Source organism: Ischnura elegans, chromosome 1, assembly GCF_921293095.1.
Source record: "Ischnura elegans chromosome 1, ioIscEleg1.1, whole genome shotgun sequence".
Lineage (NCBI taxonomy): Eukaryota > Metazoa > Arthropoda > Insecta > Odonata > Coenagrionidae > Ischnura > Ischnura elegans.
In genome coordinates, this window is record NC_060246.1 from 159,594,880 (window position 1) to 159,739,058 (window position 144,179).

General features: G+C 42.7%; 1 protein-coding gene across 3 annotated transcripts; it reads right to left on the reverse strand.

Moving 5' to 3' along the window:
- Nucleotides 1-1,962: 1,962 nt before the first annotated feature.
- On the reverse strand, nt 1,963-89,361 carry LOC124172695 (speckle-type POZ protein B). 3 transcript variants are annotated; one of them, XM_046552174.1, is made up of 9 exons: nt 87,870-89,361; nt 21,670-21,847; nt 10,605-10,726; nt 9,891-10,042; nt 9,310-9,437; nt 9,017-9,194; nt 7,807-7,985; nt 7,305-7,447; nt 1,963-5,037 (listed from the first exon to the last, which is right to left on the reverse strand). In XM_046552174.1, the coding sequence occupies exons 1-9, from the start codon at nt 87,881-87,883 to the stop codon at nt 4,893-4,895; spliced, it is 1,239 nt and encodes a 412-aa protein (XP_046408130.1). In that variant the 5' UTR covers nt 87,884-89,361; the 3' UTR covers nt 1,963-4,892. The 3 variants fall into 3 exon arrangements, with proteins under 3 accessions (XP_046408130.1, XP_046408123.1, XP_046408115.1); XM_046552167.1 differs by having other exon boundaries at nt 21,670-22,042; XM_046552159.1 differs by having other exon boundaries at nt 21,670-22,045.
- Between the last annotated feature and the right edge of the window lie 54,818 nt (nt 89,362-144,179).

The following is a 144,179-nucleotide window of genomic DNA, read 5'->3' on the forward strand; positions in this document are numbered from 1 at the left end:
TAAACTAGTCAAGACCTCTATCTGTTCTATGTCCGGGCCAGCTCTCCGGCTGTGGCGCTGTGCGCACGATTGGACTGCTTGTGGCATCATATGCTCTGCAGTCCAGCAACACCTTGTCCGGTAGTGTCCACAAATATCCACAGGGAAGAATAACGCCTCGGTAGCTTAACTGGCTAAAGCACTCGACCGGAAATCGGGGGATCCGGGTTCGAATCCCGGTCAAGGCGGTAAATTTTTTCTCTGTGGATCTTCACACGATCGGCCTTCCAATATTTGAGATTAAAAACAGTGTAAAACAATTACTGTACCAAAAATATTCTCTTCCTTTTCATACATCTGTTTATATGCAGTGAAATGATTGAGGCTCCGCAGTATACAAAACAAAATGAATATAATGAGAACCATATTTAAATCCGGTCTATTTCTTAAGCATCTGGGGGGTAATAGTACCCCCATTACCCCCCCTAAATCTGCCAATGACTATGCATGTATGTTTGCATGACTCTCTTCAAAATCGCTGATCCTGGATTTTTTCTAAGGGGGGGTCCGATAGGCAAACGATCTTCTCATATTTGACATTAAAAACAACGTACAACAATTACTGTACAAAATATTCTCTTCTATTCTAGGGAACTTACCTATTATCAACTTACCTGTAAACAGCACATCACAGCCTTCAGAGCATGCGTTCTGACACTAGCAATGCAAAACGCCAACTCCTATGACTTGGACGGAGGCCACCGACCCAGCCGGTATTCCAATCCACCATTTCTGTCTTGGCAGGCAAGAGCGTTTTCCCCCTGACACCAACGCCAAAAATGGATAACAGTCATGTTTGCGATTTTCAGATGGTGGAAAGGATTTGTTCACAATGTTTTTCGATTGTCAATAGTGATTATGTTTGAAAAATGAAGAGATTCATATTTTTCCATCAGTCGCCTCCTTCTCAAGCTATTCCTAGCAAAAAAAATTGATAGCCTTAACCGTTTTCCTGATAACTTGATGATATCAAGAGCTTTCAATCAAGCAAATCTTTGGTACGCCTATGCCTCACGCGTTAGCTTCTCATTATTTGTCACTTTTTGCACTATCTAGGTCAATGCCTTCCATCAATTAATGGTTCTTACCGACGGAGAAAATGAATCAGAACTCAAATGGCATCACAGAAGTGGGTGGCAATTCTTGCATTATTTTATTTTTATTAGCTAATGGCATAGGGGAGAAAATTATTTTTTTTACTTCCCTATCTTTTTCTCTTCAAGTTCTTCCAATGATTAATTGATGAATAAGATAATCCAAGTGAACAACCCATATCAATGATATTGAGTGGCAGACTTTTCACTTTTTAAATAAATTTGCAATTGCATATACCGAATTAGTTGAAAATTTTTGAAAGATAGAAGCATCTTTTGCTGATTCCATACGAATATAAGGTGATCAAATAACAAAATTAACTTAATTGGTTTATGGCATGAAATGTCTTTAACTTGAAGCAGACAAGTTCAGGAGCAACAATATGTACATTCTTTCACAAGTATATTACCTGTGAAAATGTATCTTTACAGGGTTCACAAGCTTAATCATTTTATCCAAGTTCCATCAGTCACTTTGCAAAGCTACAGAAATCAGCAAATGGAAAAATCAACTGCACAACAGGTTATGAGCTGATTAAAAAACTATCTTCAGCATCTTCAGATGACCCAGGAACAAAACCTTGCATTTGCCTATTTGCGCAATGCAGTTAACTTCAGCAGGAAATGAAATACCTAATCACGAGTGATACCTGTCACTGCATTGCACTACGGTCCACCAGCAATATTTAAACAACTCTATAACACAGATGCCAAATCTTTACTTTGGCTTCCCATTGACAGTAGAAGAAATCCAATGAAGGCCCACTGTTGCTACTTATCTCAAAAATAGTGAGTACAGACCAGGTGATAAACAAATAAAAGTTACCAGTCATCATGAAAATGTAATTTATTGATGTTGGTGCAATGACTTTTATGATAATTGAAAATGGATAATGAACATGGGACACTCACTGCATTTACCACATAAACTGGTTTTCAACACAAACTGCTCACAGAAAGTACAGAAACATTAGTTTTGAGAACACATGTTCACACTCTACACATCATCTGCAAAAAACAAACCTTATCCCCAAGAGTTTTCAATAAAAAAAATGAGGTAATACAACGTCGCTTGTACTTCTTCGTCATAGCCATCAAATTCTCCATTTCCTCCTCGTTGACAGCTTCTTATTGAACACGACCGATGGACGTGCCATCAGCAGGCTCGAAAGCTACGCACATAATATGATTAAACTACGTACCTCACTTGAAAACCCAAATGTATCCCAACTCAAACAGAAACAGGCCCAATGGTGCCTCCTAGTTTATGTCCCACTTAAATGCACCATCTCAACTATTGTTTACAAGCCACAAGTTCTCCGCTAAAACTAAATAAGGTGGGAGACTGACTGGAGTAATAAAAAAAGAAACGCATATCACAGAACATTTATGGCATGGGGTGTCAGGGGTCATGAAGGAGGAGAGCGAGGGAAGAGGAGACTTCAACTTCAACAAGAGACGATGAGGGAGGGGGGGGGGGTGAGGGATGATGAGTGGGGTGTGAGCACAGGGGGTGCAATGCGAGAGGAGGGGGGTGGGGGGGGGACGAGGGTGGCTGGTGATTGGTAGCAATGTTCAAGTGCCTCTCGGCAATTTTATGCTTTCCACCAATGCGAATTTCTTTAAACAAGGATTCAAAACAAAAGTTACAATAGGAAGAACATTTTCTCATCAAACTAAAACCATTCAGGGCAATACTGATTGAATTTACTCCCCACCGATTGGGGCAGTAACATTCTGAAGGGAAGCTTACAAGGAATACAACATTGTTTGATGGAAACATTGCTAGAGCAATTCACCACTTTTCAATAAAAACCTCTGTAAGTACCATTCACTTGGCAAGGTGACCTCAAATAGCGGACTATCGGATGGTCAGCGAGACAAGAGCCAAAAGCATGAGATCTCCTCGGAAAATATCTCGGGAGTCAAGTATGGATACATGAAAACATTAATAATGCAGACGTTATTTCTACATGATCTAGCTAGCTACTTCTCACATTACATAAAAGAAAACATAATGAAACAAACAGAAACCTGTCCTTGGCTAGAAAAATGCCTCGATTACCAGAATATCACATATGAATTTATTACAATGCACAGATCAGCCTCACCATGACCGATTATTCCAAAGGCTCGCTCTGGTCAACACAGATTAAATGCATTCTAAAAACAAGAGGGCTGAGCAATAACTCTCCGTGATTGCCCAAGCACTCGTGTCACGGCAAGGGAACCCACTTGGCGGGAACGCCAAGGCTTCCAGCTTTAAAAAGCAGGCTACTCAACCCCATTGGTGGACGATGCATGCTCCCGAGGAATGATGAGCCGATGCTTAACTTACACAGTGAGAATGACAAGCACATTACACAACTGCCAGATCAGGAAGTGAAGAACAATGATCAATGTTTGGAATAAATTATTTTCCCCAGTAGCACTTCTCAAAAGGGGGAATCAAAACTATAAAAAAAATGAAGATGAACAGAGATCGAATATGAGGGATGCCAGGGGGGGTGCTTTGTTTGAGTCCACGGTCCATACACTGGTTCAGCATTCTGCATGACCCAAATTCAATTTGAACTAATTTAAAAGCAATACTTAAAGAGGTCATGTAAATAAATCCAAGCACATCCTGTAACAGCCATTGACTGCGAGGGCACACTTTGCCTCGAATTACAAGTGAATATTCATTCATTACTACCAATTTCGTGGTACAAGCTGAACTTGGAACTTAAAATTAGGACACACAAGACTATCTTTGTTACAATTCACCTGGCATCTTGGTGGGAGGAACTCCTCCATCCGCCGTGGAGGACTTTTGGGAAAAACTGGGAGGTGAGGTCCTTGAGGCCTTATCAAACCACAAGCGAGAACACATTTTCAACTTAAATGGTAAAAAAAAAGTCTTGGATCTCAACACTTATGTTTTGCGTAGGAATTGCAGCTCAATAATGCTGAATCCTTTGCTACAACATGGTGGAGTCCACAGAGCATGAATTCTACGGTCCACGTAATACATTTCTATTCACAATGAGCGTAGCACTGTGATCACGCCACACGCACGCACGCATCCACACAGTCAACAGTCACTGTGAACGCACAGCAATTATCTGCATTTTTGCCCCTTTTTTGCGAGAGCAAAACTGAAACTAATTATTTTGGCATACTCTTCAGGGAGATGGGGGGGTGGGTGGGATGGCCAATTAGGTCCCTTGTTTCCTGCGTCCTCCCTGCCCACCACACTTGGTCACTTCCGCCACCGGCAACGGGATGGACAGGAGGGAAGGACGCCACCGGAAGAGGGGGAGGGGGAGAGATCGAGAGTCCAACGTGAGATCGACGACACCAATGGCAACTGAGCCTGTGCATTTGAGGGGACCAGCCCCGCCAACCATCCCGACAGGTGCTGCCACCTGAGAGCCACACTCGTCGGCGACACACGCACCAACTGGAGTAACACGACCAGGAAGCTTCACTTGCAAGCAGATGTGTTCCAGTGCCACGATGACTTATTTCTTTGAGAGGTAGATGACATGAGGGGAAGGCATTTGGCCGGCCGCACTTGAGGGACAACACACACTATCCCCGCCTGCTGCAGCCGCTCCCCCACACTTTGAGGGTACGCACAATGGAATCACTCCGAGTGTGTCATGACCCGTGGGACGAAATGCCGGCGCCACTCACAAGACCACATAACCCTCCGATGGAAGCAACGGCCACCCCTTGCCGGGTCAAAGGTTGCAGCAGGGACTGCTTCGCACCCACTCAGCTCTGCTTCACTCGCTTGCGTGGCGGGCCGATGGGGGGGATTTGCTGCGTGGCTAGCGCACGAAATGCCTCGGCTATGAGGTGGGGGTGCGAGTGGATCATCGACTTCCAGCCAGCCGTCTCCATCACGTCCGTGGCATGCCTGCAAAACAATAAAGAAACAAGACGTGAGAGCAATCACACGTGAGCAGGCAGAGCAGCTACCAACAGAACGACCCAAAGCATCCAAAGGCACAGACCATTCATTGTATTGAACAGTGGCTGCTGAGACTATACTTCCAAGGACTCACATCCTCAACTCTTCCAATTTAATGAATGCATTTATTGACCAATGAGTTTATAGATATGCTTTTACGTTTTTCGTTAGGATTAGTCTACAAGAGAGTATGTTAAGTTCCCCAACAATATGACAGTTGAATCAACCGCCATATTGTAATTTTCACGGCTTGGATATTGATTATGAAAGTCAGAGAAAATATCAACAATTAGGTTTTTGTCAAATTCTAATTAATTTCATAATTAAGCTTCAAGCCCTGAGGACTACAATATGAAATTGAATCAGCAAAATTTTGGCAAGGAATAAATACACTCTTATATTGACCAACCGTCAAGAATACTAAAAACATACCATTAACTCTTTCTGTTTATTGCCCCAAATTACTGGATTTTATTAATAAAATAAAAAGAGGGCAATCTGAGTAAGGAGAAAAAATAAGCATGATTCAGGAATACTTTTTTATGGACAAAAGAGTAGTGTTATTTCATTTTATCACTCATCAGTGTCACTTTACCAGCATAATAAATGCTACTAAGAGCTATTTATCATGAAAATTAAGTGAGATTTTAAAAAAGAAATGAACAAATTTTGAAAATGATTGCTTTCTTGATGAAAATGATTCTTATGACAGTTTAAATTCACAAAAAATAGCTCTCAATTTTCCAAGAACCAAAAACTAACCCTTTGCCTTACAGATGGTTTGCTGGCAATCAACAACAATTGCAAGCATCAACATTCAACATGCTCATGCGTCCTACTGCTCCAAGAGAGAAGGGGACCATGGCCCACAAAATGCCTAGCGTAGAAAGTAATATATATATACAGAAGTGAAATCACACAAATTATTCAAATGCAAGATCAATTTCCATTACACTTGCCTTGCTTTCTTAGCCGTAAGTATTAAGCTTATAACCAATAAATGCCATTTTAAGATGGTAAGCACTCGTTAGACAAGTGATTTTATCTGGAAAGGGATATCATTACAGCCAGCGAGAGTATAAATCTAATCGTAAATCCCGTCTCAATCACAAAAGGTCAACCCCAAGACACAGTGGCAAGTGAGTTACTGTTATGGTACTTGAGAAATTATCTCATTGATGAAGTTATTTCATTTCATGGGAAGACAAGAATATTACATGAAAGCTTACTCAGAGAAATAGTGCTGGGATGGGAGCTACATTTCAAATCCCTCCCAAAATAATAGATAACTTTGAAAAATATTAATGGAGGTGGATTCCAATATCCTTACTAATTACATTGAAACATTAAAGACAAGAAATTATTACTTCATATAGGCTTAACCTAGAAGACTCAAATTTTAATTGAGGAAGAAGAAGAACCAGTATAAGGAAAGCATGTAATCAAACCTTTTCCTCAAAGCATAACTTCCAAAGATGTACTCAGTCGTTATCACTTGAATGCATGATGTCACTTTTGATACATTATCATATAATGAAGGAATAAGGAAAATTGGCTTTGGCAGAGAAGTAATGATTATGCAATCAACTCCAGGTGAAATGTGAAGTTTCAATTCTGTGATAGTATATTATTGCAACAAATATTTCCTCAAATAATTAAATTTGGGATCATAACTGTGATTGATACTACATTAGCTACTGTAATCTAATGTTGGGATAGGGTCGATTCCATTTTTAGCCGGTCATTGAAGGAAAATTATTATTATTTTCCTTGAAAAATGGGCATGCTAGAGAAATTTTACAAAATGGACAAGAATTTCATCAATCAATTTACAGAGACATTCAATAAAGTTCATCAAATGAGATCATCAGAGGGAGATAAAAAAATCAACTGCTATGCCATTTCACAAGCCCAGCCACGCCAACAAAAGCTCAAGTATGCTATACACAAGCCAAACAAGCCAATAGAAAAGCTGGTACTTCACAAAATGACCTCCAAAATAAATGTCAGTTATTGGAAAGATTCAGAACAATCATTTGACATATTTTTAAAAGATAGAATCAGTCCATTAAAGACCAAGTAATACCAATAATATCTTGATAACTTTGTCAACTGTCACTGGTGCTACAAAAGGAATGAGATGGAATAACATACCATGCTAAGTAAATTGGCACATGGGAATATGAGAGTCACTTGATAGTAAGTAAGCTTACGTATTGATGAAGTCAATTGCTTGGGCCTTTAATTGGTCTGCACTATGTAAATCCGCAAGGATCAGGATATCGGCTGCATTCTCAATGGACAAATTGGTACATAGAGCTTCTTCACACATGACTTTCAACCTTTCCAGGGCATACTGTTCATGGAAGAAAAATACATTTCAGTATGAGAATATTCAAAAAATATACATACTATAATAAGCACACTCAATTTTGCTATTCTACATAGGATCATAAACAATGGTAATTCAGTAAAGACCAGAGAATTTATCATTTACTACAGTGCTTTATCAATGCATCAAATTGTAATCGCTTTAAGGGATGAGATAGTGAATCAGTTACTATCATTTAAAAAACTGATGAGAAGGATTGAACCAAACTCATGTTTAAGCAGATCGTAGAGAATATAAGTAGTAATCCTAATGAAAGACAAATACTTGAGAGATTTTGATTGCAAGACACAAAATCTGGGCAATGGGATGAGGGAGGCACTCACCTTGTCAGCGGCTGCTAGGAGGTCATCGGCCATCTTCTCTAGATTCGCTGCTTTGCCTGTGTATATGAAACGCAGCATTTCCCGCAACACCTCATGATCAACATCCGTTATTTCAACCCGATTGTGCTTGCGCTCCTCCATCTCATGTTCAAACATGGCAGCAAACACAGGACTTCTCGCTGGAATGAAAAAAAGCATCCACTTGAGATATAGAGCACAACCCAAGCCATCACTTACTGCCTATGAATGAATTATGATTTTAACTCATACCTTATCTTCAAGGTAATTAAAAAAACCACCACATTCTATATGAGATTTAAAAACTTAACTGTAACTACCTAAAAACTTGTTTATGTCTTAGGGAAATAGTGAGATCATACTACACTTAAAGTAGATCAAAGAAGAAAATCCGTCGTTAAAATCTTGTGTGACATAAATCTTTAACATCTTGAAATCTTCTCAGGCTTGCCATTGCATAATTCCAATCCTACCAATATTTTGAGTGCAACTCCGCCCGTACCCAACACTAAGGCCCATTTACAATTACTCACAAGAATCAACCTCACAATTTTTTTCCCAGAAAAAGTGAAATCATGCACATAAATATTTAACCTTTAACTTGGGATTAATCCAAGCACATTCATACAAACAGGCTTGTAAGATAATAGGGTATTTTATTTATCTGATGACTTGACTAACATTTTGCATTCATGGCAAAACAAGCAAGATGAAGATGATGATTTGTAGAGTGCAGTGTAAATGAAATGAGAAAAATATGAATTCCCAAACATTTAATGGCTGTCATGCTTCAATGGTCCAGAAAGAGAGTTATCTGGTGAAACAATCATGAAATTAAAACCATGCTTCAACGTTTGGACAATTTAATCCAAAATCGCAAACCATTACCTATTTGATAGGTCTGAGAAAAGTATGCTTCAAAAAATAAATTTTTATTGCTATAAATAACGTCTCAATGTAAATCCTTGAATTCACGGCTCAAAAACATTCTCATGTAGTCAAAGATATCATTTCAAACAAGCTTATTGCTACCAATTTAATACAATGTGAATAAATGAATGAGGAATCAAACTGTCGTAATTCTTTATAAAGAATAAGAATGATTGGAATATGGATTGGGGATTTTAATTCTTCATAACGAATTACAACAGCTTGATTGATTACAAAGGTGGCTGGCAACAACCATACGTACCTGCAAGGATTGCTTTATGCGCTTGGAATTCTCTCCCTCCAACTGCCAACGTGACATCGCTAAATTTTTGATTCTCAAAGAGCATGCCGAGGTCATCCGAGAGTCGACACTCAGGTACTTTGAACTGGATTGCATTCGACTGGCCTGAGATGTTCACACTGTCCGCTACCACACTCACCTTGAATAAATAAAAAATCAATCAAATTTTCATTAAAAATGCCTCATCGCCTTTGGCTCGTCACATGGAACCATCCATCTCTTGCTAACAACGAGACGTCAGCAGCAAAACTAACCTCACAAAATATTGTCAACTTGTCGTCAGGCAGTAGGCCATTGGCTTCATCCAGGAGGAAATCCCTGCGTATGAACTTTTTGAAGCCCCAGTCTTTTCCCTGAACAAATCTATAGGCTCGCTGGCTCTCTGAAATAGAAAGTGCATTTGTTAGACAAACATAAAATTACCACAGATGACACTCATTCAATTCCACCTGAGAATTTGACCTAAAACTGGGAATGGTAAGCAATCAAATGTAACCAGGATAATGCAGGAGTTGCAAGTGAAATCAAACTATAACATTATTTTTTCAATCAATTTTCACGTTCACAGATATTTTTAGCATGATTTATTCTGTGGGAACTCCAAAAAATTTCTATATTACTGCTTTTACAACATACTACTACTTTCACAACTAGCACTTTCACCACGTAAATTTTCGATGAGGGATTTTTTTCAGTGTTCAAAACTTATCAAGTAAAAACGAAAAGATGGCATTCAAGTTGATTCTTTCGTGAAAGAACGTTTTACATTTGGAAGAAATGAGAGAGAGAGAACACTTATTTTTACAGATTGAAAAGGAAAAAGACTTCAACTCACCCATTGCTTTGGTCTCTTCCCTTTTGGCATTAAGAATGGAGAATTTGAACTTGGCCCTGACTTCTGATTTGTTACAGGAGACTAGTAATAAATATAACGAGAGGTAATCCTTGCTTTCTTCATCTAAGCCTTTGGGGTTCACCCGAAGACACCTGCAATTGATAAAGGATTGAAGACATTAGTAATGGCAGCCTTGACGACAAAAAATTGAACGCCCTTGAAAGAGGGCAACTTTTACCATGGGCGTACCCAGCGAGGGGCAGGAGGGGGCAGCTGCCCCCTAGAAGCAAAAATCGCAAATTTATTTCAGGAAAATAAAACTTTTTCAAGCATATAATTTGAAAAACTAATAAAGAGCTGTTACAGTTTCCTTAAATTGTTGATTTCATTCACCTTTTCCATGCTTAAATCATATCTACAACTTGAACAAATATGGCTTGCCTCCTCACCCCCTAGTTTTGATCCTGGGTACGCCTTTGACTTTTACCCTTCCTTGGCAAAATGCTTCAGGAAATTTTTCTAACGATTTAGATGAAAAAGTTTAATGCATGACTTTGCTCCCGCACAAAAAAAGATCCATTATCCATGAAGATAACTTGCGAGCCGAAATGACTTTCTGGGCCGTCAACTAGCCACACGAGCGAAATGTTTTCCATCAAAATCCCACCCTCCCCCCCCCCCCACGAACGATGAAGAGTAAGTAAAAGGACTCACCATTTCAGCTTATCGTTTGCTCCGGCAGAGAACGTCGAGGATTTTAAAACTTCGCCCATTTCCTCCCGGCAAAAACTGAAGTTATTTATGGTCCACATGTAACTGAATTTCACCACTTTCACCTGAAATGACAGAAAAATTGAATGTACAACATGTCGGAGAAAAAAATACGTTTGATGGATACGTTAAGTATCCAATAAGGGCGCAGAGGGTAAACCGCCAAAAGGCATTTAATCACTCCTACCAGTACACATTATTTCTACGGGCAGACATGTAAAACTACTATTACATAACAAATGCTCATCTCTCTGGATGCCATTTGGCAGTTTTACACCCGCATAATCAAAGCGTCGCTAAATTTAGAGGAGGTTTCGCCATCCACGGTGCAAATCTAACGAGGGATACAAGGGTACGAGAAGACAACGGCTATGAAGGCGAAGATATACTACTATGAAGGGAAAAACATCGCGGGCTACCAACGGAAGACGCGACTACTAATCCCGATTATAAAATCCATTATTAGATTAGATAGAAATTAGATTACGTCCATTTTTTGCAACATAATTTACAGTGTCCTGCGATATCTCGTGGGAATGCTTGTTCTCCATGAGAATAAACAAAAATGGTAAACTTCCACGCAATTTTATTTATTTAAGTACCGAAGCGGTTCCGACACGCAGTGTCATTATCAAGTTGATAATGTCACCACGTGTCGAAACCAGGTCGGTACTTATCTAAATAAATAAAATTGTGTGGAAGTTTACCATTTTAGTTTATTCTCGTTTTTTGCAACCCTTGAATTAGCATCGCATAGTAGATATTAGCGGAATTTTCAGAGCTATTTCCATATGCTGATAGGCCCGTAATTTCTGACCGCGGGTCGACTGAGTATGGCGGAAAGGATGAATTTGGAAACTTCCACATAAAATTGCGATTGCTTTTTCTCCACTCGGTCGTTGCGCGTTCCGATTGGGCTGGTCTCTTTGGTCAACTGCGATGCTGCTCCGTCAGAGGGCGCGGATCGGATCGCGGGCATCTAGAGGATGACGATACAAATGCATAGGTTGGCGACCGCCATGCGGGACACCCACCCTGTGACCCGCTGGCATCTTTACGCGCCACACGACGATGCGGAGTTTCACCCGCCCTGCACTAACTGGAGCGCCAACTCCACACGTTGCCACCACTGCTATATCTCCCTCTCTCTCTAAGCATTCACCATTCAATCACAAGGAGGTCGACCCCAAAAACAAATGAAAACTACACCGTCGTCACCACTGAGAAACCAATTGTGTACCCACGATTCTTTCGCCGAGATGATGAAGCTTTGGCAGGGTTCCCACTCAATCTAAATCATAAAATTCACGGCTTTTTCCATGTTTTCACGGTCTAAATTTCTTCAAATTCACGGTTTGTAGGTAAACCATTTTAGGCAGAAATATTGATCACGTAACACTCATCGGCCGCACGTTAACTACAAATCTGACAAACGCAACAGACACAGTGAATGCAAACGCAGCAATTAAAGTGCTCTCTCTCCAAACGTCACATATCGTTTGCAAAATTCAGCTCCGGCTAAAGGTTGTGAGCGGGAAAATAGAGGGACCAGGGTGCCAGGGAAGTTAAGAAGAGTCTTTGCAAGTGTTCAATGAACTCTTTGCTTACCAGTCTTCCGGATTTGGTAAAGGCTTAAGGCCTATGTGTCATCATGGCACACGGACCAATAACTGCGCTTCAAATATACGCGTCCAGATAAATCCGTGGCCATGTCTGCGCGAGACTGACATTGACATATGATCGAAATAGCCATTTTTCTCTTAATCTGTCAATCGTAGTTCTGCGATCATAAAATACCGATTGAGAGATTTTGAAGGCTTTAGGAAGAAAAATTCACGGCTCATTCACGGTTGAGTGGGAACCCTGTTAAGTTATAGCTGGTCTCCCGCTCTCAATAACTCTTATTCGAGACCAAGTCCATTAATGGCTTGCAACAGGGGCGCAGCTAAGAATTAAGGCTAGGGGGGGTTTTAGGCGCAACTGGTACTATCGGGTGTGGGGGTATTGCATACCCACCAGGGTAAGCAGGAGTTGTGGGTGCCCCTCTCCAGAAATTTTTTTAAGAATAATGATGGTTCAAAATGAAGACTTTTACGGCTAGGGATATTTGATTAATCCTAACGCTATGCTATGAGTAATACTGATCCAATTAAGTAAAATGGATTAAACTTAAAAAAATTCTCCGAGCTCCGGGGGGGTTTTTATCCGTCACTGCGCCACTGGCTTGCAAAATATACTTTCATTCACAATAAATAATGACCAATCTATTGGAGGCTGTAAGCAAAATTTGTTTCGTGATTTCGTCCAAGGAATCTCCTCTCCTTATCTATCTCTAGAGGCATCGCCCCATTTCCACGCGATGACGCACCATCGACGACACTTGATCGTAAGAACGAGGGAATCCTCGCAAGAGTGGGGGCAATGAACTCCTTCCCGTCGCTCTGTGATGCTCAATTATTTCCATTTGCACAGACGCCTAGAGGCAAAAGCGAATGACACGCGATTGGCGCACTCGTGGCGATCGCTTTTCTTTCTACTTCCCAGCTATCTTTTCATAATTTGAGACTGAAAGTGAGCCATCATGTAGATAATTAAAATATTCATAGCTTTAGATAGTACACACATATTTAGCGGAGCACCTTCGTGCCTGCAATTGGACGATGTGGGAATGGATCGCCAACGGAAAACAGCGACAAGTTTTCGATCGACCGAGTATTACCACCATGCCTTAGTCCAAGGTTCCACGATGTTTAGTAACTTTAACAGATAGAAGACTACATAATCAAAACAAAAAACGAGATGCGAATTCGCTTCACATTTGACACTGGAGTGTTGTAAATGAATCATCAAATATTTGAAATTTTAGTTGCAGTATTGCAACGAATATTCACAGAGAAAGGATTTAATTTAAATTGATGCTCCCACGTTTTTTGTTTTCGTAAAAATAGTCTCACATCTGTAAAATGTTAACGATGGGCCTTGGGCCAAGGCAGGGTGGTATATTTTCTTCTTTTTAGTTTAAATTAAAACGCAGTTTTATTAGATTTATTTTTAAATCTATTTCAATGTTATTTTCATATTTGTATTTTGTAAAAGTGAAGCCTATAAGGCTAACAAAAAGTGCGAATTAGCAAAGCCTAAAAAGATGGAAGGAGCTCAAAACCAATCCGCACAAAAAATTCACTAGCAAGGAACGATGCTGCCAGTTATCGCAACTGAATTTCTCCTCCATAGACAATCGCACTTTATGTTGTTGCGCCGGAGAGCGCTAGTCTGAATTCGAAGAATTAAATTGTTAAAACATGCGCTGCAGAGCAGAAAAATTTAATGCAAAATGTTGACTGTCGAAAATGACGGCTCATTCTACCCCTGAACGCGTAGAAATATCGTGAGAACGCACAGTGACTGGTTGTAAACAGGACTGAAAATTTCAAGTTGCTAGCTCAACGGAAAGTATGTTTGATTTGAGTCGCAAGATTTGGCCCGGAAGGACAAACAAACAAAACAATTTTCAGTCTCGTGAATTACCCATTTCTTTCTGCAATGAGAAGCTTTTGTCGGATGAATTAGTTTCCTCACTGCCAATGAAGTACTTCCTACGTTTATACCACCGATAGGGCAACAATAATAATTGAAAGATCTCTCTTATAACAGCAATTCGTGCGCATGAGCCAAACACGCGCAGCTCCTCAGCCTGAGATCCGCCCTATCCAATGCACAACTACGAAATAAACCGATGCGAGATTTATTTGGATTCAAACCTTGAGGCACAGCGCTCCACTGCACCTTCATATTCCTCGTCCAACTACCTTCTACCTGGCCACGAACGTGGAACTTCACGTTAATATTAAGTATCACGTCTTGAAGAAAGGTAACCTCGTTTACTAGGGGAAGAGGTGCAATAAAAAAATGGAACTCTATTGCTTTTGATTATGCATATCATTTAATAACACGTTCACTGTCATGACGATTGGATTCCGCAAAGATAAGGAGGGAAAAATAATGAGTGAGAACTTGTTGGAGAGGGGATGCGAGAGACATACACATGTCCACGAGGATTGAGCTCTAGGCATCAAAAGAGAGGCGTCGTTTCTAATCATGCTGAAAATGCTGGTGACTACGAGTTCTGGTAGCCTTCCCTCATGTTTCATTTCCGCGTATTCTGGCCCACGTTAATTGGCTCCATATCCTTCGCAAGGACCTCGCTCACTAGTAGAATGGGATAGAAAATGGGAGCTCATAAAAACGGCTTCCCAAATTGATTTAGTTGACGCGAAAGGGGAGCCCATGCGGACATTCCGTCGGCGTGGGCCACCCTCGGGGTCCTTCGACGTGGGTGGCCACATGGCTGAGGGCCCACCCCGAAGAAAAGGCCGCCAGGGGAAAGAATCTCAGGGAGAGGGCCACACTTCCAGGAGACCATCGACCACACGAACTCAAATCACACAGCAAAGCCAATGCTCCGTGAATGCCATACATCTCAAATTTGGTGGGTGATCTTCGGAGTGAGAGCAGCAGTCGTAGAAATACGTATCATTCACTGCTGCGCCAAGAAATCGATTTTGAACAAGCGTACGATAATATTTCGTAACCTCTGCGATGTTTCACTGTCATTCACGATTCGCTTCGATACATTATGCACGACGAACGGGGGCTGAGTGGGCCGATGGACGTGCTAATAGTGGCCAAGGCCTTCAAAGTATCTTGTTTGCTAAAAAGCAATATTATGGCTTTAACTAAACTGAAATCACAAGAGTGCAAAATTTGTTCTCTATAATTATCGTATTCCTACATTCTAATTTTATCGATAACATCCACGCTTTGAGGTAAGTTTCCGTGAAGTGTTCCGTGAAGGTTAAATAGTCTCACAGGCGAAAAAGCTCCGATTGCACATTGAGAATGGTCTATGCGGAAGCCGATGCCTCTAACCCTTTCCCCACTCAGCAGCCTCCACCAAGGAGAGAGGCGCAGCCTTGCGAGGCACCTGGCACCCACGCCTGGCCTTCGCCGCCGCCGCCGCTAATGCATGGCTGCGAACACGGCCCTTCCCTCCTACACCCACCCCAACACAATTACCCCCCCCCCCCCACCCAACACCCCTCACTTATCGCCCGTGATAGCCATCGCGTAGAACAACCTTCAGCATTTGGATAGACCTAAATCATCAGGTAAGTAAAATACCAGTCACACAAACTGATCGCTTTCAGGATGCCAACAGGGGACAAATTTCAGAGAGTCCAATTAATGCGAGATCTTGAAATTAAAAATCGCATTATATTTCCAAAATCAAAAGGTATCTACTGGATTGGACTTTCCCGCCAAAAGATGACACAAGTCCTGCACAAAAAATTCACGGTATACAAACCAGCGATTCCCAGAACGTGATTCAGTTACGAGGAAGTTCGAAAACAAGCTCTCCATAAAGAGTGAATGGTACGTTGATTAAATAAATGTATTTACATCAGTGAGTAGGATCTCAAAATCGACAAAAAAGGCCTTCCCGAATCTCCGACTGCTGCGGACCGATATTAAAAATGGGGAGTGCACACACCGTGAGCCAAAGAAAAGGATTGAAGCCTCACTTACAAGAACTCTACGAATCATCGTAACCAACTATGAGTGACTGACTTAGTAATAACCGACGTTACTCCCGTCACAAATTTGATTACGGACGCGGGGAGAAATTTCCAGGCTCTCAGAACTATCTAGAAATAAAGTTCTAGAATCAGAAAAGTTTCTCGGGTTTTCCACCGGTTGATGTCGTCCATGTCTCCCGACGTTTCGATCCGCGACTTGATGACACATGGACGACATCAACCGGTGGAATACCCGAGAAACTTTTCTGCAACTGAAACGCCGGGAAAACCTAAGATCATACAAAATTCTAGAATATCCAACACCAGCAACCTTCCTCGCCATGAACGCCCGCCATTCTAAAATTTAGGCGCGGGTAACCTCAAAAGGTATTTAGCACGCCAGGAGCCCTAAATTTTAAACAATTTTTACGGGACGCTGCCTGCATCCCTCCTGCTGATCGCCGCGGAGGCGGTGCCATTCGCGAGATAGCCTCGCTCCACTCTCGGGAGAGCGCTCGACAGGACCAAGGACTCTTCCTTCTCTCTCACGCCACCGCTACTTTCTCGAGAACCTACACACTGAAACCCGGAACACATAAGCTCGTCCCCTGTGCACACATTGGCGCGGAAATATATATGCGTACGACAGCCCATCCATGCATCATTCCTTGACGATCACCTTCTAACAGTTCCGTAACTTTGCGCCGCGCATGGTCGGAGAACGCTACGAAAAGGCCTCACGAGAGCAACGGCGTGTCCGACCACGTGATTTCATTGAATACTATGAAATGAGGCACGCCCTCACGCCGCGGATCACGGACGCCATAGCGACTCAATTTTACTCACTCGAGTGATTCCAGCCTAACTTAGAGTATGCTGCGAGCGTGAGCGATCCGTTTGAGATAGGACTGATAGCTAAAATCAATGGAGAATGGTGCAGGGTTGTCAGATTCGCGATGAGTTGAAAGGACAAAAAGAGCACCGCTTCCAATATGTAAAGCTAATTACGATGGGAAACTTAACAGGATCTTTGTGAAATATATAGAATAATTTAAATAGTAAAATCGAAAAAAAAAAAATTCTCGACGTGAACAATATCCTGCCTTCACCATCGTACATTGTCGACGAGAACACGAGAGGAAAATAACGGAACAAGGCTGAAAAACAGAGAGAAATTTCAATCTTTATTCTAAATATCAGTAATAGCAACGTTGTCTTGATCAATAAAATTAATGGCGTCACTCGCTAGGACGACTCGTTACATGCTTGTAACTTTCTATTGCTCTAACCATGCAAGAAGAGATCACATGAACCGTCGGAAATTTTTGCCTTAACATGAATGGGCACGATTATTTTAATAAAATGTATTTTTTGTGAATCAAGAAGGGATCCTGTTGTATGCTCCATAATCGCGATTGTTCACCCCCTGCCATACACCCTTGAGGCGGCTATGAAAGCATTATGTACTCTTAGTCCATCCCCGGGTGAAAGCAAAACAATTAGCATCCGTCTAAATAACTGAGGACATATATAAAGGCACCTATACATTCCAACTGATCCCCTTTTTGCATTTTTATTATTCAACAACGTATATGGAATGGAATGATAAATTGTCAGTACCATTCACGACAGTTTACGCACCGTAAAAAGCGATTCCCTCACAATCGGTTTTTCCATCTTATGCGCTGATTACGTGCGTTATAGCATACGGGGACCGATTTCCTCAGTTGCACGCCGAAAAGACGCTCAAAATCTTCGATCTTTTGTCGCGCCGAGCACCAGTCGGCCACGAATATTTCTCGGGGCGAAGGTGCACACTCGCGTGGGCACCACGGCGGTGCTGCGTGGGGCCCTTCCACCACCACCGCTTTGGGGGGGGGGGGGGGGGGGGGGCGGCCTCGACCGCCTTCTTCTTCCGCGGGGGCCGGAAGCAGTGCGGGGGCCGATCCCTCACACCCCCTCGCCCCCCCTTCGCCTTGGAGCGCGACCCAAAAATACACATCCGCGCGGGAAGGGATTGTTGGGAATGGGCTGAGTAGGAGAGAGATCAGGGGGGTTGGGGTGGGTGGGTGGCAGCTTCCCACAGCAAGAGCGCACTCTTTCACGCCAAAGGAGCGAGTTATCGAGGCCCCTACTCCCCGAAACACCGACGCCAAAACTCGCGAAAATGAGTGAGAAGTCGATGGGAACCAAATTAAAAATAGAATTGCTTTCGACGGCTTAGTAACTTCGCTATCTATCACTAATTATTGCAGAATAATATGCCCAGTGGTAATAAATAAGACTTCTAGGCTGTGCGCGAGGCTCAAATTGCTTGAGCAATGGAGAGTGGATATCTTCCAGAGCGACAAGAAGAACATCATATTACAACTAGGGATGGACGGATCCAGGATTTTTTTCGGATTCGGATGGGATCCTTGATTTTCGGAGCCGAATCTTTCGGATCTTATATTTTCGGATATAAATGCATTTTCAAATTCTTGACGCTGAGATTCCCCCGATGATTGTTCAATCTCTTGGGAAGAGTCACACTATGTGCCAGTCGTATTTTGCCTTTTTTTATTTTCCACGACTGAAATTCTCCTTCGTAACCTCTGCGAGAGCTTCCAAACAAAACGGTTCATGAGTAGGACACGAATCGCATGCGACTGCGCATTCGAAGATAGAATCGGAACTCTTTCCACCCTTATGGGGCGTTGCATTCACTGAAGCTATTATTTAAAATTTCGGATCCAGATCCGATGTCTTCCGCGACTTTGGATCCGATGAAGAGCAATATCCGCGGATATTTGGATCCGATCCGACCAACCCTAATTACAACCCCACTGCATTTCCTGGTCCGGCAGAAACGGTCAATTAAAGAGAGGGTGCGCACTGCGTTTCTTCAATTCCCGACGTCATTCGAGAGAAATTTGAAATTCTCACCGCGATTGCTTTCGCCTCGAACCATGGGTGAACAAGTGAACGACGACAACGACGTGCTCAAGAGTCGGCTGTCATATGCGTCGGAAAACACCCCTTCCTCCTCTGATAGGCCCACCATCGGCGACAGGCTACTACGATACCACTGTGGCGCACTCATAGATCTAACGAATCTCCTTACGGGCTCAAATAATTTACCCCTCAGGCAAAAGGGAAAACGAAAATAAAGCAGACCCCCGCTCTCCCAAAATATATTCCACAAGGTTTAATCACAACTAATACCGGGTGTAATAACTTTCCAAGCAGGTCTTCACGCATCAAAATGCATTTTCCAAAATCCGAGGCTTGGTGGTTAGGCTAGCATTGGCTTCTCACACGGAGAGTTCGAGCTCAAATCCCGGCAGCGGCAGATATTTTTCAAATAATTCTCAATCCCTGTTTGGGGGCTTCGTGGAGGGCACTAGTAGTACGGCATCGGATTGTATGCCAGGTCGTGGCCCCGTTAATGGCTCTCGTTTACGATAGGCTCGACATTCTGAAGCCAGGTTTCTCTCCATCCTTTACTATGGAGCAAATGACCCACGTATTCCGTTTCTCCTCAGTAAAACTGCCAACCGAAGCGTGAGCAGGCATTCCAGGGTACCTACGCGTCCAGGGTCGGCCCAGTCTACACAGCACCTGCGCACTTGGCTTCCTGAATGTTTATTCGAGCACATATCCTCCACTCTCCCTAGTTTACGGCGAGCATCGACAATGAGGAGTCGACAGGAAATGGGGACAGGCTATAAACTACGCCGGCTGCATATTTCTCACGTCCTTCCGGTTGCATTCGGTAGTCCTCATTCGCGCCACCGATAGTCATAACGCTGCCAGGGAACGAATACACTAGTACACAACGAAAGGGTCCACGATCTTTCAACCGTTCAGGAGTCGAGACGAGAATCAGGTGAGAGGGAGGATGGGCAACTCCAACTCGACCATTATTTTTTTTTCGTGGTTCACGCCATTAACTCGAAATATTCTGGATACAGAAGAGTAGACCCATTCAAACATTTCCCTTTAAAATGTGAAAATTTTAAATCGGCATTTCCTTGGAGTAAGAAAGCTGGTGAAATTCCACACTATACGATCGTTAAACACTGCTTATATATCGCTATGTTAATCGCTTATATATCATCAGAAAGGACAATGGGATAAACGGGGTGGAGTGATTCAAGACGGAGAATATGAATTTTTTCAACGGAAAGAAAAAAAGGGAAAGAAGGTTAAAATATAAAGGAGTTGACGTTAAGCAGTGATTAAGAGATAAGAGAACTGGGGTAAGAGAGGGGAAAAAGGAATTTTTTACGGAAGAGAAATGAGGGGAAATGTTTCAAGGTAAAAATGACGTGATATAGGGATGGAGACGACACACAACCACGGATGTAATCGTTGACAGGTCTCTGCACAGCAGGAGGAAGTCTTAAATTTAAGAGGGGGGATTACTTGAAGAATACTATGCCATTCAAAATATCACCGGGGGAAATAACAATTTAAAATTTAAACAAATCCAATCAGCTTTCCTCTTTTCAACATGGGTATTAAAAAACTTCCCTAAGTAAAGCCTGACGATATTTTATACTTCCCTGGAGGTGAAATTGACGTATATCAGATACAGGTCAGTGTTGCAGAGGTCTACTCCATGTAACCTTAAAAATTCAAGACGATGGCGTAAATCACAAAGTGCATACGGGTTATAGAGCATACCCTATTCGACATTTACCCTATATCTCAAATATTAACATGATGCCATCGTTATTTTCATGGCGTTATTTTTTTAAGTTTCTGGTTGGGTTAAACGTTGCCAAGGGTCTCATCCACTTACTAACAACACTTGAAGGCTATAGCCTATGTTTTGAACGGGTAACACACGTCACTAAAAAGACTTTTGAGTATGAAATGAAAGTGAGAGAATGAAATATACCACGAGGAGTATCTCAAATATTAACATTTTTCATTAAAATACCTTTATTTTAATGTAGGTACTTTTTTTACTTCAGATTGGGTAGAATGTTGCCAAAGTTTTCCTGGATATCACACAATTACTTATACCACTTATTTTTTACAAATCGCGACACGGGTTTCAATGAGTTATCATCATATTCAGGCGCAAATTATGATGACGTCTAACGTTGAAACCATGGTCGTGAATAAATATTAATGTGAAAGCACAAAGTTCCTCTTTTTAATGTTAATTATGAATCGCTTTCACCAAGTTACGCCTCAAACAATCGATTTTGATTTTGATTGTTATTTACTTGACAAAAAAATAAGTGGTATAAGTAATTGTGTGATATCCAGGAAAACTTGTGATGGAATACCACAATGTCAATCAAGAGTTGGTGAATTTTGTTGCCAAAGGTCTGCTTCTCGCAGTCGCAAAACTTGAAGGCGGTATCTTATGTTTTTTAAGGGGTGACTAAGAAGACTAAGAGAGACCCCGAAGAGCGAAATGTAAAAAAGTGTCTCACCTGCGTGTAGCACCAGTTCTCGGCGACGGGTGTGTTGGCCTCCGGGGGCGGGGGGCTGGGCACTCGGGACACGGCCATGCCGGAGGCGGTGGCGTGGTTGGCGGCGGCGGCGGAGGAGGGCGCCCGGGCCGAGGACTGCTGCTGTCCGGGGGAAGTGCAGTCGCTCACCACGGGCAGCCTGCGGGCGGAGGAGGGCAGAGGGGGGCAGCCGTGAGAGGCGGGCGATGACGACGAGGAGGAGGAGGCTGGAGGAGGAGGTGGAGGCGCGGGGGAGGCCTGCGAGGGCAGGGGAGGGGGGCACGAGGCCTGCCGCGACGACGCTTGCCGGAGCTGGAGGAGCAGCGATGGGTCCCACAAAGATTCTCTGGGATCGCTGCTGCAACGCAACGGCGGAGTCCATGTGTAGTGGGGGGGTGGAAGGAGGGGGGAAAGAAAGGGAAGGAAAGAAAAGGGTTATGGTACCATGAGTGCTTGTCCACGATTCAAGTCCTCATTTTGATTGGCGGACCAAACAAAATTGAACAGGAGGAAAAAAAACAAACAAAAAAATGTCGCCGGCGTATGACGAAGACGCAAGCCCTCAAGAGCACCCCGGAGAATAAGTCAATCGGTCACCCGACTACGGCTGGTCACTGTCACCTAACCATTCCCCGATTTGGCCGAATAAATATATATTTTCAGGGAAAAACTCTGCGTGCTCCCGAGTTTCAGTTGGAGTGACTAAGCGGGTTAGCATTCGGTCTTCAACGTCACCCTCGCGCAGGACGGGAAAATTGAGGTCGAAATGAATAATTAGATCGCAACCGATCCCGCAATTTTCCCATCTCGAGCGAGAGTCATCGAAAGCTGACGGAGAAGTCCGAATCGCAGAGTCACCTGAAATTGACTACACCATCGTCATTTGAGTAAATACGGTTCGAAGGCGGCGCGAGATCTTCAACGCACTTGATAACCGCGCCGCGTTCAACCGCATTTACCCAAGCGACGGCGAAATCGTGCAGGGTTTTATCCGGTTCAAATCGGGTGAATGGATGGTATGGAAACATTACTAGCCAAAGTTGAGAGACCAAAATCAAGGGACTTTGCACTGAAGGTTTGCGAGTAAAGAGGAGCACAGACGGCCGAATACAAATCCGTTAGGAGGGACATCACGTCTCAGCATATTCCAGTACTCGACTGTAGAACACTAGCAATCACCATTGAAATGAGGATCATCATTACAGAATAGCCAAGTCCCCCGTGACGGAAGTTGCGGCTCAGATTTTCTTCGCGCCTTGGCAGCGGAAGAAAATCTGGCCCACTGCAAAGGCGAGTGGCTACCGAAGGAGAGTGCAGGAATATGCCGAGAGGATAAGGGGCATCCTAGTGCGAAATAGGCCGTCGAGCTACCTCATTTCGCAAAGCTTCGAGACTGAGGGCATGCGATTCGTACGCCGGCTTGCGCGAGTTCAAAAAAAATGTATGCATGTAAAAATAATCCAAAAATAATAAAATCATAAAAAAATAATGCTTGAAAATGACTGAAAGTGTCAGCTAAGAGGGAAATGATGAGCGTAGAAGCTCATGTAAGCAGTTCGTCACTTGGGCAAAATGATGATAGGCGACGTTAGTATGGGTGAATTGGGAATAGGCAGGGTTTGAACGCCCACGAATCAAGGGTGCTGGGTCCGAGGGTAGACATTGGCTGGCGAGGAATGAAGCCCAAGGCGATCACAAATGGGGAAACCAATACATACTTGGTTTGATTCATTTACTCAGACAGGTTGGTCCGTCAGAAACACATGATTTGGGGATCCTGAACGTATTCCATCAACACCTGGAACGCTCAAAGTCATTGAGGCTTCTATCCAGGGAGCTGACTGTTAACACCTTAAAAAATCTCAGAATTCATTTGATACATCTCAAGCGGTTTATTTCGATAAAACTCATGCCAAGAAATCATCGGCTCAGTTCTAACAGGCACTTTAAACTATTCTCACTTCACATCTTCGTTAAAATCGTACGAAAATGGAACAAACCGTCAATTGCATCCACGAGGTTCTCGCGTGTGATTGCGATGCGTCCATATCGCCACGCATCGACGGCGGAAACTTTTCAAGGTTGCCTCGGACAAACAGACCACCGCAGACAAGACTGCCCAACGAACAGCGGCGAGTGCAATCACCCGGTAATATGACTCGTCTAGACGACGCGCGTGATTTTCAGCATTGCTCATTGGGAGCGATAAACACCCAAGGACTTATCGACGATCACCCACTTAGGAAAGAATACCTGGGCTCATCTAGAAACAAAAAACTAACTCCACAGGACTCCGGGCCAAAAAAATCAAAATATTTAAGTGAAACATTACACACGTCCATTTTCCTCGGAGATGCGATTCGATTCCAACAAATATCATCATGATTGAATCAATGCCATGACTTAACCTCAATTTTTACAATCCAACAACTAAATAAATGAGATACTCTTTGGAGGCAGCCAATTCGGCAGGGAACATGAGTTTAACATCAATTATTAGTAATATTTACTTCAGCGTGGAGTAGCGAAACAATTATCATCGGAGAAGCTGACTCCACATTCATGGGTATATCGAGACGCCACAGATAGAAGCCACGGCAGGAGAGCCTCCACGCGTGGAGGGTTGGCGCCCCTGCGGCTAAAATTAGAGGGGGGAGATAGAGGAGGGAGGGGAGGTGGTCTGAAGAGGCACGTGCTACCGCGGGAGGGGGAGGGGGGGGGGGGGTTTGAAGCAGAGTAAGAGTGTTGGTGGCTGGTGTCAGAGGGGTGAGAGCAGTCGAGGGGAGCAGATGATGATGATCCCTCTCGTTGAAGAGAAGACGAGGGAAATCGATTCCACGCTCAGAGAACACGAGATAAGTCGAGAATTTCAGTTGGAAGACCACGGCGAGGAAACGATAGAACTGGAAAATTTCCTAATTATACGTATTCATTAATGTTCCACATCGTTTCACACTGTCGAGGGTGATTTATTGGTAAACGTCTGATGCCCATACATAGATAATATTTGAAGGGATAACTATTCCAAGATTTCACATCCATAAGTCCCTAAACCGATAAAGTACAACAAAACCTGCTCACCCGACATAGCGATGTTATTAGTTTGATAAACAAGCAATGAATATAAAAATTGCAAGACTTCAAAGCAATTTGAATGAAAAAATCACAATAAATGTACGAGCGGCAGCACGACGCTTAAGCAGAAGAATTCCGAAAGCGTAGGTAATTGTAAAAATCAAAGCAGAATAAATACTTTTCCAAGAATGTCATGATGCTAACCCATATGAATCTCGGAATAAGATGAAGTTAATGTCCCACTGAAATGATGAGCACTTTCTTACCCAGGACTCTGTCATCTTCTCTCGCGGACGAGGAAACCTTCGTGGCCGTGATATACACACCAGGGGAACAACTCTCAAATGCAACTCCTGATTACAGCATATGAAGCACTTTTTGAACGTTATTTCCAAAAAGCAAGTCAACTTCAGCAAGCTTAACGGTCGGCTTCAAAGCCGCCGATGTCACAAAAACAAACACGAGGTCCATAACAACGTAGGTATCGACCTGAATCAACAAACTACGTCGCCACCCTAACTACCTGTTAAAAGCGGAAAGCCTTTGAATGCTAGAGCTTCTCTCTCGTGCGATTAATAACGACATGCTCAAAATGTAAATTTCTATCCATTGGGCGAAATAATATCTAAAGAGATTCACACGGATACTGGTAATTATGGTTACTTGACAGCTGACTAAGGAGTCCAAGAGGACGTGACCCTAACATACTAATTAAGAAAAACAAAAATCATTCACTGAAGTTTTCTAAGCGTTGGGCTCGTTTTAAAGCGTGTGAACATCGTTTCCCTCACAATGCGTGAGTCGAGATAACAGGTATTTAAATTGTAAATCCCCAATGAAGAAGAAATTATTCTCAGTTTAACCAACATCCGCCATACGAGTGAAAAAGTTCGACGGCTAAAAATGAAAGGTAATTGAAGCGAGGGCATTCAGCAGAGTTGAAAAACATTTGTCGCGAGTTCACGGAATCAATCATAAACCGGTGCGTGCGAGTGAGTATGTGTCTAGATAATTCAATGACGCTGTAAGCAAGCAGCAGCGGAAATGGAATCGAAAGAGGTACGTACACACCAGTGCAGCGATGAGGAGGATAAGGCAATAGGAGGGGGGGGGTAGGAGAGTGTGTGTGGGGGGCGGGGGCAGTCGCTTATAAAGAAAGGCAGCCGGCCAGTTTAGGGTGGGTGGCATTTACCTCGGGAGGGTGGGGTGGAGGGGGGTGTGGACCTTGAGAATAAGACAAAAGGGGGGGGGGAGTGAGTGTGGCGCAAGGTCGAAGACTGCTGTGGAGTGGGAGGGGGTGAGGGGAGAGGGGGGAATGAGAGGAAGGGGGGGATTGTTGTAGACGTCACGTGCCCACGGATGCGCTGACCGAACCTCCTCCTCTTCCCATAGAGACGACGACATTCACACTCTTAAGCTTCTCTTACCTTAGGGGGAAATGACGAAGCCCCAGGTAATTCTTTACCTCGAATACTAACAATACATAAAATGGATCGACCGAGTTAGCGATGAGGAAGTGACGGCGAGGAAAACTCACGGATACCCTCTTAAATTAAGTAAAATATTCTGGAACATATTTAAGAGTGGCTCACTCTGGCGACATAAATCAAACTTCTGGGGGACCGACTTGGGCCTCCTTCGTACAGCAGTCCCCTTGGTAAATAGGGAAGGCCCTCTCCCTACGACATTTCACCAAGTAACTCGTGAAGCTGTTGATTATATCATGTGGAATTATGTCTAAGTTGGTCACTTGCAAACATACCGAAAATAAATCTTGGTTCCATTTACTTCGAGGAGGAAGTCGAGCAGGTTCAAAGCCTTAATCACACTTGCGGCAGGTTGAGGCATAGCGGTAACGAACGGTCATGAGACCATTATCGGACACCATTATTCTAGAATGGCGAAATTGTGTCCTTGAAAATGTACGCGTGGTCCCTACGCAAACGCTACGAATTGTGTCTCCGCCCTTCAACGGTAGTAGAAAACAATCGCAAGTCCGAAAATGGTGGCCCTAATAACAACACAAACGAAATAGTATTACAATTAATGCTTTCAATCAGCTACCGCGTTCTTAATCATTGAAAAGCGTAGGTCATTGATTGACGGACTGGGGATGGCTTGTGATTTCTGGATTACAGCCTGACCGAATGAAATGACAACAGCGATGGCGACTTTTGATTTAATAGTCAATGCATTTCATGAGTACGAGTAAGTAATAAGATTGAATCCGAAAACAAAACAAAAAGACAATCGTGGCGCGATCAATATAGGCACTGGATATTATATCCTCCTCAGCCGAGCTGTCAGTTGAAGAACACGCACCAGGATAAAAAAAATGAACGTTCTTCCTTCTCTTTTTACCTCGCGAGCATGCCCAGAATGCAATTCCCGCCGCTATCAGCTGTGAGTCGAGCGAGAAGCAGTGGAAGGGGGGGGGGGGGGGAAGCACGCGAAGAAGAAGGAGAAGAAGCAGGAAGAGAAGCGCCCAAAGCGAAAAGAGAGAGAGAAGTTGATGAATGAGTGAGAGAGAAGGCGAACCGTCTTCAGCTCACTATTCCAATGCGATTTTCACTCGATGGAAAAGAGCGACGCTCCCTCAGGTAAATACATGCATTTATTTACAACAGTTTCGTCTCCGCTGTTGGAGACTTCCTCTCAGGGTAATAAGAGAGTGTAATTAAGGGTAATCAGAGAGAGCTTGGAATAGAGAGCGGTGGGGGAGAGGTCATCGCGTCGGGGTAATATTACCCTGATGAAGTCTCCAGCACCGGAGACGAAACTTTTGAATTTTTAAATTGACGCGGGTTTATCCGAAGGAACATCGCTGAATGTCACGGACCACGTAATTGACAACAAAGAACAGTTTTCTCGATGTAATCCCACCACAGATTCGAACTCAACCGACTTGTGACGGACGCACTGTACGTAAGGTTAGAATACACGCCAAAAATCCTAAAGATGGCTTTCAGGTTAGAGGTTAAGAAACGAAAACAAATATCGTGTCACTAGATGCGGGCATTTAGACATTATCAAGCCCGTAAGGGCCCAGGGGGGCCTGCAATTGTTGACGAGCGGCGGATGAAGAAACGCCAATGCTTTTCTCCTTAGGGCCCGACCCTGCATTTCCGAGTGTACTCACTGAATTTTATGAGGACAGCAGACGACACTCCCACGTAATTCCACGCTGACCCCAAAGTACTCCGGAAAACGGCAATGCAGTGGAAGGAAACGACATGGTTTGGATTTACGGAAGGCCGAACCGACACTGAAATTGCCTTCCTTCTGAACGAAGCCAGCACTACAAGCAGCAAGCGATGACGACAGATCGAGGTAAGTATTGGAGAGGGCTTTGGGTTGAGCAGAACAAGGGACTTGGACAATGAAGGTCATCTGGATGCGAGGCTGCGAACGCGATAACTATTGCAGAGACCGTAGGCAGGACAAGCAAGACCGTCCGTCAATGAAATCAAGACCCAGCGGCAACTTCATGTCCATTCGCACCAGGTCGCAAAACGGTACCATAAGACTCAGCTGTTAGAGGAGACGGCCGAGGCAGGCGCCTTGGCGAAAACAGCTGCGGAAACACCTCCCTACACGGAATTAACTCAGTTTCCTTCCAATGAAAAATACCATCCGGGTCCAAACTTGGTGATCAAGGCAAATTCTTTCGTAAATGTGTCTCGCTGACTAAAACTTTTAAACAGGACGTCTATAAACTTCATTTTTAAACCATTCATTCTATTCTCAATCCATCTTTATAGATCGGCGAAATAATTTTGATTCATACACGATGTCCCTCAAATGAAATGAGTTATGAAACTGCCATAAGCTGGCGGGTTGCTAGTACAGGTTATTTTGGTTTAAATTTGCCAAAATATTTGTATCCAGAGAGAGATTCAACATAAAACTAGCTAACGTTAGTGACTAACGCAACCAGCCAATAGCCCGAAGAAGACTTCTGTGGTGTGGCGTTTATGTACGAACCAATGCTACAAAAAGAAGACATGAGATGAGTCAGCGTGGAAATAATAGAGTTCAAATGAGATGTGCTTAGTTTTAAAATCGAATGATCGGTATTTAAAGTTGGAAGAAAGAATTTAAGCAACGATAAGGATTTTTTTTCAACTCCCACAGTTAAAACACGATTATGTTATTAAGAATTTACCGCAGAAATTTAAAAGCGCTTCCCTCGATGTACAGTGCAAGTTGAGGTAGATAAGTATACAGGAAGAACACAATAAAGGAGACACCAGTCCGTCCCGTTGAAGCTGGATTTTGGGCGTAATTTTAATAATTTTCTCTATAATTTGACAAACCTAGTCATAGTTTACTTCTACGTGAAAATCGGGTCGATTCGGCCGTCAGCGACGGCGAATTTCGTAAACCCACTTCTAGAGGCCGACTGGAGAATTCTTTGTGGTGATATTCAACCACTGAAGAGAATCGAATAATAGAAGACGGGTGAATGACGGCAATTGGACCGACACCTTCTCGGATGGAGCGTGGCGCGTTGGGTTGGGAGGGCGTACAGAGACAGTGGCGGAAGGCCTTGGCGCGTCCGTGGCACACTTGCGAAGAGACCAAGTCCGAAACAATCTTTTATCGCCGCGAATTGAGGTTAGGAGGAAGTGCTCGCAAGGCGCGCTTCTTGTTTCCCCCAAGGAACTGGCGGAGAAATGACCGCGGGTCTGACTGATCACCCCGCCCCGCCATCGTCACCGAGAGGATGTGAAAACCAACTCTTCATTCCATCAAAGACTGCGCTTCCTTCATTGAGCGAGATGGAAAAAACAATACTTTTTCAGGGCGGCTATCAATTCTTCACCGATAGTAAAGGATAAGACAAAACAGAGATATGACAAATGAAGACGGAAGCTGAGTATGCACTCGCAATATAGAATACCCTAATTTATGAAATTAAATCAGCAAATAACAAAGCATGTCCTAATGCAAATAAAATCGCATGCTGTTATCCAATAGCAATGCAAGGAAGAATGGAATGGTACGAGGACAAGTGTACAACTAAATAATGTACAAATGACTTTTCAATTGAGCCATTGGTTTCGAAGTCATAAGAGTTCGCGATGTTTACAGTAACTTCTTTTAGTGGAATAAATGATTTGTTTCCGGGAACAGCAATAGACCTATCTTCCTCGTATAAAACTGCCAGTTACGGGAACGAAAATTACAGAGATACCAAGATCTCAAATTTGGCCATCATAAATTTACGCGCAAAAAAAGGAACTTGTTTCGAGAAAAAATTAAGTCCCAGAAATCCTGCGGGGCAGAGTATAAATGAAAATGCCCATTACGTAAAAATGAACGGTGCCGATTTTGATCGCAGATTGATTTGTTTAGACGATAAAGCTCCCGGAACTCGGATATTTTTCTTCATTTTAAAGACGTTTGCATGATTTAAAACCTAAATTTTAGCCATATTGAGGCTCAGGACAATGACTGGCCAGGCTAAAAATTATAATTTCACTTACATTAGGATACAGTATGATACAGCATCTTTCCCAGCAACCGGAGGCACAACAGAAGAAGTTTAAGATTCATCCAGAAAGCTCTCGTCAGCTTTGGGAGTCGAGAGATTTCGGTTGGATGTCGTGTGGGCGCAGCGTCCGTGTCCCACAAACACAACCCGATGCCTCGTCGCGAGTTGGGGAGGGAAACGATGACGACGGTGTTCGATGACAGAGAGTGAAGGGAGTGTGACAGGCAGCACGAAAGCGTGACGCGAAGTCGAAAATCCAAGGCGTGAGACGTGTGCGTGCGGTGAGCAAGGGCGGAAATATCCACTTCACGTGCGTTAAAGGACGCAGACAGAGGGAGGGTAAACGAAGATGGAGAAAAATGGCGCAAACTTTGGAAAGCACATACTCTACTCATTCTTCAAGCCTTTTCTTAAAGCCTAATCTTGGGTAAAAAATATCCTTTACTTCAAGTCTCTGCCTAGTATTTTCGACTCGGATAAATACACTTCGCAAAGACTACAAATATTGAAGCGTTTAAACCTCTTGCTTCGATTTGTGCAGCAGGACAGGTTAATTTATCTAACTTTAACAATGGAGGAATTACTTTCTTTCCGCTATTGGGTTCAATTCCGGAGGGGCGTGGGAGTTAGGGAAATGTAGCACGGAGCTCCCCACTTTTAACTCAGGGAGGTAGCCTTAGACATGAAGGGTATGAATCAGTGAATGGAAAATTCGAAGACGGCACAGCCATTTAGCGAGGTTAGAACATTACCGATGCGTGTATTCCGCATTGAAAAATTAAAATGTAGGAAATGGCTTTTGCCCCATCGGTATACCCTGTGGCAGAAGGTAAGCTTCGCCAAAAATCGCTGTAGGGAGGGGTGGTACTCTTCGCATTCATATATCTGTGGGGGGGGGGAGGTAGTGGGGGTAAAAGAAACCCTGGTATGGAGGAGAGGCGAGGCCACGACACAAAAAAACGAGAGAAAGGGAGCGAGCGAAGCGCGGAAGGATTCGGAGGGGCCAAGGATACACGAGGTCCGTCCCCTAGAGGATAAATTTATGTTGGTATTCGTAATATTTCTAAACCTGCCGCGTGAACGGTGAAATACAAAAGAATTGCCATGAGAAAAAATTCTCCTGGACCGGGAATCGAACCACAGACCTTTGGCTTTCCGGGCCACTGCGCAGACCACTACGCTATCCAGGTTCTTTAATTGAAATTCAAAATATAATTGCCATGGGAATTAAAGAACCTGGATAGCGTAGTGGCCTGCGCAGTGGCCCGGAAAGTCAAAGGTCTGTGGTTCGATTCCCGGTCCAGGAGAATTTTTTCTCATGGCAATTCTTGTATAAATTTATGTTTCCATTTTTGTCGCATTTTAATCCGTTTTAAAAAATGTTCGCAGCGCGACGATGAGCGTAGAGCGATCCATTTATCATCGAAATTGTCCGCGATGTATTTGCAACCGTAATATTACATGTGAAGGCCAAAAATCGACTTGGATTTGAGTGGCAACAGGAATGAGTGCGTACTTGCAATCGCAGGAAGTAACAATCAAAAGTGACGACTTCGATACATCACGCCATCATGAATATTGATTGCGGATAAAAGCTCCAAATTTAGTTTATTACTCCGTGAAATTCAGATCTCTGCGCCCGTCAGCGACGCGAGTTAAAGCATTGAAGTTGAGTTAGCCATAGCGAATTCAACGACGATGGACAAGTCCAAATGATCCCTATCAAGGAGAATGAAATGTTCATATGAAATGTTGTTAACCAGCTAAGGCAGGAGGAGATACGGAGATGTATAAACGGGGCGGGTGAGCAGCGTGCTGCGATCTCGGAATAAGCTTGGACAACCCGCTGGAATGTCGCCTCCATCTTTGCCGCGCGTCCTTGGCGCCGGATCACATGTTACACACGGCAGGAAGCTAGCACGCGATAAATATCCGCTCACTGATGCCCAAGGGTAAGGTGCGCGAATGCCGAAGAAACGGGTTGCCTTGAAGACACGGCAGGCAGTGGACGGCAAAAGTTTGGAGCTCACGGGTGAATATTACGATTAATTAAAAAATTAAGATAAAAACCTTTTATATAGTAGATATTTTTTAATCTGACTAAAATGAAGAAAATAAACCACTCCGCCATGGCCCACAAAAGAGTGGTGCATATTCGCTTTGCATTTGACACTGGTGTGACATAATAACAGATGTAGTATTGTAATAAATTTTAATAGAGAAAGAATTCGAATAACGGTGTTGAAATTGATGCGCACCACATGTGTTGGTTCTAAACATGTAGTCTTTTATCGGTAAAACTTAAGCGAGGGATCTTGGGCAGAGGCAGGGAGGTTTACTGTGTTTTTTGTTTAAAAAAACATGGATTTTGAGATTAATTTTTTATACATCGCTTTTTTTTCCACTGAGGGCAATAATTCTGCCAAAAACTTTTTCATAAAAAGTCGACACAGCAGACCCTAAAACGATGAACGAGCCAGCATGTTAAAAAAAAACATTTAAAAACGAGATCTGTAACGCCTATATTGACGCCTTGGAGTTGAAAGTTGAAAGGGGTGATAGGAGTGGGTTAAGGTAGTGAAATGGGGAGATCACAGGGAAATCCTCCGAGAGCAAACCCCCAGAGAAAAGGGAAGTACAACCGTTTTTGAAGAAAGATTTCGTTCTGACCCAGAGAATAGGATGATTAATGTTTTTTTTCGAATTTCCAGCCGGGCAAGGGTCCATTTTCTCCAAAGATTCGAGGCCCGACGATTGTGAGGAACGTGTCGGACCTCGAAACGTCGGAAACTCTTTGAAAACATTACACAACCGCTTTTCACCACGTACTACTACTTTTGGGTGGGAGATCAGGGAGGGTCACATGGACTGGGGATACACGCGCAGCAATTGAGCGAGCGTCAGGCAGCAATCCAGGAGGAAGGAGCATGTACATTCGTTAGGCGATAGAACGAGGCAGCGTTCGCAGTTTAAACTCTAGACCGGGAATTAAAAGAACGTTCAGCTACCCACACAATGAGAAGGTAAAAGGCGTCGAAGGAAGGCGACGTCGGTAAATGCTGGTCACCAGACTCAATGTGGTCAAGACAAAAATCAGATTAAACGGTTGCATCGAATGAGCCAACCAACGCCCATTAGGGATGCCTCCCACTATGGGAAAACTCGCCACAACGAACCTCAAAAAGGTTTTCAGCACGAGAAATACTGAGGGTTGGACTAATCCTGATAATTTTTACTACTTCTTTGCGTTGTCTCGACATTTTTACCAGTCCAGCAACGATATTATGAATCGATTTTGCTCATAGAATCGGGTCAAATCAGAACCCTTGGAAATTTTAAACAACGCATCCAAGCAGCATTCGCAGCTGATCGACCAGCATCTAGGCGCCTTGCTCGAACGAGAACAGTTAAAACTGCGACAATTGCTTACCTAAGCACGCGTTTCATAACCTCCAAATGCATTGAAAACAAAGAGGCCTTTATTCCCGACCCAACCATCTCACAATTTCTGTGCAAATGCGTCACGCGGAGACGAACAGAAATAAAACACAGCCGCCTCATTCCATGCGCAAGAGAAGAAGACAAAATTGTGCCGCTACGACTATTGAAAAATAAACAAACAGTTACAAGCGATGATGCTCATCAAGTCACAATTGTGGAGAAAAAGGAGTTACGCCACTAAGTCATCTTCCAAAAAAATTTTAGGGGTACTTAACGGGCAATTTTAGCCGCAGATACGAAAAATAACTAACATTGATGGTGATGCACCCATATCATTTAAAATAACTCTAATTAATGGTTGCAAATTCGATGATGTGCAAACACTCGAAAGCCTGAACACCACGACGACTAAGCCACCAATAATCCACGTCACATTCCGAACGGCGATTATAGACGACGAAACTAATAAAACAGGAAAACAACAGAAGATAGAAAACTGTGGAATGAAATAAACAAGCCCCCGTGGAAACACTCATCCCCGCATGAAACTTTAACAGTTTCAACGACGCAAATCGAAGAGGAATTTAAATCATGCACGCGTGAAAGGCGGCCTCGAGCGACCGAGACATGGCGTCCTTTCGCACGCACACCGAGAAACTTGAAAGTGTGGATGGTCAGTTGGAGACGCGCGCGCTCGCGGAAGACACGAACGAGGTCAACGAGAGACAGGACGAGTCCAATTGAGATCCTTCGGAGGAAATTGGTCCGCGCGCACAATATTCCCACCGCTCGCAAAATGTTGACTGAAAAGGAGCGATCCTCAAGGACCGATTTTCGCGAAAAATCCAGACAAACAAATGCGGGTAGTTTCAGCGACGCATCTCACACCAGCCACGCTGCCAAGAATTGGAAATAAAAGCTCGGATCTAAATTATCCCTGCATCAGGGTCGTCTAGACATGCCATGTAGTGTCTTCCTCAACGGGTAAAAAGCAATGGCCCTAATGGCATCGAATAAAGTTGAAAATCCGTTTGGAAAGGCAAGGCAGAAATCGTGTGCCAGAATCAAGCGGAATCGATAATATAATTAATTGCCTTCGGATTTTGCATGAGCTTTGCATGAAGGTGATATGGAGGGGAGGAAAGGTATGTTCTTCAAGCGAACCCTTAACAAGTATTCTGATCGATTTCTCATTTCTAACAAGGGTTAAACTAGTGGGAATGGCTTTCCTCCTCTGCAGCCAAGTGAAAGCCGGCGGGGGCGACAGGAAGGGGCCTCTCTCCTCAGCCCCTCCTCCTTCCCTCACCAGAGTGACCATGGGGAGGGCCCCAAGCGAGGAAGGGCCTTCTCCCGCAATGCGGCTACTGCACCTGCCGGTCAGCCAGCCTGACCAGGCGGCGTAGTGGGGAGGGAGGCCCTTCCACCTGCAGCCGCTACCTTGTCACCGTCTCTTGGCAACCGCTTCCATGTGGAGGCAAAGGCACAACAGGAAGAAAGATACACCCACCTAGGACAAGACTGAGTATTTGCCTTTTTTCGCGAAAACCTGGACGGGACACAGTGCAAGGACAAGGAAGCGAACACGGTAAGAATCGCGAACTCGATCAAGTTGGCAGAGGAAGATGCGCTGCTCACAAATCGATATTATACACCCAAACCTTTAACCTAAGGCCAATCTTGATCACTCGCCATAAAGGAGATTTTCGGTATACGATCATACAATATATTTGTCGATGCGTCCATCAGTACAGATCAAGAGGCAGATACTGACTGAACCCAAAAAGAGAGGACAATTTCAACCTGTGAGCTGGGGAATATTTGGCAGGCAAATCGTCGCTTCCAAATTCCCCATTATTCTGTCGCTCAATACAGGGGCGCAGCTAGGAATTAGGGCTGGGGGGGGGTTTAGGTGCAACTAATACCGGGGTGTGTGGGGGTATGGAATACCCACCAGGATAAGTGGTAGGTGCGAGATTAATACAAGGAGGAATTTTAAGATAAATGATTCAAAATGGTGAGTTTTACGGCTTTCTGAGGGATATTTTATTAATCTTTACACTATTCTATTAGTGATATCAATCCATTAAAGTAAAATGGATTAATCTTAAAAATTTCTCTGAGCTCTGGGGGGCGGTTTAACCCCCAAAACCTCGCTGCGCCACTGGCTCAATAGTTAGGGACGACAGTTTCGCTGGAACTACTTTAATTAATCGTCGACGCCCTGCCCAAAATGTATTTCTGAACCCTTGCAGACGTCACGAGATGGGCCGACGGAGAGAGAACCCCGATGATGATGATGATCCTGGCCCTCACAAGCAGAAGGCTCTTCCGGACGGAGGGCAACTCCCTCGTTGTGGGTGGCCACACAGAGAATGGGACGAGGCGACAAACTACTTAGGTGGTCTGCGCCACCCAACGCTGGTCTCGAAGGGATTCATTCCGGAGGCGTCTTCCTCCTCCGAAAGCGAAACGAATTAAATGCTGCGCCCGAGGAGGGTCAGTGGCAAAAGGGATCGACCGGTTAACACGCCGTGGAATGAGGAAATGCGGTAAAATGATGACGGACACATATGCACATGAAAACTGACATAATAGGTGCTCATTAGGAGGCTCGGAAAAACACTAAAAACTAAAGACGAGAGCAGTAGAATTACGACAGACGCATTTCACATGAAAATCGACAGACGCTGATATTGCGACGTGGAAAAACACCAATACTATAAAAAAGTATAACATTCAAAAAAGCAACGAAGGCGTACGATATCGGGATTCTGGAGACGAAGAGAACTTCTCACTCCTCACGTATCGGTGCTTCAATTCACGTCGATCAAAAAGAGAGAAGAAGAGGTTGAAGACAACTGCATGAGGCGTCATCCTTCATCAGGATTCGAACGAGAGGGACAAGGGTAGGATGGATGTCCTCGACCAGTGAGTGGGAAATCACCAAAAGGAGGAAGAGAGGAAATTTTTTGTTTTGGTTACGAATGTATAAATTACAATCTCTCTTGACTTAAATCCCACGCCCTTCCCCCTGTTTATGCTTACACCAGGAAGAGGATATTAGCCAAAGAATAACCATTGCCTCCAAAATTAAGAGTACCGTTCGGAGCGAACGAGTTCATTGGAAAGAAAGTCGAACATTGCCTATAGATAGGTTTCGAGGGTATTACCTGAATTGTTCCCATTACAAACTTCTAAAAAAAACAGCACATTTCGCTATCGAAATACGAAGCCTTCGAAAACTCTCTCTCCAGTAAAATTAGCGTGATATCAAGAGGAGGGAGGGGTGAAAGGAGGAGGGGGGTCCTTTGCGACCGAATGGAGAAAGTGCAGACGGATGTGGGGGAGGAAGGGGGGGAAGGACCACCCCCTCTTCCGTCTAGACCCAGTCGAGAGGGGAGAGGGCCACACCATTGTGGACGGAGGAGAGAGAGATGACAGAGCAACTGACAACATGATCTCCGCCTCAATTTCACTCAGTTCCACAATCCAAGGAGTGCGAGAGAAGATAAGGCTCACACTAGTGACGTCATGGCAAAATTAGCAATTAGAACGCACTTACCTTAACTCTTTTTAGATTTGAAATATTTCTATATTTGTTTTTTTTATTGCAAGTCATTATTTACATTTGATTGATAATTTTTTTGTTTTGGTTACGAATGTATAAATTACAAAACTTTGAGGCAACATAATTGATAAAAATGCTATTTGAATGTTATATATTTTGTTTATTGCCGGAACGGCGTTCTGTCACCATGACACCCCTGGCTCACACCGAACTACAATAAAGGCGTATGAATTTGGATTTACAATGAAAATATTCAAAACAATTTATTCCCCAAATTATGAGAGAAGACAGCCGAAAGAATGCCACATAGTTCTTCGCCAAACCAATTTGGGTCATTAATTTAAGAAGTGCAAATTCACCAGTTAACGAAAAATTGCACCCATTATTTATTAATTAAATTATTCAAAAACAGCCAAAATGGCCTGTACATTGAATACAAAACATAAAATCTGCAGCTTTAACAAATATAAACAATAAAAAAACTATAAAAAGGATATAAAAAATAAAAAAGGGGATTCAGTAGATGGCTTTTCGAAGTTGCCTCTTGAATCATCAAGTGAACTTGAATCATTAAGTATAACACCAATCCCCCGGCCGACGAGGAAAGCAAATACTTCGAAAAAGAAAAGGCAGACACAGAAGAGATTCATTACGTAACCATCAAGAACAGACCTATTGAAAAAAATAATGTTAAAAAATTGGGACAAAGCAAAAAAAATAAGGCGATCATTAAAAAGGTTGCCTCGAGTCGAGATATAGAGAGAGGCCAATGGAAGAGTTGACTCCTGGGAAGCGAATCTAGGCTTCGATAGTGCCACACACAATGCAGATAAAACGCAGGCACACCACCCTGTCAGATACAGACGCGCCTTCGCTCATGGCCTGCACTTTCTCAAATAGACAGCAGAACCTAGATAAAACTCTCGAACAAAGCCATTCGGAAACTATAAAATAAGGATTCACGGGGGTAAAGAGCGTTATTCGTGTCGATGTTTGAGAGGAGAGTGAGTATAACAACAACACTTTACATCAAGTACCGGACAAAAAAAGCATTAAGTTATCGGGGAAAATGGAATTTAAAAATGACAAATTTATGCTCCTGAAACGAATCTTAGCGTAAAAGACTCGGCGTTAGCTCAGGAGACAGTTTTAAAGCTGAGATCTGTGGTTTTTACAACACCAGCGATATCTGCTTGGACTTGAAATTAGGGAAAATATAAAAAAGGGATCGCAAAGTAAACGCACGGAGCCCACAAAGAAAAGGATTTAAGGCTAAGAAGGAACTTTTTAGACGCATAAAGAAGGCGAAGGGGCTTTCCGGCCCAGTAACGCAACAATAGCTGCTAAAGTAATCATAGCATTGATGATTTTGGGCAGTGGTGGTTTGAAATGTCATAAAAGCATTAGCTTTTAACGCAATGCGATATCATTTCATAGATGGTAATAAAACTAACTAATCGATTCCCATTTTATTTATTACTATTAGTTAATACTTCGGATAAATGGGGCAGCCGTTTACATTTAAGGATAATTCTACAGGTACCGATATGTCCCAATCAAAAGGAATGTACCTGCATAATATTTAAAGAGGTGCGCTCAGAGTGGCGCCTGTATGTGTTTGTTGGGAGGCTTCCAAATCGACTCTCGAAGTCTTCTAAAGGGATCGATATGAGAGAGACGCAGCGACGCCATTACAGATGCTCAGGGCCATCTTCAAAACCAACTCACGAAATAAATACTCACTCCCTTACCATCTGACCACCTTCAAGGCATTGTGTATAATTCGATCTTATCCCTATTAACATGAAACTAGCGACTCTCATTGGCAGTAACTAATAGGTCATTTCCATAATGCTGAAATATCTTTACTTGTAAACCATCCTTTGAGGCGAGAACTATCTCACGTAGGTATACGTCGAAGACACGTCATTCATAAGAGTGGAGGTTATCTTAAGAATATGAGAGAATATAAATAAAATACAGAAATAAACGACGTCTTTAAGATATCGAAGGCTAAGTTCTAATAACACGTATCTCAAAAATAGCAACTTTTCAGGAGAGCAAAAAAAACTATTAATTTTTTTACTCATACACTGAAATTAAAAAAAAACCAAGAAGTTCATAAAACTGTAACAAAAGCATTCATTTGAAAACAAAGAGTTGTTTTTTTCTAGAATTTTACTTTTTTAACGTTATTACACTTTGCTAAAGATACCGGTCTCAAACCGGCCGAATTTGAGATACGTGTTGTCAGAACTTAACCATCGATATATATGCTCAATAAATGTATCTGCGAAGCTGATAACATCTTATTTCATGGTACGTGGCTGCAACACCTCAATCAAATACAACAACCTGGAGATTGTTCTAGTTCCCTCACGCTGTTCTCCTTTTGTCCTTCATTATTTGCCGTACAAACTCTAATCTTAGTTCTACCACATCATTCTTGTTTCCCCCTTCCATTTTCATTTCGCTAACGTAATTGCTATTTCCTAAGACATGGCCTATTCACCTAGTACGTGCGTCTTGCTCTGGAATATGCCGCTCTACAATCCCTCCTATCCTTCTGTACACCCCCTCGTTTCCCATCTAATTTCAATCTCATTCTATCTTCCGAATAATTTCACGGAGTGGATTTGAAGGCCACGGGCTGCAAGCGATTTGTGAGAGGCGCTGCGAGGGTCGTCTGGCCTGCTCGAAGGTCGTCTTCAGTGGGAGAAGAGGGCCCCAAACGGAAGGCGTATTCGGGGACCGTCTCGCATCGGAGGAAAGGGGACGTTGGCCCCAAGAACCGCCGTAGAGCCTGGGAGATACGAAAATCCACGAGGAAAGTGAAAAAAAAAGGATCCATCCCCAAAAGAAGCACTCTGGACTCATCATTCTATCGATGCCTGGAGGGAAGACTTTTTTTTGGATTTTGTTAAGGGGCCGAGCTAACGAGGGGTGCCTGGAAGTCCCTCGAATAGAGACTGGGAAGGGGAACAGACTCCCTTAGGAGTGAAGGGAGGGAGACCTTAGGCCACCAGAAACTGGAAAATTCTTTCAGCCACAGCTTACGAAGGCCACGGTAAAATCACAGGAGTCTATACGGACAAAAAATCATTAATCCCAATCAAGTAAATTGCTTTACCTCCTATCGCAAAGAATATAAATTTCACAAACACAACTTCAGGGATGATTCATGTAAACGGCAACTAAACGTGGAGGTAACGATTTGCTGAAAGCAAGGAGAAACGTGGTTTGCTATGAATAAAGGCTTTTTTCTTATCATATAGAACTTAAAATAGAGGGCGGACTGAGGTCTCCTCTTCGTACCTAGACCCTTTGGCTATCCATCGCGGTCTTTCGCCCACGCAATTTGCAGAGGGCGGTAATGAGAGAGCAAAAAGGAGACGAGGGAGGGAGCGTTCCTCTTCCCCCTCCTCTCGGCAGCAAATGGCCGTCTGCCGTGCCTCGAGCGCACGCGTCCCCCAGTCCCACCCACGGGCATCGTCGCGGGGCGGGAAGGGGGCGGGGAGATGAGCCCCCGCCCCCGTCTCTCCCCCACGCATCATATAATCCACTCTCTTCTCGGGTGACCTCGAGCGTCTGTCTGTGTCCTCCAATCCATATCTTCCCTCTCCCGACAAACTCACTCACAGACAGACAGACCTCTCTCTCCCTGCTTGCCTCTCCTTCCCAAAAAATAAGGATGGATATCACCGCCTGCACAAGGGGGCGATACATACACTATGAGGAGGATTGGTGTACTTATTTGTGGCCACTGCAAGCGCAGGGTGGAGGGGAAAGAGGCCGTAGGGGGTGGGGAGGTCAGAGGGGTGGGGAAAGGCTTCGGACTGAGCATTGACCTCAACTACAGTCACCTACAACCCCTTGCGACAGTACTTCTCCAAAAGAGGCTCGCCCATGTCCAAAAGAGATATCCGCGCAGGATCCACCATGTTTGAAACTGTCTCTAAGATACACAGAGTATAATATCATTTTGACAAAATGTACTCTTCAAAATGAGCTTCACCAGTTTTCGGACAAACTGCTCTAGTCAAAGCAAAACAAATAAATTGATTAATTCTGGAACAAACAAGCCGTCTTGAGGATGAACAGATATAATGTTATTCATACCATTAGTATCAAGTTAAAAAGTAGAATTTAGGCTCGTCAATGAGCGACCTCATGAATTATTAGTGAATGAATGCTGTAATTCAGATCAAATCAATGACAGTTGAGCGAAATTGACTCAACGGTAACTGTATATATATATAATAGAATTGAACATTCCACAACGAGCAAGTTCAGGTTTGTACCTTTAACCTGGACGGCATTGTCTATGAGGGCAAAATATTCTAAAAAGTTTTCTTTTTTAGTGAATAATACACTTGGCTTTTGAGTCACGTAGCGTCGCTCGGCCCTGGCTTCTCTTAAAAAATGCGGGGGCCAAACCAACCAACTAGCTGGCCAGAAGAGCGCATAGTCTGCCGTGGCCTCGCCCCACCGCATTCGGAGGGACGTCTGTTCGCGAGATGGAGATGCGACGGTCGGAGGCGGGCGCCCCCGACGGTGAAGGCCAAGCACCGCCCCCGGAGGGGCCGCCCCACACCACACCCTCAGGAGAGGAGGAGGAGGCAGGCCTCTTCTTCTTCTTCGGTCGGGGGGACACAACTCGCTTCCACAAATGGAGGGAGAGAACGGGGGAAGTATCAAGGGCAAATGCAAGCGAGGGGGGATGGGACTATAAATAAATATAAGGAGAAATGAAGAAAAATTTGCAGTGGTCCTACAATTGGCCACATGCCGGCGCAGAGATCTGCCGATTACTTCTGTTTTTTTTTTAATTAATAGTTCAAAGTATTAGAAGCACTTCTTCAAGCGAGTGACTTTGTCCGCAGTTAAATAGGCTCCGGTGCAAATTTAGATACACCAAGGATGAATTCTTCGTTAAAACTTTCGCGGGTACTCGTCATGTTGAATAAAAAACCGGCCTCAAAATTAGCCGCACTTGGCAACCCGTAATCAGCAAAAACAATCAACAACCTACTCCTCCAACCTACCGCTCCCCTCCCCCAACCACCACATGAGACGGATACTTATATAAGTATATGAATTTAAATTCTCACCCCCTCAGAATCCCTTGAGAAAGCGACCAGCATCGCTCGGGAGACGTTGGGGCCACCCAAAAACAATTTACGAGGCGACATAGCCCAACAGTTTTTATTCAACATGACCAAGGATGAAGTTCGCCTTTAAAATGATTTGACTTAGTCGGGATTCGAAATCGGGAAATCCGGGTTCGAATACCGGCTAGGTCAAATATTTTTTAATTGCAGACTTCATCCTTGGTGTTTATATATTTTGGTATTAGAATGAATTGGTGAATTAGAGCTATCTGACTCTCTATAGATTAGCAATAGTCTTCTAAATTTAGTGTGCATTGCATTATCAGCCTTTACTTTAATTTCTCCTTCACTTACGCTGGAAAGTATACACTGGTCCCTTACACATTTGTCATGGCATTTCCTTAGTTCATGCCGAAGGCACATCCATTAATACTGAGGTGAAATTTTTTTGCAGTGGATCCGTAGAGGAAAGACCTGTGCCGAAAAGCCGTACCAGAAGTTTTAGTAACCGAAGAGTTAATGATGAATAAAAAAATTAGTACCGTATTCTGAATATTTATTGAATCTTCGCAATTTTCAATGCTTTATTTAAATTACAAAATACCATGGGGTGCCCTCCGAAACAATTACTTGACATGACCTTACATTCCCTTTTCCACTCCAAGGATATGATCTATGCGTAATCGTTGCTGCGGGTAGTTCCCGTAGCATTGGCAGGCTAGAGTTACATTCATTATGAAAAGGTTGCACCATGTCTAACCTCAAACAACCAGTTTCTTAGGGTAGAACACTGAATCACTTTATAGAATACGGAGCCGTTGTCGGTAAATAGCGCATGAATGTGGAAGAGGCATCAAGAACGAAATGCAAAAAAAAACAAAACAGAATAGCGTGGCAATGACTGACATATTATAGAGAGAAGTTTCACAATTGCGATAGTGAAACACGAAGGAAGGATATTGAAAAAGTTGATAAGATAAAATTTTATTCTTTGGAATGTAACCATAGGCTATTACTTTCAATAAGACTTAGCAAACTTTTACGTTTTGCTTTTCCTCTCTTGAGAGATGACGAAAATGGCTCGACCCAGCGCGATGCTAGTTCAACAGATATTTACGAAAGCGGCAGAAAAAAAACACGTTTCGTCACTTCGGATGAGCTGTGGCAGATATGGCTCTCATTCCACGAAGTTTGTTCGAAAACAAACAGATACGTTTGAGCGATTGCTAAGGGACTCTTTTCACTACAAATCAACAAACAGCCGTCTGCGGTAAAAATTTAACGCGAGAAAGAAGAGGCTACGGGATTAAGTAGGGGAGGAACTGGTCGGTTCCGCTGAAGCTTGATTAAGTTGCCTATTCTGGCGCATTTCAAACCGATTTTCAAAAATATCCGCGGCGCTGCGGTTACGAGTGAGCGAATAATTTATTCATAATGTTTAAAAATCGCAAGTAAGAGCATTAAAAAGTAATGAATTTGATAGATCACATCATCTCGGCTACAAATTTACGGTATTTAGCCCCAGTGGGCTTTTTACACCGGTTTTAAAATATAAATGAATACGATAGAGTTAATGAAACGAATAAAACCACATTTTTTCCGTTTCTCGATCCTTCGCCTACTTTTGGAGCTATTGGCGGCGAAAGATACGTTTATGACGTCACTGACTCTAGCCGTGCGGCTCAACGCTTCTCCGCTACTCCTCGGCCTCGCGCATCCATCTCCCGTGGTTCATTTAATTACCTACACACCAGTGAGCTATTATTTCCGCCAAGATTCGGGCATTCCTGAACAAGTTGATGGGCCACACCACCAGTGACGTCACCAACTCATGAAAAGGGGGCGGCGTAACTTTTGCATTTTTTTATTTTGAAGTTATGAGAAAATGACCCTTTTATAGCTCATACCTTCATGAAATTTGAATCGTTTCAACGAGGTGAGTAGCGACTTTAATAAATCCATTTAATTAAACGAGTGATGGGTGAAAACACACCTCAAGGCCGACTGGAGAATATTCTATGCAACATCAGTGGACTAGGAATCGCCGCTGATAGCATGTAGTGAAGTGAGTAACACGCAAACGAGCAAAACAGGGTTTCTTCTTCTGAGCCTTCACCCCCATGCTTATTTCCGCATTCGCAATTCGCATAACAAGGGTCAACAAACAACAGCCCCGCTTCCTCCTGCTCGCTGCACGATTTCAGGAAGTCGGGAGGCTGCAATGGAACGTCGTCGCCTCGGGGCAGGAATGGAGGTAGGTGGTGGCTTCGATCAATGATTTCCTCGCCGCGATGGCTGCGTGTGGTCAGTGAAGCCGTGAGCGGAGGGCCAGAGCACAGCCTTGTAACACATGTGCGCTGAGATTACAGCCGTGGAGGCGGGGGACTGGGGGGAGGGCGCCGAATAAATAAATAAAGGAGGCCACGACATTGGAATGTCCCGAAACGCGAAACTTTCGCCGCGCGCGCAAGAAAGCGGCGGGCGACGCGAAAATACGGGACGAGTGCCTTATATCGAGAGTCGATCGAACGAGGCCTTTCGAAAGAACGAGGTTGTTCCAAAAAGGCACCAAAAACGAACGCACGAAGGCGGTCCTGCCGTAACTACAACCTTACTCATGAGGACACATCAACCACGCTCCTTCGACCGTCTTTTGTCCTGATTCACGAGGAATGCCGTTTTTAAAACTTAAGCTACTAACTGAAAATTTCAGGATGTGTCTACACAGTGAATACTTACGAACATTTACCTAACAATTGCTACAAAAACAACCTACATTAACAATAATGGTGTACAATATAAGAATCTGCCCAATATGACATGGGGTTTACTCCACACATCCAGGAATTTTAGGAGGAAAACATAAATAAAAAAAAACAGTTGCATGAAGTGCATAAGGGTTGCACAAATTAAAGACTATGGTGTAAGTACACACCTCGTTACGATTCTCAAATGTTAAAATGCATTCAAACTGTATTTGCAATCTACAGTCTTTCTTCGTCAAGTCTAAAATAACCATTGATGACTATACGAGATACTCGTAGACGATAGCGGTTTTGCATAACAATACTCGTGAAGATGTCCAACGGAGGGGAGTCTGACAATTTTTAGCCCGTCAGTAGAGAAGTATGGGATGGATCATTTTTTCAAACTTTCACGAAAATGACATTAAGTACGTCATCTCTTAATGGAGCGTTCTCAAGAAAGCGAAGATGAGACATGAGTGTCACGAGAGAGAAAGTTGACGGCCTAGCCGTTGGAAACGAGGGAGGCTTTGTCACGTACGAGATAACCGACATGAAAGTGTGGGACAAACTTGGGAAGCCACTGTGTTCCCTTCTTCGCTTGGGGTGAACTTAAATCTGAGGCCAAAAGTAAAAGATCACAACAGAAAAAATAAAACCTGGCCGATATTCGATGTTTGAACGCCTTTGTTCGCTTCTACACGAGTGGGCATAAGAACTACGTAACGATCAACAAGTAGGCAGAATAGAGATATTAAAACGAATCGGGAAAATCGATCCAAAATACTCAAAAGAAAGAGATCTCCTCCAATCACGCGATCTTCTGGAACGTATATTACGTTTTAAATTTTGACATCACGTAGATATTACTGACAATCCACATGGCAGTTGGAACAGATCACGAGGGACAGGAAATAAAATTGGTGAGGTGAAACTCATTTTTCGTGAAAACGTGGGGAGCAGGAACATTAAAAGTATACGCAGTGGACTGAGTTATAAATATTTTTCCCGGTCTACAAACAGACACTAAAAAGCAAAGCGCTTTTTTGCGGCGTGACAGCATAAGTTTCCACATTCAATCTGAGATGAGATAGCACGTAGCGCTTGAGAGGAATGATCGTCATTTTTTTTGCATTCACGCATTTGAGAATACGGTCGAGAGGAACACGTTGAGCATCAGTCGAAATGAGTTGGCGTTGCACGCCGTAGACTTCTTGGTGAGAGATAAGGGAACTAGAGCAGGGCATTTAAGTGTTGAACGCGACCACCTCAAAGGGTGACCTCGAAGTTTGGCAGATTTCATTTACTCTAATTCCCGATTGACATGGGCAGCGGAATCAGGTCACTCGTTTCGCCAATGCAAGACAAGGGGAGAGCTGCTCCTTCGCACGATTTTTACGGACGCGATCGCGATTACACATTGAAACGCAGGATTTTTTTACACCACACTTGCTTCCACGAGAAAAGAGACTACTGGGTAAAATCGAATTTCGACTTTCTATTCTTTCCATTCGGCAATCTCTCAAACATTTACCACGCTTGTTACACTAGATTTTAGACTATTTTGTTAAGTTATCGGCCAGACCGCAGGGTCACGGGTTTTTCCCGGTCACACGGTGATTACCCGGTTAACAACTACCCCGTACCAGGGTAAAATGCCAAAATTATCTAACGAGGCGACGGCGTAGAGAGCAATAATCGCAATTATTCGCTCTTGTTGTTAAAATTTAACCATATTTCCCACAACCATGTCCATAACACAACAGTGAAATAATACAACTCATACCAGCACGAAAGCGTAACAATTAACTCTATTGAATCATAATCGAACATTCACTACAAAAGGAGTGGGCTTCGCATATCGGCCAGATACCGGAACAATCCTAGACTCACCCGTTTCCGTAAGAAGAGAGTGGAAGACGGGAGCTAAACCTCATGTCGAAACGTTTACCTCCCACCATTGAGCATTTTTCAAGGAGGTAGCCGCTTTAACTCTCGTTGCTTCTAAAACGAATTCAGTATTTGAGAGCAAAAATCGTAGAGAAACTCACCTTCCCTTACGACTTTTGGGAAAGTTCCTCGTTTATGGGTCACGCACGTCTTTCCTCACTTTCCACCCCCCCCCCTCCCCCAATCATCTCTGTCCTCTAAAAACATGATCACTTCAACCAGATCTTATTCCCGTGAGGCAATAATATTTCTCCGGATTTGCACGGGGTGATGTCTTGTACTCCGACGTTTCGACAAACGACTAGTTTTTCGTCATGAAGATGTGATACTTCGGTGTTGAAGTAAATGAATCAACCAATTGCTAATTTAAATTAAAAATAATAATCAAAAGGGTTGCCAAGGGTCAAGAGTTGTTGATAAGTTACAGGATAAGATGAATCAGTCAAAGAGACAACAACGACGGGTATAATTTGAGATTAATAAGATCATTATGTACATTAATACTGTGTCTAATTGTTATTTATGGAGCAGAAGAAGAATTAAATCCAATATTCAACTCTGCAGGGATTCACATTGTTCAGGATTTAGCGTGAAACCTGAGAGAGCAGATAGGGAACACAGTTCTCGATAGTGAAATATAAGTTGAATTTTGAATGATCAACGCTATTTCAATGAAATGTTGGAAGAGGATACCGACGGCTAAGGTCATTTCACCATGAGGGAAGGGCACGGAAGGAGAGAAACCCGGCGTCGGCATTAGTCTGATCTTAACGAAAGGCGCCAAGGGGACCACGGCCTAACGTCCCCTCCGACGGACCGAGTGATGTGCTTGAAGTGCCCTCCACGAAGAATTCACGCAAGAATAGGGCAACGAGTGAAAATTCGCCGGCCTCGGTGGCGGCGGGGTTAAGCCCTCGCCTGCCAAACAGGAGGTCGCTGGTTTGAGTCCCGCCTGGGTGAGTTACCCCTATCCGAGGCATGGTTGTTTGTGCACATTAAATTGTTAACATGTTGATAACCCCGATGTAAAAGGCCATTTAGAGCTGTGTTCGGTGGTATTGAAATACATTTTTTTAAACCGACACCGTCGGAATTTAAACTCGGACCCAAGGGAATTGAATCCAATGCTTTATACACCACACCAACCCAATGACACGAAGAAAAATCGCAAGATTAGAAACCTGAGGAGTGCAGTCAATACAAAAGTCATTAATGAAGTCCTTAGACGCATATTTAAACTGCACACCCTCTCTATCAGCTTCCGGGGAGTGCACGGATAATGCGGCAGAGCGCGAATGAGCGTCACGAACGAACGCGTGGTCGAGGTGACCAAGTTCACGGAAGGGAGGCCCGAAGAGAAGCCATTGGGAGTGGGCGCCTTGGGGAAATGAGGTCATGGACCGAAGGAAGCTGCATCACCCCCACACGAGACACTCACTGCATTGTGAAATGATGAATGTGTGAGGAGGAGGAGGAAGAGGCGTGCATCACCAACGGAGGGCGGAAGGATCACACACACACACACACACCCCCGAGAGGGATGTCCCAAGGCGGAGACGAGGACACTGCTGTCCATGCCACCAGTCTAGATAGTAGAGTTGGAACTACCTACCATATCGATCGCACAGCAATAGTTTCTCTCTCGGGAATACAAATATAAGAAACCTCAATTCAATGCACGGAGGAGTTCTTGAGAAAGTAGCGATCACATTGGAGCCACCATAGCGGAGCCACCGTTTTTCGACCGTCAAAAACCATACGTTAGTCGCTACTTGGTAATACCTGCTGCCAAGCCTCGAGGTCGAGGGATACAAAAATCCGGGGAAGAATTAAATACTTAACGAAAAGTTAGCACACTGGGGCGTTCACGGAAAGAAGTGATAGTGAACCGCCGCGTTCACTGTATTCAATTAAGCTGTTCTACGACTGTCTCGCTAACTTTTCCCGAGGTAATTTCTCCACAGGGTATTCATTTCCACACAATTTTCCATTCAAACTCTCCACTTCTTGAACCGAGCGTTTTCCACCCTAATTCAAAATCGCCCAAACCCCAAGCCACTTTCCCCATTCGTATAACCAGGCCTCGCGCTCTCAACGCCGCCACGGACCAAAGGGTACTGAAAACAAACGCTTAGTTTCTCACCGCCACTTGTTTAATATATTTAGCCGGCCGTGAATTTCATAAAAATTCAATTTCAAGATGTGAACGGCCCAATAGGTTCCACGGGCCTATTTCTCTTCCCAAAGGTAGAAGGTAAGGTACGGCAAGAGATGGATAGAGTGGGCAGCGGACGGCAGACAGCCATTTCCCCAGACGACGCCGAAAAGAGAGAGCACACACACACACACCTGACCTAAAAACTTTCTAAAACTCACAATGGCGGTCTTTGGAAATGGGCTCAAATCCCATAATAGCCCACCCTACAGCCACCCACCCACCCATAAATGACCAGCGACCCCCTCATCTCACCCTAGGAGACCCCTCCGAAAAGGGTTCCTCCCTCCCCCCCCCAAATCCACCCCTCAAGCCAAGGTCACCGCAACGAAACCGTGAACAACATCTCCTCGACAGAAAGTGGGACGAACCGTCTGAGCCACCGCCTCTCTTGTCCCTCAAGAGCAGGGAGTCCCTAAAAACCCTCACTTTGCACCATGTGAGAGGACTACGAACGAGGGCTCCTATACAGCGGCATGAGGCTCTCTCTCCAAAGGACGGGAAGAGGATTTTGAGAATCCCCGTGAGAAGGAGTGTTTGCTAGGGACAACCTTCCTCCCTCAGGGAATCCCTTTTTCAGGGACAGGTAAGTATGTATTTTCCCTCATTGCCGACCCTGGAAAAGCCAGTCCATTTACAAACTCAACTGGGAGCCGCCGCATCTTTCAAACTTTCTGGCCGACCCTGACACGCATAGATCCTAGAGGTGATTACTTCAACCTCATACACTGAGGGGCTCACCTACGTTTCCAGACACTGGCAGAGGATTTGGCGGAAGGCCTAGTTTTCCACGTTTAATATCGCAAACTGATAAGAGTCATAAATAAATAAATTATTCCGCAAGACATTTTCATATCGCAGTCTATTATTACGAAGACGGGTGGAAGATTAAGTCGCAATCAAATGCGGGAAAATTACTTCAAAATGATACAAAGAGAAATGGCTTATAACTGGGTTCAATACATGCACAAAAGTTAACAAACGATTCTAGATAACATTTAAAATGGTACAAATACAACGAGAATACCGATTTAAAGTGCAGTCATGACAATAAAAATGAACAAAAAGAAGCTCCTCAGAAAGCAAGGATAAAAAACGACAATTTACAAAGTTATTTTGTTGCTTTGCTTCAGATGAGGTGATGCCAAATAAATTTTTTTAATAAATAAAATGAATCAATAGCATTCGGGAGAGAATTACTAGGGCGGAAAGACGGTAGAAAAGAGAATGTTTAACTACCGATAGCCTGAGTTTTGACATGTGGAATAGGGACTTCGAACAAGTGCGGTGGGAAGGTTCTCCAATGTAGACAAGTCAATCAATGCATCTAAATACATTTCTGAGCACGGTGTTCCAATTTGAAAATACAGGAAAAATGGTACCCATGGATTCTATCTGCCAGGAGGGACATTTTTCAGGGGTATTACTTTTAGGCTTTAGCCATCGAAGCGTGTCCCTCCGCACCTGGGGAGCACAAGAAAAGATTTCCGTGGCTTCGCCGACCCTTCTCTCCTGAGAGCCCCGCACACCTTGACAGCAGCAATTGATCGTGCCTCAGCAGAACCAACCCAACCACCCACACACCTCTCTTCAGGGTCCTTCCCGAGGAGGGAGAGCGGGGCCCTTGGGTGGCGGGTGGATGGGCCTTCTATCTCCGCTTTTTTTGGGGCCAAACAGTGTCTCTCTCTCCGATCGAGCGCAACCTAGTTACGTTTTGGGTCGACCTCTCTCTGTCCGACTCTCTCGCTTTGCGGCCATCGCAGAGGAGAAGGGGGTGAGGCGTTCTTCCTGCCTTGGGGGGTTTGAGGGGGAGGGGTAAGGTGGGGGGGGGGGGAGGGGCGCTGCGTTCCCAAAAACGAGAATGGCGGCCGTGGGAAGTTGAGTAACGCGCGTGTGCCGCGAGGGAGAGTATGGAGGGCGGCCGCCGCTATCGAAAAGGAGCACAGATTACTCCTCCTCACTGTACACTCTTCCCCCACATTTGGGACTCGGAGGCTGCGCGCTATGCTTAGATTGCTTGAACAGTTGAGAATGCATATCTTTAAGAATGACACAGAGAACATAATATTAGAGCCACACTATATTTCCAGGTCCGATAGATGCGATAAATTAAGAGAGATGTTTTGCCGAAAGGATAGATATGGGAATTAGTTTTTCCCCCGAACCATAAAGGACTTAAATAAACGCTAGTCCCAACTTCGTTAGAGCACTTCATTTTTTTCTTGACTGTAAACGGTTGGTGTCCTAACACCCCCTGCCACACGCCATTAGGCGGCTTGCGGGGTATTATGTAAATGTAAATGTAGATTTGCCGATGCTACAGCGATGAAAGCGTTTGAAGAAACGAGCAGACTGCGCTAAGAACGCGTGTATCAATAAATATTACAAAAACAGCAGTACGTTCTCTCGAATACATTTTTTAAATACAACTTTCCCGAGTTGAAAATTTTAAAATAAAGCAGGATAAGCAGCTTCTCAATCCCATATCATGGCTCTAGCTATCTCTCAAATAAAAAGCTTTGTATAATGACCCTGTATTAACGCTTATCCTAAAGGCAGCACAAGAAGACCAAAGTAGAGCGGTTACAAGAAGAGAAAAATATGCGGTCACACCCGGCATCAAATGCGCAGCAACTATTTTGTAGCCAAGATTGTATTCAAATAAAGCCCATTTGAAATGTAATATTCACGCTACTGCTTTTTTGGTAGCAGTTACCGGATATGATTAATTAGCGGGTTCAGGGTATACCACATCTTCATGACGAGAATAATCTTCGATACTCAACGAACGGGCGCACAAATTGCGCACGACTTGATTTTGATGTCAGCAATCTAGCGAATTGATTTCAAACGATTCCAAGCAGAAAAAAGTAATTCATTCAGCCTGGAACTCAAAAAGTCGAAAGGGGAACAATTCAGGTAATTTGAATGCGTCTACGTAAAATTCTTGAATCTTAGAGAGGGGTTAAAAAAAGAAACCCGAGGGGATGAGAGGGTGAGCATCGTGGATGATGAAGCCGTGCGCCTCAATCACGACACGCGAAAGGGTCGCTTTGAGGATACATAGAGAGGGGGGGGGGCGGAGATTCCAAGGGGTAGTGCGCCCATTTTCCAGAGGCCGCGCGGCGTGGTAATTGGAAGCCGCGTCGGCGCGAGGTCTGGAATCTCTGGAGCGATGAGGCCTTGACATGTTCGATTTCCCCCTGGGCACACAGCCTCGAAAGGGCAAGACGGACCTTAAAGCCGTTTTCCAATCCACGTAGTATACACTCATTCCCTCGTTCCCTTTCTCCCTTGCACCCTGCTCCCTTACTAATGCTCTACTGGCGCCATAAAGTGTGAACGGAAATAATGCGAACTATTGACAGTAACGAAATGTGAAGCGCAGGGTAGTGTCAAGGACAACTGGTGGTTGATTTAAGAATCAATTTCACCCTGCTTCTCGGTTTGTTTACGTTTATAATTTAGACTGCTTAGTATTTTGACTTTTCTGGCACCGATTGGACGCTCCCTTGGCACATAATAAACACAAAATTAACTCCAGTTCAAGATTTCTGATTTTTCCATAGCAGCCATTTTCGCGTCCACTTCCTACGAGGGCACGTTCACTCGGGAGCATCCGCGTTCCCTTGTTCACTTACCCTTGGTTCCCTTGCGCCCTCGCCGATTGGATCCACCCTTGCTGTCGTCACATCCGTAAGTTGACGAATGAAAAGTGCACGAGGGGTGAATAATTGCGAATTGGAAGACGGCCTGAGTATCCCAATGAGACGGGGATAAGGGAAGAGGAATGTGAAGCCGGTGGAGGGAGGGAAGAAAGGTGGAGACAATACTATACACTTGGGCCGCATTTTATAAAATAAGAGCGATAATTATAAACTACGATAACGTACACATTATCTGCGCTACTCCATAGAAAAAAATAACGTGGACTGGAAGCCATCTATCATTCTTCTGCAGAGCCATGAGAGCACACTACTATACAACTGAGTTGGAGGAAAGCTGCTCATTTGCCGCACTGTAGTTGTTTCAAGAGTTTAAATTCAATTCCATATCATACCCACGTTATTTGTCATTCCCAGTTGTCTTCTTCCACGATGCTCGGTTAGAAGTTGTAAAGTACACAAAAAAATGAATACGACAATGCGAGTCCCAAAGTTTCACTCTAATATTTCCGTGAATTCAAATTCAATCAAAACCCTCTACGATAATTTCACCAGGTAGCTAATATCCGCGCTCATAGTTCCCGTGAAAGCAGCCAAGTCAGTTTAGGCGCTGAAATCTATAAATTATGCAGGACGAATAAAAATATAATAAATAAAATTACGCAGACACCTTATCCCCTCGAGAAAAGGAAGTAATAATGAATGGCAAATGCAACTGGCCACCCCTGGCAAAAACCAACGTAATCATGTCCATAATGAACACCTCAGGCGTACATATATAGAAATATATGCGAATAACATTTCGACCAGCACGGAACTTAAGTAAAATTCCCAGTCGTGACTTATATAACTCGAAAAAAATTATAAATTTTTTTGGAAATGACTAATTATTAAGATATTTAAACACTTCGGCTTATCCTTGCTGTAAGAGCAGATTAATAATACATGAAAGATAAAAAACACATTAAATGTCATAAGTGGCCACCGTGAGTGGTGCTTTATGAGAAGAAGCAATTATTTCAAGAACCCGAGCTGTTTTCACGGAAACGCTTCTTCCATTCGCGTCCACACTCACTCAACACTCGAAATATCGGACAAATGAAAACAATCTAAACATCCCATCGATCCTCACATTAAAATAGTCACTTTCCAACATATCGATCGATGGATGCAATAATGATCAGACGAGACGCAGAGAGAGGGGGAGAGAGTCCGTTTCCGCCCGAAGCCGTATGAATTTCACATTCGGGTTTCGAAACCCTGAATATATCCAACCATTCAGCCCACTTCCACACTCAACGAGGTTAGCCTTTTGGCACGGACGAAAGTGACAGACGGAGACACACACATTGGGCAAGAGATCGAGGGGACCCACAGACGGAGGAGGAAGCACTACGGAGGAATAGACTGAACAACCCAGAGACATTTAAGATGTCTTTTTTTACACGGTACTTTCTCTCTAGGATGGCATGACTCGGACTAGGTAAAATATGCTCTGATTGAGAAGTTAATTTATATTAATTGAAAATATTAACTACCTCTACGAATATTTTGGCAAGTTATAACTCATGCATTAATTACTTACTACGCTAATTCTTTGTCTTTACATATGTAACCAGTACTTTAAAATGCATGGTAGCATTTTCGTGCCCATAGCACTCTCCTAGTTTCTCATCTGAACGCGTGTCGTTGTCCTGTGTGCCTCTCTTGGCGTGAATTGTAAGGGCTCGAAGAATAAAATTAATAATGATATACACCACCGTATGTACCTTGCGACCAACGGGGTGGAAAGCGTAAATTAGAGAAGAAATATAACATTCAATCGACTTCTACATGGAGAACTTTTATGTTGCCGTTGCGCACTCATAATGAAAAAATGAGTTCTTTAGGAGTCAAAGCAAACTAAACTTTTTGCATTGATTTAAGTGTCGTAAGTACTGACGGCTCTATCTTCTAACATAATAATACTCTACCTTATGTCAAGCCTGGAGGACAGTGCCTCCAAGTGGATGTCCGAAACACAACAACCACAAAAAAAAACTAGCAGAATATACCAGAGAAAACTATCAATTTTCGACTGTATAATTTGCAACATGGGGAGGTTTAAATCTTGGTATAATTTTCGAAATGATAAGTTTTCAATCCACAGACACATTAAATCTGACCTTAAAGAAGATTTGTCGGCAGCATTACAAATAAGCACTTCTTTAACATGAAATTAGCGATTCAGGAAAGAAATCCGCGCCATTTTCATTGGATTGCGTGGAAGGCCTTGGCGACAAGATTCGCGAAGGCCCGAAGGTCCTCACTCAGGAAGGGCCTTGGACGCTCACGCCACGGAAAAAAATACTCAAGAGAATGTGTCATTGATACGCATATACGAGCTGTTGAGGAAGCTACGTGAAGTAATAACGTTTAATAATTCAATCATTCCACATTTCCCACCATATAAGACTAATCCAGATGAAATAAAGAGCGAAATCCCAACCAACATTTAAAAAAAAACCACAAACAGCAAAAACACAACGCTTCCACAGCCTCACATAAAAAAGTACTTCATATTCCATACACTCACTCTCCAATTACAAAGAGAAACTTACGAGATGGTACGAGGATATTCGGACTCCAGATAGGTACGGAAAAGGCTCGAAGCAGAACAGGTCAGGGCGAACCACTGGCAAACATCTACTGTTTTTAGTGACTCAGGTAAACTAGGTGGCCCGGGGTATCTTTCCAGCTAATTGCAAACTCGAAAATTTCTACAATTTGAAAAGTCCACTTTTGCCTCATTAGCAATAGAAAAGGGACATGTTTGAAAAACTAAAAAATGCACGCACGAAATCTTTTCAGGATTATTGCGGTGCAAATGCGATAATTCGATCATAAAAAATAAATAAAAAAGGTAATTTTCACACTTTAATACATTAAACTCCATTAAAGACCACGGTTTCGACACGCCATGTCATTTACAAGGCATCATTTTCACCGTTTTTACGTTATTTTCACCTTTAAAATGACATTGAGTGACGAAACCATGGTCGGTAGGGGAGTTGAATGTACATAAGAGTGGAAATTAACATTTGTGGTTTATATTTTAGCATGGATGCATCTTAGCATTTTACCCCAAGATGCAACGAATTTCTTCGGGACAGACCGGAGCCTCCCTTACTTGATGTACCCTGACAATGAATATGTTCTCCGATTTATTTAAATAAATAAAAGATCGTAGCACTTTTCCACAAAAATTTTTACTGCGTACAACGCGTTTCGGCTAACTGAGCCATCATCTGGAACAAGACACTGCAAAACATTTGAATTTGCAGTATCTTGTACCAGATTTTGCTGGCAATTCCCTCCTTGTACTCCCGCTAATTCGTACTCCTTCTCAGCTAACATACAGGGACTACTCACCCCCGCCTCTTTTCCTGCGTCGCTACTTACTCCTCTCCATTTCAAACGACATGCGGCCTCTCTTTTTACCCTACCCCCCCCCCCCCTATTTCACCCTTCTCAACCCCCCTCCCGTTTTTCTGTGGTTTTTCCCACGTGTCGTTATTTTACAGTAGTGACTAGAGTCCTCCTTCCAACGTGGGTTCTCCTCATCCCGTTGTTGTATCTTTTCCCACTGTCTCTACTCTGTACGCCTGTTCCCACCCCCTTCTTCAAAGATGTCAAATCCTACCCAACCCCCTTCCTCAAGGGTATAAAGGTGATTTTCAAATGTTTTCCAGTGTCTTGTACCAGATGATGGCTCATTGAGCCGAAACGCGTTGTACGCAGTAAAAACTTTTGTGGAAAAGTTCTACGATATTTTATTTACTTAAATACGTCTAACTTCCACCAATTGAAGCCTGAATCTGTTGAACATGTTCTCCGACGTTCCCTCGTTCCAGAATTACTTTTCGCGGTGACGAAGTTGCACAGCTCGCGGGGGGGGGGGGGGGGGGGGGGGGGGGGGTGGGCGGGGGGGGGGGGAAGAGCGCAATTGTTCCGCCCCAGATGCTCCGCTAGGCAAGTGGAATGCGCATCAGGCCGCCAGCAGCGTATTCGATAACCGCAGAGAGCAAATAAGCACGGCTCGTGTCTCGAGAGAGAGGAATCGTCTGTGGCCCCGATACCCCCTTGCCCCGATACCCCCTTGCCCCGATCTCCATCACACGGAAATTCAATTCAGAGTAACCCACTGGCGTCGCGCAGCTAGTCGCAGAGAAGGAGCCTCGCCGACTTTGGACGGGACTGCTCAGAAATACCTCTCAAAATCCCACAATTTTACTCTCTAATAAGCATGCACTGCATTCATCACCCACGCTGTGCCCAGTATGACGTCCCTCAAATTTAGTAATTATTATCAAATTGACAATTTTGCAGATTGATCGAACTACTGAGCTGCCAATGGAGATTTCGTCAAAATTTAATGATATTAATTACTTATGGAGAAAAAAATACTGATCGATGACATTTGTGGAGGGAAATAGAATTGATAAACTAAATAATTGTACACTTGGAAGATTTATTTACGAAGACTTAGTTCAAAACAGCAAAAGTCGCCTAGGCTCCCCTCAGCACCAACCCCGAAGGATGGAGAGAGGGAGGGGGCAGATATGGCAAAGGGAAAGAAAGGTGGAAGCTCATAACACATAAAATAGTTTATATGGGGGAAGGATCCTTCAACAGCATCTGTCCTCATGAATCGAACCTCATCTCAGGCTCTTACCGACTTCCAATTTCCAATATCCTTCCCCTTACCCTCGTTTCCAGTCAAATCTTTTTGTCATTTCCCTGAATTTATATAAACGGAAAGGCACTCTTACAAAGGGACTTGTAGAAAAATGAAGGTGTAAGCATCCTGAAATAAAATTTATTTAAAACAGGAGTTTAATACCTTCCAGTCGAAATTCAAAAACAAAACGAACGAAGCAGGCTTTGATTAAAAATCTGAGAATCTTCACACACACACACAAAGTGGAACTTAACCGTGGCTTATCATTATTTCAGCAATCAGGTCAATTATTTCCACACCCTTCGCAGTTGCTACACTGATAGTTTCGCGTTCGCGGTTCTTGTTTTCCTGACCGGTAGGCATGAGCCCTGCATCTGCAATCAATGGACGACGCCCAAAGGGCATCAGGGGAAGGAAGACCAGAGACTCGGATGTCACTTGGCTAGGCCGAGAGTTCAAAACCATTGCGAACAGAATATGTGCATTGCAGGAAGACTATCGATTTCCAAAGACGCTTACGACAAGGAAATGTTTCCAAAAATGCCACAATAGTGGATTGATTTCCAAACATGCGACAGCTGTATTCTCCAAACTACTACTAATATTTTAGACAAATTCTGTGATTCGCTGTCGAGGAAAGAATCATATAGACGCCGAAACACACGATTTAAGCATCCGACTCCATGAGGAATCTTAGCAGAATAATTGAATAATCGGAAAAAACATTCCCGTCAAACCAATCACGAGATATTACCTTAAGGTACGAGACAAGCTAAGTTCGTTTTTTCAATTGAATCAAATTATTGCCCCAGCGAGTATAAACGTTTCCATGGCCGAATTATGGCTTCCGCCAGGTACAGCGTAACTGTGCCACGGCTGAAACAGAAATATCACCGCCTTGAGCAACTCGAAACCTCAAGGAATTCGGATTCCCAGAGCTGTCGGATTAGGAACGGAAGAAAGAATATTTTCTTTAGACGACCTCGGGTAGAAACGAAAGAACCACATTGAAATTAACACATTAAGGGAAAGATCGGAGTGCATCAGGGCTCTGCGTGTGGACCAGTTCATTTTCTGCTCCGGGCAAGGTGTGGCTGGGTGCAGGGCGGGTGTGGTTGGGTGCAGGTCGGGTGTGGCTGGGTGCGGGGCGGGTGCAGAGTGGTGGTGCGGTCGCGAAATGGGTCACGCACAAAGCGCTAACGAGGTGCGAAATATCGAGTTGTCCCGATTAGCAGACCGATACATACTCGGCCGTGACGGAGGCAGGGCCGCCAACATGATAATGAGCACGACTATTAAGAGCGGCAAAGGCGGTCACACACATACACACACGCCGCCTATTGTTGCGCGCAACTCTCCCGCATCCAACGCAAACAACCTTGCAGCGCGGCGGGGCAAAACATTACACACGCGGCCCATCGCATTGTGAGGCAGGGATGGAAAAAATGAAAGAATGGGATTCGCACAGGGTAAAAAAAATCGAAGGACTAATAACAAATGAAAGGGAGAGAGCGGATTATGGAGGGAGCAGTCGGACGAACCGAGGAAGTTGGAGGCAATATATAGAGATTGTAATATTCGTGATTGAGGGTATCATTGCGAGGTTAAAGTCCGCCATCTTGGTTTAACAACAAATCCACTTAGCCAGCTTCATTTTTGCGGCTTACCTTAGCACCGTGCATGTTGAAAAGCGCAGGCAAGAATCGCTAAGGGCAGACATGCGTTATAACTCTAGAAATACAGAGTGTGGTGCTGTTTTCGTACCCGAATTGAAAAATAAATTGCGATGTTGTATCGAATTACCCCATTTTAGCGAGGTTATAATCGAACAATTGTAATATTTTTGGTGAAAGCAGGCGCAGACTAAACCACACCAAGGAATTCTATCCCTCATTAAGACGACTTTTGCTCTGTTATAGGAATTCGGACAAAATAAAATAATTCATTCTGGAAGATACGCTCACATACGCATAATCAACCACAACCACCACTAAAAAGGGTTACAATATGCACCACGTGAGAACTAGAAAAATACACCATAGTCAATACTTAAAAGGGGCGCCAGGTTTCAGGATATGCCCTCCTGAATTGTTTGCATTTCACAGAATGTCTCACGAGCAGAAAAATAGAAGGGGCAGAATACAAATCAGCAAGATAGTTCCAAACACATATATCAAATCGAATAGTTCCAAATACATATATATATATATATATAAATTCACACAATCCACCATTAATTCCAGACATTCCCTCCGAACCCCTCCATGCGCGCAAGCAAGCAATCTCCAATCCAAGCAGAAGACCTTTCACGCGAACGAACCCGGCACCCCCTAGGTGCAAGAGAGCGTCCTTGCGGGACTCGCGCTGCTGCCAGTTGTGAAACGGCCGCATCGGCGCGGAGGGCGCCCTCTCCTCTCACCACGGGTCGACATGCGCACTCAGCCGGCCGCACTACTTGGGGGGAGGGGGGGGGGGGGGGTTATTGCTCAACAGGTCACCGTGGTGACTCCGCAGAGGACGACGGGAAGGAGGAGGAGAGGGAGGGGGGGAGCGTTTTTTTTAGCACGCGGAAGTCCTCGGGAGAGGAGTCATTGATATCAGGGCCGCTCGCTTTATAACCGACCACGGGAAAAGCGGAGCGGGGAAGAGGAACGACCTCGACACGAAGACCGAAATGACGGGCCATAGATATTATATTGAATTGGGCGGGGACCTTGTCTCCATACGCGTCGATACTTTCCCAGTCCCGTTCTCGGCCATTGGATAGATAAAGACTTTGGATTCGGCACTTCACGGCCTCGAAAAGTTAGGTCACTTCCTGCACGGAGCCTCATAAACATGATTAGCTAATCGAGCGACCTAAATCCACGATCAAACTCACAGACCGACCCAATCTGAGTACATCAAGATTTCCGAAAACAACATGTCCTGATTGAGAAAACTGCACCATTCAGTTCATATACCACTAAAATACAGCCCCCGCTCTTCAATGGGAAACGGGTATATTATTTATTACATAGTAACAGTGCCATAGCCACCAACTTTAATATTGTTAAGACATTTCATGAATATATGCAATGTATCAAGCCAAAATGCGTAAAACATGCCAAAAATAATTGACAACTCTCACGCTCACAGAAGGATATGGGGAATCAACAATACAGGGTGACCCATTTATCTTGACCGCCCGAAATAACTTTTTGTCCTGATGCAAATTCAAAAATGTGTCAAGCAAATGTCCATTAGCCGTCAGGGGGACATTAATCAGCACGATTGCCTTCCTTGTAGCTTTGTTATTTACAAAGATACGAACAGCAGTATGTCTTTTTTGAATGGCACCCTATATTTTTCATTAATGACTAATGTGCATTTTACTATGTTTTCATTTGTTCACTGTCACCGTCAGCAAGTGGAGTAGTTCCAATACCCGCGTACCTGCACTAAGCGCTAGTGAGTCAGTCATTTTTCATAACACTGTGTTTATGTTAATGGTCCACTGTGCTACATTTTTGAACAAGTCTTTAGGAGAGGAAATGAATTTCCGAATAAAAAATATAGGGTGCCATTTAAGAAAGACATACCGCTGTTCATATCTTTGTAAATAACAAAGCTACAAGGAAGGCAATCGTGCTGATTAATGTCCCCCTGACGGCTAATGAACATTTGCTTGACATATTTTTGAATTTGCATCAGAACAAAAAGTTATTTCGGGTGGTCAAGATAAATGGGACACCCTGTATGATAGAGCGAGGTTGCCACATCGTACCGTTTCTGATCGAGTTCGCGTTTTACATGACACTATTGCCACCAAAGCCTGCGATGAGTCTTTCCCTTCCAGCGACGGGCGAATGAAACAGCCGCCTCTCCCGTGAATACAGCGAGCGTTTCCCTCACTTCTCGGCAAAGAAGAAGGATCGTCTTTCGGAAGCCGACCGCTTTAAATGTTAGGGGATCGAGGTCAAGAGATCGGGAGAGAGCAGTCGGCTGTGAGAAGTGGAGCCGAAGCTGTGCCACGCCGCGGAGACATCGGCAGAAAAAGAGAAGTAGGCTGTCAGGAATCGAAACGGAAGGTATCAAGTACGAAAGAAAATAAATAACGGTATTCAATAAATATTTTCAGCATAATAACTTGGAATGACTCAAATACATTTCAAAAATTAAAATTGCCTCCTTTGATAACTATTTCCTTGCCAATGGCCCCTTTGAGAGCTACACTATTCCAATTCTTTCCGTACGTCCACTGAAAATTGATTCTTTCCACCGTCCCCTAATTGAAACAGCATATCAGAAAACTCGACTGTAGGAGAATGGCAACACTATGCCTAAGGCGGCAACATGAACACTCTTTTTTACTCCCAGGATGAGATCGAGGGCATCGGTTGAGAAAATCGAACCCGGGTCCTTCGGAATCAATGCCGCGAGTAGCCGACTGGGCCCGTTACAGAGGCGCCACTTTGTGAAAGGCCCTGACATCCTTCCTTCATTCCACCTCGCCTAAGCGTGTTCGAATCTGCTCCGCTTCCAAGGGATACCAGCACCACTAACGTAAGTGGCCACTAACACTAACTAAGTGGACGCCAACGATAGTAACGAGAGCAGACATATTCGTGACCGGAGAGTCCACGTGCATATATATTTATCCCAGCATGCACGGCGAAAGCACCCACGCACTCATCATGATCCGTGCACTGGCTCGTGAAGCAATCCCTTCGGCGGATCAGCGTTTTGAGCGATTCCCGGCTCTTATGCAAGTGGACGTCGTCAAATTTCTCTTTTCGTGGTCGCGCTCGCGAGGGGAGGGGCGCGCGTGTGGCCGGCAACGTGGCAACGCCGCCTCCCTCCTCCCGGAAAGAGATCCTAAGCGATGCGACTTTTTCCGAGAGGACAAAAGCCCGTGTTCCACGACACGTGCTCCCACGATCCCGTAACTCCAATGGACTGAAAAAACTTTCCCCATCAACGACTAAGTCGGGTCAAAAGGTGTAAACGCTCTCAGATCGAATAAATATGGCTTTTCCACAGTAAACACCGAGTCGCTTAATCATAAAAGAAGAGAGTACGGACAATGGATGATACATAGCCAGACCCAAGCAGCGGTGCCTTTCGATAATTCTCCCGCAAAATATATCCACCACAATGAAAAACAAATCCTCAAGAAGTTGGGTGACGGGAATCACTAAGCTGACGGTGACGATAATGGTGGGTGAAAGTGGCGACGCACCAACATAGCTTGCGAAGCAAAAGCAAACATCAAGTCTCAAATTGCCCATAATGCAGCACGTCAATAATTCTAGCCAGGGAATCATGATGGGTCGAAGGGAAGACGTAAGATACTTTTCGCTAATTATTTTGTTCACACATGCATATCATATCACGTTGCTGAGTTCGTCGAGCCCAAAATTCCTAAGTAACAACACTTATGGGAATCAGTAACAGCAACTGTGGGAAGTGATACTCCAAACAGGGTGGCTGATATTTTCCGCCGAAATCACCCTCTCGCCATCTTGAATGAAAAATTATGCAAACAAAACAAACTCTCCACTCGACAAATATCCAAATGACGGGTCCACAACCTACTGCGTAGCATCACCGAAACATTCAAAGGGAAATTCGCGATAACTCCAAGGAACTTTAATCTGGGCATTATAATATACTTCGATTTAAGAGAGTATTTTTCAAAATAACAAAAAGCGGAGAGTGGGTCTTCGTGTCTCATTTAAGTCGGCATTGGGTTACGCTGCACACGCTGAGGAATAACACAGGTGAAAATTAGTCACTGTTCACAGTTCTGAAGCGTCGGAATCTCTCTCACATACAGGAGTCCCAGTTTCCCTTCGCAAATAACAAACGGGCGATGTGGATGCCTGTACAGCAGCAGCCGAACACGAGCTTCGCGGGGAATGGAACGAGGCACGCGGACCCAATTGGCACGAATTAACACGTCCGTGCGGAGGGAATCCCACTTTCGCTTCGGGCACCAAGGCCCCTCCTCCATCTCCCAACATCTTCTGGCGAACATCATCATCACACTCGAGATAATCGGACCAACACTACTCTCACTCGCTCGACCGAATACAGGAGGAGGAGGAGAGGGTTGCCATAGTAGCGTACAAGCGTCCCCCTCCCTTAGCGACGGAGAGCGCTGGCAGGGTTCTGTTCGCGGGTCGCGTCCCCATTGAAGTTTCGAGGTGACCCTAATCCCCCGCGTAAGCGTAGAGTGTGTGTGGGGGGGGGGGGGGGGGAGGCAGCCGCCCCCATTTTCACGCCGGTCTACATTTTCCGCCCCATCCGATAGGTAGCGATACCTCTGCTACCACCGCGAAAAACGCCTCCAAGGAAGCTGAAAAATATACGCATGCACATACTAAAGAAGTCAGAATAAGTTGGGCAATATACCTTCCCCAACCACAATGCACCTCCTCACATGAAATGCCGTGCCATGACAAGTAAAGAGAAAACAAATTTCTAGGAACCAATGACAAAAACCAAAGAAGGCAGTCGTTAAGCTGGGAAGTTGGGTCTACTTCGAAATACACGTTAAAGAATTTCTCAACAGTACCGAAATAGAATGCTAGACCAGAATAAATAGGCGACCGACAAGAGACTTTCTCGCATCAAACTAAGATAGGGTAGGCAAGAGCTGTGGTCAACTGTCTCGGTCATTTCCGAAAGGCATCCACCACCACGACTACTGACAGGGGTACTTCTCCCACCCCCAGATGATAAAAAATGACAGCATAGGGGTCTTCCAAATAGTGGCGTCGCATCGCTAGGATGTTGGAAGTTCTTGATATGTAGCAATGCCTACACTCGAACTTGGACCTACTTTTTTAAACCATTTACTCCTGATTATCCATTAGAAAACCGTATAAAGAGGTAATTTATCCCCCTTTTAACCTTGGGGGATCCATGGAAACAGCCAATTTATTCTTCGACTCCTTGCAAGGCCCCCTTCTCTTCATTCTCCTCCGAGAAGAGGGGGAAACAATTAGGGAAAGCAATTATTATCGGCGCACGCAATGTACTAAATTCGAAAGACTACCTCGAAGGAGCCTTCGATGACGCGACCAGATAGCGGTCAAAACATCTCCACAATTAAAATCTGAACTGCTTAGCGGGGTGCTGTGTCCTCCGAAGCTAGGAAAACGCAATCAGCAAGGGAAACGCTTGCTCTAGTGTTTCCCCGATTGATTTTTCGCAATGAGTCTCCGGATCGAGTTATAGCTCACCAGCTAACAGATGCTATTTGATATGTTGGGACATTCCCGGCTCTTATGATAGGTTCGCCATAGAAAAAACCCTCATGAAGACTTCACTGTCCACAGCCGATGTAACATTCCTTATAATTAATGCGGAGTATATTTCAAGCTAAAAATCTTTGATACCTCCACTTCACGCAGCCTAAATATCACTTTTTCTGTTAAATGATCGACATATGATTAGGTAATTCACAAAATATCCTCGCCTGTTGATATAGTACGCAAGAACTTACTGACGTATTCAAGGGTATCGAGCAAGCAGCCAGAAAATCCGCAACAGACACTAACGGTTATTTCCTTTCTAATAAAGTTAATTCATATGGGAAGTCAGTTCACATCAAAGGGGTTGTTCGTCCTCGGCTAGAAGAAGCAAGAAAAACAAAAAAGCAATCATGCTCTAATAATACCCAGAACAATATGACAATGAGATATTCACGCCAAAAGTAGACTCGGAGGATGAGATCCGGAAGCATAAGAGGCAAATCGTTTCACGAGCGAATAGTGGATACCAATTGGATACATCGTGCCAGTTATGCTGAAGTTCTAGGAAGAGTTAGAGAGAAGTAATATGAAAACGGGAGAATTTAATCGGCCAAATCATGAGGAAAGGTGGAATAGTGAACATTAGCGTTGGAATATGTAATACAAATGGAAGGGGATTCAGGTGGAGGTGAGATTCGGATAAGATACGTTTAGCAAGCAGGTGATGAAGTATGTAAAGCAGAAAAAAACACGTAGGTATTATTAAAAGATCATCCGATAGGAGAGGGGCTGGCTCGAACCGATCTTAGGACTGATGACTGCTGATAATGAAGTTAATAGTCAGCAGTCAAATGCTTAATCCATGCCGTGACCCCTATCCGCGAGCTAAATGTGAAAGCAGAAATGGGTCGCGCGCGCGAGGTGGGAGCAGCCCAAGGCCTTAAAAGCGAAGGCTCTCTTTCCACTCCGATGAAAATACGAGTGTACCACCTAACCGCCGCGCCGGAAACTTGACTTCAAAATCTCATGGCCCGAGTGAAAGGCCTTCAGCCAATCACAATGGAAAATGAAGTCCTCAGACGAGGCATTAAGCAATGATACCTACGATAGACGTGAATCTGACAGAAAATAAAATAGATATCCGGTAATTTGCCCACGTCCGATGATCGGTATGTTACCAAGTATTAATTAATTAATTATGAAAATGAAGTGGCAGAGTTACGTAACTTATACGAGTGAAGAATCTAAATTTCTACCATATCAATTTCCTGAACGGCAGAATTAAGCTATTCGTAACCATCCGAGGTCTCGAAGTTAAAACTAGGTCATTTTTGCGGCTCAAAATGTTCGAATCCCTCATTCAATGCGCGCCTCAATCACCCAACTAGACGTACGGTGTAAATAAATGGTCTCCAGGAAGGGAATCGCTCATTGATGACTGACAATAGAGCTTGATTATGGGCCCATTCAGTATGCCTCCTAGATTAGAGGAATTTTTTTTGGATTTGCGATTTTATTTTGGGCAGACTCGGCGACGACGACACACATCCAGCGAGATCAGAAGCAACAAATGCGTGCAAATACACCTGAAAAAGCAATGGATCAGGTTTGAGGCTGCAGAGACAAATTGACTCTCTAATGATAAAATTACACATGTGAGGTCGCACAATAAGACAGGAGCAAGCGGATGACCTCGTGGACGAGACAACAACAGGTGTGCTCTCTCGTCGACCCGCCCTGACCCACGACATTATGCGAGAGAGAGAGAGAAAATCCAATTATTTACGATTTATCGATTTCCATTTTTACGAAATCCAGCGATTCCGTCACGGTCGGCTGCACCATTCAATATAATCACGGCAAAACCCTCCCCCCGACCTGGAAACGGACGAGGATAGAGCAAAATGTGGTGCACTAGAGACCGTATCCATGTCGACCATAACTACAGAGCAACTTAATCACATCTATATTATACCCGCATGTCATTTCAATAGGTCAGTGGCGGGGGCTGATAGTATACTGATCGTTTGCAAAAAATTAAGGGCACGATGGATTATTTGACTCGAGATATTATATGGATATTTGACTCGAGAATTCAACCTAGCATCAAATGAAATCCTATACAGCTCGATGGAAACATGAATTCCTTAACCTATCCGTTCAAAAAAGAAATTTCTCCTATTCTATAGTTTCTGACGAACCTATGCACATAGTAAGGCTCGAGTATGATGCTCTCCTGGTAGCTCTAAAAGATATCCGAGGTAAATAGCTCAAGAAAAGGCGAAGACTAGAGCGTATCCTCCGAGTCTCCACTGTTGGAAGAAAAAAATTATGCTCCAGACATGTAAATTTTCAGCCAACGCTCCAGATAAAAAAAAAAAAGAGAAAATCCGAGGGAAAGGAACGAACCAAGCCACGGATTTGCACCGAATAAAAAAGTGACAATGGTGGTGAGAGGGGGTGGGAGCCGAAAAAGGGACGGACACGCCCCCACCGCGAGCGAGGGGCCGCTCCCGCCGCCAGGTGGCACAGTTTTCGCGTAGAGTTCACACGGCGGGGAGGGAGGGATGGATATACCAACCGACAGACCCCGCTCCACTCCTTCCAATCTGATCCGATTTTCGCAGCGGATTAACTGTGCATTTAAACCAGAGCAAAGATTCCGCCCCCTCCCCCTTCTCTCTCCCGCAACACGGTTAGAAGGGGAAGGAGGGGGGACAATACCCCTTTCCCCTCTGCTCGCGAAATGCAACGCCTTCTTCGATCCGACGACGGCAGCGGGAGTGTATGTATAATACCAAGGCGACAGAGGCTCACGTTCACTTGAGCAGTACTTACCGATCGATTTTCAGGCAAGCCATTGTTTTCGAAATTAGCAGCGGCTTATGCGTTTCACAACAACGTCTTTGATTTTTGTGGTTTAAATGTTTTTTTTTTCGCCAAATAGATAGTAATAGATCTAATTTCTGCCGCTAGTTATGGGAACAAAAAAAAAACAAGCGCTCAAAGGTAGGTATGGTAATTTTGCGCAAAAAGGGGTATTTTTTATAAAAATTATGTAAAAGAAAAAACTACAGATCAAAGGGGTTCCCCCGAACAATAAAGGACCCGCCACTCACCTATTGGGTCGGATGGCGGGGTAATATGTAGGCGTAGATGAATATTTGCCTGAACCTCAATAATTGAAAAAAAATTCTCAGTAATATGGAGGTGAATCTATCAAATTTGGGATATAGCTAACTGTTAAATAGGGAGTACATTGTGCAACCTGAACATTTCGGCGAATAATCCAAAGGAGAACGGTGGAGCGGGTGGCGTGTGCAACCAAATATTCGTGCAATAGCAACGAAACGATGAGTGCGAGTGTTCTGGGTAGCTCCTGACCGGAATTATTTCTCCATACGATTCGCCCAGGGCGTGGGCTAGAGAGAGAGAGAGAGAGGAGGATGCACACACAGCCTCGCCTCTCTGCCAGTCCTCATCTGTGAGCACCGGGTCGAAGGAGAGAGACCTACTTTCAGCAATCACTCTATTCCAGATTCCGACCGCTTGCCTCGTCGACCCATCGCCGAATGTCGGACACGCCACGACCAACTGATTCATCGACCCCGCTGCAGAATACAAGTCGAAATCGGGGTAAAATTCAATCACGCAGATTGAGGTCTTTCTGGACTACATTCATAAGCCGAAGACGCATGATAGTGCTCCCAAGCATGAGAACGAGGGAGAGTGGGGCGAGTAACATAAGAGACCAGTTGTCAATGAGCTGTTCCGATTGATATTGTGATGCACTGATAAATATTGCCATTAGCAACGGTACCGTTAATACTAAAGAGATGAGAATTGCCGGTGTGATTTCGGTTTTGGCAACTACATTCACGAATCTCCAGGTGATTAATGACCTCTAAACATTGCGGAGTAACAAGGGAACCTAATAAAAGACTACGCTTGCTAGTTTTCAAGCATTTTCTCTCGGTAATAACACTGGGCTTTCTTTTCAGTTTTCAAGGAAATACAAAGCTAAAACCGATCCTAGAGACTAAGAAACATTTCAATCATCGTAATCTGCAGGCGTTTTGCGGCAGCAAAAACTCACAACATATAATGCGGTGACATATTCACTCTAAGTTCATCGCCGTAGACGGCAAAATGCATTCCTGTCAGGCTTAGTCCGAGGCGGAAAACGTTTCTGAAACACGGTCATAGCAGCAGACTCATTTTAATCATAAATATTTACCGCTTGAGTACGGCAAAGAACCGTGTTCAGAAGAGGATGATTTCGCCTTGAACTTTTGGGAGATGAAGGCGAAAAATGACTGAGAATGCTGACGACGCGTGCTTCCAATTTCATCACAGGCGCGCGCGTTTGCCAAAAATAAGTATTCCCAGAGATATGACCATTTTGTGATACCTCTGGGAATAGTTTTTATATTTGCTTTAACAAAATTGGGGAAGAGCGAGAAAGAAAGAAGCCAGAGATGAAGGTGAGAGAGGTTTTGCGAAAAACAATAAATTATATTTTCCTGCAGTACATACATAATCACCTAATCGCAAAAAGCTGAAAGTATCACGCCGTTTTATTAAGAAAATTTTTGAGTTCATGCGGGGTAAACATTAGCAATGAGTTCCCCAATGATTGAACATTTCATTTTGATATGAGAGAGGCTCCTACCTCATGACCTGCCAATGAGAAAAGCGGATGACTGAGATGAGGTGTGAGGTCAGCGAGCCAGATGAGGATCAAGATGAGTGCTGAGGGTGACATACTCTGCTCGATAAACAGCATTTCGGTCGGATTAGTCGACTTGTTTGAACGACAATAAAAGATAGTCCAAAAGAGACGACGGCCGAAGCGTTCCGTGGAAACAATTGAGGGAGGCGGGGCGTGCAGATTAAGGGCAGAACGACCTCTCGCGGCGAAAATCGAGTGACCCCGAGCGAACGAGGTCAGAAGAGCGGTGGCGGCGGCGGCAAAGGTGATTCACGGAATGAGGACGAGGCGTGGGCACTCAGTCGGATGCAGCGAACACACACACATTGCGGCCAACATACACGCAGCCACGCGTCACAGCCTAGGTAGACACTCAAAAACAACAATGGCTGAAAGGAGACTGATTTGACTGTAGAGGGAATTGACTTCATTGATTGGACGCTGGAATTCAGATTCAGAATTCACCAATGTCCCACACAACATCGCGAATTAGTGATGCATAGCGCTCTTTATCATTCCTATCCCTGTTTTTTTATACTAAGCCGACGTTCCGGAATTTTAAACTTCCTCCATTAAGGATTTTTCATATTAGTTCATGGGTGAGTTAAAAATATTAACCATGAATGCTTCAATTTATAAAATCCCCGGAGATGGAATAATCAAATTCCAAGAATTCGAATTAATATGAACTCCTCCATAAGAACACTCAGGACTCCATGAATTAACAACACACGATTTTAATTAAAGAAACAAATATAATTGTTGTTTACAATGATTCAAGAACGTGAGGGATCTTAGGATTATAAACCTAAACGTCGGGAAATTAATCAACAAGTTTTTCCGAAACGTGATTCTATACATGAAAGCGCGTTTAACCTCAATTATTTCTATCCCTCTTCGATAGAAGCTTACTCACAATCAGCGAAAATTACATCTTAGAGCATCGTACAACGAACCCCGCTCATCCAATTTCCTGTAAATTGTTTGCTATGAATGTAATGTTTATACCTCAGTAATGCTGCCGAAGATTTAAACACAAGAGAATTTTTCTGGTTTCAGAATTTGGCTAGAAGAAGCCTGCACGAGGAGATGGGTTGGGCTGAGGAGAGTACACTCCGGAAGGGAGACAATGGGCGGTAATAACGTCGTCGAGGTAGTCTGCAGCGACGAGCGCAAAATGAGCCGAATCGACACAAGGCCACACAGCTGAGCATTGCACGCCACTAAGCACGCTCCCTCGCTCACAGCATGCCCTCCACCATCAATGACCCACTAAGGGATATGAAATTGGCACAGAAACCACTAAAACATTTTTCATCAAGACAGCAAGCAGGTGTAATGCAGATGAAACGATGCCGAGAGTTCCACAGGGCAGCGACAATGGACCTCTCCAGTTCCCCATTCATGTAACAGCAAAATGAAATGCAAATGGAACAAACGAAACAATTACTTAATATGAAAAAATAACACTGCTCGTTTCAGTAAGAAATAAAGCTACTTCACTTCCTGCGACTCAAGACAAGTATAAATATAAGAGGACCCCACAGAGTCAAAATTTCAACAGTACCTAACTGAGCCAAAGTTTTCGAGATTTGGACGTTTTTGCTGCCCAGCAAGACTTTCTTGATTTATATTTTTACCGAAATCTAAGAGAAAAATTTCCCTCAAGACAGTACGGCCAACGGGAGACATGGCGAATGGACGCAAGACGATACAGCCATCAGACTGACTTATAGGCACACCGATCAGCAGACGACAAAAAAAGAAGTTCTCTCTCTCTCTCGAGAGAGAGAGAAATGGTGAGGAGGGGTCAGAGAAAAGGGAAAGCGGCAGATGGTGTCACACATCACGATGGAAGCGAGGCTATTGGTCGGGAGGGGAAAAGTTGAAGACAGATGATGACGAACCCAATCGTCTAAGAAGTAAAACTGGGAGTTTCGAATTATGTCGAAGATAGGGTCACAACATGTATTTCATGGTAATATTCGATTCTTACAAACATTCAAAATGAACTATATCATAGAAATATAGAATTCTTTGGATTGAGCCAAATCACCAATTAATCCATGACGCACGCACAGTGAATTCCAATGAATTCAAGTACACATCAAATAAAGTCATACTTACAGTACCATCATAAAATCACTAATTGGACGATGAGAATGCGGTCACTTATCCTCCTCAACGAAAGCTGAGAAACCAGGCGAATGTGCGGGGCATAGAATTGGATATCCATCGGCAGGCAGGAGTGCGACATTATTGGGACGATTTCGTCTCAAAGCACGAGGCGGAGACAAGTAGTATGCGAAAGAGATTGAGAGAAAAATGAAGAGTCGAGGGGTATTTATTATCAGAGGTTCATAAGGACAGAGAGGGAGCAAGGCGAGATACGAACGACGCCTATGAGAATAGAGAGAGAGAAAAACGTGTCGTGTGTTTGGGTGGGAAGTAAGCGGAATAGAGTTGAGAGAATAGGAGTGAAAGAGGACAGGAACGGAGCGGTGTCGTCGTCCGTGGCAACGATTGTAAATACCGCGAGCGCATTCCAATGGGAGGGGGTGGGAGGGAAACGGGGACGACACCCGCCAGGGGGAGAGGGGGCGGGAAAAAGAGGGGAGTGCCCTCCCCTCCTGCTCCACACATTGTGTGCCGCCGTTAAGTGTACTTATCCCTTTCCAAGTGAACACGCGGCCGACAAATATTAAAACGCGCTCGACGACGTTGGAGGGGGTCATCTGGGATAACAGGGGTTAGCAGGGGGTGAGACAATATCAAACCCATACCTACCACATAGGAGAAGGCGAAGGTAGGTTTATTGGTGACAGGCTACAGAGAAACAAGGTTATATAAAAAAGGTATGCATATTATTGATCGCCTTGATCACAAAAATGATCCATCACGCACAACCATTGATGCCGACAGAAATGCAGATTTGTCCTGCGTACCGAGCGTAATATTCGAAATGAAATTAACTGATCATTGCCAGTAAACACATTTGCTCAATTACTTCATAGCCATTACGAGTACGTCAATATTTTTCGGGTACATCCGTAGGAGAATAATCGAAAACTATGCATTAAATACATCCAATGGAAACGGTTGACTAGCTCTCTTTAGCCCATTATCTGATCAGGACCTCATACGGAGCTAACGCATATGCGAAAGCCATCAATTTGGTGATAATACCTACGCATCGATGTCAACAAAGCACGCGTGAATTGAGTTCGCATAAAAACTTTTCCATAATTTTTTTATCGCGGCGCTAATACGCCAAAAGGAATGTTTCGCAAGACTCCGACGCGGCGCGTATGCCCTAAATTTAAGTGACGCAGATACATCAAGAGATAATGACTTTGGTGCCGCATTCTCTCTCTCTCCAATCGTGGAATCTTCAGAATATAACCTCAATAGAGAAATTAGGCCGCGCGCAACGTGATCCATCCGATAATTAATTGTACCAAGACGCAATCAGGAGCTCAAAGAGAGGTGTAAAGGAGAGAGATTTCGCCTGCCTCTCCATAACACAGATTCGAACTCAAAGTTAGAGGAAATAAAATAAAAGCAAATATAGATTGATATTACGGACCCCATGTGCCCTAATCGAAGAAAGTCATCGGGTGGAAAATATTAAGATGACTATCATTGAAGTATTCGAACGATTAAGGTAGTTTCCTAATCGCGCAGACTTAAAAAAGACGCAAAGAAATGTAAGGAAAGGGGAATATCTCACCTAAATCACTGGAGACATGAAGTAAGAAGTAAAGGTGGAAGACTCGCAAGGCAACAAAAAGAAAAAAAAAGCCTTTCTTAGTTTAACCTCCAAGTGCACCCACGCCCCCTGCCAAACCCCTCCCACTCCCCCTTCCCACCCACCCCACCCCACATTTCCAAAAACGACTCGTCCGCAAGGTCGCGCCGAGAGGGGGGTGGGGTGGGGAGGGGTAGAGGAGGGGACAGAAGACGGGTGGGCGTCGCGATGGGCAACCTGTTTGACCTCCCAAGTTCACGAAGCGAGCGCCGAGTCCATCTCATCACGACTATGCAAGAAAAAGAATTAACGCCATGGCAAGAATCGAGGCTACCCAACCGATTTTCTCAACTGAAACGAAAGAGGATGACATGATGTGTATGTAATACGTGGGGTATACAGGACACCTATCGGCAGAAAAATACATCCCTTTCCTTACCCCAAATTTAAGCGTCCCTCGGCACATCAATAGCCTCTCCACCACACGCGAGCAAGGCGACAGATGAAACTTAGGACTGACTAGATGGCGAACTAATGTAATCCAGTAGAAGGCAGGTGTGTGGAGGCAGCAAAGAAAATCTCCCAACGAATAAGGCTCTTCCGGATTTCCGGCCGGGTGTCATTGTTTTCCCAACGTTTCGACGTCCCGCGTACCTATGATAATATCTCATTCGGTCTATTCGCCGTGTCACCAGATCTTTCTTAAAATCCTGCACCCTGAGGGACAAAATATCATTAGCTATGCGCGTGGAAAAGAAACCTCAGACACCACAGAGCTTGGAAGCGACAACCGGAGGCTATCCTCTCCCCTTTTCCGCAGTACAAATATCCAATATTTCCGAGAGATGTGTTGAAGGGGTGGGTGTCCCCTCTAAAGCCCCTTATAGCAGAGGGGGAGGGGTCGGCTGTGGGCGATCGATACATGTGGCAACGTAGCGCTCGACAACGCGCGAGGAGGTAGCCACAGATGAAGGACAGGTCGCATCAGCGAAGGAATACACCGGAAAGGGAAATAAAATACATATCATTTTATTCAATGTTAAAACTGGCTTATTAATAAATTTCACTCCAGCGAGAATCGAAAACTATTAAAGCATTTATCCTATAGTTATAAGGGGGTATGTTTCTTTAAAAATAACGAAGGATAATTTGGTAACTTCACCATAACAGTTTTTAAATCATTGTGAATTTACTGCTTTAATTAAATCGCTGGAAAATTACTTGCGTAAAGACGACAGGGAAGTGTTAAATTTACCAATAAAATCAAAGAATATCGGTGAGTTTCCTCAATTATCCTCTATTATGTCACGCGTGAAATATTAATTGATAAACAAATGTGGGTAATATATGTAGGAAATGCGCATCCAAGTGGAGTGAAATTAAAAAAAAACACGCAAGCGTCCCTCACGACTAAAAATGTCCACAGCGGGCGAGTCTGTCCTGTTCTCCCTTAGATATGGTCTAAGTGTTCTCCGAAAAAAAGAAGAACGATGATAATGTAATGGAGGGGGAGGAAGAAAGAGTTGGAGGAGGCACGCGTCGAGTCAAGGCTAACATAAGAGAGTGGGCCCACCCCTTCCCTCCCCTGCTGCTTTCAAGGGGAATATTCACCCCCTCCACCTCCTTCCCCTCCCCTCGCACGCACTGCGACCCCGTCTCGTCCTCCCAACAAACACATTCCACCTCCTGCACCCAACAAACCCCCAAGGATATTTCAGGACGCGACTCCCGTCCCTTCGTATTCACAGCTGCGGTTTACAGTCAAGACTCTCCCAACAAAAGCGCTTGTCGCCTACGTTACGACTCAACGTTTTAATACCCAACGAATTCCGTTTATTGAATATTTATTTTCACGAGAAAAGTAAGTGATATAATTTAAATCCAAAGGTAATCCTGCCACGTAATGATACCATCATAATGTTATCATAAAGATTAGCATAAACTTACTGAATGGATAGGAACCGACAGCGCTATATGTATAGGGGGAAAGACGGATTGAAAGATGGTAGAATCAGAAATTGAGGAGGTCAATAAATTTCTATCTATCGAGTACCAAAACTAATGACGCATACAGCCAATTGCAGTGGCGCAGCAAGGGGGAGGGGTTTGAGAAGATCAGAGAAATTTTTAAGTTTAATCCATTTTACTTGAATGAATTGATATTACTAATAGAATAATGTAAGGATTAAATTAAATATCCCTCAGAAAGCCGTAAAACTCACCCTTTTGAACCATTTATCTTAAACGTCCGCAATTTATTAATCTCGCACCTACCTCTCATCCTGGTGGGTATACCATATTAGTACCGTATTATACCATATTGGTATATATACCGGTATTAGTTGCACCTAAACCCCCCGGCCTTAATTCCTAGCTGCGGCCCTGCAGCCAATAATTCTAAAAAGGGTATATTCTTTTAAAAACGAAGGAGAATTTGGTAATTTAACCATAACAGTTTTCAAGTCATCAGAAACTTACTGCCTAACTGGGAGTCGAACCCTGAACCTCCTGACCTCGCGCCGGGAGCTCCGCCATTTTTTCCCCCGTCTATCTGTTTATATCCATTTATTTGCGCGCTAAGGACTAATATAATTCGCTGGGAAACCTTCCGTTCTCTCATCAGGAAGATAATGGCTAATATTGAGAATCATGGCCACTGGACGAGGAGAAATCGAATGGTAATCACACGGGGGAAAAAAAACTCACCACCTAGCCATTCCCCGACAAGACTTTCGCTTCCGCGGCATGAGAGCAAAAACTTCCAGGGACGTACGTACGACTTTCCAACGACCCCCGGTCATATCATGCAGCAGCCGGAGGTCGAGCCTTTTTAAACAGAAGGGCCAAGGCGAACGCACGCACGCGGAGGCCTTTCTCTACACGCATTACACCAAACAGCAGCCACACACACGCAGGCACGCGCGCGCCATCACACAATCCGTGGTCGAGCAGAGCAGCGACCTGGGGGCGAACAAGATGGCCGATTGAAAAGGGAAGGAAGGAGACGTCGAGTCAAGGTCGACTCTAATGTATCGATTGGGGAAAGCGAGGCGAGGGTGAAGATGCTCGAAGGAGGAGACGTCGAGGGACGATTGCAGACAGTCTAAGGTGCAGCCCCGACTACCAATGAGACGATGTCAACTCAAAGAATGCCTGGTGCATGAGAGCGACAAATGATGAAAATAATTCACAGTGTCCGGCGATATCTGGTGGAAATGTTTTATATCCGAATAAGTTCAACAGATTCAGGCTTCCATTGGTGGAAGTTAGACATATTTAAATAAATAAAAGATCGTAGCACTTTCCCACAAGAATTTTTAATGCGTACAACGCGTTTCGGCTCACTGAGCCATCATCTGGCACAAGAACCAGATGATGGCTCAGTGAGCCGAAACGCGTTGTACGCATTAAAAATTCTTGTGGAAAAGTGCTACGATCTTTTATTTATTTAAATATGTTTTATATCAATGAGAATAAAATAAAATGGTAACCTTCCACACAATTTTATTTACTAAAGTACCGACCCGGTTTCGACACGTAGTGTCATTATCAAGGTACCAGTTTGGCTTTCCAAGTTCAATATATACCGTCCAGCAAGAGAAAGGCGGGGTGGAAAGGATAGCAAGGGAGGGGGGAGACAATTTGACTAAAATGATGAAAAGGTGAAGAGACATGGCTAGAGGGTGCATCGTTCGGAAATACGTTTTACACACTGGGTTAGGACACGAGGGGATAAGTATTCATATTTTCCCCTAATCAACAATGAAGGAGTTAATTAAATGCTTGGGAGAGCGTGTAAACCTATTGGGTAGGGCAGTTACCTATTTTCGAGGGGACCCGGGTTCAAACCCACAGTGATTCCATCTTTCACTTCGTGTCCCCGCATCACCCCACGCAGTAACCAATGTCCAAGACAACCATTGACCGTTTATAATTTTTTGAGTGAGTGTAACCAACCCTTTTTACTAGGAATTATAAATGTTTGTTTGTTTTGGAACTCAATAATATTGTTACCATATATTTTGTGTTATTATGACCACCATACATTTGCTGATGCCAACTTCTAGATTTGCATGATTTTCATGATTAGGATATCATAAAGATTATTTTTCTGTGTTATTCCCTACCCTGCCAAAAAATAAACGAACCAAGATCCTATCACACAAATCCCCGGTTAGCAGTAAGTAACTGAAAATCTCACAACATCAGTAGAAAACAGCCATTCGACAGTTGTGTTAATTAATTGAAAGGTTGATGAAAACGTACCGTCGATGCCTTCAACACATGCGAACAGACACAAAGAGAGAAGACCACAGATACAGAGACAAGAATGCTGCGTGAGAACTCAGATTCCCAGTCTTTTTTTAAAGGGGGGAAAAATGAGAAATGCAAAGAGAAAAAAAACAGACTGGAGGCAGCTCAGACAGACGACGATCAACCCGCGGTGCACGACGGGAAATCACTCCATCCCTCCCCATCTCGTGCACTCCAAACCCTTTTTCGTCTGCTCTTGCGTCTGGAGTCACGTCTGCACAGAATGGAAGGGGGCGTGCATTCAGACGAAAACCCTCCCCCTCTAGTCTTTTTTCCCCTCTCTCTCTCTCGACTCCTCCCCTTGTTTCTGCTATTTTTCGACAAACTTCAGTGAGAAAGAGATTCAAAGGGGTCGGAGCAGCGGCGAGACGAGGAGAGGGTGGTGGTGGTATCAGGGGCGGAAGACAGAGGGGGTGAAAAGGGTGGGGGAGAGGAGTCCGCGCACCCAAAAAGCTACAGGGATGCAAACTGAGGGATTTTTGACATCAACACAAAGAACAATCAAATTTCTAGCCATTTGTTTGAACAGCAAAATAACTATTTCACTATCAAGGGAGACATGGAGCCAGTTGCCTCTTGGAAAACCCCAGAATCCTTTCCAACCATCAAACACTAAATGTGTCCCAAAATTTTAACCTTATCTGAATCCCTAATTTATCTTGCACCATATCCCTAGTAATTTTCCCTAACCGCGTTATCATATGAATACTACGAATCTTTGTCTTTTACTTGATAACACTTTTGAATATTATTTTGTTCATCGCTCTTTATGTTTTGCTTACCGTTCGTTCATTGTTTTCTTTATTAATGCGAGTCCTTTGAAATTGGCCTTTTGCAGTTTTTGGACTTCATAAATTAATAAATTAAATATCCATAACCATTTGCAACACTGCACTTCAAGAGCAAACGCATTCTCACGAGCAGTTTCTTTATTGTTCTCCCCATATCTCTCCACTTTCCCACAATTCTCCCAGGCAAAACTTCACCCCTTCTCAATCAGACCGTCACTCATCAACGACTGCGAAACTCCAGTGCGGCTGCAGGTCCTGAAATACGCTCTTTAAATACGACGCCGTGGCGAATGAATAGTAGACAGAGAGAGGCGTTCCACTATTTAGTAGGGCCGCTCTCTCTCTGACTTTCTCTTCTCTCTCTGCTCTGAATACGATCCCCCCCACCCTCTCGAACAGTCTAATGAGCACTCTCCACCCACCCGCCCCATCCACAAGAGGAGCGATCCCTTGCCGTGCTTCCGCGTGACTCCGTGCACAAACCACGGGTCTCCCTCGCTTTCCCTCTCCTCGGGAAAGGGGGCAGTCGCCACGATGAGGGGCGGCTGCTGCCCCCTAGGGGGCGGGGGGGCAAGAGGGACACGCGTCGTCGCTGCTCTCCACCCCTACAAAAAGACGCAGCACGAACGAGGGAAGATTATACGAAATTGAATTGAAGCAATGGATATGGAAGGCACGCATTACTACTAAAACAGCTATGTTAAGCTTCAATGGCATCAAACATATCCCACATTGAGACCTCGTCGTCTGACTCTTATCTCATGCCCTGTCAATGTTTAACACTAGAATCACAGATTGAATGATAAAATTTATTCCCCATGGGCGTATCCAGCAAGGGGCAGGCTACCCACCCCCCTTAGAAGCAAAAATGGCAAAGGTCATTAAGAAAAATAATATTTTTGAAGCAAATTTTTTTAAACTGATAAAGAGCTGTTCCAGTTTCCTTAAAATTTTTATTTCATTCGCCTTTTCCATACTTAAATCTTACTGGAATAGCCATGGCTTGCCCCCCCCCCCCTAGTTTTAATCCTGGGTACGCCCTTGTTCTTCCTTATCTTTTGCAAGAGGTAGTCACAATCCATACGCGGATACAAGAAGAATCTTAGCCGATATGACAAGAAAAATATAGCTTTCTCTCATTTCATAATCTCAGCATTGATTGAGTCACTTCAATAGCCATGGAAGACTCTTCATTGACATGCTGGATGGTTTGAAAGAGGAAATGAGTAGCCGAACGCCAGCATCACATCCAAGAATCTGGTCGAGGCCAAATGCGCGCGGAAATATATTTTTAAAAAAGTGATCCACTGTTCGGGAGTCCTCGAGACAATTACATCGTCATCGCTTTGGTCACTGCGATACACTGCAATAACTACCGCGTGGATTCTGAAGTCCCGATTCTTCAGTACTTAAGCGGAGAGTGTGCAGGGGGGGGGGGACGCAGCGAGAGGGGTCCCTCACGAGAAGAGAGAGTACAATTGGGAAGTGAGAAGAGGACTGTGGAATGGAAACAGGATTCGACGAGCAGGAATGACCAGCCGAAGGACTGGAATACTAACACGAACTCGGCACACCTCGCTGGACCAGCTACACAGCTTCGCGGGGAGACAGCTACACAGCCCAAGTGACATACCGGCTAGTTTTAAAGGGCAACTTGCAACAAAGCTGTAAAGCCCCTCGCAACTTACAGAGAAAACGATCATTAAATTATGAGGGCTTCGCATCGACTTTTTGGCCGAACCAGCAAATCGTGCACATTAATCAATCGTGCACAGTGGGTTTGCTGATACTGGTACATGGAGTTACTAAAATATAGCGAACGAACTCCTCAACGTGACACTCCACGACTACCCAGTATAGCTTAAGAATAAAGGGAAGTCCCCGCCCTGATTAAAGGGTAGAACATCCTCTGTGAGCAACATGGGGGCTGCCTACGAGCCCAGAGGGCCGGGAGAGGGTAAGTGCGTAACGTTATGAGGGAAAGCGGCAGTGGGAGATGTTGGGAGAAAGTGAGGACCACTTCCCATCCTAATCGAAGCCGCCGTGATGCACAGCTCCCCCACTTTCATTTCGACGACCTAAGCAAAGCACGGGAAATGCGCTTCCAGTGGTGTTTGTTCTCAAGGCTCATTTGAACAAAGCTTAATTAGCAGCAACATCATGCACCTCGCCCCTCTTTGAGTGTCAATTGAATGCAATTAAAAATATGTTCGCACCACAGAAGGCAACAACATTATTTACCACAATTTGTAGGCATTATTCCGGAAAAAGATAATTAGTTACGTCGTTTACTGAAGTATTCTTATCGCAGAGATCATGAAAGATAAATATACATTTCCTATGGTGGAAATTCAACCAGGCATATAGCAAACGAAAAACATTCCATCGAGGCGTTTACTTGAACAACACGCATATCGGATAAAATGATAAAAAACACTCAAGGAGCCATCAATTGCGATTTCTTGATAAATATGACACTAATTATGCTCTATCTGGTATTATCAGCCGAAACAACTCTAGGTACAGAAGGAAATCCTCATAGTGTTTCCATAAGGACACACCCACATAATAAATGCCCTGTTAACTACAAACAGATGAGAAAGAAAATTCGGAATTTGCGGGCTGCACATCTCGTCCTAATCGGCAAGATAGTACGCGTAGATTAAACGATAGTAAGCCGGAAATTGAAGAACGCAATTCGTAAAGACACGCCCATTTTGAAATTGTCATATTATTCCAAAAAGAACATTAATTCTGAGCAAAATAAATGGTTAAACATTTTACAAAATCGACGTTTCATAAATCATTACCCAACAATGATGTAACTATCTCCTTCTACCGCTACTGAATTTTAACCTAAGACATTTCAATATTATTATCACACTAATATAACAGAACGACTGACTTGAATACCAACGTCTAATCCCCATCCTGTTTCAACACTCAGCCGTAATCCATACTTAAAAAAACCAATCAGATTTACTAACCGGATGAATATTGCATAGGTAAGGGCAATTTTCATTCGAAAGAACAAGGGTCTCCAATGTGAATACTTTCCATCCCAACGGGAATCCTTGGGGACGCGGTAACCAGTCACATTCGAGGAATACTAGAGAGGGACTAGAGAGAGTGTGTAAAGGCGGGCACACTCCTCCCCTTTAAGAACGAACGCCCTGCCAGGATCGCGGGGGTTCTGCGCCAGCCAGGGTGCGGCCGCGGCAATGCGCAGGCCCCTTGGCTGGCGGTTTACCCTGCGGAGCCCCTGACACACGCTGAGAGGGGGAGGATTGGGAGACCCCCCCTGTCGAAAAGGGGAAGGACTCCATACAACGCTCTCACCCTCCCATCCACAGACTCACTGCGGTCACGGCTGGAGCCACACAAAGCATGCGATGCGTACAGATAGCCTAATACTTGCACCGGGTTTCTCCGCGCGAAGGTTGGCAAAACCCACACGTCTCAACGAGCTAGTGGAGGAGAGAGCCACGAAGCACACGACACAAGAACAGCAGAGGGCGTAAATCAAAATACAAAGGATAGTTCAAATGGACAAGGGCTGATGGAGAGAATAAATAAAGCTAAACAGAAAAACATTCATTATGAACACGATTCACTTCCCTTTTAATACCAATAAGATTTAATTCCATGCATTATTGTGAGAACTACAGGATTAATGCTAAATAGTTCCTTTTGGACCTAAGTACATATAAATATCACAACATTGCACATTTCCAAAATAAGGGAGCAATGCTTTAAATAATGAAGATGGTGAAATATTAAACTTCCTAATAATGCAAATAAGTTGCAATGATTCAAGTGTATTTAAGTACGAATATATTTCACTTTACGTATTCTTACGTGAGCACATGACGTGCGTAGAATCAACAATCAACGTGGAAGCAGCAATTTTGTCAATTTTCCAGAAATTCGAGAGTAAATTACGATACCAAACTCCGCGCAAAAAACTCCTCCACCAACGTTTCGCCAGCTACTTTGACGGACAAAATTCTATGTCACTATCAAATATAGTTACGTCCTAGATCCTGGTCTCTTCGAGTGTAAACCGAGCGAAACCTATTGCATCTTCAACATTAAGGCAGTGCACAAAACAACAAGAACATGACTTAGTCCACTTTTTACTCATTTTCTTACAACTGAAAATTAGATGAAGTGAACAAGCATCCCCAGGCTAACAAAGTGTAAGAATTGTAGACATCTCAGACCCTGGAACCGTCCCTTCAACGTAAGAGGAATGGGTGAAGGGTACCATAGGCCTCCCTGAAATGAGGTAGTGAATTATCGGTTAGCTTGAAGAGAGCGTTGACCCGTACGACCGACCACGAACGTAAAAAAAAACGCTTGTAAGTTGAGTGATCGCTTAAAACTCGTCAGAAAGGTTGAGTCGTACCAGAATTAAAGTTTAAAAAAAATGTGGCCCTAGGTATTGTTTCAGGTTTTCAACTTCCGAATCACACACTGCATTAAGTCACGAGGGAACGTGAATATGTGAAGAGACGAACTGAAGAGCCAGAGATAAGAGGAAGGAGGGACAGAAAACCCATACGGAACGCCTCGAGTGTAAGAAGTGAGGAGAGGCAGAGGAAAGGGGAAGGGGTGGGTGGGGAAGTACGGCCCGACCTTGAGGCTGGTATTCGAGGGAGGGGAGGAGCTAGGAGTGGGGATAGTGGAGGGGAAGAGTGAGAGAGAGGGGGTGGAGAAGATTATTCCGTGCGACCTTCGCCTGTCCGCAGTCGCCTCTGGAATAGAGTGCCGAAAATGAGGAGACGGGAGGGACGCCGATCACAAGTCTCGGGGGCCGAGTTCTATGTAGCGCACTCACTCACCTGCGAACTGTACATCTAGAAGTAGTCCATGGAGGAATCGTAAATAAAATGAACGATTTATTCGGATGAATTGGATCATGACTCTCTGACGAAGTCGCTCAACTAGGAAAAAAAAACGTTCAAAATGAACGATAATTCCAATGAGCTGAACGTAGATGGCTGCGATGCTAAAGAAATGAGCAATGCGGTTGCTAGCCGAAAGCCTAGTGTGGAAGGAGCAGGGTGGAAATGTAAGTATAATTTACCCATAATTAGGGAGTATTATCGTCACGCGTAGGGTGGTGTCTCATATGAATACAAGGAGCTTCGATCAACAAGTCATGATCAAGATGATTGACATAAGGAGATGGAAAATATACTCCCTGGATCGCTTGCGTATACACACGCAATATTAGTGAATGCCCCATCAATATTTAAGCGGCCTCTTCGCTGAGCTGCAAGGACGAAGAGTCTAAATCCCAAATTGTATGCGACGTAAGTATGAATCTAATTTTTTTCCGGAATAATTGACTACTTTGATAACATCTTAGAATCATTAGAAAAGCTGGTAAGAATATTAATTTTTCAAAAGGAATTTCAAATGGAAAATGATCGCACGCTCGTAAAGACACTCCGAGATACTGTAGACCCGACGAAAACATTGTAGTTACTGAAGGGGTGGATATAGAGAAAAGAAAAGATTCAGAGGAACGATGAAGAAACATTTCAACGAACTTTACAACTGAAAGATTGTATATCCCATGAATCGCTGCCCTCGATGACACACCGTTAAGCATTACGTATACAGCACAGTCCAAAAGTCAAACATTGCTGGCGAAATGAAATACAAAATGACTGAAAACAATGATATGCGATTTGGTGCAAATATGACACTAAATGAGGAGTGGCCGATTGATTGGCGTTCGAATTGTGTAGGCTGAACGTCTCCTTTCCTCGGCTGTGGTGGAGGTTTTCAACTGGTAGGGGTAAGACGTGCCATTCCATTAGGGTCTGGATGACATAAATCACAGGGCGGGTGAGGGATTGAAGAGGGTGCGGAGGTGGCGAGGAAGATCATCTTGATGGGGGTGAGTAGACGCAAGAACGAGCTGAAAGGGTGGTTGGATTCATTCAAATTATGGGGATGAAGAAAATCACGAGTGCCGAGGGGATGGAAGCTACGTATGGGCGGAGAAAAAAAGAGCGAATGGAGACGGTGACGCGAAAAATTAGACAAACAACTTCATTGACGTTCGTCTTTCAACACGCACTAATAAAATGAACTTCGTATGACATAACGTGGAAATACGCACTGATAAACTTAGTGCGTGGGTTTGTTTTTCCGTCCCACGAATTCGATTAGTAGGTAGGCATCACGGAGTATGGCAGTGAGATGCTCGCACATGGATTAAAGGACTATGGCATTATGCTTATTGGAAGTTCAAAGAAAAAGGACAAAATCATCTGGGCGAAGAATGGCCTGGGGAAAGGAAAAGGCCATCACAACATGTGTGAGTGGGGTGAGCTCCACCCTTACCTATTCAAACCAGTATTCGCGTTGAATCACTGATTAAATTCAACAAGCTGACTATGAAGAAATCACCGACAAGCAGTTGAATCTGCAGGTAAAATACAAATGAATGCTGGCCACGAACAAAAGCAAGTGTGTTTCTTCCAAAATGATACCCGTGACATTTCCAATAAAAAAGAGACATTGTTTAGCGTTTAGGCCGTACCGGTAAACCAAGTTCAACACAACCACCCAGTTTTAAGTACAACAATTTTTGTGCGCATCTGTTTGCGCTTATGTGTTGTTTGTGAGAGCAGAAACCTTAATACTAATCCTTGTGTAAGCTTTCGCGGTGTGGTGAGGATTCAGAATCAGAGTGGTTTTCGGGGTTACTACCGCGTAACTAAGAGATGAATCTACGCGGTAGTAACCCCGAAAACCAGCCTCCTGAAACCTTAACACTAAATTGAGAACATTGGTGAATACACACTATTTATACGCACTATTAACAGGAATACTTTTTTTTTCATTGCAAGCAGCAGTTTCTATTATTTTGAAGAAAAAAAACTGTCGCCAAATTATAATCACCGAGGGGATGAACGACAAAGGGAGCGATCGCTCAGGGGGGAGAGGTGATAGGCTTTGCCGGGAGGTGAGGAGGCAAGAGCCGGCAAGAGAGCGGGGAGGAGGCGACCGGCCGATGGCAGAGGGAGAGAGGGCTGATGCCGGCGCCGCCGACCCCAAACTCGACGGGGGGACGCGAGGACTTACAAGGGCGAGGGTGCGGTCGAGAGAGGGAGACCCTTTTGGTGTTCCTAGGCAGTGAGGGACCTTGAGGGCCTCCTCTTCGATATGTTGGGGGAGAACATACCCCGTCAGGATCGCAAAGAGCGGTGAAGGGTAGGGGATCGGCGGGCGGGTCCATTCTGATGGGGTTGGACACGGCGGTGGGGAGATACACGCTTCCATCCCCTCAATGTGCCTCCGGGAAACGTGGGACCGACGCATGTGAGCCGTGAGAGACCAGCCAATGCCATTTTAACCTCACCACCCAACTTGGGAAAGGGCTCTCGATCCTGCATTAAAATAAGCGTTAGAATTACATTATTCGCGCGCACGGGGCCAGCCAGGTGCCGGGGAGATACAACGAGGTATGCCCACACACCACAGTGCGATCTACATACTATCACGACATGGGAAAAAACGGCGAGCTACGAGACATGGACTTCGGTAGCGATCAATGCACATGAAAGCCGGAGAATACCGATAGGAAGGGAAACAGACAAGTCGCATTATCCTACACAGTATTTTACCTGGATGAGTTGATCGAAAATAGAAAAATAAAACACTCAAACATGTCACTCTAGAGGACAACTTTATGTGAACGATTTTAATGTCAGGTGCACGCGACATGGAGCACACAATCGCCGACATGCCTTCCCTCCCGGGAAATTACGCATTATGGAATTTGTACACGAACGGTTAAAAAAAGAAATGTGAGGAACGAAAACCCCGAAAAAAGTGGAAATGCGGCGGCCAGTGGCGCAGCCCTGCAGAGAGAGAGTGAGGGATACAGGGGCGGCAATAAGGGGGGGACGGGCTCTAACACACATGTCCTTTTCCTTCGCCCAAACTACAGGGAAGGGGAATGAATTCTAGTGCGAGGCGAGGGCCAGGCGGTTGCTGAAAAGGGACGAGACAGCTGTAGGGGCGACCACCCCAAGCGGACGCACGCATCAGCCACCCTCGCGTGCTGAAGACAGGGGAGGATGGCCATCTTGGCGTGAGGACAGTGAACCAAAAGGAAGGAGAACTCGACGTACGGAAACTCGAAAACACCATTCCCGAAAAACATGCATTACATTTGGACACGAAACATGACATGCAAGGTGAAAAAATACGTACGAAATATCTCTATGATGCAGAAATAAAGTGTATAATTGCAGCGAAATGTGATATTTTGGATTCGACGGACGTAGCGTTGGTAATATGGTCAGCAAAACAAAGAAAATGTATGAAAACTTCCAATTTGGACGCAAAATAAAATACTATCGGAAAATCACGAGGGTTCGAAAAAGAAAAACACCGTATAATACCAAACAATGAGATAAGATAACAAGACCCAACGAGCTCAAGGTATATGTGCACGATTTCTTACAATGGATTCTGAGTAAAAGAGTACACCAAAAATCGTTCGACTCCTATGGCCATCGGACTAAGAGGTATATACACACAAATCCACTGTGACAGATGGACAGAAACGGATTAAACATGTACGATTTCGATCTTTCATCACATCCCCACTTACGACGATTTCAGTAATGCAACGAGAATATTCCCCACGGCCGAAAGGCTAAGGGAATAACTATCGAGCAGGCACATTGGATGTATTTAAGGAGAAAATTCAGGAAGAATCGCAATTCTCACCAACCAAATCACCAAAGATTAGAAATTACAGCTCCTAAATGTTCAAAACTAACGTCCCGACTTCTTAAATCGCAAGTACGCTTTACATCGGATTCCAGAGAATAACGTTATCTTACTCATACCGAGAAGGAAGCTTTCGTCGGTGTTTCCGAAGCTATTAAAGCGAAAAAAAATGTTGTCACGTGTAGACATGTGTCAGTAATACTGTAGCAGTCCTGCGCAATGAAGAATTGGCGCTTGGGGGCTGGGAGCCGGCACGGGGCACACAAACGTGAGGCGAAGGCGACCTAGACCGTACACGGAACCGGTGACTTATCGGAGAAAGACCCATCTCCATCACTCCTGCACATTTCCAGAAGATATTTGCCAGAAAAATTACACTCATAGAATACACGCAGTGTTAGGACCAACCAGTCTGAGAGTGAAACTAAAGCAAATGAATCAAACACACTAAAAATTAAACTCATGGGATGAGCATCATCATCTGATTAGGCACAATTTTCACTTCCCTCGGATATACACCACCACACAGCAAGAATAGCAATAAATGTCTCTTACATATAAGGGGAAAAGAGAATAGCGTCGTCTTCTAAATGTTGAAGACAAAGACGAATCTCTGAGCGAAACTCACCTCGCCAAGGCCATGCTTCTGGAAATGATGACCTGTGAATCACCAGGTCCTCTTGATGTCACGCCGCGGGTCACTTTTTTCCTTTCCGTGAGTAAATCAAAGAAGTATCACTAAACTCCGTGAAAACAGCAGCGAAGCACACCCCGCGACTTGGGCGAGGTGCGGAATTTATAAAATTTCCTAAGCACTTTCTTATTGCTAACAAGCTATTCACACGACACACGGTTCTTCACCCATTATAGACTTGAATAATATGAGACTCCTTTGGATTACAAAAAATGCACTGAACAAGTAGAAAAACAATCACTCTTTTCCCTCCCTATGCAAAGGGAAACTTGGAAGTCTTCGTCAAACACGAAGGATGAAGATAGCAGGCACCATGGCCAAAATGATCACTCAAGATTGATGAGGAAGTCTTGAAAAAATACATGCAAGTCTTCTCTAGGATATATTATCTTCTTTCCTCTTATCTCGAGGATGGACGCAGCAGGGAATTATAAAAGTGGATCAACACGGTTATCGGTACACTTATGGTTTCAGCAACATAATCCAAGACGTGAGAAATGAGTCGAACAGATCACACACCACCACTGAGGAAGCGATGACAAATCGAAGCAGCAGTGGTGTAAAAAAGGCGCCAAGACACCTCTCTATTCGGCGATACGATTGGAAACTTTGAAGAAAACAGAGGCGGCTGAGTTAAAAGATTCACTTTTCCGACAGACGAAGAGCCGACGTGCAAATGGAACAAACTGGCGGAAGGCCTTCCAGCTGGTTCACTCACTCACGGCACACTATCACTCGATATCACACAATAGGCCTTTCTCTCTCCGTCCGCTATAGGTACACCTCTCTCTCTCAAGAAGGGAAGGGAGCAGTACAAAATGTATGTAGGTAGATGATGTCTTGGGTTGCGTGAGGCACGGACGACCACTGCTGCCTCTCTCCGTTGCGATCGCGGACTGTGCCTGCCTCAGCCAGTCTCCCACTCACCTTTGGTCTCGAGCGAATGACGGCTCGACCTCGGCTCTCCAAGAGAGGGAGGGGAGGTTGGCAGGGGGTGGGGGAGAGGAGGGGAGGGGGGAGGACACCCGGAACGGGCGCTCTCTCTCTCTCTCCACACCACTCACGGCCGAGGGAGGTAGATGGCAGGAGGACGGACGGGGCTGCAAAGCTGACGCACGTCCTGCAGACTCAACGCCAAACACTCGACGCCACCGCAACAATGATTTTGAACGTATTCCTCCGCAGCCTTCGTCAATCAACAATACGTAGAAACAACTTTCCTCTCTCTCCGGTGGAAGTAGTGCTCACGCCTCAGTATAGTTTGCTGCTGCTGCAAGAGCGGTTTCAAATCACAACTTGATAAGCAAAGGCGGCTAGCTTTGTATTCTGCAGTGTCAGATATTGTGTGTGTGTGTGGGCAATTGCGTTGCAGATGCGAGATAGGCGTCCTCTCGCAACGCCTACCGCCGCCCGACTGCGCCCTTCGCGTCGACCGCAGAGACATCTGTTGGCGACCCTGGCTGCAGTCGCCTCCTCGCCGGAGGGGGAAGAGGAGTCGGCGGAGGAGGGGAGGGAGATAGGCGGGAGAGAGGAGGGTGTGCAGGGAGACGAGAAAGTGGCTCACGCACGCACCGGACAACCTACGTACAAACACATCGATATACGCAAGTACTCACACTCACATTCACTCACTCGCACGCCACGAGGCAGCGTCATACTGATCACATTGTCCGCTCTTCCTTAGCAGAGCGCGTACCGTTCCCCAAGCACATACTCAGCAACTACGAAGACATTTTCAATGGAATTGGACGATACAAATACCTCTATCTACACGATAACCGGCAAGCCGCTTCAACAGGCGGGGTCTTAGCCGTTAACAATAAAAGGGCATGCACATACCGAGTAGTATTTCTTAAAGTCCTTCAGTGTTAATTGGAAAAACAACTACTATACCTTATAAGTTTTTCCTGGATGTACACAATTTCTTATACCACTTTTTCATATAAGAGCGCGACCCGGGTTTCAATGAATAATCATCATCATCAGGCGCTAATTATGATTTGTTTACCTTATTGTTACCTAGTTACTTGATGAATTTTAAAACGGACGCCAGAATAAAATAAATAAGATAAACAAATCATAATCAGCGCCTGATGATGATGATTATTCATTGAAACCCGGGTCGCGCTCTTATATAAAAAAGTGGTATAAGTAATTGTGTATATCCAGGAAAAACTTATAATGGAATACCACAAAGTAAACCAAGAGTTAGTGAATTTTACTATACCTTTCCGTTTGGCCAATGTCGCACCTAGAAATATAGTTAGGTTCTTCTATGATGCTCTCCGTGTCGCTCGAAAAGATAATGCGAGGGGGTGAGAAGCCAAGGGGTACAAGAGATTTTCTTCCTAAACCGAGTTGTAAACATGAATTGATAAAAGATGTATACAAAAGCGTAGTGGTCAAAGGATATGAGTGATCCTGTGTTCTTTGGTTACATTGAGCGGAAAATCAAATGCATTACTACATATCTAGACGATTTAGTTTTGTTTTCTTTACAAAATTTCTATCCCCAACTCTGTTTAGGAAAAAAATCACTCGTACCGTTTAACTTCTAACCCCCTCATATATATTATTATATGCTCGAGCAATCTGTGTGAGCCTAGCGCGTCACTCATCCTAACTTTTTTTTTCATTCGTTGGTATGATTCACGACACCCTCATGATATCCCCAAGAGTTTCACGTGAAAAAAGAGCTAGTTGCCCAGAAACCGACCCCCATGCAGAATATGTTCCCTGCCTACATATACGAAATTCAAGCACGGAGCTGAGCGAATGGACTTACCTACACAAGTTTACTCTAAAAAAATCAGCGAAATATTTAAAACGTGACAAAAATGGGAATTTATCCCCATCAGCGCCCAAAGTTTTTTTAAATTCACACATATTTCACTTTTTAAAAATATGATACATATGAGCTCAACACAATGAACACAATTCAAACTGAGTGAATAATAGAGGAAACCTTCTACTAAGTATGTGCACCGAAATGTACGCTAAAATTCACATATTAAATGCATTGCAGGAGTATTGGCTCAGCACTGCACTGGGTGCCATATGGCACCCGTGGGCGTTGACGGGTGGCTCTTATCTTTCCGAGTAAAACACTCATTTTCATCTAAATCTACGTTTACGAGGCATCGTGCTAGCCACCACCAGGGTATGCGGCAAGGGGTAATTCCACATCAGACATGCAGCACTCATTCTAACCTTAATGAGACACGCGCTGCCTTGTCGCAAACAGACCAAGCACCCAGGACAACGACACGCGGTCAGACCCAAAGCTAGAAGAGTGCTAAGGACACGAACATACTTACCACGCAAATAAAACTACTACTTCGTAATATCAAATCGAAAAGTTAGCGTGATAAGTGACTCATGCATGAGTTATAACATGTCAAGAAATTCACGCATATGTACAGTATGCTATAAACTATGAATTCAGAGACTATTTTTCCTATTCCGAGTCACAGTGGCGCAGCGAGGGGGGAGGGTTTTGGGGGATAAACCCTCCGCCCTGAGCTCACAGAAAATTTTAAGTTTAATCCATTTTACTTAATTTGATTGATATTACTTATAGAAAAGTGTAAGGATTAATAAAATCTCCCTCAGAAAGCCGTAAAACTCACAATTTTGATCCATTTATCTTAAACTTCCGCAATTTATTAATCTCTCACCTACCTCTTATCCTAGTGGGTACCCTGGTAGGGTTGGTATTAGTTGCACCTTAACCCCCCCAGCCTTAATTCTTAGCTGCGCCCCTGCCGAGTCAGGCTATCCTAGAGCTACCGCAAGTATTATGGTTCTAAAAAACGAAATATTAAATCCGTCGATTCTGCATTCTATTCCCCAAACGTTACCCATGTGATCTCCATGACTCTGGGGCGTTTATTTCAAAATTGAAAGAGATTAACTTTTCAATGAAGGCGACTTGGATGCCATGAATAATTCTTTTGATGGGCTAACAGCAAAATTGCCTCGCACACCGAATTGAAATGGAGTTCTGTCTTTCCTTGGCTGCCTCTTTGTCATCGGCGTCGATTCTCCCCCGGAAGAAAAGTCATGGAAATTGTAATTTTTAAAGAATGTTCTACCCCATTCTAGGATTGGTTTGAAGCAGATTTTCCATTTCTCTCCCCACGTTTATTTCAGAGTTTGCGTCTGCATTTCATGTTCATACAGGGTGTCCCATTTATCTTGACCACCCGATATAACTTTTCGTCCAGATGCAAATTCAAAAATGTGTCAAGCAAATGTTCATTAGCCGTCAGGGGGACATTAATCAGCATTATTGCCTTCCTTGTAGCTTTGTTATTTGCAAAGGTATAAACAGCGGTATGTCTTTTTTAAATGGCACCCTATATTTTTTATTCGGCAATTCAATGGACGATGGTTGACTGAATGACTAGTGTGCATTTTACTATGTTTTCACTTGATCACTGTCAATGTCAACAAGTGGAGCAGTTCCAATACCCGCGTACCTGCACTAAGCGCTAGTGAGTCAGTCATTTTTCATAACACTGCTTATGTTAATGGTTCACTGTGCTACATTTTTGAATAAGTCTTTTAGGATAGGGAATGAATTGCCAAATAAAATATATAAGGTGCCATTTAAAAAAGACATAAAGGGGCCGGCGAGAATGTTTTTTACGATATGCGCGGATATTAGTTCTTATTTAAAGGATATTTTCTTGAAAGGCAACAAATATGAGAGGATCCCCTTCTTAATTTATAAAAATATCCTGGGACAATATTTAGCAGGGGCTCATTCTTAAAACGAGTGGACAACTCTCGAATTATGGAAACTTTTGTTTTTGCGGCGGATTGCCAAGTGAGAGATCCGTTAAGTTTATAACAAGATGCGCCGAAACAATCCTCACTCAACACCCCTTCTTATATTGTGCTCTAACTGAATTATGACGTAGACAATGCAGCGACATAAGTGACAAAGTGTCTTTTATTGGTAATATGGAGCCTTCCACCACGTACAAGCTTCAAGTTTAGATTTAATCGACATAAGTGTATTTCCAATAGCTATGAGCTACACAATGTAAGAATTCCTGGCAGATATGGTCTACAGCAGTACTCTCTTTCAAAGTTGAAAAGCCCACAAAGTTCGAAAAAGGTAACGATATTTATAAAGTATGAGCACGGACTTTTTAAAAACCAATATTCGGATGAAATCATGTCATCTTGATAAACAGAAGGGGCAGCTTCCCAAATTCTAGACTACCTATGTCATTCAAATCTATTCTCTGTGGCGATATCTTGCCTACGCGAGTTTCCGGGAATCCAGGCCCCAATCGCTTATCATTAACACTGATCCATGAGTCGTTTTGATCCTCGGGTTTTGTCTAAAATCAATTTTAGCTATTCATTCACTACCATATTCTCCTTTATTGTGAGGAAATTGTATATTTTTACTCATATTAAAAATTAATTTTACTATCCTACCAATGAAGGTAGGATCCATGAAGCATTTAAGAATCATTCTGGCAACCTCCCCTTCCTTCATGTAATTCCCTCTTCAATTCACAATAAGGCCTACGCCCTTTCATTCTATCTAAAAATCCTATTCTTTTCCTTCCCCTCCCTCGTTTAACGAACATTCTACCCTTTAACACTTTTTTCATCATCCCCTTCCCGCTAAGTACTCGCTCCATCCAAACCTTCTGCCCCAGTATCTCATCTAAAACTGTCTCTCCTCACCCACCATGTCCAGCACTTCATCGCTTCTCCCTCTCTGTGTCCATTTCACCTTCTCCATTCTTCTCCATACCCACATCTCGAATGCCTCCAATCTTCTCTCGTCTTCTTTCCTCAGTGTCCACGTTTCCGCTCCGTAGAGCGCTACAATCCAGATCAGACTCTTCACTTGCGTTTTTTTTCATAACGATCCTCTCATCAGCTTCCTCTCCAGCCTCTATTCAAAAACCATTTTCCCGCACAGGGCAAAATTTGATCCAGAAAAAAGCCATTTATCGACCCACTCGAATGGATATTTATGCACTTAATAATTTTGTACTTTTTCCATGGTTGGTATCAACTTGCATGGAGCAATGCTTGACATGTGAGAGTTCACACCGCCTGCTGGCATCTGCATCTGTTATGGCCTTTTTTTTCCATGAATCGAAGATATAGTCTATTGAACGCTGCATGATGGTGTGTACCCACCTCCTGCCAAACATCCTCGAGGTGGCTCGCCGGGTATCACATATGTATTCTGCATTCATTACCAAGTTTTTACGTTCATTTCAATGTGAATGGGTGCTTGGAGGCAGAGTCAGGCGCCAAAAATGGTACATTCGTTGTGCGCCACTTTCTTAGAATGACACAGGCCAACAAAAAAATTTAGTTGGAAAACTTTTTTTATTTTAATAGCTGATCTTTATAGATTTTTATGTGCCGAATCCAAACCTGGCCTTAGTTTTTTGTATCACCCATAGTTTCCAAGCAATATGTATTTAATATTTAGTCTAATACCCCTATACGGTATATAGGGAAATCAATGAATCACTGTGTTACATAAAATTGTTTGTACTTACTAGTGATGGGCAAAGTCGATCATTTTGACTCGAGTCACATAAGTGATTCAATCAATTGATTCAATCACTATGATCGAAAAGACTCAAATGAATCAAGATCGAAAAGACTCAAAGGAATCAAGATCGAAAAGACTCAAAGGAGTCATGATTGAAAAGACTCAAAAGGAATCATGATCGAAAAGACTCAAAAGGAATCAAGATCGAAAAGACTCAATCAATGGATGTAATAAATCACTTTGAATAATCGAATAAATACTGCCTCATCTGCGAAGGGCATTGGTAACGCTGATTGCTATCCATATTATCATTTCATATACTATTTTTATTGTGAATTCCTAGATGAGTAAATTAGATTTCAAAAATGAAGAAAGTAGTGTCATGAAAATATTTGGGAAGGCAAAACTGCCAGTTTCTTAACACTAATAAAATAATTTCTAACTACATATCTCAATATATAACACAAAATACACCACACACTATGCATGAATCTGATCTGCAGGATAATTTTATGAACGGCACAATAAAATGTAACCAACTTTAACTTCTACTTCTTAACGTTCTCCTACAGGAGTCATCTTAATATTTTCCTTTTACGTGTATTGGTGTTATTCATACTGATAACTGCTGGAAAACATTTAAGAAAAAGATTACACAAGTATTCAGTTCTTGATAACATAGTATTTAATTTCGCACAACTATTTCTGCCCTGAGGAAAAGAGATCAAGCATCTATCGTTCCAAATTTTGAAACAAACCGGAAACCGAGATGATTGATATGAAACCGGAAGTCGGAGTGATTGATGATTGATGATCGACTTGTTTAACGAAATGAATCATGAGTCATTTGATTCACCTAGTGATTCAATCTTTTTGATCGAATCGTTCATGATCGACCCATCACTAGTACTTACTGTTCGCTTCGTCGTGATAAAATTGTTTGTATTTACTACAGCGTGATAATACAGGGTTCTTTTGTCAACCGGAATTGGTCTACATTTTCCTTCCCTTTTTTCCTTGAAGCTTCTTGTGTAGCTTTTTCTGCGATGGATTGCTTGCTGAACTTCTCGGTGAAGTACCAACAGTAATCCCCCATTATCTTCGCTCATTAGACCTACTTTTTCAATATAATTACTTATAACTATAAAAAGCTGTTAAAACCTAAAATTGCTTGATATCATAAATTTAACTGTAAAATGTGAATAAATGGTGGGTGATACAACTTTATAACCATCATATTTGGATTCAGCAACTTAAAAAAACATTAGAATAAGTTATTTTCAGTAAAAACGTTTTTTCATTGTTGGCTTGTGTGATTAACGAAAAAGGGGTCATCGCAGCGAGTCCATACGGTCGCCCTACATCGCCGCTTGTTCCCTTCGTGCCCTGATGTGGTGTACAGTGGTGCTTCTTGTGGTGGTGGGAGGCCTCTGGGACACTTGCTTCACCCTCGCCCGCTTCCACGTGTCCTTCAAAATGGGTCATTCGAAGACCCATCCACTCCGGTGACCGTCGACGTGGGAGACTGGGCAATTGGGAGGAGAAGGAAGCATTGTTAACCTGGATGCGATGCTGCCCACCCCTCGAGCCGATAACTCCCACGATATCCGGCCAAATTTCAAGAACAATTGGTACTTCTATTCCGGAGATTCGGCAGAATTGGTGACAGGGAGAGTTAGATCGTTTTACTGCCCACTTACAGCGGGGAAAATTGAAGATGATTTTAGTAGATATGAGTGGGATAAAGGTTAGATATCAGCTGAAAACGATTTAAAAAAACTAAGATATAATTAGGTAAGTAATTGGAGAGAAGATGTGTGGATACATATTAAAATAAGGGAAACAGAAACAGGAAAATGCGAAAGAATTCTAATATTTTGGAAGTAGAATAATTAGCGATGGAAAAAGCTAGGAAGAAATTATCAGACGGAGAGAATATTCACCCGAAAGATAATTCTACTCACAGCGGGAAAGTTAAGCATTGTAGAAATAAAAAACTGTTTATCGCAACTTGTATTTAGAGTTTGCTTCACTACGGAAGTGAGGCATGAACAATGACAGCAGCCCAGTAATCAAGGGTAGAGGATTTGGATATTTGGTAGTTTGCATGAATTATAATGATCAAATTGATCGAACGAGTAATTAACGAGAAAGTTCTGAGATGGGGAGAGAAGAGAATCCTCATGAAAACCTCTAATAGAAGACGCCGTACATTGAGACATGATGGCATGATGAAGACAATCGTCGGGGGACAAGTGGATTATAAGAATGGAAATGGAAGAACTCGAACAAAATATTTGGAACAGGTAAAGATTGTTTTGAAAGAGACATGTGGGTGTCAAAAGATTGGTAGACAGGGAATGAAGTGGAGGGCTGCGTCAAACCAATCTAAGGATTGTTGACCAATGACGACGATTCTTAGGGGTGGTCAGAAGGTTTTCAAAATTTAAGTATTTCGCACAGATGGTTTTCAGTGTAAGGGTCCTCGGATCGACCCATCACACTCTCTTCACAAGCCATCACACCTTTCCTGGCTGTGGGGGATTCACTGTGTCTGCCAGATTCCCGATTAGGGTGGTTTCCTATTATTTTTTTATTGCCTAAATCGAAAGATTATTATTCATGAAGTACGTATTTCACGATTTTAGATTTTTGAATGACGATATCTATTTTTCGCGATTAAATGAAAAGTGAAAAATTTCAAGCGCGCGAAAACGCGACGGCTAAGTATGAATGCAGGGAAAACTCCGAGTGACGTCGTTCTGGTTCCCGCTGCCGCTAGTGAGGTGACCTTGGGGCGAGGCTTTGAGCGCTGATACGACGCAGGATGCTAGCAGGTAGCAGAGTACCCTGCTAGCAGGTAGCGCTTGGCTTTAATAAGGATTATTAATACCTTATCAAACGAAGGAAAATTTCCGACCTTAGCCAGTTTTAACAAGTGATTATTAAGACATGTTTCCCTGAGTTCTGTGCCTCATGCATGTATTAGTAGTCTCAGGCGATGTAAAACTCCCATCTACTCGTATAGAAACTAGGTCCGTGTGACGTCACGTGGAGTGGCATCGCATGGGCGCCAATCGGGCCTTTTTCAAATGAGGGTAAAATTGACCATTGCCATTCGTCTAAACCGGTATTTCTACAACCAAATAATTTGTATATTATGAATACACTTAATGGTGCGTAATGAATCGCAATCAATGCCTTTCGTTTTATTTGAGGAAGGAAACTACCCTACTAAGCCCCTTCAAATGATGATAGGGAATGATGTCCGTGGACTTATCCCTAACCTAGCTTCTGCATTGCAACCGATATCAGGAAAAAAATATATTTAGATTACTTTCTGTTGACTTAAAAAAAACAAAATCAATAACTGTTTAGTATGTAAGTTTCTGTTAACACAATCACCACACTACCCCAAACAACACAAACAAATGCGCAAAATATAATTCTACTGTAATCCGGCTGGTTGTGGTAAACATGGTTTACCGGTACGGCGTAAACGCGCCTTCGGCGTGACATTTAATGTGAGGTCGCTGTAGAAACTGGCATACTGCAGTCATTATTGAAAATAGGTGTTAACGCGTGCGTTTTTTTCCCATATAGGATGGAAAAATGATTGAAAGATCTGTTTTATGTGTCGGCTAAAGTGTTGGGAATGTTTTGCGAACTCGGCCTCTCCGCCACTTTCGCATTAACCCAAATGTTGCTTTTAAGCAACATCAACAATGTATGCATTTTCAGCTTTATTCAGGAAAGATTTAAACTGCGTGTTTTCTGTGCTGTAAAGTTTAATGGCGAGATATGTAGATGCCACAATAATTATGATTTGGAAGACGAAAATGTTCACATTAAAAAAAATGAAAAGTCTTTAAATTTCACTTCTCCCAGGAGCAGCTCACAGTTAGAGTGGAGTCAATCATTGGAGTGATCGCTGAAGCTATCGCTTGGAAGGGACGGGTTAACTGCTAGCAGCACTCATCTAGCGGGAGATTTTTCGTGCTATGCTCAAAAGCATGAGTCGGTTTTATTTTCGGTGATGAAGTCTTCTGTTTCTGCTTGCCAATCTTCCGACACCCATAGCAGTCCCGCTTCTATTGGACGACTATAACAAGACGTCATTCAAACCATAGGGAAAATCCGCATCGGGTCACACATTTATTACGAAATATATTTATGTCTATATCTCTTGCGTACAGTTCCTGAGGTTTGTCCAATTATGGACAAACTAGAATTGCCAACGTTTTCCTTTACTGATAAACCATCCAATAGACTAATGAACCAAAACACACCGAAGCAAGTATAGAGGCGAAACTGGTAAAAACAACTTTTATTGTTATAATAGGTTGTTTAAAAGTATGTTCTCAAGCTTGTTTTGGTGTTTATTGTTATTTTGGTTTATAAGATATTGAGGACGATGCATACGTAAAGGAAAGAGCGCGTTTGAAGAGTTTTTTTTAATAATTTGACCAAACGATCGATAACTTAATAAAACATAAATATTTTAAAAAGAAATGACCGATAAAGCTAAAAATGAATATCGAATCCATATAAATGAATATATCAAGTTTCTTCATGCATATATTGATATGAATCATACTTTTATAGTGTCTCCACAGTGAATTTCAGCCCAGAATCTATTTTTATTGGTTGATTTTATAAAACCAAAAGTATTAGAGACTTCATAGCATTCCAGGCCGTTTTCCCTTTGACATTTATGAATGTAATGAACACAACAATGCTTATTTATCCGGATGTTTACTTAAGTACATCACATGTCGAGATCTATCACTTAGTAACCTACACTCACTTAGAAATCGCGTATTCAAATCAATAGTTTATCGTTTTACCCGCATGACTGTATTTTTATTCAAGTTTTTTTAAGGTATCGTATCAAATACTGACCACTGTGAATATCGGCATGTATAGTTTAAGATAAATCGTGCTTTTATAGTGTCTCCACAGTGAATTTCATTACAGAATCTATTTTTATTGATCGATTTTATAATATCGAAAGTTTTATAGTCTTAAATGTATTCCAGGCCATTTTCCCTTTGAAATTAATGAATGTGATGAACACAACCAGGCTTTAATCAATCCATAATTATTTACGTCCCTCCAGCGATAAGTTTTCAGGGACCTAAAGAGAGCCAGACCCATCATTTGAATCTGATTCACACGTCATGTCATTCCCACCGTCCCTTTTTCCATCGCTTATTTTGTCGCTTTCCCTTTTTAAAAATTACCACTCCACTAAAAAGCCGAAGGTGGTCTTGGAATTGCTGCTTGCTGCCGCGCGTTCTGATTGACCGAAGGACGCCACCAGCGATTATTCAAGGGACGGGAAAAGGGATGTGTCGAGTGAAGAAAAAAATGGATGGGATTCCCACCATTCCTGGAGTCATCGCTGAAAATGAGCATTGCGTGAAACGGTAATTTTTTACGCCATCATTGGAGTGATCGCTGAAGCTATCGCTTGGAAGGGACGGGAAAATTTTTCGTTTGTTTCTGTCTTTGGTCTGAGTCGATTAGCCATTTCTGCGTTAAGTGGAGGTACGATTGGGAGATAGATAGAGAGAGAGAGAGGCAGAGAATGAGGGCTCAGGGGAGCCCTTCGAGGATACAACACACCGGGGCCGGGAACCAAGTCAGAGACTTATACGCCCGATCACCCGGGGAGGGTGAGGAGAGGAAGGAAAAAGGATAGAGGCGCCGCCGCGATAGGAGCCCGTCGACGCCTCTGGGGTTGGAAGGGATGGTACGGGGAAAAACACCACAACGCTATAGAAGCGTAGAGGGCCCACTCACCAGCGAAACCCGGCATCAGCCATTAATGTGCCAACGATTTTGGTGGATTTTCCTATAAATAAGAAAAACTCATCGATCAAATCGTTGGACCCCAAGGTGGACAGAGAGAATGAGGGCTCAAGGGGAGCCCTTCGAGGACACGACACACCGGAGCCGGGAAAACAAGTCCGAGACTTATACGCCCGATCACCCGGGGAGGGGAGTGGAAATGGGAAGGAAAAGGGATTGAGGCGCCGCCGCGATAGGAGCCCGTCGACGCCTCTGGGGTGGGGAAAGGGTTGGAAGGGATGGGACGCGGAAAAACACCTTAACGCTATAGAAGCGAAAAGGGCCCACTAGGTAGCGAAGCCAGGCAAAGCCATTACTGTGCCAGCGATTTTAGGGGATTATCCTACGAGGAAGAATAATCCAACGATCAAATCGCTAGATAGAGGGAGGCAGTGTGCATATATACATAGTGCCTCCTCCTCCTATATCCTCCCCACCATATTTTGAAAAACTAAGATGGTTAAAAATACAAGATAGGCGCTTACTTTATAATGCAACATTTATGTACAACATAATAACGACATAACTTCCCACATGTTCACGCCAAAATGTAGAATATAATGCTAGAACAAATAAACGTCCAACACGACACATGGAAGAACTTTACATACCACACTGTCGAACATCTATTTACGCTAGGTCTTTCTATGTCACCTCTTGCGAAATATGGAATCAATTGTTATGCGATTTAAAAAAATCTAAAAATGCAATTCAATTCTAAAAGAAATACTATGAAATATTGATACATGTCAATTGGATATTGTAAGTTAACTGAATATTGCGCTAAAGTCAATAAAATCAGATTTATTTATGAGTTCATACGTTTGTATTGCTGATAATTATATATACATATGTATTTTTTGTTCTATTTTGTCATATATTAAGTCGCATTCTCTGACATCGGTGTATAATGTAAATCTACATATTTTTGTAATATTTCTAACTCTATTATATTTATAATTATGCATGATAAAGTTCAGCGAAAGGCAGCCAGGTACACTCTAGGGAAACATAGAAAGGGGGAAAGTGTATCAGCTATGCTAGGGAGCTTAGGATGGAAACCTCTAAAAGTGAGAAGAACCATAAATAGGCTATGCGGGGTTTACAAAGCCTTAACAAATGAGCGGGGTTGGAAAGAAATAGGTCTGAGGCTGGACTCACCCTGCTACATAGGAAGGAAAGATCATAAATTCAAAATTAAACTAAAAAAAAACTGAAAACAGACATTTTGAAAAAATCCTTCCTACATAGAGGAATAAAGGAGTGGAACGACCTGCCTGAAGTTATTTTTAAGATCTTCCCTGCAAATGCGAACATTTTTAGGAATAAGTGTTCATCACTTATTGGTTAATTACATAGTGGTTTAAGTGGGAGAGTGTGAAATTGGGTTAGTTTGGTCTTTGTTCATTTGTTAGTTGTTTTATATTAGAATTTATGTATTGAATGAATTGTTTGATATTGGTCATTTGGACAATGTTAAATTCTTAGTAGTCTGAGATTAGAATAAATGCATTATTTTTTACCATGGGTGTCTTTTCTGTTTCTAAACTTTGTATTAGATAGATAGATGTTCTTAAGGGACACACTTGTCCCGGAATAATAAATTTCATTTTCTATTTCTATTTCCCCCTCACCCCCAAAACCCCATTTCCCGCATTCAGTCATTTATCTCCCTGGAAGCGGCGCGTGGTCCATTTTCGTGTCACGGCTGATCCCGAGAAAGCGGCCGGGCAGTCACGACCCACCAACTGCCTCTCTACACTCTCTTTCTGGGTCCCCCCCCTCACCCCCTCTGGGTGAAATCCTACCCCTGAGAGATCCGCCCCCGATCCGCCCGTGCGGCTGGCTGACTGACTCTCACCAACCACGCCGGTGAAATTAGGGTGCTTTTGCTCCACATTGAAAATAAATAGAACTTCAAGCATTTCCACTCGATGATGGGAAAACAAAAAGAATCACTGCGCAGGTAACCGCGGCTATACTCAGGGCTGCATATATTTATCACACGAACAATGGACTTCTTACCTTTTCACCGTCGTGACTGTGGTAGCAATACCTTAGCTCACTTGGGAGTTATAAAAATCAGGATTCTGTGGAAGAAGAAAATGAGGAAGACTTGACTACAATTCAGTGGTAGAGTCTATAAGTGAAAATGACCCATGGCCGTCTATCTTGGCGTAGCATGCACTTCAATATATCCTACTAAAAATTGCGAAATTTATACCCGTTTATTAGCAAAACAGCGAGAAGGCTGCAGACTCCAGTGGATTGGTTAGACAAGCGTTGCGAGGAGTATGGCATGAGGATTAATCACAGGAATACCAAGGTTATGCGACTTTTTTTAAAGCATATCGGGCTAGGTGTGTGAGACTCAAGATAAAAGCATATGAGCAAAAGCTCGATAATGTAGAGTAATTCATCTATTTGCGACGGACTTTTGAGGATAACGGATATTGCAGTAAGGATATCAGGAAGAGAACTCCATTTGCAAAGGAGACGTTCAATAACAGGAACTCATGACTTCGACTGTTTTGCCTGCATTTTCTTTGTCTTTTGGCATCCAGAGAATCCAGCAACATGACAAACATGCGCTTTCCTCAAAGTTTCTGTAGTTTTATAAAGGTACGTTTTCGAATTGAAAATTATTAGTAATTTTGGTTCCTCCTGGCATCAGCTATAGTACAGGGAAATTTCGTGGTATAATTTTTCTCCACCGTGTAAGTATATTTGTCTTCACACCGATGACCTCGTTTGCGTTAAATATTCAAAGAAAGTGGCCTAAAATCGACATGCCATTTTTGGTGGGAGACTCAACCTCTGGGCACCTATTCACATTGAAGCGAAACTTTTACAGCTGGTGATTACACTCAAAATACATCCGTACCCTTTGGCGTGCTGTGAATCTCAATGCTGTTCTTCCCCATAATTGTCGGCGGAGCAATTGTGTGTACTTGAGTCAAAATAAGAAAACTAAGAAATGGAAAGGAAATAAAAAAATATAAACAAAGTATTTGTTTTCTTACTCAATTCTGCATCCGATCGTAGTGAATTTTAATTTAATAAACCCATCTTTGTTTCTAACATCACAATTGTTAGAGTGCTATTTTTTTTGTGTTGCCGAGGCGACCCGACTTTAATGACCTATTGCTTGGAAAATAAGTCACTAAATTGTTGCCGAAGTTATTTGTTCTTTTTGTAAGAGTTTTGACCATTGTCAGAGACACTAATAGATATTTAGGAACAAATAGGTATTTTAGGACAGCTGCGCCGCAATTTGCCGAATATTACGATAACTTCGAACCTACCGCGGGGAACATATTTAAGATAAGAAGTTGTGAAGGAGCACCGAAGGAGCTGGGATTCTTCATGCGTGCTGTACGAAGGTTTTAGGATGAGAGCGTAAACGACAGGTGTTATCTCGCACTCTTCAGGCCATATCTTGAATATGCAGTGTGCACATGAGATCTTGCGCAGAAAGACTTAATGAGTTAACTCAATAAAATACATACGAAAGAGAATCGTCAAAAGCTGCTAAGAACGAACAGAAAACGCTACACAGATTTTTAGTGAATACGGCTGGGAGCAGCTGGACAACCGGAGTCCACTCCCTGGGCTAAAATTGCTCGATTAATTAAAAATAGCTATATTTCAAAGCGACCCGGAGAACATTACATCAGGATCCCGCTATATTTCCACGTCCAATAGAAACGATAAGTAAAGAGAGATATTTTTCAGAACATATAGGTATGGGGGAATCGTTTTTCCTCCGAACAATAAAGGAATTTTATGAATGCAAGGTGGACTTTAATGATCATCATCATCACTGGTCAACAATCCTAGGATTGGTTTGACGCAGCTCTCCACTCAGCTCTCTTATCAGCTAATCTCTTCACACCTACGTATTTCTTCTCTTTCACATCCTTCTTTACTTGTTCCATATATTTTGCTCGAGATCTTCCTTTTCCGTTCTTGTCTTCCACTTGTCCCTCGACGATTGTCTTCATCAGACCATCATGTCTCAAGATGTGGCCTATGAGGTTGTTCCGTCTTCTTGTTAAGGTTTTCATGAGGCTTCTCCTCTCTCCTACTCCTCTCTCCTACTCCTCTTAGGACTTCCTCGTTACTAACTCGGTCGATCCATTTGATCTTCATCATTCTTCTGCAGCACCACATTTCGAATGCCTCTATCCTTGCTTTCTCCGCTTCGGTCATTGTCCATGACTCACTTCCGATTAGGAGCATACTCCAAACGTAGGTTCTTATAAATTGTTTCTTTATGGACTTTAATACGCTCATATATTTAACGGCTGGTGTACTCACACACCCCGCTATCGAAATGGCTGGCGGGGTAGCACGTAGGTAGAAGTGGATCTGTCCTCATCGTTTTTGGGCGACACCGCCTTTTTCATCTCCTCTTATCTTTCCAGGGTTGTGAGATCGCAACTGCCGGAAAAGAAGAACGGAAGACCAGGAAGAGAAGAGAGGAAGGGCTTCTTCTCTCCCATTTGTGCGTGTTTCGTGCGTCTCAGGAAGAAGGCGACCGCCAAGACCACACGGTTGTCCCCCGTGAAAGAAACAACTCACCAACCGACCGCAATCCAGAATGTCATATGGCCTCCCTCGCCACGAATCTCCCTCGCAATTTTACTAACCATGCTCCTCCTTTCAAATTCTAGAGAAATATTTGAACTTTTTGTTCTCAAAGTTAACCGTCGAATTTATTCAAGTGATCAAGTAAATTTAACACATAGCGTCAGGAATGGTGTGGTAAAATGTAAACTATTCGTATGAAGCCGATAATGGGTCATTATTTATTAATTTAAACCTCATGCTGGTATTGGTATGAGTAGAACCTCATACTTCAATCGAGAATTCTTTAATTTTAGCAGGGTTTAATGACTAATGTTATAAGGAGTTTAATTTCAAGTAAATGGACTTGAGACGAATTACTGCGATGAGAAAATTCACCCGGTCCTTGAATCGAACCGCAGCCCTTCCGGGCCAGTGCGCATCCCTCTATACTTCGTAAAACTTGCTAACCATCGTGGGAATTTTGGGAAAGATTTCCCTCCCACGCAAAGGAAATGAGGAGATTGTGTTGAGTGAAGAACCCCATGCACATGAGGACTTTACATCAAGTACAAACCTGGTCTTCTACTTCCGACACCGATGGAAAAGTATACGTGAACGAACCCCTTCTGTTGCATCCACTGGGACGCAGATAAGGCCGTTCCATCGCTAATAAGCGCCGTCGGTGTCAATCGTTCCATTAATTAGAGGCGCGCATCACGAGCGCGTGCCAATTTGCAATTCTCGGTCCGAATCCGTCTTGCGTGTGGCCACGCTGCCCTCCTCCACACATCCACGGCCTAATCCTCTGCAAGCGATGCATTACCCTCATATTTGTGTTGCACATCGACGCCAATAAAGCAATCGAGGACATTGCCATGCACACGAATTTCACCATCTATCAACTGAAAGGAATGCGCACCACCACATACAACAATTTTTTATAGAGGGAGGAGAGAAATTGTTTAACGAAACGTGGATAGCTGACGCTAATAGGAACCAAAACTACTGATTATGTTAACCCATTAGAGCAGGGGTTCCCAAACTTTTTTGTACCACCCCCCCCCCCCCCGCTACACATATCAGCTTTCCATTTTGCAATTCCCTATTTCCACGGTGCCGTACATACCAACTCCTACTTGCACAAGTGCTTGTACTCGTACAAGTATGTGCCTACTTGATACGGTGAGTAGGTAGATTTTTTTGTTCACTGTTGAATGCGGTAACGCAGAATTGAAAGATTCAATAATTGTACGTCTGATCTGAGGAAATTATTTTTGTAATTTTTTTATTTATTTCATTTGGGTGTCACGCCCCCCCTGGACTTTCTCCACGCCCCCCAGTTTGGGAACCCCTGCATTAGAGCATAAAGTATTCCAGAAATCCACCGTTAAATAAAATGAATTTGATTTTATAATTAAAACATACATTACTAAAATAAAGATAAGGGTGGTTTCCTATTATTATTTTATTGCCTAAATCGAAAGATTATTACTCCTGGAGTGCGTATTTCACGCTTTTAGATTTTTATATGACGATATCTATTTTTCGCGATTAAATGAAAAGTGAAAATTTTCAAGCGCGCGAATACGCGACGGCTAAGTATGAATGCTGTAAATATAGCATGAAATCATATCGGCATTATCTTACTCATTAAGTTTCCATTTTTATCAACTTGGTAAATATTCTTCGTGATAAATGAAAATAACAGAAACACAAATATATTACCAAGCGTTTTTACCGTGTAAGACTCGTTGCACGATACAATGACTCGAACAATTTTAGATCTCAATATATGAACGCAATATTGAACGTGAAATTTCATCGTGTAACCATCCAAATAGTGGGAATGCACGAACAAAAAATTAGAACCTGTTCTAATTTTGTTCATGCATTCGCACTTGCATGTTCCCTCTCCCATCAAAATTGTTCATGTAAACACATAATCAACTCGTGCGGTTTAATGTCTTGAGTGTTCAGGCCTCAACACGTGGGCATTGTTATCGGTAATCCCGTAATTTTTGAAATTTCATGATTTATATCACGTTACCTTTACCGCTCTTTCTGATAAGATTTATTAACTTAAATATCTTTTTAAGCAATGGAGCTCAAAGTAATTTTCAAGATAAATTATGTTCCAAACAAGAGTTATTGATATTAATATATATATTTTTTTTAGATCACGAGATGTGGGTGATCTAAAAAAAATATATATATATAATAAGGGGTCGTGAAACATAAAGTTTGAATTGATATTAATTACAAATCTCTCAGCAACATAACAATGCTAAAATTGTCTAAATGGACTTTGTCTAGTCTATAGTCTATTCTAGGGTGTGTGGTTGATTGTAGAAGACAGACAGAGCCTACTTTTCGGAGTGAGGGATTTGTGGGCAGTGGTGGCCGAGGTGGAGTGAAAAGTGGATAAGCAGGCCAGCCAATTCCGATTTCTCCGTGGTCGCAGAGCGTCTCTTTAAGACGTCGATTGACGACGCGAGTGTCGGAGTGAGTGCGTCGTGACACCCGACCATGATCTTCTGTCGCGTGACCACCCATTCGAAATCTCCATGGTGACGGAGATTTCGAATGGTTGGTCATCCCATTGTTACGCATTCTCACTCCTCTCTACCTCGTGCGACACCTCGACGCACCAATCCCAATGGTCCAAGATTAGGTAACTGCAAACGAGAATGCTATGAGAATGTGGCCGAGTAGTAATTCTAGCTAGTTCTAACTGCAACGTATGCATGTTCTAGCTTCATAGGCAGATTATCTTCAATGAGTAGTTGGAAAGTTTTGCCTTAGCATGAATGTGGAAGTATATTTTGTTGTCATGCGTAACATTTTCATAACCGCGTGGTGTGCATGTGGGAATTTTGCATGCTTGTAATTGATCACTCCTCGCCATGCAACCCATAGGTGGCGCGCAGGGTATTATATAGTTGTAGGTGCAACCAGAAGACGAGGCAAATAAACCTAACTTTAGAATTGGCGATAGAGGAATTTAGTAAAGAAATAATTAATTATTTATTAATTTAGTCGTATACAACAATGCTGTAATTTTACATAAACACAGTAAATACTAAGCAAATAAAAAATATCCCAAATATAAGTACATCAAAAGCACACACGAATAACACCGAAATACCCTGTTGATATAAATAGATCGAGGGGAACGCCAAGGGAAGCAAAAAAATAAAAATTAAGAAGTTATGTATTAATTCTGTGGTTTTCTGGGAAATGAGACATTTTAAGTCTAGCGAATAAGTCTTGAGGGTAGAAAAAAGGGATCGAAATGGTCAGGTACAGGGTTAAGGAGGGCAGACACGTGCGGGATTCAAGAGAACGGTTAATAAGGGATCATCCAAGTGATAGGCGTGTGCAGAAAGGAATGCAGTCGAGTAAATCTAAAGGGAGCTCTGAAATTAATGAGGGAAAGCAATTCAGGGTTGTTTTATGAAAGAGTTCAAAGAACGGTGAATAAATTTAAACGGAAATGAATGTGATAGCGCCACTTATTCTTCGTGAGCCATAAATTTTATTGAGAGGAGATTAAATTTACAGTTAGGAGTAGACAATGATCAAGCTAGTGCTAACAAACGCATTAGCCAATCAGTGGGCTATCAACATGCAGGATACTTCAATGATATCCACAATTAATAGCAAAAATTTCGGATTCACAATTTTTTAATGTATTTAATGATATAGTTGATAGTGATATTTTTGGAAAATAATCATCATGAAGCGAGTGAACTACCGTAAAAGAAATTACAAACCATTTCATGCAATAATATCACTTTAGTGTTTGGCTATTGAAGGTGATCTGGATTATTTTATGCACTGCTCCATGGAATCATTTAGGTGTAGAACTGCTGAACTTGGTCTAAATATATAAGGCATCCCATTTGCTTTCGGAGGTACCTATATTTCCATTCGATTTTATTAATATGGGAGGGGGATGTGGGTATTTTTCTTGACCCGCTTTTCTCCGAGTCGGAAGGTGGGAGAGGGGGTGGGAGAGAGAGAGAGAGAGAGAGAGAGTGGTATGGGGGTGGGGGGAGGGTGGAAAAATGATGCCAGGGGGGGGGGAGGGGGCGTCTAACTTTCCCTTCCGCAGTTGCAGGGGGGATGGGTTGAACGAAGGCAAAGGGTTGACGAAAGGCGAGACGAACTCAACACTGTACTAACAATGAGGGGGAGAGAAAAGGACCTCCCTTGTGTGATTGCATTGTGTTTGTGGAGGCACTTCCCCACACTCATATATACACACACACACCTTGCAAGTGTGTACCTCACAGTTAACATCATCATGAACCATATATCTACACCAGCCAATCATGATCAACTTTGGGGTTCCTGTCTGGAGTGCATTTTTAACCCCAGATTGTATTTATGCTTGGAAACATAATAAAGATACACTCTTGTATGTTCCACAGAAGGTTTAATAACCGACCCTGGTTTCGACAGTACACCATGTAATTTTCAAAGGTAAATGTACACAAATTTTCGACCTCATATATACCAGAGCTTATATTTGTATAAATTTGTGTATATTCACCTTTGAAACTGTGGAACATACAACAGTGAATCTTTTATTATGTTTCCTGTCACCAAGTTCCACCAAATATCGCCGTCCAGCCTTAAGTTGAATTATTTATGCGTATTGAATCATAGTAATAAATTAAAGGATTTCTATTGCATTTGTTTCATCATCATGATTAGTCAACAATCCTAAGATTGGTTTGACGCAGCTCATAATACCTCTCTGCTATAAGCTATTTGTGTTTTGATCATGGACACGGACCTTCTGTTATGCATCTTCACAGAAAACAGAAGGTCCGTGGTTCGATTCCCGGTCAAGGTGAAAAATTTTCCATGTGCTCTCAGCCATCATTCCATCTCCAATGTCATCGTTATGTGTTTATATCCCTGTCCCTATATCACAATTTCTATCTGCATTCATGTTACAATGATACAATGCGAATGAACGTCTGAAAAAGTATATGCCTAAAATGTATATTTAATTTATTTATGCTCACTTGCATTATGTGAGGCGTGTGTTCAGCGCGTGTCTGATGGCACGCGCGTCCGTGCCTCCGAGACAGTTCCGATTGGTGTGTGTCAAAGGGGGGTAATGGGGAGAGGACGGTGGGTGGGGGAAGAGTTTTCGGGTCAAGCGAAAGCGACCAGAGGCCTCGACTCCCAATTGCTCGCTCGCCTCGCACTCACCACGCTCATGAGCACGACTCCAAAGAAATGCATCGGAACTCGAAAAGGAGACCGAAATGATCCAGGGAAGTTGTAGCCAGCATCCCAAGGTACTCACACAGGCGACAAAGGTGTCTGACGTGAGATGAAGTCCTTTCTCGTTGAGCGGTTGCCTGGACGACCCCCGCAACCACGAGATGAACCAAATTTAAGAGTAGATGGCCATGTGTTACGGGACCGTTATCTTAACATGGTGACAAAAAAAACTTTTGCGTGGTTCAGAGAATTATTATTACTAGGTGAACTAGGATTCGATAACTTATATAAATTTCCAGGCGGAAGCAGCTGCGATAAATTTCATACAATTATAGGAAATATTGAACACAGTTTGAAAAAATCGAATATTTTCCGCAAAAAATACGTTCGTTTTCCTTGAAAATTGTATTAAAACTAATGACCACTGATAATGATATCCATTGCTTTCCTTAATCACCATCTATCATGCCTATTTTACTTCAACACAACACTTGTCTAGGATTGAAAGTCTAGTCTTATTATATGCCATAAAAATAGAATACTTTAAAAGGCAGTAATACTTTCGATCACTACGTTGGATCCAATTTTCAGTCCAGAAAAACTAATCTAGTTTGATTCATTGTTTTTCTTCCAAATTAACCACACCCCAGATACCTGCATAACTTCAAGTAGCGGAAGAATACGCGAAAGTCAGCCACAAAATCCAGTCCATCCAGATCGCATTTAATAATATTTGCAATATTTGGGCTTTGGATAATCATTCAAATGGAATAATCACCCAAAATCAAGAGTGATGAAAATCAAATTGATCCACGGGATGAGAAATAAGAAAGTTGTAAAACGAGCTTGAGAGAAGAGGAATCTTAAGGAAAGATTGAGAATAACTCGGAGCAATTAGATCGGCCGTAATTTCAGACATAATGGTCTGATGATGACAATTGGTGACGAGGGATTAAGTGGATGATAATAGTGGAAAAGGAAGATCTCGAATAAAATGCATGGAACAGGTAAAGAAGGACGTGAAAGAGAAGAAATGCGTAATGAAAGATCTAAGGCGCTCTATTATAATCTTACCCGCGCGGTATCCCGAGAAGATTTTCCAAAAGTTGTTCGCCGGGAAAGTGTTAAATCATATATAAAGATCTAAGGTTTTCCCGGCGAATAGACTGGAGGAAGAGTTCTCGGGTTTCCAGACGGATCGAGGGATTTTCAGCACCGACATTTCGAGGGCGAAGTCCGCCATCGTCTTGAGGGTGAATGACCCTGAAGACCATTCACTCTGAAGACCCTGAAGACCATTCACCCTGAAGACGATGGCAGACTTCGCCCTCGAAACGTCGGTGCTGAAAATCCCCTGGACCCGGCTGGAAACCCGAGAAATCTTCCTCCAAGAAATGCGTAGGTGTGGAAAAAAAATAGCTGATAGGATAATTGAATGGAGGGTTGCGTCAAATCCATCTTAGCTCTTGAACAGCGAGGATAATCTTCACATGTCGTTTACATGTTCCTACTTGATGTTCGGAGACTTCAAAGCAATGGGAGCGATTGAAAAGCTGCTCCTCTGAGGCGAAATCCTCGACCCAACAACCGAGTTGGACTCACGGAGGACAAGACTGGACGGCTGCATTAGCAAGCGTCTCCATACATCTCCATAAGCATGAGGACGCAGCGAGTAAAACCCCACTGGGGAAGGGAAGGGGTATTTTCGAAAGGGGTTGGTGGAGACCAAAGGGTGGAATTATTTATCGAATTACAATTAGTTGTGAAATCCCGCTCGAATACATTGACTCAATTTTTTTTAGCAGGGAGAATATCCCGACGACGTTGGGTCGATCCATTTCGTGTGACGTTGTAGTTCTTTGCTGGTGTAAAAATAGGTTCCAAACTAACCAGGGAGCATTCCTTGAGCTAATATTATGTGCACTTTTGTGGACGAAGGAGGAATAAATGAGTTTGCGATGGTGATACTTGAAGGAACGCCTTTACGCGGTCATTATATGCGAGCAGCCAGCAAGGAGGTCTGGATTATCTACAGGTGGTATATATGACGCCAATAGGGTGGTTTCCTTTTATTTTTCATTGCCTAAATCGAAAGATTATTACTCCTGGAGTACGTATTTCACGCTTTTAGATTTTTAAACGACGATATCTTTATTTCGGGATTAAATGAAAAGTGAAAATTTTCAAGCGCGCGAAAACGCGACGGGTAAGTATGAATTCCGGGAAAACTCCCGTGTGACGTCGTTCTGGTTCCCGCTGCCGCAAGTAAGCTGACCTTGGGGCGAGGCTCTGAGCGCTGATATGACGCAGGATGCTAGCAGGTAGCAGAGTACCATGCTAGCTGGTAGGACTTGGTTTAAATAAGGATTATTAATAACTTATCAAACGAAGAAAACTTTCCTACCTTAGCCAGTTTTAATAGGTGATTATTAAGACATGTTTCCCTGAGCTCTGTGCCCCATACATGCATTGGTAACCTCAGACGATGTAAAACTCCTATCTAATCGTATAGAAACTAGGTCCCTGTGACATCACGTGGAATGGTATTGCATGCGCGCCAATCTGGCATTTTTCAAATGAGGATAAAATTGACCCTTACCATTCGTCTAAACCGGTAATTCTAAAACCAAATAGTTTGTATATTATGAATACACTAATGGTGGGTAACGAATCGTAATCAATGCCTTTCATTTTCTTTGATGAAGGAAACTACCCGATACGCCATTGAATAAATGCGCGAAAATTTGGATGGACACGAGTAAGATAATATCGTCAGAAAATATTTTTTTTAATTTTGGCAAGAAAACACAGTACAATGTTTGAATGGAGCGATGCGGGAAGAAATAGAAAAAAAATGTCTCGAAGTAAAAGGGTGGTAAGATGATGTCTACCGAAAAAGGTACTCAGAAGAGGAAGTGAACTACTCAGCAGAATGTGTGATTGATGGAATCCAATAATCAATTATTGGATGAGCATATTGTTCATTACATTGTGGTGACTCTACCTTTTATCGTGATGAATAAAATCCTATATCATCAAAATATTTGGAAAATAATAATATGAAAACACGTTTTCCCCCCAAAAACACACTCTAAATGTGAATCTACCGAATTCATCGAACCTCGAACAGGAATTTGACTGGACACTGAGAAAGTTAACGTTGCGAGTATGATTTTCTTCCATCCTTCAAGTCTGCAATTAATCGCGATTAATTTTTTCAATCATTTGATTCATACTTCATAATTTAATTATACTAAATGAATGCATTTGTTGGCGAATTTTTAACTTTGCGAAAATTCATCATCGTCATGAGTCAACGACCCGTCGATTGGTTTGACGCAGCTCTCCATTCCTCTCTCCTCTCCGCCAACCTTTTCACAGCGACGCGTTTCTTCTCTCTTATAACCTGTCTCATTCTGGGCCATCCCTTGCCCTTCTTTATTTCCACCTGTCCATCTACGAATACCTTCAGCAGGCCATCATAATAAATGAATTATGTGCCGATATCGTACACTCCACATTTTTAAATATTATGTAATGTGGAATATGCAAAGCTATTGTATCACTCTTCTTATACTCTATGTAATCATAGATGGTATCTATGAGGCACCCACCGTGTCACGGAGTCAATTCTGTCCACACCAGCACTATGGGAAGGGGGGGGGGTTTGTCTCTCATCGCCCCCCTTCCTCTTTCGTGCGCCCCTCGGCAGTCTTTTTTTTCTTCTCCTCCTTCTCCTCTTATTAGACGCAGCACGAAAATGGGACGTGGCGCCCCCTCTCTTCCCTCCCCCCCTAGACCTCACCCTACAAATGCATTCGTTTTCTATTTCCGTTCGGGACTTTTTCTTCTCCGCCCCCCCTCCATCCACCCCACTCCCTCCTAATTTCCAAGAGTGCCTCCTCGCTCCAGATGCAGATGCCTGCCTGGCCTCTTGCGTCCTCCCGGCGAGGATTCCTAAGAGGAGGAGGAGGAGGAGAAAAGTATTTGGAGGGCATTTGAGCGGTGCATCCCCCTGTCTACACCCATAACCCCACCACACCACCCTTCCTGCCACTTTTTGTTTATCTGGCTCCCGCTAGTGGTAGGGCACGCGAGGTAGGCGGTCGATTCCATTGCATCCGTTCTTCACTTCCTCTCATTTAGTTTTTCGTGTTTGTCTGGGTCCAGCTATACTCTGTTCATTTTATCTCTGCGGGTGAGCTGGTGTGGCCTAAGCAAGTGGAGGTGAGGGGAGGGAAAGTTTCTCGACATGTGACTTGGCCTTTGCCAATCAGCAAATATTAGACGTGGCCTCAGTCAGTCGCTCCCAGACCTCCGCCGAGTGAACATCGTGAATCTGCTCGTGGAGCAGTGTTGCCAAACCTCAAGCGTTCTCCTTGTATGTGACTAAGTATGCCTTCCACCTACGGTAACTCATTCAGCGCGGTAGCTGAAAATGTCATGGGTTTCTGTGAAAGGATTATCCCCAATGCCTTCCAAATGAGTAGATATGTTGTCTCGGCGCCGGGGCCGAAATACCTCTGGCCACCTATGACTCACACGTTTTCAGTGTCAAAGTAGGGCGGCTATGTACATTTGGCAACGTTATGTTCGCTCCTTCTCTCTCTCTCTCTCGGTACTACCCCTCCCCTATCAGCGAAGCCATCCGAGAGTGTCCGGGCTCTCACGAAAGCTCACCCGCAGACATAAAGTGAACAGACTATAGTGGTAGCACACGCGTGACAGGTGGTCGAATCTATTGCATACGTTATTCACTACTGCAATCTATTGGATGGAACACGAGATGTGATCGGAAAACGACGGTAATTTAAGTTTAAAAAATATTTATTTATCCGTCTACATAATTGTAATCGCCTTTAAAAAATAGTTAAATTATTCGAAATTAGGCATTATGCCCATGTGCCAGCACTTCTTCCAACCCTAGAAGCTCTCCTGAAAATCTTTCGGATAGCCTTTAGTTCTGTCAGCGATTTTTGAATTCAATGTCTGGCGAATGTGGAGGCTGGGGCATCAATGCAGCATTGTTTTTGGCAAAAAATTCAGGAATAAGCAAAGAAGTATGAGTTGAAAACCACCAAAAACACGCCTAACGAAAGCGGCTGCCAAATGAACAGCACAGTAAATACAGTCACACTTTCTCCGCGCCTAAGCTTTCTTCTGTTCAAGCTGTACCGGTGAGTCAATAACTCACCCCAATGAGAAAACATGTTTTAAGGTTACATAAATTACAATTGATTACTTAGACAATAAGAGTGGAAGACGTACGAAAGACTCATAGGGGAGAATAAATTAGGAAGTATTATTTGTTTGGTGTCTGTAAAAAAATGTGTTTAAAAGTGCCAACAGTCTCGACGTTAAAACTATTACGGTGCCTCTATTCTTGTAACTGACGAGTTTTCACTTGTGAGAAAACTCAGTAAGATAATATAACTGATGATTTCAAGCTTAACTTTCATTTCCAATATGGAAAATAAATTAATAAACTTTGTCAGGTTCCCTGCTTTATTTGAAAAAGCGCGTCCCGGATTTCCAAACATAATTGTCATTGTACCACAATGCTGACAACCTGATGATGTAACTATGCTATGAAATCAGTAACATTGTCAGGTTGACAGCGAATCAATTGAGCAAAAGATTCTTTTGAGCAAATTTAATATAAGTGGCTTATTTTGGACCAAGATCGAAAAATGCATCTGATGTATGTGATTGTGGCTTCACTTTTTGTGGCTTTTGTGGCATTGTGGCTTCAAATTTTTTAAAAGGGATATCACAGTTTTCACTTGTCTCGTAAAAACTCACTAAGCTGTAACTGATAATTTCAGGATCAACATTATACGAAATCTTTCCATTATGGAACATGAGGTAAGAATAAACTTTGTTAGGTTCACTTGTGTATACATGAAAATGCACAACCCTAGTTTCATAAGTAATGTGGTTGACAATGTACAACATTGCTGACAACCTGATGATGTAACAGTGTTATGAAATGACCCGGGTCATGCTTTTTCATAAATATTGTGAACCTGACAAAGTCTATTCTTTAATTTGCCTCTATTCTTTTCTGATTACTTTCCCCGATGGTTCATTTTCAAAAGGTACGTGCTCACAAAGTAGGTGGTAATCGCAATGCAGGGAAGTGACGAGTTCATTCTCATTATATGAGTGGGGTGGGGGTGTGTCGGGTGGGGGAGGGAGGGAATATATATATATGTTGGAGAGGGCGGGGGTGGGAGGGGGGTGGGTTGGAGCATCGCGCCGTTTGACCTCATTTGTGATTCCAATCCGTGAACCCAGACTTTCAGAAGAAAAAAAAAATAACCGATGTCGACATTTCGAAGGAACCTTCGGCGCGAACGTAAATTTGTTTCCGGGACAAAAAGTGATTTAACCTTCCACTCCGCTCCTCCCTTTACTTTTTTCGAGTGCTATCCCGCCGTTTTCTTCGGCTGGCTCACGTCTCCACGCAAAATGGCCGAGTTCTCATTCTTGCGAACATTTCAATCGTAAAGACCATTTAAAAAACTCTTGAGCGTGAGAATTGAGATACTTCAAGCTAAGAGGACCTATGGGGCTGCAAGATGTACCTTGTACAGCCATAATGCCGATTCAACACACGATGGAAATGTCTCTTGGATCGGTTCTCCAGAAAATATTAATATCGCAATGCGAGGGTTAACAGTAATAGTATTCCATCAAATTAATACACTATTATGCTATTGTTTATGCTAAATTTACATGAAAAACTTTACAAATCGCACCACCCTATCCCGTCCCACATGCAACTTTACCCTATAATTCACAATATGGCCTCCTCCCTTTCATGCTATCTATAAATCCTATTCCCACACCTATACGCACACTTTGTGATTTAATAATATGTTCAAAAGGAGTAGATACTCCTAGAACAATAAATGAATTTATTTATTTATCCTCATCTCCTTTCCTTTCCTGCTCGCATAACATTCTTCCCTCTATTACAGTTTTCAGCATCACTATAGTCATGTCTCCATGTTTCTGGGTTTCACCGCGTGGATTATCTATACAACGCCGCGGAAAACTACGCATCAACATCACTATAGTCATTTTCAAATATCTTTGCGACTGGCCCGGTCGTGCAAGCTCGGAATGTTTCGAGCGGCGTCGCGGCAGGAGGTGGGACCCGCGACTCAAAACGATGTGAGATGTGGAGAGAGGGGCAGAGAGGCGGTCGTTGCCATGTCTCCTCAAAAGGCTTTGTCAAGGCATGGAAACGAAAGAACGTCAAAAACCCATTTCCCACTTGGCAACATAGATAAATTATAGCTAACTTACTCTCGTTTCTCCCGTGACCAGACTCCGCCTATAGCATTTTGGATGGTTTTTAAGGAAGTCACGTGCCGTCCGCAATCAACACCCAAAATACTTGGGAATGCCTCTTAGCATTAATGTTTGTTATGAACTCTATCCCACAGTAGGACCACCCCAAAGCCCACCTAGGAGGACGAACACCCGATATTTTACCGCTTCTATGTCTTACAATATTTTAAACTTTTTTATCAACCTCATTGAGTGATTTGATCATAGTCACTCTTAGATTCTTTTATAAGCATCAATGGTGAATATATCATCATCAGCTTAACGTAAAAATGATTTTAATTGAGCCATGTCTTTTTCATACCACAATAAAATGTATTGTTTGTGATTTAAACATTTAAAAACGCGTCCTCGTGCTCATTTACATGTTTTCTTTTACATTTAGATTCACCCGAAGAGTACCATGGACTGACATGATGAGAATCAGGGAAAAGTCGCTTGGAACGGCATCATACACTGCGCAAAGCGCTGCTCGTCATTTGATGGGTCTTTTCCCTTAAAGGTATGTAGGTGTTTAAAGTTCCAATTTTATTCGCTCAAAATGACTGATATTCATTAATAATTTATAAAAATAATAATTAGCATTCAGAAAAAAATTGAGGCGGTAGAACAGTGAACGTGGTCAGTGCGACCGAGAGTGTGAATAGCCGAGAAAATGACAGGTTCGCTCCTTTTATTTTCAACTGTTTTAGGGCACAGGTTGTCATGACATTTCTCCCCACCTTGAGCTTCCGAGTAGATTCTTCATCGCTAGTCGAGAACTCTCCCAAATACACCAAACAATACTTTCTCCTCCATCAAATAACACGTTGAACCATCCTCTTTACACTTCCTCGTTTTTTTCAAAATATTTTATTTACTGCTTGGAGAGTTTAGCAATAAAATATCCCTAAAAATCGTATAAAACAGGACTGTGAATGAATTAAAATTATAAAAACCTACCGTAGAGCTATGAAAGTGGAGTCATGATTTTTTTTAGTCGGAACGAAGTTGATGAAGGAAAAAACGATCGTCCTGCATTGAAATTCTAAAATATTTTTTCACAGCTTAAAGAAAAGAATGCCCTACCCATGGGCTTGAACCACTGAACGTCGACATGGCGCATTAAATCTCATTCTCGTCACATGATCTGAATTCAGATGTCTTGTTCGTTTTTTAGGGTGCAGCTCCCATTATAGTAATAGAGTAGGATCGATTCCCTGTCAAACTGTAACTCATGTAACTCAAATTGTTTTCTTCTTTCTGCTTCTCTGGCGATATTGCTGGCACATATATCCCTACTGCAGTCCTAGAAAGCGCAGCCGGTTTGTAGGTTTTCCGGGGACTGGTTCAACATAGAGCTTCGCATACACTGATGCCCTATCGCCTCTGGCCACGCAAGTGAGTTATAGTGTTCACTCCGGTACCAGTTAAGATGCTATTTATTTTCAATTGTTCACGAAAAAAATTAATTCATGCGAATATTATTTGCTAGCATTAATTGCCAGTTCATTGAATTTTTTCCAACTTGGTGAATTGATTTGTTATCTGAGAAATGTTATGCTGCGGAAAAATCGTAAGCGCTTTTCGGGCATAAGAGGGATCATTAATAAGAAGACAATTATTGACTGTGCTGATTTTTTGGTCAGACTGCTCTCTCAAATACTTTCTGCCAGTACCTGAGAATGGTGAATAGCAAAATCTTACATCCATTTCTGGATGAATTTCGACATTTTGAACGGCATTCGAATCTCAAATGACTAAAGAAGGAACTATCTGGGGTTGACTTAGCCAAAAACATGTAATATTTTATATTTAACTCGTAATTTCTCTTTTTTCAAACAAATATTTTACACACATTGGCCAGTATAAAAGGAAATTTCAATTGAAATTCCAATCCCTCAGAAGCTGGAAAAGGATATAATTCCTTCGTAATCACACAATTTACCGAAACTGAGCCTAAGAGTTTTTTTGAGAAACGTCTTTAATTTTCCTTCTTTACTTTCCTTCCTTACTTTTTATGCGATGGAAATTCGTTTTGCGCTTACTTGATTCTGTGAAAAATTAAAAATTCAAAAAGTGAACGGCAGGACGGCGTTCTTTTCATAAGATTTTGGCTTAGCTTCCTGATCCCATAACATCACTGGTTTTGATACATCCTCCTTAGAATAGACGCTCCGTATCTCTTCCTGCCTGCAATATCGTTTTCGAGAGAGAGGGAGAAAATGGTGAAAACCGTTGTGGAGTGACCCAGAACGGCTGGACTGCATTCATCAAGCTTTTTGTTCCCAGTGATGTGATTACTTTCTCCGCATAACTTATTTGGGGAAAGTGCCAGTTAGCAGCTTATTTTGGGGGCAGGCTATATCGAGACTTTTGGCACTACTTTCTGCAGTTAAGCAGACGCTTGTTTTCAGTTCGCTTTGCGATTCAATAAAACTCTTATCTAAAAAAAGTAAACCGTGAACTGGTATAAGTAATTAATGTCAAGTATCATTTATCCTTCAGTTATTTACATATTTTGCTCGTTATATCTCCTTTTTTTAAATATTTATTTATAAAAATGTAATTATCAATTTTTTGTGTTCACCAACTAATGAACCATTACTAAATCTAAAAATTTGCAAACTCAGACGGTTTTTAAAAACTAAGACCACCACAGTTGCTTACGTGAGTTCAAGCGCAGAAAAATCCTGTTTTGGAACACATACATTTTCAGGAAGTTGCATTATTATGGCTACGCCTCAAGTCATACAGCAGTTATATTCGTAGGTAAATATACATAAAGTTTTTGAGAGAGTATTTTGTCAAAAAGTCAGGACCGTTTACTCTTGTTACTTCCACAGAAGTCCGTAATATAATATTTAAATTTACACCTACTTTATCATCATTGATATAAGAAATAGTTGAGTTGACAACAAAAAAAAATGTTTGGATGATTAAATGAAGAGACGAGAAAGAAGAAAGAGACCCGTTCACTTTCCCGCGACCGATTCGCAATCGAATAAGCCGTTCGTTTCCGCTCCACTGCGTCCAATCTGGCCACTTTGTGCCGATGGCCCGAAAACAAGTCGTTCAGCGGTCGACATGAAATTTACGATCAAAGGGGTCCATTTAATAGCAGCCCGTCGACGGGAGAAAGAAAGGGAGATGAAAAATCGTTAAATTTCGAAGAAAGTCACTCTCTCCCTACAAGTCCAACTCTCGTCCGTTTCGCTTTCGGAAAAATGAGCCGTGCAACCGTGTAACAAACTCACCATCGCTCGTGAATTCACTCATTTCTTACTTTCGCCATTTCGCCTATGGACATCGGTGAGAAATTCCACTCGTACTAAATGAATGAAGAGAAACAGTATAATTTGCAAAAGATCGTAAGCTTTCCCGGCGAATGCTATTGATAAAACCTTTAGCCGTCAGCCAGTGCAGGAAGGAATTAAATGAATATGTTGTTGATGTTGTAAAGAAACGAAAAAAACACTGCAAATTCAAAAAAAATATCTAAAATTGTTCAAAGGAAAAAAATGATAAAATGGAAAAATAACTTTCAGAACGAACAAAAAGCATATTAAAGCAACAAAAAAATGATAAAATTGGGGGAAAAAATCTTCAAAAATAGTATTTTTGGTATTGTCATGTTTTGGGCCAATCAGGGCCCTTCCCGGCTTCCGATGTCGGTTAGGGTATAGTCTTGTTAATTTTAGAGTGCTTTTGCACGCGCTCACTAGAAGCCTGTCTTTCTACTTCTCCTTCACTTGCACTGGAAAGGTTACACTGGTCCCTCATACACTTGTTTCGCCATTATTGTCCCGCGCACGCACTTGCGCACAATCATCGCCGCTGAAGAGGTGGTATAAATACTCACCGGCAGCTGGACCGCCCGCGGGTATATAAGGCCGCTGAATTTGAGGATCGACGACAAATGACCATCACGATTTGCCTACCATGTAAATAAATAAATAAATAAATATATATTTATTTGTAAATGTGTATATAAACTAATATGCCCATTGATAAACTAGTGCTAACTCTATTGTATTATATTGTATATTAATTCCGATCTGTAAAATTACAGCACTCCACACCGGCTAAGCAAAGGACATCAGGACAACGCCTTCCAGACACCACCTGACTTCTTCTGCAACATCAAATCCATCAGCATCCTTTACACGGCGGTATACGTGGGGTTTTGCCGGTTTCCTTCACGTCTCGGACGAATGTCAGACCAATAGCCATCCCGGAGGAAAAGAGTTCCAGATAAATATGTATAACAATGCTGCTACAAGCTCACAAACACCAGTAAACATAAAGTACCAATGACAAGCCCTGAAGAGGAAAATTGTCCTATAGCAGGATTCATGCTGTAAATATGTCTGAATAATACCAATACTATGTAAATATCCATGTACAGTGGCAGCATTGGAAATAAACACTTTTTGAATTGAAAAAAATGAGGATGGACGACGACGACCGGGTAAGGGTAAAAACTGTGTCACTAAATTTTAACTCGCGATAGCTAATGCCAATAGGAATCAAAATTACTGATGATGTATCGGTTAAAAACGCAATATTTTTAAACTGGAGAAAATTTGAGCCAAGCGCTTCCATTGGCCGCGAGTTTGCCCTGTTGCCGGGTGCTCTGGACAAAGGCAACGGCAAATGCAGGAAAAGCATTCCAAGCAATGAGTTGTTCAAAGCATTCGGCAACAGTGCAATACAGTCGATAAAAATCTTCTCGCGTTTGATGCATTTCGATGAGGAACTCCCTCATTGTCATCAGGGCGTCATTGTTATCAGACTGACTAGTCTTAGCCCTGATATATCACCTCCTCGAAACATTGGCCTTAAACAGCTTTACCCCGTGCCGAAGCCGAGGAAATTTTATCAAAAGTTAAAATTATGTTGAAGTGAAAATTCAAATGGAGATTCTAAATGCCAAAATGGAATGATCTGCAGCATTTCGCTTTCTGTCCGCGCCAAAATATATGTAATACTCGACATTATGATTCCACTTCGATAGCAAGGGTTATTTCTACGACTAAAATAGTATTTATGGTAGTAACTGGCTTCTCCCCCATAAGAAAAAGTATTTTACATTCTCAGACGTTTATTTACTTGACAAAATGTACCAATTGAATTATCCATTATCACAAGCATCCGTCCACAGTGATACTAAATTAGCTAGTAACCGCGGCATTTTCGTCCTCGCCTTTGGTCTGCCATGTGACACAATGTTTTCAAAAACTTAATTTGATTATACCTATACTATGGCTGCTCGTGGACTTTTTCTATTAACTTGAGACATCTCGGAGCATTGAATTCCAAACTTCCTGAATAATAATAATGTCGTTTATTTTCGTAGGGACTGGGGCCCATGAGAAATAAATGTACAGCTTTCTACATTTCCAACTTGGTAATTAAATAGAAGTAGAATAGTAAATAAATATAACTGCAGACAAATTCAACCAGTGCAGATCGCCAAGAGCATGAAAAAAATACAATATTTTCAAAAAAAAATAAGTAATCGCACTTAGATATAACATACTAATTACAAGAATTAGAGGTGATAATACGTTATGACAATTACGTCAAACAAACATTTTTTTTAAAGAAACCATAAAATTGGGATAAGGCTGTGATTTAGCACAATTCTAAATTTAGTTGACCATTTATTCACATGTGTATCAATAAAAATAACAATAACCGTGATAATAAGAATCAGGCTAAACATGAATATAAACAAAAGAAATTCAACTTGAGGAGACATTCTTCAGAAACCCAAATGTACTATGTTTAAATTCATTGATGTTCGCAATGCTTGTTATTTGGGCTGGGAGAGAGTTCCATATTCGTGAGGCGGTTACTATGAATGATTTGTTCAAATGAGGCGTGTGATGTTTTGGAATATGGAGGTCAATGGTATGATTACGGGTAGGTATATTATGTACTTCAGATTTTCTAGCGAATTTCTCGTTCAGATATGAATGTGTATGGTATGAATATGAATAGGTACTGTACGTAAAAAAATTACACTCGTGCATCTGTTTTGAATAAACGAGTCAGGGTGGAGGCTTCGACCATTTTTACGCATCTTTTTCATCTGCCTCATTAGCATTATTTTTTGAGTTTTTTTTTTTTTACAAATATCCCTTCCCTTCGCTCCTCCTATTTCATTTCGAGACCTAATTAGCATATCTGACGGACTTGGATGTCGTGAGCTCCATTCTCTCCAAACTTTTATTGAGGGTATTAAAAATAGCAATAGATAGAAAGACGAAGACTGTGAATACATCTTCTCAATGGAGCTCACGTTTTTAAAGCCATTTGGGGATGAAATCATCACCCTGGGTGGATCATTTTTGTCGTGGTTGTTAGCAGTTAAACTTTTAACTGCCAATAACCTTTTGTGGTCATATTTATTAATGAGGCTGACTGCCCGTTATTCGAAAGGAGATCGAATTCAATATTGCACACTAAAACCGTTTTGAAGTGAAATCATCCAATAACTGGGAAATTCTCGTGTATTTTGCGAGGATATTTTCAATTAGCGTTTCCACGCATTCCTTCACTCCAACCGGTTGTATTGGGCCTATTTTTGTGGCGTATTAGTCGTCAAAACCTTATGCTATCATATGTACGAAGGATGAAAATTTCCATGAAAAATGCCAAATCGCTTAGCCGGGATTCGAACCTGGATCTCATTCTGTCGTGAAATATCGACAATAGTAGGTTTTTATTCTCCGAAAGAGGCTTAATTAAGCACAGCCTCCGTCAAGATGTACCGAAGAACTGGAACTGCGGAGCACCAAGGAGAAGGACCGATAAGGTCATTTAAATTACGTGGTGAACTCAATGAAGAAGAATTTGGAACAGATAAAGGAATATGGAATGAAGAGGAACAGGGGCGATGATGGACTTCCTTGAGAGAAAGGAGGGCTATGGCACAGATACCAATCACGGAATTGTAACACACCTGGGGAGTACATGAGCTCAAGTAACGGGGTCACCGGTAACGATTTTATTTCGTTTATTAAAACTAATAATCATAGCATTTTCATAAATGTAGCTGTTACTTGTAATCTACTACCGGTTTTCTGAGTGTAATCGCTACTTTTCGGCGCATGTCCTTCTGGAGCACGAAACTAGATAAAATAAAATTCCGCGCCACGTGAACGAGAGCATGCGAACGCGCTCAACTTTGACAAGTAACGATAATGAGCGCGGCGGTGGAAGTTCAAATGGCAACAGGGAATGGAAAACTGGAAATGTAATCATTGGGTACATAGAGGTATTAAGTAAGTTGAATGATACCACTTAAAACTGCCAGCTAAGCGATCGAGTGAAAGACTATTTTCGATCTCCATCTCGTCCCTTCTAGCCTAATGTAAGACGTCTGATACTTATCTATATTTTTCATTAAACGATGACGATTATTAAGTCAAATTTTTTATTTGCTAATAAAAAGTAATTGTATTTCAATATGTTTTTCCAATTTTGATGCATAGGCCTCGCATAACATTGAAGAAGAAACATTTTCCCAATATGAGCTGACAAAAAATGACATTTGTCACAGCCACTAGTTATTTTTGAAAATTTTATCTTATATTCTTAAATTATTTCAATTTTTAAAAGTACCTATAACTTAACCTGGAAACAATTTTTTGGGTACTTAATCCATCACTTGTTTCAATAGTACAAAAATCCATGGGATATCATCTTTTGTTTTTGGAGGTAAGCGGAGGGCACCATGGCAACCCTTGACGTCTTCTGCAACCCCTCCTCTCCCCTTCCTCGCGTTTCGTCACTTCGCCTTTGGAAATCAAATGCTCAAGTCATCGCCCGTTCGAATGTATACACCCTCGTTTCGTGAGCTGTAATTAAGTCCGCATCAAGGAGAGAATCGCACAACGCAATCGCCGCGTTAAGTAAGCGGGCCATCGCTCGGATGCGGACGCGAAACCCAACGAATAGGGCCATTCGAATAAGATGGAATATTTTATTATTCCGGTATTATTACGCACCCGCTTTGATCACCAGCAAAGTCTCAAGAAATAAAACCTCATTGCTTTTGAAAATTAAGTAAAAGGAAAAATATATTTGGACTTATTTATGAAGCAGGAGTTTGGAAAATCAGAAAAAATAGGGAACGGAGAAATATTTAAATAAAGCTTAATGAACTTATTTATTTAAAATTATGAATATTTTCAAAATTACTATTTCAAAATATTTATAATCCTCGTAAGCGTCTTAACTTTGCATAATAAGGACGTGGCACTCTTTAAATTTAACGTTCTTATTATTTATTTCTGAAAAGGTGAAACTGAATTTGAGTAGTGCTCTGTGAGACCTCACGTCACTAAATTGGGAATCCAATAAACATAATGCTGGTGGAAATGAATCAAAAAGTTGTTAGAAACAATTCCTGGTGTTTTTTCAAGAATAATAATAATAATTAATAATTTGTAAGGAAGCATTTTTAGTTGCATTACGTGGTTAATTAAGTAGTTAATTAAAAAAAGTGCCATAGTAAAAATAATAACTCAAGTGTTTTATGGTGTCAGCTTTTTGATCCTGTTTCAAGTAACAATTTTCACTGAAAGGTTTGGTTCGTATTGGGAATGCATAATATTAAATATAAGTTATATAATGGCTGAGAAGTCAAAGAAACATTAAACTAAGCAATAAAAATGACTTTGCAACGTTTTATGAATTTGTTTTATTACGGTCTCCCAGACCGCACGTCACTGGTAGTGTAACAAGAATTCCACGTCACTGGTTAAAGGGTTAAGATGGCTGTGACACATATTGAGGAGGGAAAATACTAATATGATGAAACAGTTTTTTAGTGGTAGACACGCTGGTTGAAGATCTAGAGGAAGGTGAAGACTTCTTTGGCGAGACCAAGTACTGATGGATGTAAGAAGACTTGGAAATGGCGAAAAACAGAGGAGGGTGGAGGCGGGTCGTTGGCGAGGCCAAAAATCATCTTAAGTTTACTTCACCAGAGGAGTGAGTACGTTGGTCAGGAATCGAGGGAAAGAAAGTACAGCTACGCGGGCGAAAAATAGTACTGCCGGCATTGACATAAAAATAATTATTACTATAGTAATCTACCGATAAAGGTAGGTTTCCAAGGAGTATTCAAGAAGTGATCTGGAAGCCTCCCTTTCCTTCCAGCACTGCCTTCCTCAATTCAATGTAAGGCCTACTCCCTTTCAATCTATCTAAAAATCCTATTCTTTTCCTTCCCCTCCCTCGTTTCCCTAACATTCTACCCTCTAACACCATTTTCAATATCCCTTCCCCGCTAAGTATTCGCTCCATCCATACATTCTGTCTCCTCCGTATCTCATCTAAAAGCTGCCTCTCCTCACCCACCATGTCCAGCACTTCGTCGTTCCTTTTCCTCTCCGTCCATTTCACCCTCTCCATTCTTCCCCATACCCACATCTTGAATTCCTCCAATCTTCTCTATCGCTATGAATATCGATGAATACCAGTGGCGTAACTAAGGGGGGGGGGGGGTTGAGGGAATAGATCACCCTCCAAAGCCTCATGAGAAATAAAAAAAATATTTAAAACCATTGCCTATTTTTGACACATAATAACTGCATTTGCTGGAAGATAAATTTTTAGTGCCAAAATGTTATAAAATGCATTTTCAGCCATGTCATTTTCCAAAAAATTTCCCGGAAAAATTTTGGGGAGGGGGTGGCCACTCCAGGCCTTCCCATACCCCTCCCCCTAAAGCATATTCCTAGTGACGCCACTGATGAATACCATTGCACATAAACGTCAATTTTTAACACTATGTCTACGTCGTTGTGGCGATACGTCTTTAAAAATCATTTTTCCACGGAAGAGCTATAATAATGAAATTCGAGATATCGTTTTTGAGCTACATCTATAGCAGCCTGCTTAAACGTGTGAAACAGGTTTTTTTATTTTTTTAGTTCAAAGTATACCGGGACTAGCCACGGTGATAACTTATACGGGAGTCACCGCAATGTACAATCGTGCGAAAGATCCGCAGAGAAAAAAAATATCCGCCTTGACCGGGATTCGAACCCGGATCCCCCGATTTCCATAGAACACATAGAGGTGTTTGCTCTTGACTAGTTTAAAGTATACCGGGACTAGCCACGGTGATAACTTATACGGGAGTCACCCGCAATGCACAATCATGCGAAAGAAATCGGGGGATCCGGGTTCGTATCCCGGTCAAGGCGGATGATTTTTTTTCACTGTGGATCTTTCGCACGAAGGTTTTTTATTGATAAAACTCGCTCGGCGGACGTCCTCTGAGTCTACAGCGACGAAGGAGAGATCTGGCGTGCGCGGTCAAGGATACGTTCGGGGGTCGGGTTGCTAGGGAACCCTCTTTTACGCCCCTTTTCTCCTTTGGACCGTGAAGGCGCCCCATTTAACCCATCTGAGTCCTATTCCCGGGAGACACCCTTCTCGGGGGAGAAGGAGATGTCAACCCTTTTCAGACGGACAAGAGACCCTCTGGGGTCCTATAAAAGCAAGGAGGGGTTGAAAAAGGGACAGATGGAGGCTAAGGGCTACGGGAATCACATTTCTATTGACGCAAAAATCCATATCACATTCCCACATTACCATAAGTAAGTATTATAGATAATAACGGCTGCTATCGTCTATTCATTCTCTGGACTGAAACCCTCGGATTGGTATCCACCAGCGATCCATTTTTCCCTTGTCATTTCCTGTAGCTTGTCGATGCTTCCCAAATTTTTGTGTCTCCGAATCTGCTCCAGGTAAATCATTAGCTATTTTCTCTGTAGCTCAAGTTTAAATTTTTACAGGTATTTTTACAGGTAACTATTGTCTCTGTAACCTGGGTTTAAATTTTTATAGGTAGACGGATAAATGAACCCAATTTGGACCTTTCATCCGATCAGTCTCGGATGGCGTGAAATTCAGAAGTCACGTGAGAAAATATGTGTGCAATATTTAATCGATATGAACTTCTCCCTTCGCATCCAGATGTTCAGGGCTCCAGGCCGGAGATAGAGAGCTGGTGATTGGGCTGGTAAATGAAAATACATTGTCGTTTCTTTATTTAAGTTTTTTTTTATATGAAAGAAATAACATTTAAAAATAAATCAAGTGACCAATGGGCAAGGAAACAATATCCTCGGATATTTACGGAAGGCATCTAATATCCCACGTTTACTAAGTAAGATAAATAAGATTTAGCTGAGTATCCTTTGCTAAAAAATCCGCTTTAAGAGCATAGAACTCATATTTACGGTAAAAAAGCAAAGTCTTCCCGAATTTCTGAGGTGGAGAGTGCAATTATTTATTTAGGGCTAGAAAATCCAGGTAGGTCTTGTCCTGCAAGAATGTATTCCTTTACCTCTCTATACATGTAAAAAAACACTATCCGCACGAGGAGTAGTTATTCATAATTATACGATGACCATTCTACGTATTTTGAATGAAAATTGTATCAGATTTCAAATCGTAAATTAATATTTATAATTATTATATTTTCATATCATATAGGAAATATGATATTATTGATCTCAAAGAATATTGAGCTATTTTTCTGCTGAAATCAATATTTCCCGGCGAATTCGTGCGGCTAAGGAAAATCGATTGAAGTAATGAAAAACTTCATCTGTTGATCCATCAGATGAAAAAAATCCCAGCTCACTATCTTGTGTGAAAGTAATTTTAACACGAGAAAAATGAAATTCACATTAATTGTCGTGATAAAAAATTTCTCTGCAGGTATTTATTTTTTTCCTCTGGCAATTAATGTTAATTTCACCACCGTTCAAGCGTCAGATGGAGGCGGCGCCACTGGCTATTTGCAACATATCAGTTGGCGCATAAGCTTTCTACTAGTAACATTACAATAATGCTCCAGTTTTTATGTATATTGGATGAATGGCATAGTAGTGCATAAGTCTCGAAAATATATACACCCTTATTTTCGTGATACATTTTGTATTTGAGTAAATACTGACATGCGGTCGCATTCCTCCAATCAGGACTAATATTAACCGAAATAATAGTGATAAAAACCGGTTTGAAACGGAAGAACGAATCACAATCGTACGCAGTGCATATGTCTGCGTAACTGGATAATACTGAACTCTCACCACCCCTTTTTCGACGCACCACGCTCGCGCTCATAGGCGCGCTCGGAAGTCGCCACTTCCCATTGCTGCAGCTTAATTTAAACACAGTATTGAATACTGTACAGAGTTCATATTTTATACTGTGTGCCATATTTTAAAATTCGCACGTAAAGGGATTATTGCGATATGTTTATGGCTTAAACATATATTTATTGCTTAAAAGAAATATTATGAAATATTGCTATATGTAAATAGGATATTGTAACTTAACTGGTTATTGTGCTAATACTAAAGTTAACTGATTATTGTGCTGATGCTAAATTCAATAAAATCAGATGTATTTATGAGTTCATACGTTTGTTTGCTGTTAATTAAATATACGTATGTATTTTTTTTGTTCTAATCTGTCATATATTTAGTCGCATTCTGTGAAATCGATGTATAATGTAAGTCTACTTATTCTTGCAATATTTCTGACTCTATTATATTTATAACCATATATGTTCCTAAGGGACAAACTTGTCCCGGAATAATAAATTTCATTTCTATTCTATTCTAAACATAACGGAAACTAACCGCTGTGGAAATAGTAAATGGTTAATTTTCATCGAAAAAAAACAATTCCCCTCATAGCTGTTCAAAATGTGCGGATGTTCGGTTTAAACTTGTTAGGATTAGAACGTCACTAATTGTCAGCGCCGAAGGCGCGTATTCTTTTGTTGTACCGGTGAGAACAAAACTCACCACGACCAGCCAGTGTACAAAGAAATTAATTAAAATTGGTGCATGTGTATCGTTGTCTGTGTAAAAGATTGTTTGTGTGGAAAAGGAAAGATTGTGAAACATTTTGACAATTTTTCAAATTAAATTATATAATTTTTTTGCTTAGAGAATTACATGTGCCCTGCAAGCAGCAAAAGATATATATAATTTATTATTGTTTTATTATTTTTCTCTTTTGAAATTCCATATGCAGGTATTGGAGTAATAATTCTCTTGAAAAAGCAAGAACAATTTGCAACCATTTAAAACCTGTGATTGGAAGAAGGTAAGGCATGCGAAAGGCACATAGTCGTGAATAATAATTAAGGTAGTGTAAATTGTATTTGATTAAATGTCTGTAAAAGTTTTAATATATCCCTGTAGCCTGGAAAATTATTGAGAATGGATGATGAGAAGTTGTGACCGTAGACACGATTTTTTTTCGGCTATTGAAGGATTAGTGGGACTCCACTGTATTTATACGGAGGGGTACCAAGGAAAAGCATTTCATCCTCGTTGCTAAGGAAGGATGGTATCATTGTGGCAGGTGGAAACCAGAGAGGGAGAGAGAGAGAGGAATTGAGGGAGAGTCTGTATAATGCGGCCCCACTTTGCACTCGCCGGGACAGGGGGCAGGGGTTGGCAGGGGCGGCTGTATCGCGCTGGGAATCGATCGCTGGAGTACGCAGGGGCCGTTCTCTCTCTCTCCGCCTCACCCGCCCCTGCTGCTGCTCCTGCGGTGGGGGCGTGGCACGGAGGGGGCGCTCACAGTTGGAATGCGAAATGGAATGAATTAGAAACAGATAAACTACATATGAAGAATATCGGCAATATCCTTCAAACAGCGTCTTGAATTTACAACTTAAGGATTTCAGACGGTAATTATTTTTCCATCGGACACGCAAAAATTTTCTTCAACGCAAAATTTGGACCACTTATCGCCACAAGAGAGGAAAAATAATCCATTATTTTACACTATAGTGTCACGCGCGACTTTGATAGGAATATTGATGAAAGGTTTTTGTGAGTTCTAATTAAAAAGTAAATACTTATCAATGCAGTGAGTTTGCGTCAACGGAACTTCGTTGATTATACTCATGTATTGCTTGTGATATTATTATTTTTATCAACATGAAAACTTTTCGTTCTTGGGATTGTGGACGGAAACATGTGGTCTTCCTCGCTATATTTTCAATCAGAAGCTGAAATTTCTTTGGAAACGATAAATTAAGTGAGGTATTTTGCAGAACGGATAGGTATAGGGATTCGTTTATCTCCTGAACAATAAAGGACTTGAATAAACGCTAGTCGTAACTTCGTTACAGTATTTCATTTTCATATGTTAATGACTGTGTCCTAACATCACCCTGCCACATGCTTACACCTACATCTACATAGTACCCTGCGAGCCCCCTCTGGGGTGTTTGGCAGGGGGTGATCAATCACCAGCATGCAATTGGACTCCCACATGCACACCACACAGTTCTAAAATCGTCACGCATACTAACAAATTATACTACCGCATACTGTTAGAAATAATAATAAAATTCGGAAACACGTATTAAAGTATTCATAAGTTAGTAGGCTACACTACAAAGTCATCTAACCTAATTGTGAGTTCTAACGCTGCCGTTATAATTTCTTATTGATCGCGGAAAAAAAGGAATTCTAAATCTGTCTGTTCTATAGTCTATCTCTCTTATTTTATTTACATGATCTGATCTACCGTAGTATGATGGCGTTCGTAAGATATTGTTAACTTCGTCAGAGAAGACACTGCTCTTGAATTTATCTAAAAGGTTTAGTTTAAAAAGTTTTCAATCTGACAGAGATTCCCATCCGAGTTTATCTAACAGGTCATTACACTAAAAGGCTATCGTAACGATTTTTCACGAACCTGGCAGCTCTTCTTTGCCCGCGTTGTAACTCTGTCATTAAGCCTTTTTCATGAGGGCCCCAAACACTGGCAGCATATTTTAAATGGGGTCAAACGAGGGAAAAGTAGCTAATTTCTCTACCTTTATCGTCGCACTTTCCTAATATTCTTTTAACAAACCCCAATTTACGATTTGCTTGACCTGTAATTTCCCGAATATGTTTATTCCACGATAGATCAATGATATAGTCTAACTCATAGATATTTCACGGATTCAACAGTCTCTAATTGAGTACTCCGAATGATATAGCTATGTTGTGGGGAGTCATTCTTTTTCCAGAAACTCATTGCTACGCATTTTTTCAAATTTAATTCTAACTGCCATGCATCGCACCATGCTTATTGAGGCGGCTTGCGGGGTAGCATTTACCCGTAGATGTGGATGAAGTGCCTTGGAAATTCATTGAACAGTTATCGAACTTCGTGAGTTCACAATATATTTCAGACTTACAAGGGTACTATTTTCCTCCAGCAGATATTCCCTGGCTTGCATGAGATGCTATGATGATTACGATATGTATAATGATTATGGACTCGGCATAATGACTTCGTTCCATTGCGTCCTCCAAGCACGTCGCCCTCGTCAATGGCCGATTTCTACCGTCGCGACATTCGATGCAGACGCTGGATTCCCTTGAGCAACCTAATTCAGCTCATATCTGCGACGAAAGCCTAAGCTATTTAGGTAAGCTCATTGCTCCAAGGGTTTTACTGAATATTTTTGTCAGCTAAATGTGCTGTCGATGTTTTTTGGATACGAGTTATAATTTTCGGGCAAGAACGGATGCAATGAACAACATCCGTGGCTCTGTTATTGTATGCACGCTTAAAAACGGATATCTATCAATTTCATCTGTGGAATTATCATTTGTGTCCTAAATAGAGTTACTAGGAAAATTTCTTCAAATTTCGACCGTTAGCTGAATGACTGAGTGCACACTGAATGTACAATGTGCATCGCACACGTACCTGTGTTCCACAGCTGAATAGAAATGGTTTTGTTCTCACTTGTTGGGCGATCTTCCCAAGTCTTCATACTTTGAGTTACGTATTATACGAGAGAATTTTTTTTCAACCTCCGATGGGCCATGAACAGAAGACGAAGTGAATGATTGAAAATTATTTCCATGCTAAATGTTGGGCACACTTGTGGTATCCTTTCGACATAATCCCCTCGTTAATTGAGGTACTGGTCGTGCCTGTGGACAAGTTTTACTATACCCTCTTCAGAAGGTGTTGCCGCCAGCGACTTCCAATGAATTTTGCCTTAGTTTTGAAGCTCAAAGCCGGTTTGAAAACCTTTCCCTCCTAGTCACTTCTTCACTTCATCGTAAAAATGGAAGTCACACGGAACTATGTCGACATTGCACGGCGTATGATCGAAAATTTCGTATTGAAATTGCTCAAGGAGCAGTTGGGCTGCATCAGCGCTGGGATGACGGGCGTTGTCATGGATCAGAGCACTTTCTGAAGCCATCATGTCTCCTCTTTTGGTTTGAGTGGGAATGGGTGTAATTTTTCACACTATTTCACACTCTAGCCACAGTGAATTAAAATTTTCTCTATTATCGGCATCAAGGTCAAGACATGTCAATGCTGAAGCCATTCGGCGAGTTTTCTCGCTGTCGCTCCGCAGTGCTCCACACTTGGCGGGAGTTAGTGCGGCAGTGTAGTTAATGAGATTGCTACTAACCTTAAACTAAAAACTTAAGATCAGAAATGACCTGAGCGTGTGGTGCGGAGGATGCTCAATTGCTCTACATGCGCAGTACCCATGCGCAGTAGCTTGTATGGTCTTTTTGCTGCGCGATCAGAGGTTGAAAAAAACGTCCCTCGTACAATTAGAGTCCTCGTGACAAGTCTTAACAGTTTGAATTCGAGGCAGAGAGTCCCTCTCTTCGCATTGCTACTTGCATCTCACATCATCCCCCTGCCTCTCCTCCTCATGTGACTCGCCACTTCCCTTTGGAATAGTTTTCTGATGGCAACCGCGATGTTTACGACATTGAATGTAAACATACCGTTCCTTGTCGGGCGATGAAGATGGAGCGGAAAGTATGTCAGTCCACTGTTGTTGTTGTGACACCCCAAAAGTGGCGAGATTAAAATAAAAAAACATGGCATGGAACACATCGCCATGTCAGAACAGAGCAGTGGCGTAACTAGGAATATGCTTTTGGGGGGATGGGATGGCCTTTGGGATGACCCCCTCCCCCCTCAGGTATCGGGACATCCCGGAATATTTTTGAAAAATGACATGCCTGAATATACATACATTTTACACCATTTTGGCACTAAAAATTAAACTTTAAGCAGATGCAGTTATAATATGTCAAAACTAGACAATAGTTTCAAATATATTTTTTTAATTCCTCTGAGGCTTTGGGCGGGAGGGTCTAACCCCTCATACCCCACCCCCATAGTTACGCCACAGCTACAGTGCGTAGGAATATTGTACCCCGAGAAGAAAAAAATGAATGTTCGACGAAAGCGATTGTGGCTCCACTTAATTTTTTTGTAAGGGATACCACAGTGACAGTAGGAGATCCGATTGGATCTCAGCATTTGGAGTGGAAGAGAAAGCGCGTGGAATGAGGGTCAGAGCGGACGGAGCGAGTGAGTGTTAGGGTGTCAAGGCGACGCGTCGCAAGGAGATTGGAATAAGCAGGAACCACACGGATCACTCGGTGAGCACACGAAAAAAGTAGGCAAGACGATTTCATCGACCTCCGGCCCAGAGCGGACGGATGAAGCGGAGGCTATTTAGGCTGATACTCGCGCGCCCGAAGATACCTGTGCCCACAGCATGCAGGGGGTTGCCCTCATTGTTGGGATTGATTCATTAAATTATTCTACCGATTAAGGTAGGTTTCCATGGAGGGCTTAAGAAGAATTCCGGGAGCCTCCCCTTACATCATGCACTTCTCTCTTCAGTCACAATAAGACGTATTCCCTTTCATTCTATCTAAAAATCCTATTCTTTTCCTTCCCCTCCCTCGTTTACCTAACATTCTACACTCCAACACCATTTTCAACATCCCCTCCCCGCTAAGTACTCGCTCCATCCATACCTTCTGTCTCCTCCGTATCTCATCTAAAAGCTGCCTCTCCTCACCCACCATGTCCAGCACTTCATCGCTTCTCCTCCTCTCTGTCCATTTCACCTTCTCCATTCTTCTCCATACCCACATCTCGAATGCCTCCAGTCTTTTCTCGTCCTCCTTCCTAAGCGTCCACGTTTCTGCACCGTAAAGCGCTACACTCCAGATCAGACTCTTCACTAACCTTTTCTTTAAATTCTTACATAGCCAACCTCCATGAAGCTCCTTTCTCTTCACGAACGCCTCCTTTGCTAATGCAAGTCTCTTCCTAATATCCTTACTACTGTATCCGTTTTCCTAATGATTGAAATTAATCGTTAAAAATTTATTTAACCATAAAAACCCAGCCATAGACACATGGATTTCACGCATTCAGGGGCCTGTTCCTATCCCTGGGCAATCTCCACCATCGAGGAGAACTTTGCTTGGGGTTGTCCCTCGAATTAATCTCCAAATGGGTTAGATTGCGCAATGGTATTGTAGATACTCGCTCTCGTTTAATTTAGCTCACTGATAAATTGTTTCAGGTAATAATAATCGCTCATTTTCGTCCAAAATTAATTATTTAATGTCCTTAAGAATCCAGAGAATTAAATAAAATGTTGAAAAGGCTGGATTCCCCAGAAAAACCGTTTCCATCCCAAATGCAAAGTGCATAAAAATGTTAGCGTTGCCACAGCTCAGTAACTTTAGTAAAATTTATTGTACATAAGTATTCCCTGATGATCTATCCCTTTAATGGTTTTATTTGTTCTGACTTACATGGAATGCATTTTGACTTCTCGTATTATGACTATGAAGGTCACAATTTTTAATAAACATGTCTTGATTTCTGTTACTAAGAGGCACTGTTTCAAGAATGTATGTGTCGGGAAGAGGTAAGATTTCTTGTTTTTCAAAAATAGGTTTCTCGAGTTCAGTTCCTACAGCCAGTAATTTTTACTTTAAATAACTCTTATATGAATGGATAAGTTGAGTTAGTTGTGATGGCCTAGCCCTCATAGCTAAGCAGTCACGTTAAACAATTGCAAATTGTCATTGACGCTCTTTATTTCTTGAGTCCTTTGGAAGGATAACGGAACATGTGAGAGAATATTGTACATATCAGGAATCAATTGGTTGATTTTTTTAAGTCGGTGATTTAAAAACATAGTAGTATTCAATGAAGAAAATCGTCGAGGGATAAGTGGATGGCAAGAATGGAAGAAGAAAAGGAAGGCCTCGAACAAAATATTTGGAACAGGTAAAGAAGGATGTGTTAGAGAAGAAATACTTCGGTGTGATAAGATTAGCTGATAGAAGAATAGGGTGGTTTCCTAATATTTTTTAATTGCCTAAATCGAAAGATTATTACTCCTGGAGTACGCATTTGACGCCTTCAGATTATTAAATGATTATATCTATTTTTCGCGATTAAATGAAAAGTGAAAATTTTCAAGCGCGCGTAAACGCGACGGCTAAGTATGAATGCAGGGAAAACTCCGTGTGACGTCGTTCTGGTTCCCGCTGCCGCTAGTGAGGTGACCTTGGGGCGAGGCTTTGAGCGCTGATACGACGCAGGATGCTAGCAGGTAGCAGAGTACCCTGCTAGCAGGTAGCGCTTGGCTTAAATAAGGATTATTATTCCCCTATAAAACGAAGGAAACTTTCCGAGCTTAGGTAATTTTAATGTGTGATTATTAAGAGATGTTTCCCTGAGCTTTGTGCCCCATGCATGTATTGGTAATCTCAGACGATGTAAAACTCTATCTTCTTGTATAGAAACTAGGTCCCTGTGACGTCACGTGGAGTGGCATCGCATGGGCGCCAATCTGGCCTTTTTCAAATGAGGTTAAAATTGGCCATTGCCATTCGTCTAAACTGGGATTTCTAAAACCAAATAATTTGTATATTATGAATACACTAAAGGTGGGTAAAGAATCGCAATCAATGCCTTTCGTTTTCTTTGATGAAGGTAACCACCCTATTGAGTGGAGAGCTGCGTTAAACCAGTCTTACCATTGTTGACCAGTAATGGTGATGAGTACCTAGCGGTTGATTAATTTTTTAAAAATTTCTTATTTAAGAATTTCATTGAAATACATAGAGTTAGAATTGTGCTCTTGAGAATTAAACTATTTTTACCAATGCCCGTAAAAGTCAATGTCGGCGGGACGCACTCGCAAGATGAAAATCACACAAGGACCATTTATAATTCTCACGATCGAAATGTATGTGAAGGGCATTGTATCTTAAAAGACGGATAAGATAATCGAAATATTATTATTGGCGGGCAAATCGTGGAGGACATCGTATATTTTGAGAGGGCGGTCAGGGGCGGTCCAAAGGGATTCAGATGAGGGGAGGCCACTCCCCCCACCCCCTCCCCTTCATTTTATCGGGGGCGCGCACCCCTTCCTTCCCGCCGCAAGAGTGCGAGGCAGCCCACCGCCAAGGTTTCCAGAAAATCGGAGGAAAAAAAAAGAAAATCGCGGCGCGTCGTCGGCGGTGGCCTTCGTGCCGCTGCCGCCGCGATCGGCATTTTTATATACACACACAGAGCAGCGTGAGGGCGCGATGCGTTTTTTTTTAAATTTCGTTCCGCCGTACAAATATAGAAGGCCCTTGAATATGAGGATGGGACGAAGGACATCGTTTATACGACGAGAGGAGGTATCACGCGCAGTCATGAGGTTCCTTCGGCATCCGCGGTAGCGCGGACGGTCAGCCAATCAGGACGCGCCAAATGTTTTCCCTCAGGCCCCTTCCTTCCGTCCGCGCCCCTGCCGAGGTCATCTCAGGATTTCTAATTTTAAAAAGCTTTCTCGCGAGGCCATTTCACCAAAAAGTACCCTATACGGAGTGGAAGAAAATTCAGACTCACTCGGCTGCATTACTTCAGCTTAAATGTTCCAGCGGATTAGGTAGGTTTCCATGGAGACCTATGCAAATAACCGAATAATCATTCCTGCTTAGTGACGACAAAATACCTTTGTTATAAACACAAATAAGATCAAAGCAATAATTATTGGCTGCTCCAAAACCAAAGATCACTTACATCATGGAAATATATCTCAAGTCTGTGTTGATGGCACCGTCATTCCCTACTTTGACTCAGTTCGAAATCTTGGGATAATTATCATCTCAGTCCGTCTCGGAGTGATAATGTTAATCAGAGGGGCTGGTGCGAATGTGGGAGCTTGTTGGTAATGTGGAAGCATAACCTTTAGGGCTTGGGAGGTACTGTAGGCTAGTGGTGGTCACATCAACTTCTTGGCCTGCTTTTTTAGTAAGCCTGTGGGAGCGGAGACAGCCAACTCATGGTTTTACAATCTGGTGTAATTAAGTAATCTACTAGCTGGAAAATGCAGCCTAGTTTTAGCCTCATAGTTCAATATGCCGATGCTGGTAATGTGAAAGCACAACACTGAGGTTAATGTGGAAGCGATTCCACATTTCCCTCACCTAAATGTGTTCCGTCTGCTACATCACCTTTTCGCCAGTTTCAGGAGCCGATGAAGATTATTGGCCCCAAGCCCAAGTGTAAATGGGAAAATTGGGATGTCCAATCTATGATAAAAGCGATTATTTCCGTGGGGGAAAAGAAGAACATACTTTGTGCGCCAGTTGTGAAAATGAGAACTACAGTTATAACTTTTTCGAAGAGAGCATTTTACTGAAAATTGCTATTTTTTAAGCCTTAACGTTAATTTTTCAATGAATAATAAGTAGATGATCTGATATTTTACTTTGCTATAGTATATATAGCCAGAATGCAAACGTTTCTACATTAACAGCACATTTCAAAAATTTATTACCATTAATACCATTAATATAAACACGGTGTTGGGAAAAATGACTGACTCTCTAGCGCTTAGTGCAGGTACGCGGGTATTGGAACTACTCCACTTGCTGACGTTGACGGTGAACAAATGAAAACATAGTAAAATGCACACCAGTCATAAGAAACTCGTCCACAGTAAGTGGACGAGTTTATTATGTTTTCATAACGTTGTGTTTATGTTAATGGTCCACTATGCTACATTTTTTAATAGGTCTTTAGGAGGGGAAATGAATTGCCGAATAAAAAATATAGGGTGCCCTTTAAAAAAGATATACCGACGTTCATATCTTTGTAAATAACAAAGCTACAAAGAAGGCAATCATGCTAATTAATGTCCCCCTGACGGCTAATAAACATTTGCTTGACGCATTTTTGAATTTGCATCTGGACAAAAAGTTATTTCGGGTGGTCAAGATAAATGGGACACCCTGTATAGTATTTTGCGCCTTTCCAAAAATGAGACAATGAAATCGGGCGGCGCGCGAGACGCAGTTGTGGTGGAACTCTCGTCAAGGAAACTTTAAAAACTTATCAGAGCGAAAATATGGCGATGGATGTCATTGAGGTCCGTGTCCTTCGCCATCGCTGTAACGCAATTAAAAGGAACGGAGGTCCTTGGGGCGGATCATGATGAGAGGAAATGCTTATCTTTCTCTCGAGAGTCTTGATTCAACATGTAGACAATGAGCACGATCAGGGGCGAAGGTCTAAAAGAAGTAGGTTGGGCTCAGGAGGGAAACCCCCACGAAATTAGGAACTAGGATTAATGATGAATAAAAATGAACTTTGTTTTTCCACATAAATATTTATTTAATCACGACCGCGGTTTCGACGCACTTCGCCATCATCAGGCGAGATGTACAATGAAAGATCGTCTTAAATACCTGACCAATATAAACCAGAAGTAGTGGAGGGGAAATCAAGAGGTAGGGGGAGGTTGGGAGGGAATAGGGGGAGGGGTTAGGTCTTTCCCTGGTTGTAAAAGCCAAGGGGATGTGAGAGAATGTTTTGTTTTTCCTCATAAATACTTATGTGGAAAAACAAAGTTCATATTTATTCATCATGAGTAAATTCCACTAAGTGACGCCTCAAACCACCAACTTAACTAGGATTAAGCTATCCCTTAAACCGCTACCCTTAAACCGCTATGGATCTACTAACCTTACCGTATTTTATTATTTCACGTCTATTTTGAATAAAAAATATACAATGACGGGTGCTTCTTTTACCTTAGACATGCATACTTTTAAATGGGTGGAGCTGAATATTCGTCCAAAGTAGGTATACTTATATTCAATAAACGTTCCGCTGTTCGCAGCTGTTGTCAGTGCGGAGTGAAAATCTTCCCATCTATGAAAGGTTCTCTCTAAACGCATGAATGAATCAGAACTCTAATGTCGTCACCAACTCATGAATTTGGGTGGCAGCTCTTGGTGTTCTCTTCTCGTAATCTCACGAAGGAAATGATGAATGAGAATGGTATTTTTTCGTCCTTGCTCACTTTTGTCTTCCAACTTCAGGTCTCTTTTATTGAATTGCAATGTTAAATCTTAGTTTAAGACTCCATTGATATTAATAATAGTTGAAATAATTATGCATTCTTTTTTATTACAATCTTAAAATATTTAATTCCACAATAGGGTGGTTTCCTACTATTTTTTTATTGCCTAAATCGAAAGATTATTACTCCTGGGATACGTATTTCACGCTTTTAGATTTTTAAATAACGATATCTATTTTTCGCGATTAAATGAAAAGTGAAAATTTTCAAGCGCGCGAAAACGCGACGGCTGAGTAGGAATGATGGGAAAAGTCCGTGTGACGTATTTCTGGTTCCCGCTGCCGCCCTGTGGGGTGACCTTGAGGCGAGGCTTGAGCGTTGATACCAAGGTTCTTAGTCTTTACTCTATGAAACTTGCGCTGATACGACGCAGGATGCTAGTAGGTAGCAGAGTACCCTGCTAGCAGGTAGCGCTTGGCTTAAATATGGATTATTACTGCCTTATCAAACGAAGGAAACTTTCCGACTTTAGGCAGATTTAATAGGTGATTATTAAGGCATGTTTCCCTGAGCTCTGTGCCTCATGCATGCATTGGTAATCTCAGACGACGTAAAACTCCTATCTACTCGTATAGAAGCTAGTTCCCTGTGACGTCTCGTGGAGTGGAATCGCATTGGCGCCAATCTGGCCTTTTTCAAATGAGGATAAAATTGACCATTGCCATTCGTCTAAACCGGTATTTCTAAAACAAAATAATTTGTATATTATTAATACACTAATGGTGGGTAACGAATCGCAGTCAACGCCTTTCGTTTTCTTTCATGGAGGAAACTACGCTATTTATCAAAGTAAATGGAATACAGGCATCCCTGGGGATCAATAGCTGCAGTAGCGGATCCAGGATGGGGACAAGGGAAAATCCCAGAAGTAGTGGGGGTAGGAATAAAATTACCATTCTATCTATTGTAAATTGGATATCCAAGGGGGGGTGGGGGGTTGGCCCCCTTAGCTCTCCCCATAGATCCGCCACTGAATAGCTGTATTGGGGTTGATATTATAGTCAATTTAAGATGCTCAAATATATTCTGGCAATTTTCCACGTTTGTACTGTAAATATTTTCCGTTGAAATAAATTACCTTGTTACATTACATTATATTACATTACATTATACGATTATATCGTGGGAAATTGCAACTATTTATTTCAATATGGTAAAATTCCACGCTATCACTTCGGATTTTGATTGTTTGAGGTGTTACTAGGCGAAAGCGATTCATTATTAAAATAAAAAAAGAACTTTGTGCATTCACATTAATATTTATTCCCACATTTATGACCATGGTTTCAACGTTAGACGTCATCATCAGGTGAACTCTACATAGGTCCTAGTGCCCTTCCTCCCTCCGCCTACTAGCCTGGTATAAAAGGATGTGATGGACCTCTGTAGAGTTCACCTGATGATGACGTCTAACGTTGAAACCATGGTCGTTTAAATGTGTGAATAAATATTAATGTGAAAGCACAAAGTTCTTCTGTTTTATTTTAATTTCGGATTTTATCGATTTAAGATGGTCGGGCAAGGTGCAAATTCAGCGTCAGCAAGTACGTTCTACAGTGCCTGATAGAGTGACGAAAAAATTACTAAAAAACAATATTATGCATTCATATTCAAAATATGATTATGTATGAGATCGTATTAGGTCAAAATATGCCTGGGAGGAGTAATGAAAGAGGATCAGCACGTTAATGATCCCACCCCGTGATTTGGAGGCCAGGCGATGGCGTTGTTGGTCACCGCTGCTGTGAAGTTTGATGGGGTCAATGCAAACGCCTCTGGCCCAACGAGGTCACGCACCGCGAAGGATTGCGGATGCTACGGCCGATTGCTTAGGTCATCATCCATCGCTGGGTGCCTATATAATCCCGAAGGGGGCGTGTCCTCCTCCTCTGTGATCACACACTCACTCTATTGGGACATTGTCTTTCCTCTCTTGCGTTATGGCCACGAGTCGATCGTGGGCGACCGACATGCGCGATCTTACGTGTGTGACCGATTGATTCGGGAGGGACTAGAGATGAGCGCGAAAGAACGGAACAATTTTATCTAAAGCCTTAATCACAAGATCATTGTTTTCGTCGCGAAAGTGATCACTATCGCGATCACTAGAGTGATCACTCGCAAAATGATCGTCGCCGGCAATTGTTTTTCGCGATCGCGATGAGGATTCCCATCGCTCTTTTTCATCACTCGTCCGGTCGCTTTCTCCGTCACTAAAACCGTCCCCAAAACCCCATATCAGCCTATCAGAACGCATGACCGCATGGTGTGATTGCAGCGCAGCGTTTGACAATTGTGGGAACGACATAGATAAACAAACACGCTAGATATTTTCGTGATGCGGGTCCTATGACAACGAGCTGTGATATCGGAAATGATGCGAAAAGCGACGGCGGGAGTGACCGTGTGATTCAGAAAAATGATCACTAGAGCGATCGCTTTTCGTGACGGGATAAGTGATCGCGATTGTGATCACTTTTCGCGACGAAAAAAATGATCGTGTGATTCAGGCTTAAGCTAGTTCGCGAACGGAACATATCCGCTCCGGAACAACTTGCGAGAAATAACTCTTCCGACTCTTAATGGAGCTTCCGGCAAGGCGAGGAAATGCGCTCTATGACATGGGTCCAACAACTCTAGCGATTCCGCCTCCGATGGCTGTCCCTGGTTGAGACTTACGGTATAAAAAGTACAGAAAATGGTTTTTTTCTCACTCAAGCTTCCATATTTTGGGATAATTAAATAAATTGACACTTTGAGATTGTATTTTTCTCCTTTGACTGTTCTGTTTTCATTTAAAATTTCAATAAAAATTTTGATGACATTGCGGTTTTGTCATATAATGTAGTATCTATTGTATTGTGTTGTATTATTGTAAATTTTAAATAAAAAACAAGCTTCTGTAAGCGTTTGTTTTTTGTTATTTTATATCCGGAAAGTAAGTAATAATGAAAGGTAATGGACTGTTTGAGTCTTAACTGCAAGCCTAACACGAGTGAAGTAACAAGGGAATATGAACAGTGTACACAGCAATCGATTAAGTTTATATCCTTAGGCTAGTCTGTTGAGTGTGCGGAACAACTGCTACGACGGAATAGCCTCCTGAGACTGTTCACCTGTCGGAACAGTTCCGCTGAACTTCCTGTTCCAGCACATCTCTAATCGGGATCTCTCCGACGAACGATACAATCATCTCGGTCGTTCAGACCGTTCAATTCGTCGTCGGATCTTCGTCAAATATAGTCAATCACACCGGCAAGACCGTCGACAGGGGGGAGGAGATCAAGGGGGATTGATCCCCCCCGAAATGAAAAAAATCAAATAGATACTTTATGCTCGCTTGGTGCTCACACGACGATATTATATAGCGGCGCAGGGACATCTAGTAGTCCAATGCGGCTCAAGTCAATGA

Coding starts and splice junctions, on each gene's coding strand:
- LOC124172695 (XM_046552159.1), bottom strand. Junction 10,727..21,669: donor AGAACTGGTGCTACACGCAG/GTGAGACACTTT, acceptor CTGTCATTTCAG/GTGAAAGTGGTGAAATTCAG. Junction 7,448..7,806: donor TCCTAGCAGCCGCTGACAAG/GTGAGTGCCTCC, acceptor TTCCATGAACAG/TATGCCCTGGAAAGGTTGAA.